The sequence below is a fragment of the Panthera tigris genome, chromosome C1 (genome assembly GCF_018350195.1).
Source record: "Panthera tigris isolate Pti1 chromosome C1, P.tigris_Pti1_mat1.1, whole genome shotgun sequence".
Classification (NCBI taxonomy): domain Eukaryota; kingdom Metazoa; phylum Chordata; class Mammalia; order Carnivora; family Felidae; genus Panthera; species Panthera tigris.
This window is the reverse complement of record NC_056667.1, coordinates 112,240,270-112,384,448: the sequence shown is the minus strand read 5'-3', so window position 1 is coordinate 112,384,448 and position 144,179 is coordinate 112,240,270.

The following is a 144,179-nucleotide window of genomic DNA, read 5'->3' as shown; positions in this document are numbered from 1 at the left end:
AGCTGTCTTGAAAGCAAATCCCTGAATTAGTATGGGAAGCTTATTCTTTGGTAACTGTGGCTTCGTTACAAAACCTGTGCACTTAAACTGAGGAGTTAGTAAGGGGTTTAAGGATAGATGTCTGGTTAATCACAGCCTTGTGAGCAATCTGATGTTAGCACCTGGGAGCATGTCTTTGGTGGAAATATAGTTTGATCTTTGGAGGCCTAGAAAACCTTAGACAGGGTCTTGGCCCTGAAAGTTACGAGCTGTGAACTCCTGAGAAGGTTGGTTAACATTTTTAAAACTCTTACATTCCTCACTTATATATTTTTATGATTTATTAAGGTTTTTTGTAGTGACTTAAGGATAATTCTTGTATGCCATGTATCATATTGTATAGTATATAGCAAGTGTTTTATTTTAAAACATTATTATTGTTACTAATGTTGATTCTCATCTCGTCTTTATATTTTTGTTACTTTCCTCATGCTATCCCCCCAGAATTTGTTACTTATATTTTCATTTCTTTTCCAATAAACACTTATTAGGAACTTGCTAATTGACAGGGACTCAGCTAGCCATCACTGATATTCAATAATGCAGTCACCCTACCATCAGAAGCTTTCAGGTGAGTAGGAAGAACAGTTTTGAAAATCATCATTTATGACAGCATTTATACAGAAAAAGCAGCAGGGTACCATTCTCATCAATAGAAAATGACATACTGCATTTTAACCCTTGAAAATAATTATCAACCATTTCAGAAGGAACAAATGCAACAAATAGGAAACAGTTTCAGAGACAGTAGATATTATCTAACTAGATAAATAATCACGTTAAATGCCAGATGTCGCAACCTATCAATTAAAAGACAAATTGTCACAGTGACTTAAAAAAGATCAACAACATGTTGTCTGCAAGAAATAAACTGCCTTAAACATACAGACTCAGATAAGGTGAAAGTAGAAGGAAGGATAAAATATACCACAGTAATGCTAATCAAAAGTAAGCTGAAGCAGTTATATTAATTTCATCTAAAGCATGCTTCAGAACGAGGAAGACTGTAAGAGATACAGAAAATGATTACATAATCATACATAAGTAAATCAAGTCTCCAAGAACACATAAAAACCCTAAACATGTATGCACTCCACAATAAAGTATCAAAATACACAAGGCAAAACCAGATAGAACTGAAAGGAGGAATAATTGAAGACCTCAATATATCTCTGTCACTAAGTGATCAATCAAGCAGAAATTCAATAAAAAGCAAATAGATGATTTGAATAACACTATTAATAGACTACATTAAATTGACATCTTTGGAATTGACCATCCCAAACCAGCAGAATACGCCTTCTTCTAAGCTCACATGGAACATATTCTGGGCCACAAAACACATTTTAACAAGGGCAAAAGAGAAGAAATGAAGCAAAGTCTGTTCTCAGACCACAGCGGAATTAAATCAGAAATCCTAACAGAAAGGTAACTAGAAAATACCCAACAATTTGATAATTAGACATGCCTCCACTAAATCCATTGGTAGAGGAAGATTTTTAGAAGAGATTTAAATAATATTTTGAGTTAGATTAAAATAAAATACAATTGAATAAAATTTGTGGTATACATCTAAAGTAGTACTTAGAGGGAGACTGATAGTATTAAATGTACATAATAGAAATAAGGAAAACCTAAAATCAAAATCCTAAGCTTTCACTTCAGAATACTAGAACACGAAGAGCAAATTTAATCTGTAGCAAGAAGAGCAAGGGGAATGAAAAGGATCAGAATTCAATAGAATTAAAAACAAGACAACAACAGAGAAAATTAATGAACTATCTGGTTCTTTGAAAAGATCAGTAAAGTTGATCAACTTCTAGCAAGTCTATCCAAGAAAAAAAAGAGGAAAGACAAAAGGACATGGCCAGTTGACATCACCAGATTTTTTTGGGTAAGAAGAGGAGTCACCATTATGACAAGGTAATTGACCCTGATTACCTGGGCGGAGGTAGGGCTGCTGATACCCTAGGAAGGCAGGAAGCAGTACCTATGCACTGGAGTGCCCCTTGTGGTTCTGTTGCTGAAATAAACTAGAATGGTTACCAGAGACTCAGGCTGCCCCCCGATGAGGGTATGGCTCACACCAGTAGGCAAGCCTCCAAGACCAACAGAGACAATATGTCCAGAGTGTAGTGTAGGGAGGGAGTGAAAGAGTACAAGTTCAGGCCATGTGACCAAGTGCAGTGTTGAGAATGTCATTCATCCCACCAACTTTTCTTTTCAAAGTCCTCCTGAGGGGGGAAAAAGAAAAAAAAGTCTTACTGATAAGCTGGGGAAACTTGCTCCCCAAATATGTTTGGAGATGTGGACCACTTAGTGTTGGGTGGATAACAGAAGTCAAGTGATCCTTCATTTGGAGCTCCCTCAAGGAAAGAACAGTTGTTATGTTGCAAGAATCCCCCCAGCATTATATCTCAAGCAAGACTCTCCTTGGGCAGCCCTTGAGTAGAGAGTATGGAGATATGAGAGTCTGGCCATTTCTGTCCTAAGTAGGACTCTTCTGCTGCACAGTGGGGTCCCCCCTCTGATTTCCTACCATCCTTTTCTTCCACAGATAGTAGTTTTGCACATCATTTCGCAAGCTTCACTTGCCCAATTATGCTTCTCCTCACTGTGTTTTGTACCAGAAAGTCTCTTGCACTCTTAATTCTGTCACACCATCTGCTTCCCAGGGGAATATGAACTAGCACAACTTTTTTTTAATGTTTGTTTTTGACAGAGAGAGAACAATTGGGAGATGGACAAGGAGAGAGGCAGACACAGAATCTGAAGCAGGCTCCAGGCACTGTGCTGTCAGCACAGAGCCCGATATGGGAGCTCAAACTCATGAACTCTGAGACCATGACCAGAGCTGAAGTTGGATGCTCAACTGACTGAGCTACCCAGGCACCCCTGAACTAGCACAACTTTTAAATAAATATCAATAAAATGCGTGAAACTATTACTGAAGTGATCAATGATGAGCAAGGATACTTCCTATCTTATAAATGACTTTCCTCTTTTTCAGAGCCTTCTGGAATGTTTTTAAAAGAGAAAGGAGAAATATTCAAATAACTAAAACAAAAACTAGCAAATCTTCTGAAACTATGATTACCTTATATTATCAAGGAAGTGAAAACCTTTAGACTAATGCCCCATTGCTTAAAACTTCTTAATAATGCCTGATAGAATTGCCTTTTTGTTTGAGTGGCAATAAAGCAAAGCTGTGAGTGGCAGATATAGAGATTGAGATAGATAGATATAGATAGGTGATAGATAGATAGATAGATAGATAGATAGATAGATAGATAGAGATAGATAATAGATAGATAGATAGATAGATAGATAGATAGATAGATAGATAATAGATAATATGAAGAGAGAGATATACAGAGAGAGAGTTTAAAGTCATAGATACACATACATATATTGATTTTTTGGCTACAGAAGATGAAACACAGCACCTTTATAATTATGCTCTGTAGATGGAGCAAGGAAATAATGCTATTGTTCCATTAAAAAGCAAGGAAATAATGCTATTGTTCCATTAAATTCCTGCCATATGAAACCATCAAGTTAGCTAGGCCATAAACTCTCACCTTCCCACAACAATAAAGGCATCCTATCAATTTATCATCAAGATATTTCTTGGACCTGCTCTTCCTCTCACTGCCTTCTACTTCTGTCTTACTCAGGTCCTCATTGCTTCTTACCTGGATCTCTAAAATAGACGTCTCTCTGCTGCCCTGTTTGAAGTATTGTTCCTTTCAAAACAAATTTCAAAAACAACAAGTGAGCTTTTTTGGAAACACTAAGGTGACTGTGTCCTTCCTTGGCCATATAACCCACCAAGCCTTAATTCCTCCAGCCTTATTTACACCATAGAGCTTCTGTTTTGCTGTACCTCCGGCACATTATGTTTCTCTTGTCTGGAGTGTTTCCTTTACAACCACCACACTCTGCCATCTTCTTCCCCTTCCCACCAAGCACCCCATTCTCTTTCCCTGGCTATATCCTATTACAGAGTCAGTACTCCGCTCAGATATCATCCTCTCAGAAGCTCCTCTACCCCCCATTCTGCATGATCTCTCAGGTCAACTTGTTTATAGACTAAAGTTACTGAGCAACTGAGCACATTGTGTTACTCCTTATCAGAGCATTGCCATAATATTTTGAAAACTTGCTCCTATACGTTTGTATCTCCTCCCGTTCCATAATCTTCATGGAGGCGTGCACTACACGCGGCATTTATAGTGTCTGGCGTAAGGCGGGATTTAATACTTGTTTATTGAGTTGCGTTGTAACTTTTACTAAACTTCAGTGAGTTATCAGATAGAAAATTTATCAGTATCCACGGCTTATAAAGATTTCAAAGCATTAAATGGCATTCTAAAGCACTGTTATCCCCAGAAAATGTTGTTTGAGTCTTCCTCCACTCTGACAGAGTGACCATCACTCCCTCCTGCATTACCTCTATAACTTATACCTCAGCCATCATAAAAATTAATATTGTATTTTAATCCATTTGTTTACATAGTTAACTCCCTATTGGCTATGATGAGATGAACTATTTCTTATGTATTCCTACATATTTATGGCTTGGCACAGTGACTTGCATACGCCAGATTGTTAATACATTATTTGTTTAAATTGATAAATCTGTCTTTCTAGCTCTGCTGATAGGAACCATTTTGATGAGACATAATGTAGCATAATCCATTGGATGCTTTGCTACTCTCAGATTTCAAAGACTTAATTTCTGGCCTTTAGTAAGTTGATTTTCCTAGAATAATTTGTTTGGAGATTACCTCCCAAATAGGACTATTGTAAAATGAAATAAAACAATAATTTAAAATCTGTCTTGAATGCCAAAAGTTTGATTAAAATGTAAAATTTTGAGTAGTATCATACTAATTTCTGTCATCATAATTGTCATCATGGTTAGTATCATATTCTTTTTAAATAGCTACACTGAGCTGGATTCCTAGTGTTTCTGTGAAAAGTCTTTGAAAATGTGAGTAGAATATTGTACAGCTGCACAAGCAGAAACTGATTGGAAATTCAATCATTTGGAAGGATATCTGTTATTTTCCTCCATTGGTTTTCTTTTATCCCCTGAGTGCTTGCCCAATTTCCTCTTCAGTCCAGGAGTGTAGCTTTTGTGACCTTAAAGATTCCTCTGAATGGGAAATTTGGCTCGGGAGAACATACACCTGCACCTACCTAGCAGGGTGGGGCCACACCACAAATTAATTGCACTCCAGTGAGTGCTGTGAATCTGGGGAGTCAATTTCCCAGCCATCTGAATTACGGATTAGGCACTAGGATGGCTAGGACTTTGTATCTAGTCTCTGTTATGGTGTTTCTCTTTCCTTTCGTACCATCAATTTGAAGCCAATCAAACCTTGAGGTTAAATTTATCATTTTTCATCTCAGAGTGCACACTCCTTGAATTTTTACTGTGAAGTTTATATGCCTGTATACAGTTCACAGGTCTGTGACTGTGGGCTTTTCTTGCCTCTGTGATTCACCCCATTACTGTTAATATTTCTATCCTCAAACAAAAATATAGAAGTGCCAAAAGAAAAAAAAACCCTCTCGGCATTTATAGCTTCCAAATAAACAAATCTATTAAGACTCTCATCATGTTTTTTATTTGTAAGCATAAATTATTCTATTCTAGATTTTCTCTTTTCTGGGGCTGTTTCTTCACTGTTTCCCTAGAATATATATTTTATTATAGCTATATTTCTTGACCACTTTAAGTTCCTCCCACTTTAGAAGTAAAATTTTTCATTGAGATGCCCATCAGATAAAATATTTCCCACCAGACATATATTTACTCAAGTTGCATTGGAAAAGTAAATTTGTGTCATATTGTAGACCATAAGAGATGCTAGCAGCAGTAAATCCATGCCAAGAATCTTGCAGCTTTTTGTGTTAAATGGTAAAATATGTGATAGAGTATGTCCCTCTTATTAGTTAGCCGATAGTTCTTTCAAGTAATCCAGAATTATTCTCTTAAGGGAAGATGTCATATGCAAAAGGAAATGTAGCCTTTGATTGGCACCTCCTTCCCTGGCCCTTTTAAAGGAAGATGCCTATGGGGAATGCACAAAAGCAAGTCATGGCAAGCCGGTTTCATTCACCCTGACACTCCCTTCTAGCCACTTTGCTCTTATGCTTCCTCTGACACTCTTTAGAATATGAACTATCAAACGTTTTTTAGTCTATGTGACTTTATAGTTCTATATTAAAATAGATAATAATTGCTTTCATTTAGCCTTTATGCAACATTATAACTCAACTGACTATGGTTTGCTTAGAGCCATATGAGATTTAATAGCAAATTATGACAGTAAGCTATTGATTGTTTGGAAAATGTTGTCAATTAAATATAATTTTCTTTGAAATCTCTAAGCATTGGATTTCTTTTTTCTTCAGGTGTTGTAATGCTCTGGTGGGAACCATTCTTGTAATAGTAGTTTTATATATAAAATCAACAGTCTCTGAGCTTTCTGGTTGCCAGGATAGATCCTGGGGCATTCTTCTCTTTTTCTTTATCTCTGTTTTTGACTTCCCAGTTTCTGTGCACTCTAGTTTCAGATTTCCAGATGTATGAGAAGATTTGGAACCCACTTTTCATGAAGACAAGATTAAACTGAGAACCCAGTAAGATTTATTAGAATGCAATCAGAATAATAACATCCCAAACGATTTACAAAATGTAAAAATCAGAGAAGTATACTTATTATGTGATCTAATCAAATCATTGGTCAACTCAAGTAATTCAGATTTTTTTTTTAGAATCAATATTTACAGATTATGTTTGTAAAGGGAAACACATGATAGCAATATGGTATCTCAGTTTCTTAGGGTTTAACAATCTGTTGATAAAGACATGATTTCCCGAGACAGCTGTTTCTTCTGCCTTTCAGAAAGAAATTCTCTATATGTGAAGATAAACCTCAAACTAATGGGGAGAACAAAGATATGTACCACACAGTCAACATTACCGTAGGTCAAGCATATGTTATGGTCTCCGTCAGCTGTGTAACCCTGAACAAAAGCAAATCCTACAAACACAATTTTTGACTCTGTTATGGGTATATTGTCTGAACCCACAGCTTCAGTCTGTGACAATTAGTTTCCTTGCCTCCATGGTAGCCATTAGGTTTTTCCATCCAAGAATGCCCCATAAAGTAGTAGCACTTCCTGTAAATAAATATGAAATAGCCAATAATATAATTTCATACTCAGAAGCTTTGCATCCCCAACACATTGATTCCCAAAACATTCATCTCTCAATCTTTTACCTGTGTTTACACATGGAATGCTATCTACAATGAAGACCTCCAATTGTTAATGACACTTACTCCTGAATGCTGGAATTTGGAGACAATGTAGTTTCCCCATGCTCTTATTTGAAGCTTCCTGTTTTAATTTATTATTTTTTGAGATTAATAATTTCCTCTTTGCACAGCCAAAAAGAAGGGAGAAACATCTTACAGACCCCTAAAGGATTATATTCTTTTTATTTATTGGTTTTAGAAAGATGTATTCTATCTGCTGATTTCATCTCTGAATTCCATTTCACACTCTCATTGATGTAACAGTTACAGAATTCTGTGCGTGCGTGTGTGTGTGTGTGTGTGTGTGTTTGGTTATTGTTTTTTTTCATGAAACAAACAAACAAAAAAACAAACAAAAAAACAAAATGGAACCCCCGGGTATTTGTATGGTCTTCAGTTAGTGAATTACTCCTATGTGTACTGGATTGATGCTAATTCATTGCAAAGATTTGATCATGTATGATACTACTCTGTTCTCCCATGGTGGACTTTACAAATTAAGTATAAACACATTCTGAATCCATCTTGGCCCAGAGCTTCAGGGAGCTGCTGCAATTTGTTGTAGATTGCAGACATGGTAAAGCCTGTTTACCAACACAGATCTGTAGAACCAAAACCAAACCCATGGAATGTCACAAAAATCCCTCCATGATCTGGCCCTTGCCTCTTGTTCTAACTTCATCTCTAATGATTGTCCTTCATTTTAACGAGGCCATGAAAATTTGCTAAAATATGTTGTTTTATCACCCTGTGCCACTGCACATGCTATTTCCTCTCTGTGGTTTGTCGTCAACCAACTTTTGCCCAACAGGTGAGTTCGTGTTCATTCCCTTTTTAGCTCAAATGTCAACTCTTGGATAAAGCCCCATTGACTTTCCATGCAGAGTTAGATCTGTTCTTGGTTCAACAAGGGTGCTGAGTACATGCCTCATTTTTAGCATCTATCTCTCCATTATACTTTTGTTTGTTTTCTGTACCAAACTGTGAAGTACTACAGGTCAATTTTGGGTTCTGTTCATCTCAAGGTTCCTGGTACTTAGCAAAATTCTTAGAATCAAATAGATTTCATAGATGAGTGTGACTAGATAAATGAATGACCAAACTTTACTCTCCTAAACGTGAATATTAAAAGCATCTTGGAAGAAGGTTGTTATCTGACTAAAGCTTATTAGTCAGGATAAGCTAAATAATGCCGAAGAGACAAAGAGCTTCCTAATCTCAAAGCTTCACTTCCCACTCATGCAAAATCTGCCACAGAAGGCAGCAGCCCTCTAGACCATCCACCTTCTCGGAGACACAGGGAGATAGCAACTCCATTACCCTGTGCCTTTACCATCTGGAACCTGTATGATCCCCTGGTTGACATGACAAAAGAAAACAGTGTGGAAGGGTAATACATATGCTGTGAAATGTTTGCATCCAGAAATGATATAACACATGCTCACTCAACTTCACGAGCTGGAATTAGTCACATGGCTACACCAAACGAAAATGGGAGGGGAAGTGTAGTATTTTCTTGGCCAAGAAGGAGAGGTTAGTCACCTGTGGGTGAGTATTCTTAGTCCTTATCATCAACTATGAATGTAAAACAGGTGTGAATCTCTTAATTTGGAAGCCGAAACACAGATGGATATGAATACAAAGAGAAAATATACTACTATTAATCCATTGTTGTAAATAGTCTCTGCCCTGCAGGATGCCAACTGCATTGAGCAAGGGGAGAACCTATTTTAGGATCCTGTAAAATAATAGGTCTGTTTTTCATGGAATGAAAAAGGGAAGAAATACAGCCACTGCCTGTGACAATGATTTATTGGGGTGACTTAGCTCAGAGAAGAGGTGAGTGAGTAAGAAACTATAACTATCTTCAAATTACTAATGCTGTTTCAGATGAGTGGGCTTGTTGCATCAGAAAGGACTAAGCATGGGCCATGTGGAAAAGTTCATCATTTCTGCAAGTGTTGCAGAATATCCTAACAAGGGAGAAATAAAATCTATTTAGTGGTTCATCAATTTTCTTATTCAGATGTAGTATAGTATTGTGGAAAGCATGCTTATTAAGTCTTCAAGGTTCTAGACATGGTTCTGTCAAAAAATGCGTGAATAATCTTTTATAAGTTATCTCAAGCACTCTATGCTTTGATTTATTAATCTATAAAATATAGGGAAATCAAAGACATGAGTTCTCAGATCTCTTCAGCTCCAAAAGCTTATAAGTCCTATAAGTCATGCATTCATTCATATAGTCTTCCATAAAGATCAGGTGCAATAATTTAGTTTCAGATACTTAAAAAAGTCATTTCCGGGTGTCAATCCAACGTCACTTTTCATCTCCTCTCTGTTTTCACACTGCCTTTTTCTTGGTGTACCTTCTTCCTGCAAAAGATTACCAGGTGTTGAACACTCTTGTTAAAATCTTTAGTGCTCAATTGAAACATTTGCCTTGATGCACTCTGAATTAATGAAAGGATATTTAAATAGGAAGAAATTGGAAGTATGCAGCTGTCCAAATAATGTATTGTTGGCATGAAATACTAACTTATTGATGGGATCTTCCAGAGCTACAGCCAAAGAATGAAAAAAGTCTCCCTTAGTCATGTCTTGGTAATAAAACTCAAAATAATTCAAGACAGAAATTATTTAGCTCTGATTTTACCTGTCTCCAATATACCAAATTGATTTATTTCATAGGAGACCATCTGAAAAACGAGTGATAGTAACAGAGCTTTTTCAAACCTTCCAGTAGCCTATGTAATTTAATTTATGAAGTCAAGATGTGACATCTTTATGTTGCCATAGAAACTTGTAGAGGGTTTTCTACTCTCTTCTTCCAATCTACAGGTTTTTCTTTACCATATATATTGGTACCTGGAAAGAAGACAAAAGTCCAAAATGCAAGAAAACGGTGTAAATTCTGTTGTCACCTAAGATCTAGAATTTGTCTTGGTGGCTTGGCCTCATGCTAACTTCATTGTTGGAACTGGAACGCATGGTTTTGGAAGGCTAATCAGGAAGTAAGTAAGGGACAGCAGGATACAATCCTCAGAGATACCACGGGACTTTTAAGAACTAAAACTTTAGTACGAACTAAAAGGAAAGGTTGGAGTTCAGGGGGAAGTGACATATGTGCTTCTGAGGACATGAAGGGACCATCTACCCTTCCTTCTGATGGTTCTGGTCATGTATCTTAGTTTGAGCTGCTGCGATAAAAATAACGTAGGCTGAGGGACTTAAACTACAATCACTTTTTTCCCAGTTTTGAAGTCCAAGATTAAGGTGCCAGCCAATCTGCTTCCTGGTGAGAATGAGTATCACGGTTTGCAGATGGTCACCTTTTTACTGGGTGCTTAGATGGCCTGTCTTTTCTTATAATGGCATGAATCCTATCACAAAGGCTTCACCCTCACGACCTAATCATCTGCCAATGACCCCACCTTCTAATACTATCACATTGGGGGTTAGATTTCAATGTGTGAATTCGGGGGGACAGGCATAGTGCCTATCCACAAAAAAAGCTCTTTCTCTCTCAAATAGTCCAGAAACTCAAGTTATCAGTCCAAGGGACTTTCTTGGAGGCTCGACTTTTTGAGGTGAATCATGATTGGCTCAGGCCAATCACACCAGTGCTAAAAGCAAGCTGCTTGACAGTAAGCAAGCAACCCCTTCTGGACAATAAAATGTGAGGTGAGTCTGCTGACAAGCTTGTGGGAAAAATTTTTGCTCATTATCAGGGAAACAATAGTTGAGAATAGCCTTCCCTCACATAAAGCTGTTTGAAAACACCTGAAGTAGATATTGCAGCCAGCCACTTTGAGGACACAAGTGCACCAGCCTAGAAACAAGAGCAGGCATACTTTGATGGCCACATGACAACAAGGGGGGTCCTGGGTTCCTAATGACATTGCTCAGTTACTGAGATGTTCCAGGGAAAGCCAACTTTGGAACCTCTATTGAGTACACAGACAGGACTTTAAGTGACAGTTAGTTAGCTAGTTTGCTGCTTCTTTTTGCACAAATTATGCATATTAATGATCCACCCATCCCTGTTTTTACCCCACTCCCTTACTCTATCAGTAACCTGTATAGTTATGCACAGATCTAGAGCCTGTGGCTCTTAAGATTGAAAAGGCAATTCAATTTTCTTCCAATAAATTTATTTTGAAAGTGAGGAGGGGGAGGTGGGGAGAAGGAGGGAAACTCCATGGCCAGGAGAGCCTCCTGAGATTCCTTCCTCTTTTCTGGGAGACACAGAACCATTTCTATCTTCCTTTTCTGATAAGTAATTACTCAAATTCAATAGAGAGTCTGTACTGTATTTAATTATGTCACAAATCAAAACTGATCCCCAACAAAGCCATCATATTCACAAGGTTATTTTTTAAAACCTCTTATATATCTTCATCTAATTATTAATCTGAGTAATATCAGTCAATTTCTAACACAGATGGTAGTAGAAGAGCAACATATTCCATCTGGACCAAGCAGATGGGCAAATGGGATTAAAGTTGTGCAGATAGAAATTATGAGCTTTAGGAAAAAAGTCCTGACTGTTTTTTCATTTTTTTTAATGACGGCATAGCTCCCTTCAATGATAATATCTGTCTTCTAATAAAAGAACACTATAGTAGGGAAACATAGTTCTTGCCACTGAATTTGTTCCCAATTTTAATTTGTATAAATAGTGTTCTATTAGAAAAATATTAATATAAGGTTAGTGGTACAGCTATTTACATAAGTGAGATATATAGATATTTATTTAAGTTTAGAGATATAAATGTCTATGTAATTAGAGAGTTATAAATTAAATTAGATGTTGACATCTATATGATTAAGAGCATTGATATCTATTTAAGTTTGGAGCATAGCTACCTATATAAATTTAGAGGTGTAGCTATCTATATAGGTTTAGGATTGTGGACAGCTTTATAGCGCTAAAGTTGTAGATAGCTATTTAAGTTAAGGGCATAAATATCTAAGTTACAGGTATAAATTCTATATGAGCATAGGAAGTAGATAAAAGTTAGAAAGATAGATATTGACATAAATGTTGGAATGTAGATATCTATGTAAGTTTAGAGGTGTAGATATCTATATAAAATTATGGATATAGATATCTATTTAAGTTAGATGTGTAAAAATCTATTTAAACTAGAGTGTAGATGTATATAGTATTCCTATTCTATCTTTATAATCCATGAATCACATCTTTGAGCACTGACTGAAACGATATAACGGTTATTTTTATTTTTATTATCTAACTGTACTAGGAGCTCTGATAAGCCAGACAGAATTTCTTATGGGGAATGTACTGATTATAATTTCTTAGAAATTAATAAAGTTTGTCTTTCCAGCACAGACTTAGTGATAGTTATGGTCTGCTATTATGAACTTTGTAATCTGAGAGATCTAGGGCCAACTCTTTTTTCTCCATCATATTAAGTGTGTAACTTGCTTTACCAATCAATAAAATACAAAAATAATTAGTTGATGTAAGGATGATATAGTATGGCATGGGAATTTCTAGTGCATTTTATCACTTAGATGCTTCTCCCATAGACTCTTAAATTGACTTGGGGTAAACATAGCCCTGATGGAGCCTACGATGCTCTGAGTTTTTCTTGTGAAATTCACATATATATTTTGAAGATAGACAAATGCCCAGGCACCACCAGAGACAGAACAAAATGTATCCCCAATAAGGAAGAACTAACAGAAATTCCTTCAGCTCTTAGAAGACAAGAGGCTAACATGGACAGAACAGTGGGTTAAAAAGATGAGAACTAAAAGTCACTCTTTTTGAAAATTCAAACTCTTTGATCTCACATAGTGTCACTGAGTTTTTAGGTCATTCATCTACAAGGTGATGGTAAGGATGATACTAATTTACTGAGTTCAGACTCTACTAGATGTCTAGAAGAAACTTAAATAAAACAATATCACAATGGGGTGAGGGGACAATGTTTAGCCAGATATTCAGTGGGTTTGTCTTGAGATGGGCAAAGGGGCAGAGGGCACAACTGCTAATGTATTCGTTGTGTCATCCCTGTAAAAACTGAATCTCTATATACAGTATATTATTTCATCTATACAATAATGAAACACAGTACATATTATTAATATTACACACCTTGTGAATTAATTTACACATTATTCATTTACACATCTTGTGAATAAGAAACTAAGACTCACAAGGATTAAGTAACCAACTCTAGATTACACAGGTAGTAAGTAGAAAAAAATAAACAAACAAAAGCAAAAGCAGATAAGTAAAGCCGATCAGTCTGCCTCCAATTCTCAAGTTTTGTGTATATTTCAAAATCTGTTCCGCAAAGTGTGTGTCTCCATGAAAAACTGTTTAAATAGTTCCTTGACTCCATCGATCATTGTTTTCTTTGGTGAATAGCCCTATTTGGAGCCAACTTCCCCCAGATGTCCTAATAGATGGGCTACATTTTCACAGGTCTGCCTTCTATGGTGTCTTCCTGTTTACTATATATACAGCTCTGTAGTCCACTGGAAGAAATGCAGTAACCTGTAAATCTCAGACTCATAATTCCAAACAGGACTCTATGGCCAAAAACAAGTCCTCCCTTTCTTATAGTTCCATGCACGCATCCACATTATGATTTCCTATGGTCTGCTATCTTGTCAAGGCTCCAACAACATGCCTTCATAAAACAATTCTTAAACCTGTGCCATTGGTTAGGGGACACTATGTAATCCATCAAGGATGTATGTGAATATAAGATTGTATATGGCTAGGTTATGTATTTTGTTTCATCAGTTAGGCATCATGTAAGTTTTTGACCAAAATAACAGATGTACGTATGTGGGAAATCATAACAGTTATACCATGAGCTAGGAGATTATAGGGAACACATTGCAAAGCAGAAAACTGCTTTCTGGCCTTGCTGAAAACAGTGGCCACACTTCGCTTATCTAGTTCATGTCTACGGAGGGGGCACTCACTTTACTTATCTAGTTCATGCATATCTAGGGGGTTAGGTCCTACCTATCCTCATAAATTCCTTAGACCAGGTTTTATCCCATGGAATATTTTACCCTGTCTTAACTTGTTATTCTGCATGTTTTCTACACATTCTTACTGGCACATAGCCCACTGACATACTGCTCATTGTTTCCCTAAATGTGTGCTCAATAAATATGGGAGCTTGTAAGCAGCTCAGGGAGACTTCCCTTAGCATCCTTCTCACCTCTCTTGACTTGCATGAAGTCTTGGGTAATCCTTTCTGCCATCCTTGGCTTTGCTGGACAAAGCAGAAAACGGAACCCACATACATAGTTGTCTTTTAAAATTGCTTAGATATTATTAAACTCTGTTCTCTCTTTTTCATTTCCAATCCTAATTTTGGCCCTCAGCCTTCCTTTCTTACTCTTAAATTAAAAATTTCCTTATTTTATGGAATAAATTTGACATGTAACATTACATAAGTTTAAATCCTATGGCATGTTACTTTGATTCATTTATTTATTATAATGTGACAATTATCACTTAGACTTTTATTTTGATAAAATGATGCTTTGCTTTCATTTTTGCCCCTTCTGAACTATAAATGGACTTAGCACTGAGATTTTTTAAGAGGCAAATGTTTTATATCAGTTCCTCGAGCAATTCTTTAAAAACAATTTTTTTAAAATCTTTATTTATGTTTGAGAGAGAGACAGAGTGTGAGCAGGGGAGGGGCAGAGAGAGAGGGAGACACAGAATCCGAAGCAGGCTTCAGGCCCTGAGCTGTCAGCACAGAGCCCAATGCGGGGCTCGAACCCACAAACTGTGAGATCATGACCTGAGCTGAAGTCAGACGCTCAACCGACTGAGCCACCCAGGCGCCCCCTTGAGCAATTCTTAAACACTTTTTGATTCACTGCAAGGTACAAGTGACATTATGTACAAAGCATTTATGAAGCATTCCTGATGGACTTCTTCTCATTGTCCCCAAACATTTTGTATTGTAGGCCAGCAGTAGTTAACTACTGTGTGATTCCTCGAGCTTCCCTTCATTTGTACACTATTAGCCTTACTGAATTTGGACACTCTTCCCTTTTTTTTCATATGAATAATTCTTACCCATGCCTTACCACAGCTGCAATACTCATGGTAAAACCTGTTAACCCATAAACTTTGGGTTGATTAACTCTATATTGTCTTAATTCTAGATCTTAGAGAACCTTTGTTTAGTTCTCTCTAGGCCTGACATCCAGTGGGTGAACCCTGGAAAAGGCACACACATCAATGGAAAATTATTGAGAGAATTCCATACCATGTGGTACACAGCTATTTCCACAAGCCATACTAGTGACCCACCATGACAACTTAGTCCGCCCTGACCAAGTGAGAGAGGCCATCTCCTTTCCTAAGATATGTCACACTGTCTACAAATCCAACTAACTGGCCTAACGTCCTTTCTTTATGACACAACTGGCAGTCATTCTCTATGGTCAGTACCTGTGCCCTGCTGCTAATTATTTTATCTTCCCTGTCTCTACCATAGCATTTAGGACACTTCATGAAAGCAATTTCTTAATCTTCTCAAAGTAGCTGTAAGTACTCTGAAGAAAGGAACATTATCAAATTCATCATTTTATGACCTGCATCTAGAAACAAGCATAGCAAAATTTGGTAATTAATGAATGTTTTATTAGTAATTAAATAAATGAAAGAATGAATTAATAAAATTGATGTATAGTACAGCTCTCAAAATGCTAGCTCCACTGAAAAGCCTTTTGCCAAAATACCATCATACAAAGTTGCACAGAACAAAGTTTATGCTTATCTTAAAGCAGACACCCTGGTTATTTATTTATTTATTTATTTACTGTGGCTACACACACACACACACGCACATACACACACACACATATAATAATTATATATATAATTCGAATTCCTAGTTAAGCAAAATGGAAAAAAGTGCCTTATATCAGTCCTTCAAATAGCCCCCAGCCAGGATGGAGCAAATGTTGAAATAATTTTTAAGTGAGGTGTGCTCTGCTTCCTCAGCAATCTGAGAAGGTCCCACGCTGGGAATACAGGCTGCCCAAGATTTAAGGAAGACTGTGTAAACTGGATGGAACAGAGCAAGCGAGTGGAATGGCACCAGGCTTTCCACCCATTTTCACGTTGCCCTTTTCTTGATATAGCATTCATTTGGATGCTGTAAACCTTTGTGTATTTTCCAAAGCTCTGACAAAATTGGTTCACAGTTTCTGCTTGTCTTTTAGTGTTTCTGCGGGGGTGTGGTGGGTGAGAGCTTTGAAGTGACTGTTCTGCCATTTTGTTGATGTCACGGCAGACACCATAGTTACTATTTATGAAATACACAACCACTGCTTTACACACCGGGCTCCATTCTTCATTACCGTCATTATTATGGTTTACCAGTTGTATTATACTTTATATTTATTAAGAAACTCAAAATCATTGGGAGACATTACTTCATATTATACACTGGTAGCTCTACACAGTCTATGAAGATAATGTTTCAGAGAATCTGTGAAGAAATCTTCAGGAAAGGACAGATGATGGTATCGACCATGGCCAGTCATCTCAATTACCATAGGCCATTGATTAGAGATGAATGAGCACATATGGTGCACACTAAGAACACCTCCATGGAATTAAAGTCTGCCAATTCTCAAAAGCACAGCACAAATATTTTATATTATGATGTAATATATAAATCCTTGAGAATAAGTAGATAATTTGAACTGAATATTTACCCACACATAAAAATATGATATTTGAATTATTTACAGCATGACTTCATAGTCAAAATGGTCTATGAATATTTATTTGTTGCCCATTTGTGGAAACAAGTTGTTGTAGACACCGCCATGGATAAGAGTTTTCAGGATATTCATTTCTATCTTGTTTCACTATTTCTTGAAAGGTATCAAGAAGAAAGTGCTAAATTGGAAGCTGTTATTCCCCAATCTTCTTTAAGCCTCAAGAGGCCAGGGTTATTTCTATCTTGCACATTGTTAAATCGCCAGCGTCATGCTGAGGCATATCAAAGACACTTAAGGAGTATTTGTTACATGGATTGATGGATGAATGAATAAAAGAATAAAGTACTAAATAACTAATTTTTTATCAAATTTTAACAATCACTTGTCTGCTGGAGTGACTGATTAGAATCCAGAAGAGTCCCACACTTGGAACAAGTTTGTACTTGCCAGCCGGTTTCAGGGACTGCAATGGCAGAAGGTAGTTCAAGTGCCTAAGTTATAAAGAAGAGTTTAGAGATATCTTCCCTCAGGCATGTGGCACCTCTCCCAAATATGAAGTCCCACATAAGAATGGAAGACAGCAGGAAAACAGAAAAAAAAAAAACCCATCAGAGGTATTTCTCTTTCAGCTTAAGAAAACTGAAGGCTAGGGCATCTGTGTGGCTCAGTTGGTTAAGGGTCTGACTCTTGATTTTGGCTCAGGTCTTGATCTCATGATTTATGAGAATGGGCTCCGCTTCAGGCGTTGCACTGAGATTGTGGAGTCGGCTTGGGATCCTTTCTCTCCTTTTCTCTCTTCCCCTCCCTCCACTCACGTGCATGCTCTCTCTCTCTCTCTCTCTCTCTCTTTCTCAAAACGAAAAGTAAACATTTTAAAAAAAGAAAAGAAAACTGAAGGCTGTACAGGAAGCCCATCATTCCAATATTTCAATCACTGAAGAATTAATGTAGGGAACGAGAGGAAAAGAAGAACCCCTCAAGGTCTTCAAGAAGCCTGTGGCATCTGCCATGTGCATTTCAAAGTCTTTGGAAGGAGAAATAAAGATGTAAGAGATCACCAGAGGCACAGAAAAAAGTGGACCAAGCTGGAAAACAAATAGATCAGTGATACAAAAGCCTGGCAGCCATATATAAATATATAGCAGTTCTCTGAAATGATTATAAGGAAAAAAAATAACTAATATAATAAAATATAAGGGTAACATTCATGAAAATATGGGACATTTCAGTAGAATCACAAAAATGAGAAGAGTCCCAATAGAAATGCTAGAAATGAAAACACAATATCATGAATAAATGATTTGTGCTTAATAGCAGATTGAAGGCAACAGAAGGAAGAATCAGTGACTATGAAGACAGATAAAAAGACAATACCCGAACTGAAACAAAGAACAAACCATGGAACAAAATGGAACATAAAATCTGAGATCTAAGGTTTAGTACCAAACAGTATAAGTGTATGTATACTTGGAATCTCCCCTCAAAAAAGAAGGGAGAGGGGCGCCTGGGTGGCTCAGTCCATTAAGTGTCCCACTTCGACTCATGATCTCATGGTTCGTGAGTTGGTGTCCCACATTAGGCTGTGTGTTGACAGCTCAGAGCCTGGAGCCTGTTTCAGATTCTGTGTCTCCCTCTCTCTCTGCCCCTTTGCTGTTCACGCTCTATCTCTGTCTCTCTGTCTCTCTCTCTCTCTCTGAAAAATAAACATTAAAAAAATTTAAAAAAAAGAGAGAGAAGGGAGATAATGGGCAGAAATAAAATTTGAAGAGATTTCCTTTCTAAAATCGATTAAAAAAAATCCACCCACAGATTCAAGGAGTTCTGTAAACCCCCAAAGTATAAATGCAATAGAAAACCACACATAGACACACCATTATAAAAATGTTGTAAAGTAAAGGTTCAGAACAGATATTAAATGCTTTCAAAAAAAATACCGGTTCTTACAAGAAAATGATGACTTCTCATAAGAAACAAAGGTGGTTAGAAGATAAACAAAATATTGAAGGTAATAAATAAGACATTGAAAAAACTGTCAAAGTAGAATTTTGTATCTGCTTAAAATAGTTTTCAAAACTGAAAATAAATAGTCATTTTTATGTAGTCACAATGTGAAAGAATTTTTTTCAAGCAGACTTGTACAACTCAAAATGCTAACAACAACAACAAAAATTTAGTGTGAAAGAAATAATACCAGGAAAATCCAGCTACTCAGGAAGAAATAAGGAACAACAGAAACAATGAATGTATTGTTAAATATGAAATATCCTTTTATAATTGTCTCCCTATATTTTAAAATACTATTGAGTAAATAAGGTAAGAATAATAAAAGATGCAGTAGAGTTTATGGCATAGTTATAGAAATAAACTTTAAGGCAATGAAAGTAAAAGTATGAAGGGGGTCTACAAGTTTACATTTCCTGTAAGTTTTTACATTGTCCATAAGGTAGTGAATTATTTAAAGACATACTTCCATAACTTGAAGATAAGAATTATAATTTCTAGAGCAACCAATGAAAAAATAGTGCAAAAAAAAAAATAAATTGAAAATGGATCTTTTACCCAACACATAGCAGGAAAGGGAGAGCAAATAAACAGAAAAAAGGGGTAAATATAAAATAAATGCAAACACAAAAACTATTAACACAATTGGACCAATACTTGTATTAAATGTGATTAGATTATGCACAAATTAAAAAGGCAGAGATTATCAACTGGATTAAAAATAACTAAAATAACGGAGAAAACAAATCAAAATAAAAAGGCAAAAGACCAAATTATGTATTGTTTGTAAGAAAATTTAAAAGTAAAGACCCAGTAGGTAGAAAGAATAAAGCTGATGAAAGTTCTATCGTATAAACATAAAAATAAATAAATAACACAGAAAGATTTCAAGAAAACATAATTATGAGTTAAAGAACATTTTATAATGGAAAATATTAATTACTCAAAAATATGTATAATACTATATGTGCTTGCAAATTATTAAATAAACATTGGTAGATTTTAAGATAGAAAGCAACAAATCCACCCACAATCATAGCTAAGGTTTTGATGCATATTTCTCAGTAAATAAAAATCAAAGAAGGGGCACACGGATGGCTCAGTCAGTTAAGCCTCTGACTCTTGATTTAAGCTCAAATCATGATATCACAGTCGTGAGATCAAATCCTGCATGGGTCTCTGCCCTGGGCATGGAGCCTGCTTGGGATTCTTTCTCTCCCTCTCTTTCTGCCATTTCCCCACTAGCATGTGCACACACACACACTCTCTCTCTCTCTCTCTCTCTCTCTCTCAAAACAAATAACTAAACATTTTTTTTAAATAATAAAAATAGGGGTGCCTGGGTGGCTCAGTCAGTTGAATCTGAATTCAGCTCTGATCATGATGTCATGTTTCACGAGTTTGAGCCCCACGTTGGACTCTGGGAGGACAGCTCGGAGCCTAGAGCCTCTTTCAGATTCTGACTCTCTCTCTCTGCCCTTCACCTCCACCTTTCTCTCTCTCTCTCTCTCTCTCTCTCTCAAAATAAGTAAACATTAAAAAATAATAAAATGAATTAAAAAATCAAAGGAACAAAACTCAGTAGAAATATAGAAGATGAAAACAATAGAATCAACAAACTTGACTTAGCCAATAATTATACAAGACTATAATGCACAATATTATCAAGTGCACATTCGGTGTTCATGAAGATTGACTATATTCTGGGTCAAAAGTAAGAATCAATAAATACTAAGAAATTGAAATCATGCAAAACATAGTTTCTGACTCACAGCAATATTACATTAGCAATAAATATCAATAAGATATGTTAAATTTCACAAATGTATGTGAACAAAATTTCTAAATAATTCCTATGTGGAAAAAGAAATGGTGAAGAAAACAGACAAGGTATTTTGAACTGATGGACAATACAAACCTAATTTATCACAGCTTATGGGATGTAGTTTAGTGCGTAGGGAGATGTTTACAGCTGTAAATATTATATTGAAAAGGAGAAATGCTTAAAATTTATTAACTAAATTTACAACTTAAAAAAAGGAGAGCAGTATAGTTCATATTACTCTAAAAGTTCACATTCCCTTTTCCTCTAAGGTAAGTAGAGGGGAGGAAATATTAAAAACAAAAGTAGAAGTCAATGTAATAAACAACAAACAGTAGACCAAAATGTTTTTGATTCTTTGAAAAGATTAATAAACTTGGTATAACCCAATGATACAGATGTAGGTAAAAATATATTACATGCAAATTATCAAGAACAAGAATAAAGGAGGAGCATTATTATAAGTACTATTTAATAAAATGATAATAAAAACATTAGAAGCAAGTTCATGCTAGTGAAAAAGGTAATTTATAGCAAAAAGGACAAATTCCTAACACAAACAAAGCACATTAACTACCAAAAACTGGCACAATACAACAAAAAAGAGAAACTAAGAAAGCTCATGTCTACTGAAGGCACTGGTTTTGCAATAAACATTTCCTAAAGAAAATTTCTGATACTAATAGTCTTTTCTGGTGAATTCTACCAAAACTTGAAGACTAAAGAATAAATTTATGCAATCCTTTTAAGATTATAAGAGAGAATTGCACACTTAATTTGTTTATAAGGCAAGCCATAGGATAATCAACTTTTTAAAGAGCCAAATTTGGACACTGTCATAACAACAACAACAACAACAACAACAACAAAATATATATATATATATATAATAAATGATCATACATACATATTTTATTAATTTGTATTAAAAATAATATTGTAATTTATTGGAAATTATGTGTTGTTCTATTTATTTTTTGTTATACAAATGCTGTTATTGAAACAAAACAACCGTCTTGACAGATACCAGTGGCAGCTACTAGAAAATAATGATAGGATTAACTAAACAAATAAAACATGTGGAAAAACATTGGATAAAATATTGTATGCTGGTTTTTAACCCTTATTTTAACATTTCAAATGATCTCTAACACTTATTTTAACATTTATTTTCTTTATGTTTTAATTTTTCATTGAGTATTTAAATTCTGTATGCTGTATCATTACATATTCTTAAGCTACAAAAAATGACTTTTAAAGGGATGATACAATTGTAATAGGACTATATAAACAGATATTACCTATTTAATAATATAACAATATTGACCTTTTTTTTTTTTTTGAGACGGACAGAGAAGGTGCAAGTGAATGAGGGGCAGAGAGAGGGAAAGAATCCCACAAGAGGCCGAGAGAGAGATTGAGAGAGAGAGAGAGAGAGAGAGAAGCAGTGCTCACCCAAAGCAGGGCTGGTGCTCACCTGATGCAGGGCTCAAACTTACCCAAAGTGGAGCAGGAGCTCACCCCATGCGGGACTAGAACTCATGAACCATGAGATCATGATCTGAGCTGGTCAGATGATTAACCTATCGAGACACCCAGGTGCTCCAATATTGAACTGTTTTATTTTTGTCCCACGATACTGTAGATTATTTGTTCTGTTTCCCTTTCTAATAATGCTATTTTGAATAGTCAGTAAAATTTAAGAAATTCTTTTCTTACATGGAATGGTATAATTGAATACAGTTAAACATGAACGTCTCTGGCTCGCAATTCTTCCTTTATCAAGCCTTCCTTATGATAATTCCTGTTGTCAGGTCACGTAATGTTCAATATGCTCTCAATAAGCGTTCAAGCATGGATCACTTCAGAAATTACCACCAACAGCAGTTTTTAGGCTTGTGGAATTAGTTGTGCAGATTTTCAAATATGTCCACTACACCATACTTGTTTTGGTATATCATCTGTTTGTTATCAGGTCCTTTGCAACTATACATTCATCATATATTTTATCCACATCTAAGATGTCCATCAATTAGAAACACACTAAAAAACATTAGATGGTAGAGGTTGCATTTGTTTCTCAGGTAAACACTTCTTAAAGTGAAAAGATCATTTGAAATTCTGAAGCTGACGTGGGAAACTGAGTTACAGTTTTAATAAAGAAACTTAAGAAAGTCCTGTTTAACGTGGCTGCCCTTTTCCTGAGATTTTTTTTTTCTGCATGTCTTGTTTTTTAATAGCTACAGAGTATTTTTAAATCTATCTTATTTACTTTGAGAAAGAGAAAGAGAGCACACAGCAGGGGTGAAAGAGCGAGCCAGAGAGAGAAACCCAAGCAGGATCCACAATGTCAGCGTGGAGCCTGATGTGGGGCTTGAATTCACAAGCTGTGAGATCATGACCTGAGTTGAAATCAAGAATTGGATGCTTAACCGACTAAGCCACCCAGGTGCACCTCCTGAGACATATTTTTTAGTTCAGAAACAGTTTTGTTTCCAAAAAAATGAAGTTTTTAAAAATTCTTTCTGTTTTTGTCACTATCTGCACAGAACCTTGAACTACTCAGGTGCAGTCAATTCATCCATTTTTATGGTCCAATAGCCTCTTCAATGATCATCACAGAGTTTTGGAAAAAAGAGCATACACATTTCTGCTTACTGTAATATTTTTTCTCCATTCATTTCCTCAATATATTCTCCTTGTCCCACATGTGTAAAATATGATTTCATGGCAAGCCAACATGTTAACATCTTTTCTATGGTTAGCAGGAGTGATATCCATCTCATAAGCTGAGAAAACTCTTTTCTGTTTCTGTAAAGTCCAAAATCTCAGTAAGAGCTTCTGCACATTTTGGGGCAATCAATAAGTAATTAATAGGTAACCAATATGATATTGATATCTGTGTATTGTGCAGTGTGCTCTGCTTTGGTAATTTACCACACTAATCCAGTTGATTTGTCCTCCCAACTATCATATCTGAGGTACTGTTACAATTTTTCCCATTTAATTATTTGAACTTGTAGAAGAATACATGGTCATAATATTCTAAAGGGTCAAAATTATACTAGTACTAAGCTCATGAAAAGCACAATGGTCATATTGCAAAATCAGGTAGACCATCCATACTCACAACTGCAATGCATTTAAGTTCCACACTTAAGTTGATTCATTCATACAGTCGACCATATTTGGGGGAAAAAACAAACAAACAGTTATAGGGATTACTAGGATATACCATACCATTTTAACTAGAAACAGTGTACTTTTAGTTCTTACTTTTTTTTTTTTTATATTGTGTTGCATTTTGTACTTTTTCTATGAACTTCTGCATCCATCACAAACATCTTTTTGCATCTCACTGCGGGGTTTCCATGGACATGGAACTTTCAGTGTTAAAACTGAGAGAGTCTCAAGAAAGCCATGATACCTGGTCATCTTAGAAGTCCAACAGTGTTACTCACACCTGAGAAATAAACTTTTAAAAAAGATGTACCGCTAAGACTCATGTCCATAGAACAAAAATTCTTGATTAAATAATAATCATATTCAGTCATTTTAAATGTAATAGTATATTATGACCCAGCAGGATGTATTCTAGAAATGTAATGTTTTCACATTCAAATGTAAATCAGAAGATTTCACCATATTAAAAAAATTAACGGGGTAAACAATTTCACTTTTGGCTTGCAAAGATTTTAGAAAGTATCACTCTGGTCCTTTTAACAAAAAAGACTGGGGGAAGTTAAACAATTAAATGACTTGTCCTGGACCTTTCAAGACAACTGATGTCACAGGGAAAAACATCATCCAGTAATTTGATTAGACAAGTGAAACTAATGAGATACACTATCTAATATTTGCTCACCAGAAGCAGAAGCAGCTGGAGGAAAAACTGGCAGGAAGAATTGAAGGGTTTTATGATGATTGAAGGAGGTTGAAAGTGGATTAGCTTGGGAGTATGAAACACCCATGGAGCCACAGCCTCAGGGAATTCTCACACCTTTATGAGTTGTCTGTCCAGTTCCAGGATCTCCACCATGCTCTTATGATAAGAAGGACAAGAATGTGGAGAACATCCCCTCCTGGCCTCAGCAGGAAAAGGGAAGAGCAGCTTTTTTAAACCACATCTAGACTTAACTCTCTAAAGAACTAGTCATTAGGAGGAAGGAATTCACAAGTCAACACACCTGAAAATTTATTCTAGCTGGGGAAGGAAATATAGTCTCAGCTTCCCTCCTCTCCTGCTTCATGAAAAGAAAATAAAGGAATGTCAGCAGGAACAGAACTTCAAGGAAAGAGATTTGGGATGGTAAGAATGTTGCATTCTGGGAATGAAGTAAAAGACAGAGGGAATAAGCTCTCTACCTGGGAAGGAAAAAACATGTAAAGGACAGTCCCAGGCACATGTTCCTTACATGTTGAAGGAAGTTGAAACAAAAGATCATAGAACATGCCCCATCTCCCATGCCTATATCAACAGAAACAAGTTCCTGTAAAATACCAGTAGATAAAATTTGAAAAGCTGCAAAACATAGAATATCTCTGAAGAGACACGCCAATGCCAAAGAGGGAGGGGGGCAGTAGACACAATAGTTAAAAGCACTGATGCCTAGAGATATAACAAGTTATATATGGCCCAATTCAATAGCTGGTTACCAAAATTTCTCACATTTAAGACTTATTTAACTCAATGACTATTATCCAGTAAAGTGCATCTGGCCTTTAACAAAAAATAACAAGCATGCTAAAATATCAGAAAAAAAGCACAGTTTAAAAACAAACCATTAGGACAAGATTCAGATCAACACACATTTAGAATAATCAGACAAAGAATTTAAAATAACTATGATTAGTATGTTAGGGGCTTTAAAGGAAAAAATAGACAGCATGTGAAACCAGATGTGTAATATCAGAGAGAAAGAGAAACTTTAGCAAGAATCAAAAGGAAATGTTTCCACTATAATCAGGAACAAGGCTGATGTCTCTTTTCAACATTACCTTCCAATGTGGCCAGAATAGCCAATGCAATATTGTCATAGAAGATTTTCTGATAGATATTAAAAAAAGTGTTCTAAAGTTTTATTGAACAAGCAAAGAACCTAGAATATTCAACACAATTCTAAAAGAGAACAAATTTAGGGAACACATTTTATTCAACTCAAAAATTTCCATAAAGCTTCTGTATCAATACAACATATTATAAAAGAAAAGATACATTGATTAATGAATACACTAGACAGAATTAAACCCACACAAATATAATCAAGAATTTTTAAAAGATTCAAAGGCATTTGAAGAATCATCTTTATTACAATGGTTCCAGAACAAGTAGATGTTAACTTAGGCACAGATTTTCTACTGTAAACAAAGAATAACTCAAAATGGATCATAGTTGCTAAAAAGTTCTCAACACAAGAACAAAGAATTGTAGTTAGGTGAGGTGATGGAGGTTAATTAAACTTGGATAACCATTTTACAGTATATACATATATCAAATCATTATGTTCACATGTAAAACTGATACAATGTTATTTGTCAATTACATATCAAGAAAAAGTAGATCCTAGTCCAAAATGTAAACCAGAACTTTTTAACAGAGGCATAGAGAGATTCCTTTATAATATTGAATTAGATTGAGATTGCTACCCAAAAGAACTAAAAATAAAGGAAATAATGAAAATATGACATTCAAAGTTATAGTTTCTACTTATCAAAAGCCATCATAAAAAATTAAGAGACAAACCACAGAATGGAAAATAATACATGCTTTAACTAACAAAGAATCTGTGTCAAGAATGGATAAACAAAACTCCTACAGGGACACCTGGGTGGCTCAGTCAGTTAAGCATCTGGCTTTTGATTTCAGGGCAGGTCATGATCTCATGGCTCCTGAGTTTGAGTCCCGCACTTAACAGAGCAGAACTTGCTTGGGATTCTCTCTCCTTCTTTGACCCTCCCACACGCATGCTCTCTCTCTCTCTCTAAAAGCAAATAAACATTTAATAAAGCTCCTACAACTCAATAGGAAAATTGAAAACACAATAACAAAAAAAAAAAAAAAAGTGAAATGTTTGTATATATATGTCTCCCACAGGGGAAAACCTATAAAAAGCCACTAAGTATATGAAAAAGTGTATACAATCATTACTTATTGAGAAAATGCAAATTAAAGCCACAATGATATAGCACTACACACCCACCAGAATGTCTAAAATTCAAAAGGCCGGCAATAAGAAACAGTGAAAAGCATGGTAGATAAATTAAAACTTTCATTTGTTGCATTGGGAAAGATAAAATGGCACCATCATTTTGAATAATAGTTTGGAAAATAGCTTCTTATAAAGTTAGGTATAGTATAACTATAACACTCCACAACTCCACAGTTAGATATTTACCCCAGAGAAATTGAAACAAATTTCCAGGAGAGACTTGCATTTTAATGACCCTTATATCAGCTTTACTTTAGGTACCGAAAACTCAACGCACCTTAAGTGTTCATGAATAGGTAAATTGGTAAACAAATTGATATAATTGAGATACAATTGTATACTATTCAGTAATAAACAACAACAACAACAAAAAAAAACCCCTACTGATTAATGTAACAATATGGTTGGATCTCAAAAACATTATACTGAGGGAAATAAGGCATTCATAAAATAATACATAATGCATAATTCTGTTTACATGAAACTCTAGGGAAAAAGTGCAATTCAATTACAGTAACAAAAAGCAGATGGTGATTACCTGATATAGGGGTTGAGAATGGTGATCTTTTGCCAAGAGACATATAAGTGCACTCTTGGGATGATATGGGAAATTTTTATTTTTGATGGTGTTCCCACAGATGTATATATTTGTCCAAAGTCATTGAACCCAACACTAATATCTATTTTTTTTTTCATTTTATGCTAAATATACTCAATTAAAAATGACTAAATGGATGGGGGAGTTTGGATTACAGAACAGAATGCAAATATTATGAGATTCTGTAAAATCCCAATTATATAATATAATCAAAATTCAAGAGGTTTAGTTAAAAATGTATGGTTTCTTATTTAATCTGTGATAACATGAAGTTAATGTACACTATCAATAATATATGAAATTTACCCCCCAAATCACTTTAGTCTCTTAAAGTTATTTATAACCATTTTCTCCCTCAATTCCACCTTTCAAATATGTTTTTAAAACCTTGCTCTTTTGTAGTAAAGAAACAATTATCTTAAACTTCTCACTATTTTTATTACATTACAATTTTTGTTCTCTAAGTTTCAAGTGAAATTAATTTTAATAAGTCTATTAGAAAATTAGGCCTAGCATACTTCTATTTTACTACTTGTCACTATCCATATACCTGTCCATTTATTCACCTAGCAAAATCTTATATCCATCCAAGTATCCATCCTTTCATCCATCCACCTATACGCCTATATGCTTATACTATGATGAGTGTATTAGCTGATTAACAACAGTTGCAGTTATCTGCTAGTCAGCAGAAATGAAAAAATAAAATTTTCTGTACTACCCTTTTGATTTCATAGAGAGTCTTAAATGTGATTTAGATTCCACCAATCGGTTGCAGTTACACTAAATTCTAGACCTTAACTTAGAATAAATCATGTGAAGGGAAAAGCATCTGGACAAGATTTTGATTTGGGACTAAGTTATGTGGGAGAGAGAGGTAGGGTTCAGAGTAATTTTTTTAATTGATACTCATCTGGTCATAAGAGTTTGGTTATGGTTATGTTGGAAGTATCTGTAGTAGTGGCTCCTGATTTACTTTCTTCTTGCTACTGACAAATGCAACAGATCCACTGGCCATTCAATTCTACTGCATGCCTCGATATTTCATTTAGAGTTGTTTCTTCAGGCTTTTAAAAGATTCCCTTTAAAAAATCAATTTAATGTGTACTTTTGAGACAGAGACAGAGAGTGAAAGCAAGTGAGCGGGGGAGGGACAGAGCAAGAGGGAGACACAGAATCCAAAGCAGGCTCCAGATGCTGAGCTGTTAGTACAGAGCCCAACATGGGTTCAGACTCCTGAGCCATGAGATCATGACCCAAGCCAAAGTCAAACGCTTAACCCATTAAGCCTCCCAGGAGTCCATTTTCAAAGATTCTTAACAAATTATCTTTTGCTTAAATGCTCTCAAGTGGATTCTGTTTCCATTATGATAAAGTTACCACATTTGTAATGGTGGGTATTTCTGGGTATTTCTAAATGGTGGCATTTGAAGTAATTTGTTGCTTTTCTCTTCATATTCTTTGTGTCATGTCTTTATTTTTTCTTTTAAGGAACAGATGTCAGTATCATATATTCAATTAAATAATCATTTAGAAATAATGAGTAGGACAGTACGTAAATGTTCCTTTTCCAATCATCCACTCTACTATTGTATATACTCTATTTGACATATTGCATATATGCTTATCTATGTATATACATATGTACACAAACATATGTTTGCATGTATTCATGTACAGACCCACATGCATATATGAATTTTTTCTTTATTATAATGAATTTCTGTAGGTCAAGGGAATTTAACATCATCATCTACTTGTTTCCCCTACCCTGAAACATGGCCTGGAACATAATGAGTATTTAATATATTACTAATCAAACAGAAATAATTATACAGTGATTTTAGGAGACTTAAAAATCCCTGTTATAAAATTTGCTTTTTTGCAAAATCATCCTAAACAACAGGAGAATTTAACTCTTTAAAAATTGGTAAAACAAAAACAAAAACAAAAACAAAAACACAGTGTAAATTATCATGATATATTCAAGTTTAAAAGCAAAGGGTAAAATAGTCTGGTTCCAGGGTCAAACATGCAAAGAATTGAGCTCAATGCACAAATGTATGAAGACAAAGCCTTCAACAATTCCAGTTTGTAATAATTTTCCTCATTTGCAATCCCCACTTTGTTAACTAAAAACTACTCACTAAACTCATCGTAAATATTAATTTGATTCCAAATTGAGTAAAAGTTCCAAATATAACAGAATCTAGGTGTTGCAATATTAATTTAAATGAGCTAACACTGTAAAATGTCATCAGAAAATAATTGCCTGGTGTTGAGAATTGGCCATTTCACAGTGATATGTAATGGAATCCTTGTCTGGGTAACCAATGTGAGTCATCACACGTTAGCATCGATTCCCTTCATGACACGAGAACAAACAAATCACTATTCTTGGTGCCTTTCCAGGTCAGCAACATCATTTCCTTATTTACTTTCTCAGACACATATGTCTTAACACCTTAATAAATTGATCAGTTACCAAACCCACTAATTTATAGAAGAGATTCTCTTTCTTTATTGTACATTCTTCTTGATTTTATTATAGGTCTTATTATACTTTGTGGCAATTGTCTGTTTAGAAATTTAGAATTTTGCTTCCTTTGGTAGAAACATAATTCTTGGTAAACTAAAAACAAGAACATATATTTTTAACCTATGTAGTTTCAGGGTCAAGCATAATTCTTAAAGCATATTTATGAACTAAGAACAGAACAAGAAAATCCCAAGAATGAAGCAGTTAGAAATGAACCAAAATAGTCAAAATGCACAGTAAAAGAGTTATTCAAATTAGCTTATTGGCATGACTCCTATATGTTAGAATGTGCATCGTTAGAATAGGTAATGCAGTTTACACCCTCTGCTAGATCCTCAAATTCTATCAGACTGCTGTGACACTGACGTGACTGGTGACATTCATTTCAGTGTTTATTTACTTAAGATAACTTCTATTATGGACATGCTATTATATTTATTGATAATCAACATTTTAAAATAAACTGTTTAATTAAAATATAACATGCAGAAAAATGCACATGTTATAAGTATAGAGATGTATAGATTATCACAAGGTAAACACACATAGGGAACTCCATGTAGAACATGACCTCCTTGCCAAAGCCCCCTTTATTTTTTCCACCATTCTCTGTGGCCCACTATTTTCTCAGTGTTACACACCATCCTCACTTTTAACACTCTAGACTAATTGTCTATTGTTTAACTCTGCAGAAATGAAATCCTATAACATGTAACTGGTTTCTGGCTTCCTTCACTCAAAATTATGTTGCAGTAGTTAGCATGTGAGTTAGCATAAAACGTTTATTTTCAGTATTATATAAAATTGAAGTTATCAATAGTCATAAATCCCTTATTCACTCTTCTATGGATGGATATTCCATTCGTTGCTAGTTTTATGGATGAAATAAATAGCACTACTATGAACATTCTTGTACGTTTTAATTTCCTTCCATTTTTTATTCTGTCTTTTTCTCATCCTTAATCCTTCAATGGGAAGATACACTAATCTAAATCCAGTCTAATTTGTTTAGATTTTTGGATTCCTATTTAAGAAACATTTCCTTATTTTATAGTCAGGAAGGTATTAAATTTTAAAAGTTTCATTGTTTTACCTTTCATATTTGGATTTAAATTCACCTGGAGTTGATTTTTTTCGTTTTGAGTTCATTTTTACACGTGCTATGAAATAGGATCAAGTTTCTTTTTCATTTTTTTCTTTCAATGCAGACCTCAGATTGACTCAAGCTTATTAATTAAATAGCTCATGCTTTCCCCAATGCTTTTTTTACTAAATATGTGAGTTCTGTTTCCAGACAGTTCTATGCCAGTGGTTTAATTATTTTTAACACTGTGTTAATGCCACACTTCTCACAATGTACCTTTGTAATAAACTGATAGTGTTTATTTTTCAACTTAGTTATGCTTTTTTCTAGATTAAGTTGATTATTCTTCAACTTGGCCAACCTGAATAATTTTTTAAAATGTGCTGATATAAAATTCATATAACATAAAGTAACTGTTTTAGTGTAAACAATTCAGTAACAGTGTCATGGCAAAGTTGTGCAACCACATTTTTATAACTTCAAAGGAAATACTATGTGCACTAAGCAGTTTCTCCCCATTCTTCCCTCACCTAGTCCTCTGTAATCACCAATCTGTGTTCAACCTTTATTGATATATCTATTCTGCATATTTTATAGAAATGTGAAGTTCCTATCAAAATTCTAATGGCCATTTGGCAAAAACAGAAAAGCTGATCCTCAAATTCATATGAAGCCTAAAGAAGTTCTGATTAGCCAAAACAATACTGACAAAGAAGAAAACAGGAATAAATATTCATCATTTTGGATTTGGTAATGGGCTTTTAAATAGGATGATGCCATAAACATGGGCAACAAAAGGAAAATGTAATAAAAAGCTTTCATTTATCAATGATGTTATCAAGAAAGTGAAAAGAACATACTGAATGGGAGAAAATACTTTTTAATGTATATATTTATGAGGTTTAATATCTAAAACATATAAAAATTCCTAAAATTCAGCAAAGTAAAGAAAACGAAGCCAATTAAAAATAGTCTAAGGCTTGAATAGACATTTCTACAAAGAATGTATACAAATGACCACACCACTGGGGCGCCTCGGTGGCTCAGTTGGTTGACCTCAGCTCAGGTCACGATCTCGCCAACGATGGGGAGTTGGAGCCACACGTGGGGCTCTGGGCGGACAGCTCAGAGCCTGGAGACTGCTTCGGATTATGTGTCTCCCTCTTGCTCTGCCCCTCCCCTGCTCATGTTATGTGTGTCTTCCTCAAAAATAAATAAACATTAAAAATATATATTTAAAAAATGGCCATACTACTTCACATCCACTAAGATGACTAATAATTGAGAGAGAGAAGGAGAGAAGAGAACCCTTGTATATTGCTGGAAGGAATCAGCTGCTGAGGAAAGCAGTTTGGTGATTCCTTGAAGAGTTAAATGTATAATTACCATACGACTGACCTATTCCATTTCTAAATGTATGTCCAAGTGAAGGAAAAGCCAATATTCAAAGAAACACAAGCACATGCATGTTCATACAGGCATTAATTGTGATAGGTAAAGGCAGAAACAGTCCAAATGCCTATTAACTGATGAATAGATAAACAAAATATATATATGTGAATGGAATACATGCATATTTATAAATAGATAGATAGATAGATAGATAGATACATGTATACATAATGGAATATTATTCAGCTATGAAAATACAAAGTATCAGAACAAAGTACTGATACATGCAGCTATTTAGATGAACCTCAAAAATATTACACTGTGAGAAAAGCCAGACACAAAAGATTGTACATTTCACATAAATTTTAACACTAGTTTCCCAAATACCATTTAAAAATATGTTAATGTGTGTCTATATACTGAGTTACTATCTTGATTTTTTTACTAGTATTTTTCTACTCCTGAGTTCCTCAATACATAAACATTGAACATATTAAGTCTTTAATATCATTCACTTATGTCATGTGGTTCTGTGTGTGGAAATTTAGAACATCTGTCTTTAGATTTATTTTCAGTACAAACTTTTTGATGCTATAGTAAAGGATAACTTCTTTTTCAGTTTTTGTTGCCTATATTTAAACAGTGAAAAAATTTATATTACCCTTTTATCAGTGATCTTGCTACATTAACTTATTAATTTCAAGATATTACCTGTATATTACTTTGCCTTTTATGTATGAACCCGTTATGCATTGGGTGAAGAGTTACAGTTATTTTTTAAAGAAAAACATTAGCTAAATGTTTCTAAATATCATTGACAAATTATTTCTAAATATACCAAGCGAGTATTGTGATTAATGATGATGAAAAAAAAGGTCAATACAAACACCAGCACATTTCAAAAGTAAAAGTATAAATAAATAGTGAACAAAATTCCATTTACATTGAATCACGTGCAAGTATTTCTACTGCGGGAATCTAAGAGACAGCACTATTGGAGGGGCAATTGTGTAAACTAGGAAAGAAATTCTAAAAATGAAGAAAGGAACTTTGAGTGTAATCAGATTACCACGAGAGTGAACTTGATTACAACCTGCTACCATGTACTATCTGGTGAGCTCAGAGACGCCTCTGTGTGTCACTTAAAACAACTTAGAACTTATCTATTTATCTATCTATCTATCATTTAACCCATCATCTATCTACCTATGTATCTATTATCTATCTTCTATCTATCTAATCTATCTATCTATATCTATCATCTATTTATCATCTATCATCTATTATCTGTCTGTCATCTATTTATCATCTATGATCTATCTTCTATCTACCTATCTATCTTTCTATCTATTGAAAATCTGAATACCAAAAATAAGCCTCCTGATCTAGTCAACTACACGTTTTGTTTTGTTGTCTCCAGAAGTTTATTTATTTTCTGAAAACTAAATGGCTCTATAGTATACATAAGGGTAAAAGTTTGTTCCATCCTTTTCTTGTAACCAATTTCATGATAGCACCACAACTTAGAATTTTAGAAGATTCGGAAGAATTTCTATGAATGTTTTAGGTCTTTGTCCCTCTCCTCATATCGACTGATATTCTTGATAAGTGAGAAAATAGAAGTTGAGCCCATATATACTGTATCTTAATGATTTTGAAAAAAGTGGTTTATTACAAGATAGAGATAAGCCTATTTTTCAGAAAGTCAGATACTGCTGATAAGCTGAGATTGAAATACCCAAAATGGAAATGTCCCATGGACTGTGAATTATCCTGAAGGGTGTGGAAACTTCCCTCGGAAACCCTCACCGACATGACTAATCCTCACCTGAACTGGTATATGTAGTTATGACCTCCTTGGTGCTGCCCCCACACTTTGCTCTTACTTGTATTTACATGCATATCACATCATCAATCTGTTTACCTGTTTGTCTTAGGCCGTGACCTTGAGCAGCAGCAGGGAGAGGATTGTCTTCTGCATTAGTACCCCAGCATCTTTCATAGAGCCTGTAGCAAAGCTCAACAACTCTTTGTGTAGTTAAATGGGACAGAACAGAGACAAAATTCTCTCAGTGAAGTGGACAGTCAAATTTTAAATTGTGAGAAGGAAAGGAATATTCTGCTGATGTGACCTCACAGGGCCGCAAAGCATTTGAGGATAACTGCAGGTCACGACACCTCTACTTGCTGAGATACATAATTTATGAAATCAAAAGGAGAAACTTAGTTATATCCTCAGAGGGATAAAGAGTTTACATATTTTATGAATATAATTTAGATGTGAATGCATTTTTGTAAAAGAGCTTCTCACTTCAAAGGTCTGAAATATAAACTCATCGGTAGTTCCTGTTTTTATGAGTAAGTGCATAGAAGTGGCAACTAAACATAGCCTTGTCTGTTACAATGCTTTTAGGTACAGATGATACAAAATTAGACTCACTCCCAATCACGTTAGCTGAAGTCCACAGGTAAATAGAGAGAAGACCTCACTGACTCAGATAGTGTCCTCTGGACAGTGACACTCACCCTTTCTCTCAGCGCTTTGTTTGTTTGTTTTTCCTGAATGGCTCAGGTCTGAAGCAGAAACTCTTCCCGTTAATCCCAATTTGGCACTGACAATTTCAGATGTGCACACTAGCCCTAATGGAAAAGAGAGATTTTCCCAGACAAATATCCTCCAATTGGATCTTACTGCTTCCAGTTGTACACAGATCCTGTGACCTATGAGCTGTGGCCAAAGGGATGGGGCACTTTGGCTAGCCCTGGTCACATGACAATCCCTGGGGCTGATCTGGAAGTCACAGATTAACAGGGGAGTTCTTGGAAAAATTGGAAATCTGTTACTAGAAATATGGATAATTGATGCTTGGAAAGTAAGATTAACCAATAATCTTACACTAGAATGTTGTCGTTGCTAAAATGTATCCATTTTTCTTCTTTTTAAATGTTTGTTTGTTTGTTTACGTATTTATTTAGAGAGTGAGCAGGGGAGGGGTAGCGAGAGTGGGAGAGAGACAGAGTGGGAAGGAGAGAGAGAATCCCATGCAGGCTCCATGCTGTTAGTGCACAGCCTGATTCAAGGCTCGAACCCATAAACCCTGAGATCACAATCTGAGCTGAAATCAAGAGACAGACGCTTAACCAACTGAGCCACCCAGATGCCCTAAAGGTCTCCATTCTTTAATCAAGATTTTACCTTGTTAAAATAATAGATTATAATCCACCCTCCTTCTTCAGTACCTTATGAAACCATATCTCCAGTTATATAAATTAACATGGAGAGGGAACTTTTATATTTGAATATACTTGCACAAATCCTTTCTTCTGTAGAGAAAACCTTCTGCATCCTTGCTTTTAGAAATCATGATTTCCAACCACCTCCTGAGAAGGCTCCTTTGACTTTCCAAGTTGTGTTAAGTATCTTAATGAAAAGATTGTATTATTATAATCCTTAACCATATATGCCTCAACTCTACCACCTAATATAGAACACCTAAAATAAACCTTTGTGTTTATTCTACTAGACTATACATTCTTTGGATGCCAAAACTGAGTCTTTTCCCCCCCCTAGACAGATTCCTAATCTTGAAACATATAGCAGGTGCAAAGCATACCCTTCTCATCTATAGACAAAAGATAATGATATTTCACTTAAAAAAAAAGAATCTTGAGAAAATTAAGACTATACAAGCTAATCTCACATTTTTGCCTTCCTCCCAATCTTTTAAAGTATAATCCCCAATCCTTGACGTTACACTGTATCATTTGAACTCATTCTGGGTCTGCAGAAATTGATAGGTGAGAAGATGCTAGGCATTATATACAATCACTTACTACTATGTTCCAGAGCTGTTCTCAAGTGTGTAGAACATGTAACTTCACTTAAAGCTCACAATGGAATTGTTAAAGAAGCATCATTACCCACATTTAAGACATGTACTTACACAGAGAGCTTTGAATTCCAGCTTCCTCCTTATCAGTTGTGGGAATACATGCAAGTAATTTAAAGTCTCTGTCTTCCATCCCCTGTCTGTGAGACAGATATTAGAATAGTACCTGTTCAATAGACTTACAGGGATTGCAAGAATTCCTACAAAACGCTTAACACAGTGGGTGTCACATAGCAAATCCTCAATTAATTTCCCAATTCTTATGAAGAGGTGAATGAAGTGATCTTCCCAGGACAGGATTTGTAAATGACAGAATTAATATGCAAAGCCTAGCCCTTCTGATTGTAAACCTGGGCTAATTTTATCAATTATAGTAAACTATAGCTACAGTTTTTTTCTTATTTAAAATGCAGAAACTACGAGCAAGAGTCATTCCTGAATTTAATGCAAAGACAAATGGAACATCGTGGTATATAACGTGTTGACTAACCTCTAGCTAACACCAAACACTGTAATTATCAGTAAATTCCTTTCCAAGTACTAGTTGACAATTAACTGGGAATAAAACAAACAAACAAACAAACAAGCAGTAAATACAATAGCTGCTTGGGTAACCAGTGTGTGTGTGGGGAATATATATATATATATATATATATATATATATATATAAAATTCTGAGGACTTAAGCATGAGGAAAAGTAAAGAGATAACAGGGAGAAACTTTGCCAAATAGAGATTATTTTCTTTATTGTAATTGTGTGAATGATGGGCTTTCGAATTCTGGGATTTGCATCCTCATTAGGAAATATCCTAACATGCTGCCTTGTATAAACATATCTGAACATCTAAATGTCACCTCATTTACTACCTGCATATGCACAAAACCTTTCACTAAGAATTCTGATGCCATTTGCCAAAGACCCTGCATTTCTCATACTCATTTTCTCCCTAATGTGGGCTAAAGTCTCCTACAGCCATGGGTACTATAAAGTCTGGAAACTCTGGCCCCTCTCTTGTTGTGTAGAAGCAGTGCTAAATGATGGCCCTTACTGCGTTGTTTTTCGTCTCCGTGACCAAGTGTAACGTAGGATGCATATAAGGCAGCTGAGGTTATTGAAAATATAATCGACGTTCTCTTGCCCCAGGCCTCCAGCAGGAGCACAGCACAGCAAACCTGCCCTGGGGAGACACAAATACAACCCTAGGAAAGGCTTAAACATAGTTTTATTTATGTAAAGTTATTACAGCTCATTTCATTTGCTACAGAAACATCATGCATTTCATATCTTCCTTACTTCTCATTGCTCAGAGTACAAATTAATTCCCTGTGGATAAGGGCTGATGTTATTTAATACTGAGCACCTATTAATAAATCACATTAGGATACATAATTAATTATCTAACCCATGGGGGGGTAATAAAATCATCTACTTTTAAATGTCCTTTGGGGAAATATGAATATAACCCAACCACATTTTTAATGGCCCTCAGCATTAGCTGCAATCATTTCAAAGTTCTGATCTTTTTTTACTATATCATACAAGTGAAAGGCTTTTTTAATCTTAATATTTTATGAACATAAGATTTAGGGCTTTAGCTGAGTTATCAAAAAAAAAAAAAGGAAAATTTGACTAAGTTGGGAAGTTGGAATGAGAATAGAGGCATACCTCAGAGATATGACAGGTTTGGTTCCAACCATTGTGATAAAGTGGATATTACAATGAAGTGGGTCGAATGAATTTTTTGGTGTCCTAGTGCATATAAAAGTTATGTTTACAGTATACTGTAGTCTATTGCATGTGCAGTAGCTTTATGTCTAAAAAAACAATTACATACCTTAATTAAAAAATACTTTATTGCTAAAAAATGCTAACCATCATCTGAGCTTTCAGTGAGCTGTAATCACTGATCACACATTACCACAGCAACTATAGTAATAATGCAAAGATTTGAAGTATTGCAAAAATTACCAAAGTGAGACTCAGAAATGAGAAATGAGAAAATGCTGTTGGAAAAAATGACACCAATGGACTTGTTCCATGAAAAGTTGCCACAAATCTTTAATTTGTAAAAAAAACCGCATCTGCATAACAGAATAAAGCAAAGCAGAATAAAAGAGGCATGCCTGTATCTTGGTTGTATTTTCATTGTTGTCACCTATGACTGTTAAGTAGTTTCTCCTCATTGGAGGCCAGGTGTACCTAATTAAGTAGGAGTGAAATTAATGAGCTATTTGACTTTCAATCATGTGCAAAAACCCCTATTTATTGTAATCAACACAGTAATCCCTTGCATTGTCCAGAAATGTCCATGGGTGGAACTCAATTTTGCAAATAAACTAAAAACACTCCTGGGGCGCCTGGGTGGCGCAGTCGGTTAAGCGTCCGACTTCAGCCAGGTCACGATCTCGCGGTCCGTGAGTTCGAGCCCCGCGTCAGGCTCTGGGTTGATGGCTCGGAGCCTGGAGCCTGTTTCCGATTCTGTGTCTCCCTCTCTCTCTGCCCCTCCCCCGTTCATGCTCTGTCTCTCTCTGTCCCAAAAATAAAATAAAAAATGTTGAAAAAAAAAATTAAAAAAAAAAACAAAACACTCCTTATGTGAGTTTCTTACTACCTCTTTTAATCCTTAAATTCGGCTCATCCTCAATTCTTTCACCCCCTCTTCTACCCAACCCTGTGAATTTCACTGTGAACCTCTACCACTGTCACATGCTGAAAGAGCCTCAAACAGGACAAGACTTCCTGTGGAAATTAAACACGCACATGTGCTGAGTCACTGGAAGCTGATGGATATTCTTCTAGGTTTAATCGGCAGAACTAAAAAGAACGAAAGGTTAAAAATAGGAGCAGGCAAAAATGAGTTTTGAGATACAATGGGCAGACAACACAAACAATAGAATTAACTTCTTACCACATATCACATATCATTAATCTTCCCTAACCATGGCAAAGTCAAGAGTATTACCTTCATTTTTCAGGGAGGAGAAGATGGAGGAGATGATGTACCTAGACTTGAGTTAACCCAAGTCACCTCTGGTGGTGTAAGAACTGAATACAGCTCTTTCTCTTCTTACAATGGGGTTACATCCCAATAAACTCATCATAAACTGAAAATATTTTCAATAGAAAAGGCATTTACTACACCTAACCTTCCAAACATCACAGTTTAGCCTAAGCTACCTTAAATATGCTCAGGACAATGATACTCGCTTGCATTTGGGCAAGATCACCAAACACAAAGTGTTGAGCATCTCATGTAATTTATTGAATACTATACTGAATGGGAGAAACAAAATGGTTGTATCCGTAGAGAATGGTTGTGTAAGTGTACTGGCTACTTATTCTCATAATCACGTGCATAGCTGACTAGGAGCTGTGTCTCAATGCAACTACCCAGCATCCTAAGAGAGTATAACACTGTATATCATTAGCCCAAGAAAAGATCACAGTTCAAAATTCGGCATATGGTTTCTACTGAATACACATTCCTTTCACACTATTGTAAAGTTGAAAACTCCTGAATTGAGCCATTTTGAGTCAGGGAATATCTGTATTAAATTCTTCTAACTACAAAACCCAGTCTCCTTCCAATATGTCAGGATGTTAATTGTTAAATTGTGTGATTCTAAGAGTTGAAGCAAGCAAAAATAAACATTCAGAGAAGCTTTATTGTAGATTGAAGCAAAGAAAAAAAGGGAATAATTGAGAAATGGATCTCAAAGCATGGGTCAGAGTCAGTTAGGTTAAACAGATATTTTCTAGGATATTATTTTGATGTTTTTCCCACTATTGTATTTTTCTTTTTCTTTTTTTTAAAGTAGGTTCCACACCCAACATGGGCTTTGAACTCATGACCTCGAGATGAAGAGTTGCATGCTGTACTTAATGAGCCAGCCAGGCACCCCAGTATTGTATTTTTCAATTCCAGAATTTCTATTTCATACTTTAAAAATAATCTTTATATTTAACTTATAGTCTATATTTGCTGAGTCATCATCTTTATATCTCCCTTTCATTTTTTAGACATAATTTCCTCTTGTTCCTTGGACATATATAATATAACTGATTTAAAAGTCCTCTAATAATTCCAAAGTCTGGTTTTCTTATGGGTCATTTCTACTGATAGATTTTGTTTTCTTTTTGTGATTTACACTTTATAGTTTTATGGGATATTTTTCTTTTTGCATATCTCATTTCTTTAAAGTTTTTTTTTTTTTTTTTCAGAGAGAGAGAGAGAGAGAGCACAAGTAGGGAAGGGGCAGAGAAAGGGAGAGAGAAAAGAATCCCAAGCAGGCTCTGCACTGTCAGTATGGAGCCCAATACAGAACTTGAACTCACAAACTGTACGATCATGACCTGAGCTGAAACCAAGAGTCCAGAGTCAGATGCTTAACCTGCTGAGCCAACCAGGCACCCCCATATCTCATTTTTTTAAACAAGTCATTTATTAAAATATTGTAAAGGAAATACATAAATAACTCATCCCTTGCCCCAGGAGGTGTTGTTGCTACTGTGTATTGCTGATGCTGTTATTTTTTTAAATGTTTATTTCTGGGAGAGAGAGAGAGAGAGAGAGAGAGAGAGATCGATCACGAGTGGAGGAGGGGCAGAGAGAGGGAGACACAGAATCTGAAACAGGCTCCAGGCTCTGAACTGTGACAGGCACAGAGCCTGACAAACTGTCAGATCATGACCTGAACCGAAGTGGGACACTTAACCAACTGAGTCACCCAGGTGCCCCGCTGATGATGTTGTTATTAATGTTACAGTTGGTTTGTTCTGTGGCTCTTCTGAACTAATTCTGTAATGTGTATATTCTCAGTGGTATGTGGCCATTGGGATTTCTGTTCAGTTATCTTACTGGTCAGCTGATTTCCCTAAACTCCTGGAAGCCATGAGTCACCCCAGGTCTGCTGAGGAGTTCTGTGTGCACATTGAAGTATACATACAATAACGATCCAGGAAGTTTACCACATTGCCTGGACCTCTGAAACGTTACATTTTTTTTTTTTTTTTTTGGCATTAAAAACTCAGCATCAGGTAAAGGTGAGAGCTAAGATCTCTCTTGGCTGTTTCATGAGCATGCATATTGACTTACACATGTGTATGGTCTTCTAGATTATAAGGGATATGTCAGAAATGTTTCAACCTCCTATGGCCAGCTCAGTGTTTAAGCATTTTGATTAGGCAATTGTTTTTCTCAACTGTGATCCACTGCCTCAGGGATCTGTGAAGTGAAGAACATTTAGAAAACATTGCTGACAAACATCTCTGGGAGGAAGGCTTTTGTCATTGGGCAAGTTCCAAGTGAGGTCAAATAAAGAAAACCTGGAAAGTGTGTTCTTCCAATGAACTGCCACATGACTAAATAATGACAGTTCTTTGAGAAAGAGGCTGTAAAGGAACTCTGATCTCATTTTGCCTGCTCTGGTTGGCTGCTGCTGGCTTTTACTATGACTGTATTTGTTGGTTTGCAAGGTTACCTTGGAGTTGAAAGAGGGGCGGCGGGGGGAGACAGCAATTTAATATGCCACAAAGCTAACATTCTTAGCAATATTCAGCCATTTTTCATGAACAAATGTAAGGTTTTGGTTGACTTCTTTAGTTGACATTGAGCAGGCTGCCATACTCACTCAAATGCTTCCATTCAGTGGTTTGTGGGCACACTTATGTGAAAGGCATTGTGCATCCATGGCCATCCCTCCACTTCTCATCCATTTATTGGTGCATCCATCTGCAACAAGACAGCAGTGCATTCTGACCAGATAGACCCCAGCGTTCACAGCACAGGGGGCTGGGCTTCCAGACAGCTCATGATTCAGATCTTAATACTCAAAGAGGGGCTTCTGCGGATAACATCCCTTTCTGAGGCAACAGTAGTGGGAGCCAGGGAAGTAATTAATGTTTGAGTCTCTAACCCCAATTGGATAGGGATGGCTTAAAACTCAGCTTCTGAATGTTCTCAGATAGACAAAAGAAAAGAGTAAATTTCAGAATTTTGTAATTCTGGAATGCTGACTTTGATCATTTTTACAAATTTTCTCATGACTTTCATGAAGAAGAGAATTTTTAGAGGTTTTATTCTGTCATTTTTACTTACATTCCCTTAGGATTTAATTATGAAGAAGGGAGAAGAGAAAGCAATAAAGGTGAAGATATGAGGTTAGGTGTAAGCATAAAAGCAAGAATTAGCATGCAATATGTTAATTAATGAAACAATTAGTTGGACAGAAGCAGTGGGGACCTGTGGGCTAATTAGGGAAAGTTGACTGCAGCCAGTGATTGAGCGCCTTGCAGATCAGATGGGGAGTCTGACCATGATATTGAGCCAATAGGAATCTCTCGTTGGTTTAAAAGAATTGCTGTCACGCAACCCCATCATGAAATCCCAAAATCTAATCTCTTACATTCAATGAATTAAATCACTTCTAGTAAACAGGTTTTCTTGCTAAATTAGAAGTGAAATTCTGTCTATTGTTCCATTATTCACTCATTCCTTATAAATGATGATCTAGATCTGTTTCACGTAGGACAAGCAATGTTGTGCAGGGGTAACAAGAATAGCAGTAGTAGCGATAGGAAAAATGAACAAATTTTTTAAAAAATGTGATTTTATTCCTGTCCTATGATCATTAGGTTTAGGAGATCTTCTTTTCCATATTCTTGAAATTCTCCACTTTCTGTCAGTGAGAAGAGCATTCACTGGAGAGTCTTGTTACCGGCAATTAAATTATGTGTGTCACATCAACTCAAAACTCCTTGGTCCACACGGGTCTCATAACTTCACTTTCACATGGGAATCCCAGCTGTGCATTACTGCCATCTGCCAGGGAGGCAGAGAGCCAGAGAGGTGCAGAAAATGTCCCACATAATTAGCACAAGCTCCTCAAGCCATGCACACTGCTAGGCACTGAATTTAGCTTGGCTATTGTTGTGTTAGCTTCACAATAATAGTTATAGGCCTAGAACAGCTCAGCCTGACCCTTTCTTCCTAATATACCTTTGGGGCACGTCCTACAGGGAGACTTACTGGCAACATAAACACTAACCTCCTATGATTAGTACTGCTGGGGAGTTAAACAAATATGTGTCTACATTTTCACTAATGTAGACCCCAATTTAAACCATAAACATACAAACTAACATTTTTATGCAAAAAAACTGTATAATATTTCCCTTCCAAAAAGATGTGGAAGTAAAAAAGAACAAACAAACAAACAACAAACAAAAATGATGACAGCAACAAAAGCGAAAGAATAGCATTTAGAATAAAGAATAGGAGATAATTTAGTTCAGTAAAGCAATAAACAAGTAGTATTTGACTTATGCGTGTGCAATGGTAATGGTTGGGAATGTATTTCAAAACCCAAGCAGTATAAAATAGTCTTATTCCTACCCCTGCATATCTGGATAGTTTTAACTATGCCCTTCCAAACACACACACACACACACACACACACACACACACACACACATCCAAATTAGCTTCTACCCTTGCAATAAGCAAGAAACATATATAAAATTCCCCAGTCTTCCCAATGTGATATTAGTTGATATATGTGGTGGAATTTACAAAAGGAGAAAGACCCAAAGATGTTAAAAGGAGAAGCTCATGTGGTCAAATGTCTCAAAACAATGTAATAAACTTTCACTGAGGTACCATTCCATGCATGGTATTTGGTAGTCTTCACGGTATTTAAAAAGCTTGATATGATGATCTTTCTCTCAAAGACAAATTCCTTTTATTTGATACTGAGATCATTAGTTGCCCCTATATTCTCCTCTTCTGCCTTAGAGTCAGTACCCTTTGTTGTGCCTATGCACATTGTTACCAAGGTCAAGGGTCTAAGCATGTAGTGTGCCTAAAGAAGCACTATGACTAGGGTCTGATGAATGAAATATATAACCAGAATAGTTTTATGGAATTTTTAGGAAAGCTCTTTAAAAAGGAGAAGAGTGGTGCATATTCATGTTTTCCCATTTCTTCTTATTCCTGCTATTAGCCTACAACATAGATAAGAAAAATTGAATTCTGGCACCAACTTTGAATTATAAGGTGACCTTATAGATACAAACAATACACAGAATGGTTAGCAGAAAGAAAAAAAGATGTACATCTCTGATGAATTATTAGATCTATCACACTAGTAATGGTCTCTATATGTTTTGAAACCTTTTATATGAGGAGGAAACAACCCTTATTTGCCAATGTCTTCAGGTCCTTGTTCATAAAAATGGATGCAATTCCTAACTAGTGAAATTCTAAACACACTAAAGATTTAGATGGCATTTTAAAGATGCCATCTTTGGGGTGCCTGGGTGGCTCAGTCGGTTGAGCGTCTGACTTTAGCTCAGGTCACTATCTTGAGGTTTGTGAGTTTGAGGCCTTCATCGGGCTCTGTGCTAATAGCTCAGAGCCTGGACCCAGGCTCAGATTCTGTCTCCTCCTCTCTCTCTGCCCCTTCCATGCTCATGCTGTGTCTTTCTCTATCTTTCAATTAAAAAAAAATTAAAGATGCCATCCTTCATGACATCTAAGCTGGAAATCTAGAGTCAACATTGATTCCTTTCTTTTCCTCATCCATAACACCTAACCTGACATCCAGTTACTCCCCCTTCTCTATGACCTGGATTGTTGACAAGCTATTTCTATATGGCTGCCCTAGCTACAGTCTTCATCATCTCCCACTTGACTATGCCAATACCTTGCTTTCTTGGCACTCCTATTGATTGCAAATATCATTCCTCAATTGAAATTTCTAAAATGAAATTTTCCATGTCTGTTCCTTTAAGTAATTAATTGACTTCTAATAATCTATGGTATAACATCAAGAATCCTGAGCATAGGACAGACTGCCCTTCTTGAACTGGCCCTTATCTACCTGTTCATCCTCTTCCTACAGAACTGTTGTCTTGTATTTCCCACCCCAGTGATATAGAAGCACTTGCAGTTTCCCAAAGGTATCATTCTCTTTCATATGCTGCTATCTTTGGACAAATTGTGCCCTTTGCATGGAAAATCCTCCTCAGTCTCATACAGTTGACAGAATACCCTCAAACTTATATTAAATACCCACTCACCCTGTAATATCCCATGATGCACTGCATCTTGTATGCTAATTGGCACTTTGCACATGCTTCCATTATCAGACTTACGGAAGGATAATTGCATGCTTCCATTCCTAACGCATCAAATGTCTAAGGTACATTCATCTCTGAATCTTTACTATTTAGCAGTCTGCCTCACAGATAATCGATGCTCAATAGGTATATAGCTTGGGTATTTAATTCCTTTGTCCATAGCTCAAGTGCACATTATGTTACAATTTGTCTTTAAACCTTTCTTTCACAGGTAAGTGGACCCAAAATGTCCAAACTAACTCCCTGTTAGATATCTAGGGAACCTTGAGGAGTTTGGGTGTTCAAGGGTATTGACCATCTCAAGGGTTGTAGCCTCTCAGTATTACACCTGATCCAGAAACTACTGACTCTCTGGAATCAGTCGCCCATTTTTCCCGTGACCTGTTCTTCTCTGAGTGCCTCTGTCTTTCTTTTTGGAACAAGGAATGACTACTATTCATGTCCATACCATCTCTACATGCTTTCTTGGACAATAAAGCATGGGCCTTGGGACAATAAGATGGGCCTGGACTTTGTCTCAACCCTCAACCAAAATAATAGATTGTGCCCCTGAATCTCAATGATGTGAGTTCAAGTCTTATCTCTGACATTTACGAGTTATCTCACTTTAGACAAATTATTTAATTTTATTATACTTTACTAGATCATCTGCAGTACCAAGAAGGAAAGTGTACCTCCCTCATGATGTATGTGTGAAGATTGAGTGAATATCTGTGGGTTGTTAGTATATGTCCATCTACAGCAAGTGCTCCATAAATCTTTTTATTGTTTTCATGATATAGTCTATTCTACAGCTTAAGAGCTCCCTCTTATACTATTTCTTATAATAGGAATATACATTATCATAGGCATATTCATTATAATAGGGACATTGATTTAGCTTGCTCTGTGTACTGTTCCAAACACTTACCATAACATCAGCTTTCTTTCACTGCATTTCTATTGTATGAATAAGAAAACCCAGGTACAGACAATTTAAGTTATTTTCTCAAGGTCACATACCATATAAGCAAGACACAGATTTCAACACTAGACCATCTGGCCCTGGTTCTTGATCAAATATAACCTTTCCTGATGTTCTGAGTTTAGCTTTCTGGAATACAGAGGAAGTATCATTTTATTCTCTCTCTTCATCTTTCTTCATTCAATGTTGTGAGAACATTCCAGAACTCACATACCTAGACTGCTCTCCAATGAATGTTCCATTTATTTTAATCAGAAGGAATGCAATTAAGATTCATCGCCCCTTAAAAAGTCCTGGAAAGTTAGTCCAAAACTTGGTCCTTCTTTTTAATGCTGTTCAGATTATTCTAATTTATCTAATCTTTATTTGTACCTATCATGAGCCAGACACAGTGCTAGGCTAAAACCTTGAAGTAGTTAGAGAGTTAAAGAGAAAGAAATGTAAAACTGCAACACAGTAAATGCAGTAAGACTATTTACAATGCATTAGGAATATGTATAAGCAGGAGCTTATATGAATAATCCAGGAAAGCTTTCTGGAAGAGGTGACAGTTAACCTATATATTAAAGGATGTTGTAGAACCAAGTGAAGAGGGGTAAGGATCAAAGTAAAACATGGTGTCCCAGACAGAGGTATAACATCTTCAAGGTGCATGTTTCCTCTGTGGAGTCTTACTCATTGGATAGTTGCTTTTTGGGAAAGAAGAAATCAGATTACTGATATTGGGAAGGCTCAAGTGCTGCATTACTTACCTATAACTGCATAACAAATGACTCAACATTAGCAGCTTAAAAATAGCACACACTTATTTCATTGTTTCTGTGGGTCATTAATATAGGCACACCTTAGGTGGCCTCTCTGATTCAGGGAGGCTGTAATGAAGGTGTTGGCCTGGAATGCAGTCATCTTAGGACTTGCATGGAAAAGTATCAACTTCCAATTTCACTCATATGGCTAATGCTAGTTCTCAATTTCTTGGTGTATGTTGGCTAGAGGCATCACTCAGTTACTACCAAAATGGCATCTTTACTGGGGAGCTCAAAAAATAAAAGCCTATTGACTTCCTTCAGAGCAAATGTCTTAGAGCACCCAGGATGGGAGTTACAATCTTGTAATATTATACTGGAAGTGACATTCTATCATTTTTCTTACATTTTAGTTGAGCTAGTCTAAGATTGTCAGATAAAATACAAGATACCCAGTTGAATTTGAATTTCAGATGAACTTTTTTGGTATAAATATATTCTAAATATATAGGGCATGCTTAAATGAAAAAAATACATGTTTTTTATCTAAAATTTAAATTTAAGTGGACATCCTGAATTTTTGCTTGCTAAATCTGACACACCTAAGTTAGTGATATCCTTTTACCGCTGCCACATTCTATTCATTAGAAGCAAATCACACGAACTCCAAGTCATACACAAAACGGTGTAGGATTAAAAAAAGAGGTGAAAGATTATACAAGATTGTGAACATTAGTCTATGGGGATTACTGAGGACCATCTCAGAGGCTGCTTATAGCAGTGACTAAAGAAAAGCATTTAATGACGCCCTATATGGTATATTCCGGGTCTCTGAGAAGCATTCCAACATATTGTCCCTAAATTGCTTTAGTGTCCTAGACTGCATTAGTCTTCTTAGAATTCCATAACAAAAGACCACAGTCTGGGTTGCTTAAACAACAAACAGTTATTTTTCTCACAGTACTAGAGGTCTAAAGTCTCGGATTAAGCTATCAGCAGGGTTGATTTATGATGAATCTTCTCTTCCTGGCTTGTACATGGTCACTTTCTTGCTATGTTCTCACATGGCCTTTTCTCTGTACTGCTGTAGACAGAGTAACAGATCTCTCATGTCTTTTTCCCTTCTTATAAGGATACTTATCCTTGGGGCACCTTGGTGGCTCATTTGGTTGAGCATCTGACTCTTGATTTTGGCTCAGGTCATGATCTCACAGTTCATGAGTTTGAGCCTGGCATGGGGCTCTGAACTGTCAGTGCAAAGCCTGCTTGGGATTCTCTCCTTTTTTCTCTCTCTCTCTGCCCCTCTCCTGCTCTCTCTCACTCTCTCTTAAAAATAAATAGTCAAAAACTAATGTGGGTACTCATCTTACAGGATTAAGATCTCACCCTTATGACCTTATTTAACCTTCATTACTCCCTGATGTTCCTACCTCTGAATGCAATCATTTTGAATGCAATCAATGCTTCAACAAGAAATGTGGGAGACACAGTTCAGGCTATGACTCAGTCTTTCACAATAAAAGTACAAGTTAGAGCAGTTCAGTCTGCTGCTACAGTCATAGCCATGCCCATGTACTGATTGACAATAGAAAGCACTTTCTATCCTCATTCTGGGTTTAGAGCCTGACATAATAGGAAAGGACTCTTGAGCTCTCCTTTTGCCTCAAATCAAGCCCAAGCAAGAAATCATATAAAATGTGTTTCAGAAACTTAGCAATATAAAGTATATTAGTGGAGAGTTCTCTCTACATGCTTCCCAAAGGGTTCAGACACGTTTAAAGTCTGATTGTTTATATTTTATGGTGCATAATTCAGGTGAGATGATCACCTGAAGCTATCTTTTGGTCCTTAAGTTAGCCAATTTGATAACCTAGAAATTAATGTTGAAAATCAGTCATGCAGGAATCTCCCAACAACTTCCACTCCTGTAAGAATTTTATAATGAAGCCAGCATGCAAAACAGAGGCAGCTCAGTGAAGCTGCTTGAAGTGAGAATCAGAGCATTTGGATTTCTGGCCAAGGGCTTTAATAACATGAACTTATTGGCTTTGCTGGAGTTCAAGAAGGTCACTCAGTTCTGTCCTCTCAGAGTCACTCATTGCTGAACCTGAAATGAAGTCTTCTTTTCTCCTTTCTGCCTATTTGAATATATCAGATTAGCATCTTCATAGGCAAGGCCTCCTATAGGAATGCTTTCTCTCTGCTGAATTCCAAATGGAACATTTGCTATGAACTTGAACTGCATGTCTGGCATTTTATCCTGAAAGAACCATACTGCCTCATTCCCTCTGGCAATCTACAAAGAATTGGGTAAAATTCAAAGGCTACATAAATACTTCTAGGAAAGAATGCTGACTAGTAAGGGTTGGAGGTCTGGCCTACAGGACTTGAAGAGTGGGGTCTCATGAGACTTTGCAAAATCATGCAATTAAACGGGTAAAAATTCTCCTTCAGGATATAGTTCAACATTTTTAGATGACACATAGCCCATCACGATCTCATTTCTGTCTTAACGTTGCAGCCCATCTCCCTCCTTCAACTTGTGCACCGAACTTGACTCTTAGCATTTTGCTAAAATTACATTGCATTCTTTCACATCTCTATGCCTTTGAAGTAACTTTCTACTGCTTGAAAAATACAAACTCCTGTTTAATTGGCAGACTCTGAGCAACCCTCCTGAATTCAGCTTACATGTCAACATCTCTAGGAGGCATTTCTTGGTTGACACTCCGTTACGACCTTGGGTTAAATGAACAATGCTTGTTCTCCCATGAAAATGTCTTTCTACCTCTATTTTAGCACATACTGTTGTTTTGTGATTATTTGTTTGCTTGTCAATACCTCATTCCCAAATAAAATGATATATAGCTCTTTGAAGACAGGAATAATTTTATTTATGTTTTCATTCATAATTTTTTTTAATTTCTTTTCTGGGACCATGGAGCTATTACTGTCACAGCTACAGTCCAAAAATTGGTAGTCAAGTTCTTAGTCAGCTCCTGAGCCAAATGAGAGCTATTCATGTCTGATTTCCTAAAGGAAGCCTGGTCATCCTTCCCTGAATGCTTGGTGCTTAGCCAGGGAGGGCCGTCTTGGGGATGGGAAGCCAATTTACCTCCCCACCCAATTCAGACACCTTCATTGGGAAGAGAAGACTGCACATGCACAATGTGCTACAGGACCTGGTCAGCACAGAAAGAACATTTTGAGGGAATACTACACCCCACCTGCTTCCAACCACTTGACCAACAGCTGGGACCACATACTTGGGACCACTGAATAACCGCTGCCCTTATCTACTGATGAGAAGGGCAGGAAACACATCCTCGTTCCTAACTTTTAACTCCTAATAGAGTCTGTGGTACCAATAGGTGTTCAACAGTGTCCTTAATGAAAACGTGCATTAAGGACAAATCTTTTTAAATTCTAATTTCCTGCAGTTACAATAAAATGACATCATATCAGTTTCATTAGCCATGATAGTAAGTTATACCATGTAATTGTATAGAAATATGTCAATCAGGACAATTTATTTGTCTCTTAAAAGAACAGGACCTTGCATGGGTTGCTAACAAAGCTTAACACATTATTCTGGCTTTTAAAGCGCTTACAATAAAGTTAAGGGTAGCCAATGCATGCTTAACTAGAATTATAACTTAAGTATAACAGTAGACATTTATTGATTTCTTAAATTGTACTAAGCCTTGTGCCATGCATGCAATAAATTAGATGTGACACTGTTATTGTCCTTAAGAATCTAACACTCCAGTCTGAGAGAAAAAGAAGACATAGGTAATTAAAATATTGTTGGAAACGTATGTTACAGAAGTATTATCCTTAAACTAAACAATCAACTGTAATAAGAAGGAAAATATGTATATTTATATAAATTTATATATATGATAAATTATAATATATATATATTATATACATATTATATATAATATATAATATTATATATATTATATATATACTATACTATATATACTATATATATATATATACTATATACTATATATATATATATACTATATATATATACTATATACTACACTATATATATTATATATAATATATAATGTATATATTATATACATATTATATATATATATATATAAAATATGTATCTTTAAACACCAATTAATCTAGCCTCAATCCAGATGGTTTGATCAATAATTAAATACTTTGTCTAGGCAACCAGCTGCAGATACAGTTCATCTTCTATGACATCTTCCATATTTAAAAGAACACCTTGAGGTTGCAGGGAAGAAAAAATAACTTTCCCTCTACTCTTCAGAGTTCATAGCAGAAACCCCTGTAATAATAGATAAATAAGAGAAAAACAAACAAGTCTATTAACACATATAGCTCCTATGTACAAGAGAGATACCCAGGGAAAAATGAGTAATTCTCAGACGTGGCTTAGAACTTCAGTTTAGATGCTATCTTAAGCTAAAGACAAAAGAAAAAGATGTGGGAAGCCAGTTACAGGAAGCCTACTAGAAAAAGAAAAGTACACAAGTTTCATTATGCCAATTTAAGTTCCCACTTCTCCTTTAATAAGAGTTTCTTGTGATTTAGCTATTTTGCTATTCCTTGAAAGAATAGGAGACACCCTTACAAATGGAGATTTCCCTTATAAATGTAAATTTCTGTTACAAAAGAGCAACTTCTACTCTGTTTTCAGAGATTCTCCTGTGTCTGCTGTTTTTCACAATAATCAGCTCAAAATAATCCTTATTGCCAAAGAGACATATTTTGCAGTGCTACCTTTCAAGATTCTCTTACAAATGGAACTTTCTAAAATTCAACAGAAAGCCACAGCAACAATGACAACAACAACGAAAACAAACGTACAGAGACTGAAAGTGGCCACCAGACAAAGATCACCAGGGGGTAACACACAGAACTTTAGACAGTTAGGTTTCTTCTTACAACCACAAAGAGCAGCACATGGTACAGGGAAGGGAATTATGATGCCTTTCAGTGAGGGGAGTAGGAGGGCTTGTCTTGGATTCGAGCTTATATTATACGAGTGAGAGAGTTCAAAGTTTATGTTACACAATTTGTGAGAGAAATCAAGGAAAAAGAGTTGCTTTAGACTGAGTGTTGCCAGGTGGTGGAAGGACAATTACATGATTGTATGTATCAATACTCGTAATTGAATAGACAAGATGAATGGAGTGGGACTAGATCTAAAACTGGTAGTCTAGCAGTCATTCATGTTGAGAAGAAAAAGGAAAGTTTCTGCATTTTGCACATTGTGCTTTTGTTTCTGTCTGTGCTCAGACATGATTACAAAGTGCTCTCTTTTGTTTTCTTCCATCAAGGCCACAGATAGATCTAATCTAGAGGTTTTCAACTATTGGCACTATTGACATTTTGGGCCAGTTAATTATTTGTCATGGGAGTACTCCTGTGCATTGTAAGGTATTTAGCAGCACTCTGGACTTGACCCATTCCAAGCCAGAACAACCTCTGCTCCCAGTCAATACAATCAAAAATATCTCCAGACCTTGCCAAATGTCCCCTGAGGACAATAGTCTCTGGCTGAGAACTTCTGAGCTAGTCTTGTGTATGTGTTGTGTGAATTTTTAAGTTAAACAGAGAACACCACAGCTATCAACTGATAAATGTCAGGGATTTTTTTTTCTCTTTCAAAAATAAACAACAACAACAACAGCAACAACAACAAAAGCATAATTACAGGTATATAGCAAGCAATCTGGCCTTGGGAAATCTTCTGGAACTCTGAGAGCACCCTTCTTATTCAAGATTATCTGGAGGGGTGCCTGGATGATTCAGTCAGTTCAGTGTCTGACTCCTGATTTTGGCTCGGGTCATCATCTCATGGTTCCTGAGTTTAAGCCCTATGTCAGGCTCTGTGCTGACAGCACAGAGCCCACTTGGGACTCTCTCTCTCCCTCTCTCTCTGAGCCTCCCCCCCACCTTATATGGGGTCTCTCTCTTTCTCTCTCTCTCTTAAAATAAAGAAACATTTTAAGGATGTTTCCTAAAAATTTAAAGTAGAAATGCCCTATGATCCAGTAATTCAACTACTGGGTATTTACACAAAGAAAATGAAAACAGTAATTTAAAAATATATGCATCCCATCTTAATTATAGTATTATTTACAATAGCCAAGATATAGAAGCAATCCAAGTGTCCATTGATAGATGAATATGGTATGTAAGTCTATGATATATACAATAGAATATAGATAGAAGATATGGTATATATATATATATATATATATATATATATATATATATGCAACGGAATATTAACCTTAAAAAAAAGAATGAAACCTTGGCATTTGACCCAACATGGATGGACCAAAATGGTGTTATGCTAAGTAAACTAAGTCAGAAAAAGACAAATACTATACCATTTCCCTTACATGTGGGATCTAAAATCCAAAATAAATGAACAAATAAGCAAACAAAAACAGAAATGGATCATAAATACAGAGAACAAACTGGTGGTTGCCTGAGGGGAAGTGGTTGGGAAAATGGGAAAATAGGTGATGGGTATAAAGAGGTACAAACTTCCAGTTATAAAATAAGTAAGTCACAGACATGAAAAGTACCACACAGGGACTATAGCCAATAGTATGATAAGATTATATAGTGACAAATAGTGACTACACTTATCCTGGTGAGCACTGAGTAATGTATGTAATTGTCAAGTTACTGTGTACACCTGAAACTAATATAATATTGTATGTCAACTATTATTTAATAATAATAATATTGGAATGATTATAGCTGTAAATCACAGAAGTATTTTAGTAAAGCACACCAAAATATGCTTAGTTTAGCAAAATAATTATAATCCATTTGAATAAATGTTAAGGTATTGCATTCTTTTTTTTCTCTTTAAATTTTTATTTAAATTCCAGTTAGTTAACATACAGTGCAATATTGGTTTCAGGAGCAGAATTCAGTGATTCATCCCTTACCTACAATGCTCAGTGCTCATCACAAGTACCCTCCTTAACACCCATCACCCATCTACTGATCCCCTGCCCACCTCCCTCCATGAACCCTCAGTTTGTTCTCTATCTTTAAGACACTCTTATAGTTTATTACCCTCTCTCTTTTTTCTTTTTCTCCCCCATTCTATTCATTGCTTTTTAAATTGCATATACGAGTGAAATCATATGATATTTGTCTTCCTTTCACTGACTTATTTTGCTTAGTATAATACACCGTAGCTCTATCCATGTTCCTGCAAATGGCAAGATTTCATTCTTTTTGATTATTGAGTAACATTCCATTGTGTGTATATATACCACATCTTCTTTATTCATTCATCAGTTGATGGATATTTGGGCTCTTTCCATAGTTTGGCTATTGTTGATAATGCTGCTATAAACATTGGAGTGCATGTATTCCTTCTAATCTGTATTCTTATATCTTTTGGGTAAATACCTAGTAGTGCAATTACTGGGTCATAGGGTAGTTCTATTTTTAACTTTTTGAGGAACCTTCATTCTGTTTTCCAGAGTGCCTGCACCAGTTTGCATTCCCACCAACAGTGCAAGAGGGTTCCTCTTTCTCCACATCCTCACCAAGACCTATTGTTTCTTGTGTTGTTAATTTTAGCTATTCTGACAGGTGTGAGGCAGTGTCTCATAGTGGTTTTTATTCGTATTTTACTGATGATGAGTGATATTGAGCGTCTTTTCATTGTCCGTTAGCCATCTGGATGTCTTCTTTGGAAATATGTCTATTCACGTCTTCTGTGCATTTCTTCACTGGATTATTTGTATTTGGGGCATTGAATTTGATAAGTTCTTTTTAGATTTTGCATACTAACACTATATTGTATATGTCATTTGCAAATATCTTGTCGCACTCCATAGGCTGCCTTTTAGTTTTGTTGATGGTTTCCTGTCTCACATTTAAGTCTTTCATCCATTTGAAATTATATGGTGTGAGAAAGTGGTGCGGTTTCATTCTTCTGCATGTTGCTGTCCAGTTTCCCAACACCATTTTCTGAAGAGACTGCCTTTTTTCCATTGGATATTCTTTCCTGCTTTGTGAAAGATTAGTTGGCCATAGCTTTGTGGGTCCATTTCTAGGTCCTGTTTTCTGTTCCATTGATCTATGTGTCTGTTTTTGTACCAGTACCACACTGTCTTGATGACTACAGCTTTAAAATATAGCTGAACTCCGGAATTGTGATGCCTCCAGTTCTGCTTTTCTTTTTCAGGATTGCTTTTACTATTCAGGGTCTTCTGTGGTTCCATACAAATTTTAAGATTGTTTGTTCTAGCTCTGTGAAAAATTCTGGTGGTATTTTGATAGGGATTGCATTAAATATGTGGATGGCTTTGGGTAGTATAGATAGCTTTATGATGTTTCTCCTTCTAATCCATTAGCATGGAATATATTCATATTTCTTTGTGTCTTCCTTAATTTCTTTTTTTTTTTTTTTAATTTTTTTTTCAACGTTTTTTATTTATTTTTGGGACAGAGAGAGACAGAGCATGAACGGGGGAGGGGCAGAGAGAGAGGGAGACACAGAATCGGAAACAGGCTCCAGGCTCCGAGCCATCAGCCCAGAGCCTGACGCGGGGCTCGAACTCACGGACCGCGAGATCGTGACCTGGCTGAAGTCGGACGCTTAACCGACTGCGCCACCCAGGCGCCCCAATTTCTTTAATCAGTGTTTTATAGTTTTTAGAGTAGTTATTTTACCCCTTTGTTTGGGTTTATTCCTTTGGTCTACTTATTAAAAGAAGCTAGATCCAAAAAAATAACAGTAAATATATATGGAGCTAATGCTTTGCAGAACTCTATGATCAGTAGACTTGGTGCATGTTAGTGGTTTGTGCCGGTGTTTTGGGAGAGGGGCATGGTGTGCTGATTCTCAGGTTCATTTGACCTTGTAGAGATGGGTCTTCAGACCACATCGGGGTGTGCTCGTGTAGCGGCTCCAATATCCATTTGATGGTGCTGTTTAGCTCATCAAGGTTGGTCTCTGCTGGTGGGCAAGGGGTGAAAATGGCTGCACCCCGATCTCATGTCTCTGGAGGAAGAAATTTGTGCCCACCACTCCTTAGGAAGCCCTCACAGGTGAGCAAACAAGCATCCCTCCTGTGTCCCTGGCTTCTGTCAGATCCCTGCCTGCACCCTGTCTGTGTCTGAGCTGTCAGCCTGCCAGCTGGCACAGCTCTCCCATGTTTTATCTCTGGTGCAGCAGTGTTTCAAAGGTCAAAACTTCAGAGACTCTTGCAGTGTGGCCCCATGCTGATCATCTAGGGGGAAGGTTTTGCTGTGCTGTGGTGGTGCTGGCTTATCCCTGAAAACACTCATGTGATCATGGAACAGTTCGAGTTTATGGTAAATCAATGCACAAAGCCAGCAACTAGGTTTGCCGCCCTCAACCTGTGTCTTTGTTCCTATGCTGGTGATGGGGGCAGCTCAATAGTGCCCACCAGGTTTCCTGCTCCTGGATAGGCCATATCACCTCTACCAAGTGCCCTCCAAGCAGTGGAATTGCTTCTTTTCCTATGACCTGGGGGATCCTCAGACCGGTTGCATGATCCCAGGGCACCACCTTCCTTCCTTGCCTGAGCACCACCACCACCAGGTGCTGACTTCTGAAACTTCAGACTCTCCATTCTGCTGTTTATAAAAAACTTACAGTATTTAAACCCTCGCCTTTCTCCCAGCTGGTTTTGAGGAAGATTTTTTTCCTGTGAATTCCCTTGTGTGAGTTTCCCTCTTTTTCACTATTTCTCTCTTTCTTTCCCCTCTCTCAGTGGTAAGGGCTCCCTCCCCTCTGCAATGCTCTTTTCTCCACTAAATCAACTCTCCTTTTTTGCTACCTTCCACAAGGTGGTCATTTTTTTCTGCTTGTAGATGTGCAACTTTGTTCTCTCAGTCCTCAGATTAATTTCTTGGGAGTTCGGAATGATTTGATATTTATCTAGCTGTGTTCAAGCTTAGGCTCATCCTATTCTCATGCCATCATAACCCCCCCCCCCCCCAGGGTATTGCATTCTTTCAAAAAGGTGAAAAGACATCTTTTTTTAAATTTATTTACTAGTGTAAAATAAAGATATTTGGTTTAGTTATGACTAAAAAAAATAAGGGGCTTTTCTTGATACATATATTGTCAATATAGATATATTTTATGGTTTACCTTTTCAATTTCCTCACAGTGTCTTTGATGAACAAAAGTTTCAATTTAGGGGTGCCTGGATGGCTCAGTTGGTTGAGTGTCCAACTTTTGATTTTGGCTCAGGTCATGATCTCCCTGTTCGTGGGATCGAGCCCCAAGTCAGGACCTGTGCTGACAATGCTGAGTCTGTTTGGGATTCTCTCCCTCTATCTCTGCCCCTCCCCTACCTTGCTCACTCTCTATCTCAAAATATATAGAGATTTTTTTAATTTAAAATAGTGCCATTCATAAATATTTTATTTATTTGTTTATTTATGTACTTATTTATTTTCGCTTAACTATGTATTGTGAACATATTCCCATGCCATGAGATATTGTTCTACACTATGATTTTTTAATGTTTCATTAGCATTCCATTGTATTTTTATCCATAAAACAAAACTCTGATGAACATTTATTTCCACATTTTCTTTTTGTTTTGTATTGTTTTGTTTTGTATTTTTAATATTATTTAAATCCAAGTTAGTTAACATATAGTTAACATATACTGTTTCAGGAGTAGAATTTAGTGATTCATCATTTACATATAACACTTGGTGCCCATCCCAACAAGTGCTCTCCTTAATGCCAATCACCCATTTATCCCACCCCCCACCCAGAACCCCTCCAGCAACCCTCAGTTTGTTCTCAGTATTTAAGAGTCTCTTATAGTTTGCCTCCCTTGGTGTTTTTATCTTATTTTTCCTTCCTTTCTCCTATGTTCATCTGTTTTGTTTCTTAAATTCCACATATGAGTGAAATCATAGGATATTTATCTTTCTGTGACTGATATTTGATGATTAGTGTTGCTTGTGTCTGGTTGAAGAAATTGCTTCACTAAGCACATGGTCATGAAGATGATTTCTTGCTTTTTTTTTAATTTATAGAAATTTTATTTTTTTAACCTGTCATATTTACTTGTATAATCAATGTGGGATTGATTATGTGTGGAGTATGAGGGAGGCTAGAATTAAGATTCTTTTTTCTTTCTTTCTCTCTCTTTGTTTTGTTTTTGTTTGTTTGTTTGTTTGTTTGTTTTGATAGCCAGTTGACCTTGCACAATTTTTTGGAAAGAATATTCTTTTCTTGTGACGTTGCGATGGTGACTTGGTTGTATAGCAAATGACTGCATGTGTACTAGTTCAATTTCTTGATTTCTAATGTCTATTTTCTTCCATTGTTTTATTTATCCAATATTTTATCAATACTATAATTTTTAGTGTAATTTTATAGTAAGTCTTGAAATCTAGTAGCCTAAGACTTACAGTTTTAATTTTCTACCAAACTTCATTGGCTAATACTTAGGGTATACATTTCCATATGAATTTTGGAATCAATTGTCAATTGTTGGGGAAAAAAATCTGGGATTTCTATAAAGAATTGTGATGAAGCTATAGATTAATTTTTTGGAGTTTGAAAACCTAATAACATTTAGAATTATAATCTAGAAACATGACTTTCTTTTCTATTAAGTTACTTGGAGACGATTCTCAGCAATGTTTTCTAGTTTCTATGTGAAATTCTTTCATACGTACTGTTTTCTTGATGCCTTTGTGTAAGATATTTTTAAATTTCACTTTTAATTGTACTGCTGATACAGAGAGATGCAATTGAGCTTTGTATATTGAACTTATTTGTATATTAGCTCTTTGTTAAACTCATTTATTATATCAAATAATTTATGTGAATATTTTCAGGGGGACAGATGTTTTATATATGTAATTATATCATCTACAATAATGACAATTTCCTTTTTTATCATACCACACTTTATAATTTTTCTTTTGCTTATTGTAATTATATTGCACTCACCAGTGTCTCATAAAGCATTGAATACAAGTATTTATAGGAATAGTCTTGCCTTGCTTCTATGAAATGGGAGTTAATATTTTTCTATACCTATAATATTTTTCTCTACATTATTTTCTTTATACCTTATCAAATTTAAGATCTCCTCATCTATTCCTAGGTTGATAAAAATTATTATAAATGCAGTAACGGATTTTATCAAAGTGTTCTATGCATCTGTTGAAATACTCATATCATTTATCTATTTTCTCTTCCACATTTTTACATTTAATTGCTTAATATTCCAATGTTAAACCACCTTGCATTCTTGATAATAGTTTCCTCTAGGTAATAGGATCTCTTTTTTAATATATTGTTACATCAAAATAGCTCACATTTGAAATTGCCTTTGCATTTATTTTCCTCTAGGTAATAGGATCTCTTTTTTAATATATCGTTGCATCAAAATAGCTCACATTTGAAATTGTCTTTGCATTTATTTTCGTAGGGGATAAAGGTTTATCTTTTTTCCTTTCTGTAATGTCTTTGTAAGGTTTTGGTATCAAGGTTATGCTAGTCTCATAAGTAAATTTAAACAGTATGTCTTTCTATAGAGTTTTTGATAGATTTAAAAATTGTTTCCTACCTGAATTTTGAAAAAAAAAATACCAGTGTAATTATTTATTTCAGAATGGGGAATATCTTAGTTCTGGGATCAACTTATTTTAAAATTTTTAAAAGATATAGATTTTTATATTTCTTTTTGTGTGTGTTTTCTTTTAATTTGTGATTAGGGAATTTCATAAAAATAATCTTCAAATATATTAACATAATGTTGGAGGATCTGTAGTGATGTTATTTCATTCTACTATAGGTAATTTCATGTTTCTCTATTTTTTTCTTTGATGAGGTTTGCTTAGGATTCATGGGTTTCAATTTCCCCCCCCCCCAAAGGACCAATTTTAGCTTTATCCATTTTCTTTATTTACCTGTTATATATTTTATTGATTTCTTGCCTTACCTTTATTATTTTCTTTCTGTGGATTTAATTTGTTGTTCTTTTTTGGCTCTTGATATAGAAATTTAGGCTGTTGGTTATTTTTAACTTTTCTTATTTTCTAATACAAGCATTTGGAGGTATATATTTTGCTTTCAATATTGCTTTAACTCCATATTAAATACCTTGTGTTAGTTATAATTTTATTATTATACAGTTGAAAATATTTTCTAATAATCCTTGTGATTTTGTCATGTTTTTAATTATCATTTTAGAGAGAGAGAGCATGCTAAAGGGGGAGTGGGGCAAAGGGAGAGAGAAAGAATCTTAAGCAGGCTGCACACTTAGCATGGAGCCCGACATGGGGCTCAATCCTACCACTCTGACCCTAGGATCATGACCTGAGCTGAAATCAAGAGTAGGATGCTTAACCAAATGAGCCACAGAGGCACCCCATGACTTTGTCTTTAACCAAGAGATTTAGATGTGTACTGATAATTTCAACCACGCTGAGGATTTACTAGTTTTAGTTGTTTTTTTTTTTACATTTTTTTCATTGTGATAAATTACATATTTAACCAATTTAACAAAACTAAGTACATTTCAATGGCATTCAGTATTTCCAAAATATTGTGCAACATTTAGCAGTATGTAGTTCCAGAAAATTGTTTTCCAAAGGAATCCATTAAACATTCATTCCATGTTCACACCACCCCCAGCCAGTGGAAAACACTAATCTCTCTAGCTCCATCAATTTTCCTATTTAGTATATTTCATATAATGGAATCATAAATTTGTGGTCTTTTGTGTCTGGCTTCTTTTACTAAGCATAATATTTTCAAGCATAATCCATGCTGGAACATGTATCAGAACTTCATTTCTATGACTGAATAATATTGTTTGGTATGAACAGACCACATTTTTTTCTGTAAACATAGCAGCTGATGGATATTTGGATTGTGTTTGGTTTTGTAAATTTTGGCTTTGTGAGTAGTGTTTATATGAACATTCATGTATGTACAAGTTTTTGAGTACAGGTTTCCAATTCGTTCCAGTACATACATAAGAGTGCACTTCCACTTAAAAAGTATTTATTTAAATTACTGAGGAGATAGCAGACACTTTCAACAGGCTATACCATTTTATATTTGCATTAGCAATGTGCAAAATTTCTTATTTCTCCACATCCTCGCCAGCATGTGTTACCCCCCATTTTCTGTTTTGTTTTGTTTTGTTTTGTTTTTAATCTCGCCATCCTAGTGAGTCTGAAATGGTACTTGCTATAGTTTTGATTTGTATTTCCCTAGTGACTAATGACATTGACCATCTGTTCATGTGGATATTGACAAGCATTTGTAGATCTTCTTTGGAGAAATGTCTATTCAAGAACTTTGGATATTTCTGAATTGGATTGTTTGACTTGTTTTTGTTGAATTGTAGGAGTTACTCACATATTTTGGATACCTTATGCTTATCAGATACATGATTTGCAAATGTTTCCTCCCACTCTGTAGACTTTTTTCTCTTTCTATTGATAGTGTTTTGTTGAGCAAAAATTTAATTTTGATTAAGTACTTTTCTTATGTATTTTGTTTCTATTATTGTTCATGCTCTTGGTGTCACATGTAATTAACTAGATCCAAGGTCATGAAGATTTAATCTTGTGTTTTGTCATTGAGGGTTTTATATATTTTGTGTATTAAATTTAGGTCTTTGATACATTTTGAGTTAGTTTTGGGTATGGAGTAACGTATCAGTCCAAATTAATTATTTTGTATATGGCTTTATTTCTAGTCTGTCAGATGTATTCCCTTGATCTATATTTATAGCCTATGACATTACAACACTATTCTAAATACTGTAGATTTTTTACTAAGGTTGGACATCGAGAAGTGTGGGTTTTCCAATTTTATAAATATTCTCCAAGGTTTTTTGGGCAATTCTTGTCCCTTTAAAATCCATATGAGGGGTGCTTGATCTGTTAAGTGCCAGATTCTTGATTTTGGCTCAGGTCATAATCTCACAGTCATAAGATCAAGCCCCAGATTGAGCTCCACACTGGGAGTGAAGCTTTCTTAAGATTCTCTCTCTCCCTCTCCCTGTGCTCCTCCCTCCCTAAAATAAAATAATAATAATAAATAAAATAAAATCCATATAAACTTTAGAAGCAGCTTTTCCATTCCTGCCTCCTTTTCAGGAAATTCTGTTAGATTTGAATAGATATATTGAAACTGGAGATCACTTTGGGAGTATTGTCATTTGACAAGATAAATTCTCCCAATCCATGAACATGTGGTATATTCTATTTATTTGAGTCTAATTTCTTTTTTTAATTTTTTTATGTTTATTTATTTGAGAAAGAGACAGAGAGAGAGAGAGAGAGAGAGAGAGAGAACAAAGACAGAGACAGAGCATAAGCGGGAGAGGGACAGAGAAAGAGGGAGGCACAGAATCCAAAGCAGGCTCCAGGCTCTGAGTTGTCAGCACAGAGCCCAGTGCAGAGCTCAAACTCAGGAACTGTGAGATCATGACCTGAGCCAAATCGGACGCTTAACCAACTGAGCCACCCAGGTGCCGCGTGTCTAATTTCTTTCAGCAATGTTTTGTGTAATTTTTGGTGTACAACCCTTATACTTTGGTAAAATTGATTTCCAGTATTTATTTTATTTGTTTAATGTTTATTTATTTATTTTTGAGACAGAGGGACAGTGAGGGGGAGGGGCAGAGAGAAAGAGGGAGACAGAAAATCCCAAACAGGATTTTGGGAGCCTGATTTGGGGCTTGAACTCAGGAGTCATGAGATTATGACCCGAGCAGAAACCAAGAGTCAGACGCTCAACTGACTGAACCACCCAGGTGCCCAAATTTACAAGTATTTTATTATCTTGATGTTGCCATAGATAAAATTGTTTTCTTAATTGCATTTTCAGATGGTCCACTACTAGTGTTTAGAAGTACAATGATTTTGTGCAGGGATCTTGTACTGTGCAAATCTGCTGATTTATTTCTTTAGCTCTACTAGGATTAGAAGTAGGCTGGAAGGACAATGTGGAGCCAAAGAGGATTACTCACAAGCCTTAAAATGTAATTAAATTTGCCTTACTGGGTTTGAGACTTGTTTGGGACTCTATGACACCTTTCTTCCAATTTCTTCCTTTTGGAATGAGAATGTCTATCAGATGTGTCTCAGAATTGTATCTTGGAAGCAGATACCTTGTTGTCTAGTTTTACAGATTCATAGATGGAAAGGAATGTTCGTGCCAAATAAATTATACCTGAAATCTTATGCATACCTGATTTAGAAGATATTAAGAAAATCTTCGGCAATTTAGAGTTGATGGTGGATTGTGTTAACATACGTGAAAGCTGTGACCTTCAACCCAAAGTTGGAAAATACACTGTGATCTGCCTGAACATGCTTGTTTCTCAAAGCTACTAGACCTTCTTCTTCCTGTGTATACATTTCCAAAGTGTGATAAAATAGACTTGTTAGCTCATCAAAAAATAGGTTTGCAGAAATGATGAAATTGAGGGTCTGCAGTCCATTTACACTACATCTAAAACACTGAAAAAAAGAGGGGGTATCTTTAGATAATGCCTGAAATAAGAACTAAAACACAGAGAGCAAAAAGCTATTCAAAACACAAAACCAAGGCAAACTTGCATTCAGAAAAAGTGAAATCTTACGTTGCTCACAGTTTGCCACAACAAATGGGTCAATCTGATAACAACTGAGGCTCAAACACGGACTTTGACAGTAATTGGCCACTGAAAACATGGTAAGTAATTACACTCTATGTTATATATCCATTGGCCACTCACAGCATATTTTTGTTCTCTTTAAAATACATTTTCACTTCTCCGGGGTACATCATGTTTTCAGTATAATGGACATTCAAACTGAGATGGAATGGTTTTGGGGGTTTCATGATATTTGAGGGGGAGAAAATGTACCCCTAGGAAATCATGACAGGATAATGTGTGGGAGTTCAGTGGTTTTGAAAGGTGAGATTATAGAGAGGACTTCCATCGTCTGTGTTCGTGTTTGGGTAAGAACTATCTATATGAATTAGGAGTGTCAACCCTGTATATTTTCATGTGCATTTGTTTTTGACAAAACTTGAATTTACTACCATGCTTAACAATTGCTTAGCTCGCTATTTTCTTTTTGCATCCAAACCCCATAGAAGAAAATCCTTTAAACGATGTTGTCTATAATTTTCAAAGCTTAGACAAAATAAACATTTTTAGAAATGGTCATAAATGGCTTAAAATACATGTGAAATCTAAAATAAAATAAAAAGTAAAAGATATTTAAAATCTAATGAGGATAATAACCATTAGAGAAATTGACTCTATAATAAAAAAAATTCTACAGCAAAAGTTACCAGATTGAAATGATTATACATGAATTTTACAATAAGAATGTATAACTCCTTTTGGGGCACCTGGGTGGCTCAGTTGGTTAAGCGTCTGACTTTGGCTCAGGTCATGATCTCATGGTTCATGAGTTCGAGCCCTGCGTCGGGTTCTGTGCCAACAGCTCAGAGCCTAGAGCTGGTTCAGATTTGGTGTCTCCCTCTCTCTCTGTCCCTCCTCTGCTTGTGCTCTGTCTGTCTGTCTCTCTCTCTCAAAAATAAATAAAAATTAAAAAATTAAAAAGAATGTATAATCCCTTTTAAAAAACACAGAAGACAAATATAGAAAAACTATCTACCTTATCATATGAAATTAGTATAACCTTGATGTTGAAACTAGGTAAAATTCAACTGAGCTTCTAGTCATGATGAAATAAACACTACCAGATTTATTCTACTGTACAAAAAGCAATTAAAAAACGGACAAAAATTGGGGCACCCATTTTCAGACAGTAGATAATAAGCAGTGCAGGACTAATCCTTGAGAGAAGAAAACACTGAGGTTGGCAACGTATTGACTCAAGCTGTCCACCTAGGGGCAATTTCTGCACAATGGTGAAGGGAAATTGAGCCTAAGAAGAACAAGGTAGTCTTAGGGAGATTAGTGGGCAGACATAGCATTTGGAGCTATTGACATGGATGAAATTTGAGGGGCAGAGTGCTGAGTAGGAGGGAGATGGACATAGGAAGAGCCCTGGGAGTCTGTGTGTATGTCCCTCATGGTTCCTTGATCAAGGGCTCAGGCAAATGTGCTCTACAAGGTTCCACTTACCTAGGCAAAGTGTAGCTTCTAAGGAGTTGAGAGCGGAATAGAGATTGCAAACGTCTGCACACTCAGAGATATTGGGATTTAAGCCAAGCCAAGGTGGAGACAGGTTCAAATGCATTTCCAGCGTCAGTTGAACATCAAGAAAGGTAAAGGAGCATGGTCTTCAGGAAGTGTTATGCCCTAGGAATAAGGGAACACTGAAAGCGTCCAGACCTACCAAGGAAAATAACAAAGCCTACGTGGTCAAGATAATCTACAAATTACTTCTTTCCTATCAGAACAAAACACAACAAAATGTGTATGTACACAAAATACTCGATTTTTGTATCCCGCTAAGAAATTTATGTGACTTTGGTTAAAATACATCACTAAAGCAGCACAAGGTTTGGAAAAATAATAAAGGAATTTGTCCTATTGTCACATTCTCATATTTAAAGACAGAGGCAGTTGTTGGTAGCATTGCATAATGGCTCCAAATGATTCTCATCTCCTAGTGCTCATCTGCTTGTGTGATCTTACTCCCTGAGTGTGAACTGGACCCAGTGACTTGTTTCTAATGAATATGATCATTTCCAAGATTAGGTTATAAATGATGGTAACTTCATCTCTTTTTCTCTGTCTCTCTCTTTCTCTGTCTGACTGTCCCTCTCTTTTCTGTGCTGTGTCTCCTTGGCTTACCCCCTTAAGAGAACAAACTGTCACATTTGAGAGGTTGACATGGCAAATGCTGAGGGAATTCGAATGAGATCTTTGGCCAATGATGCATGAAGAAGGAGGCTTGTGGTCCAACACCTTGCAAGGATCTGAAACCAGCCTATAACCATGTGAGTAAGCTTGCAAGTGGATCCTTCCACCATCTGGCCTTGATGTTACAAGCAGGCTGGGTCCAAAGACCCAGAGGAGATTCCCACAAGACAAGCCAAGAGGGTACTTGGCTTCACACAGGAGGGAAATCAAACCCAAGCTGAAGAATGTGAAGGCAGAGTTCATTAAATAGCATTAGTGACAGGTAGAGAATAGCAGACCGAGTGTCTGGGAGACGCAGAAGGGAAGAGAATGAGTCTGGCCATTGCTTAAGACTAGGAGCTTATGTTGGAGAGGGCTCTAGAGTCCACCTTCCTTTAGGATCCAGGATAGAATCCAATCAAAAGCAGGTGACAGTATGATTCCATAAATCACTGAAGGTTGGGGGTACTGATGCCAGTGTCAGCCGAGGTTTGTTCAAAGCCAATGTCCTGGAAAGTGTTTGGGATCCATCTCTTCTCAGATGTCATCAGGTGTTTGGCTCCTGGGACCAAACTCAGAGAATGATTCACTTTCTTGCTTCCCCCTTGAAACAGGAACATCACTCTTATGGCTTATTCAGAGGCAGAAGGTGGAACATGAATAAGTAGGGCCCAGTAGAAAAAGAGCAGAGAGAGAGAGAGAGCTTTTTTAAAAATGGAGTCCCTTCAGCTTCCCTACCTCATTGAGATGACTCCAGCCCTCAGTGACAAATTCACAAAGCTTCCTGGGCAACTGTGAAGCAACGGGACTATCCAAGATATGCCCGGGTGTGTTATCCACAGGAGCTGTGAGGTAATAAAGATGTATTATTTTAAAATGCTAAGTTTTGGAGCCATTTGTTAGGGCAAAATAAATAATTAATACAGGTATACGGTATTAATTTTAAATATAGTATAATTAATTAAGGCTGTTGCTTGTAATTAGGAGTGTTTTTTGCAATTGTTTGAGCACTTTAACATAATAGCTATACAAAGAGTTATAGACAATAAAATGTAATATTAAATGGAAAGGAATAAAAATATTCAAGTAACCAAAAGATTGAAACATTAACAAGAAAACGAGAATGAATTGGTCGCAGCCTTGGCAGGAGGCAGGATGCTTTGGCTTTGTCTGGTCTGCTGCAGCCCAGCCAGGCCCTGAGACTCGGAGCATCCAGGAGGCTGGACTCTGCCTTGGGGACCCCTTCCCGGGCTGGAGACTTGGAGACTCTGGTCTGCACTGATGCCTGGCCTTGGAATCATTCCTGCCCTCACACCCAGACTGAGGACTTTCTGTCTTTTGGAGTGAATTGTAATCAATTAGGGATCCTTTATCAGTCTAGAGTTAGAAGTGAGAGGGGCACCTGGGTGACTCAGTCGGTTAAGTGTCTGACTTTGGCTCAGGTCATGATCTCACAGTTTGTGAGTTCTGAGCCCCGCGTCAGGCTCTGTGCTGACAGCTCAGAGCATGGAGCCTGGTTTGGATTCTGTGTCCCCCTCTCTCTCCGTGCCTCCCCCACTTGTACTCTCTCTCCCTCAAAAATAAATAAATAAACATTTTTAAAAAAAGTGAGAATTCAGATATGTGAGGCCACCATTACTACTTTGAGCACCCCAGAATAGGAGAAGGGATTTATTAGGAGTGAAAAAGAAGAGCTTGGTAAAAGCCAAAGAAAATAATGACCAGGATCCCTTCTACCAAATGCAAAGTCTACTCTGTTGAGAAGTCCAAGGATAGCTCTAAAAATAAACAGAACACCAAGCAGTCCCGCCAGAAGGATTGGAACAAGAATAAAAGAGGCGCAGCGTTTGCAGTGGTGGCCACGGCATCAGGTCTCATCCAGCTCTGCCTGCAGCTGGGACATCAGCTCCGGCCCTGGCTCCCTCTCCAGCTCTTCCTCTCTGGGCGCTGGGCAAGTCCATCACATCCCGCAGCGACCCCGGTTCTCCCAGGACTTCTTGGTGTAGGCGGGACAACAGGCGAGGTTCACGCTCCAAGTCGAAATCACCCAAAAGGATAGGAAAAGGTGGAGCCTTACCTCCAACCTCACCAAAGCGCACATTGGGAGGCTCACCAGGAATGCGACCGAAGATCATGTCAGGGGGATATTCTCCACCTACAGGAAAATTGGTTGTACAAAGGATGCACCCCGTATGTGTAACGGCTATGTAGACAGGGAGTTTGAGAATCCGCATGAAGCCAAGAAGGCACGGAAGCACCTGGATGCAAGACGAATCCATGGCTAGGAGATAAACTACCCCCCTCCCCCTGTGCTGCCCCCCTGGCTTAGTCCACCCCCAAGGCAATTCGGCCTTCCAGGGAGAGTGCTGCCACCACCTCCCCTGTGGCCCCAGTCTTCTTCCCCCCATGGAACAGGATCAGGTGGCGCCCCCTGGTGCAGGCCTCTGAGCACCTGCGACCTTGCCCTCACCTCGCAGGCCACTGCCACGTGAACAGCTCGACTGTTCCCGGTAAGCATGGCCGTCGAGCCCCCCCCCCCCCGCCCCCCGCCTCCTAGTTTACATACATCCCATCCATCTCAGTTTTGTTACCTTCCTAATGGAAGAAGGATCCACTCAGGGCAAAGCTCCAGCTGCAGAAGCAGTGGCGCTTGGTGTAGTGCCTGGAAAGATGGTCTCCAGTTTTCTGGCTAGAAAGGTTCCCTGCTTCCAGATCCCGCGAGTGAGTTTTGTGGCAAAGCCAGCAGGGATGAGCAGGACTCCAGGTGGCAGTGCAGCCCCAGCCTACAAGCACGTTTTTCCATTGCACAGATGACCTGGGCCAGTGGGAGGCCTGTGGAACCTTCAGGAAAGGGTGCACTTTTCACAGCTGCTGTTCCTGTTAGCTCCAGCCTGCTGCCCTACTTGAGTCCCCTTCTGACCTCCAGGGTCAAACGCCCGGTGTTAATTGCTATGAGTGGTTCTGTATTTACACTTGCCCATGCGCAGCCCCCCACCCCACCCCACCCCACCCCACCCCACTCTCTCTTTCTCTCTCTAAACGGTGAGCAAGCTGAGAGCTCTGTCTGTAGGGTCATCTCAACGTTCCTGTCACTGTTGTTACTCGTGGTCTTAAGGCTTTTATTGTGCAGTAGACATTTTCTGTCTTGAGTTTTTGGATCTTGGCAACATGTTAGATGATGTTGTGTTTGTACTTTGTTGGGTAGAGTGAAAGATTGTGTTGAATAAACCTAGGATTAGAATGGAAACAAAACAAAACAAAACAAAAACAAAAACACACAAAACTCCACAGGAATAACAACTAAAAGAAGAGCAGCAAAACAGATGGAAACAGGAGAAAATGGAAGGATGGTAGACTGAAACATCTCACAATTGCATGAAAATCTTAAAAATAAGCACTTTAATTAAAAGATAAATATTGTAAGATCAAAACCAAAGACCAAATATATCTCTGTCTTTAAATGGGTTGCAAATGAAATGCTGGAAAATGATATAAAATGCAGACACCCAGCTTAAAGCAGTGAATTCAGACAAAACACATTCTGAGACAAGGAATGTTGCCAAAGATAAATTGGAACACTGCATTATGAAAGTGGGTCAATTTCGCAACAAAGTATGACAATCCTAAATATGTCTGTACTTAATAGCAGAGCTTCAAGCTACCTGAAGCACAGAAAAAAAAAGGAAAAAAAAAACAGCAACAAAAACTTATACAGCAATCGAAGATTTAAACAAATCCATAATTATGATTGGAAATTCTAGTATTTCACACCTCCCAACACTTGATAGGCAGAGCACAAGAATAAAGAGAGATGTGAATAATACTATAGGCCAACTTAATTAATTGATATTTACAGACATTACACTCAGTAACTGACAAATTATGTTGTATTCAAGGGCACTGGGAGTCCTCCCGAATGCAGATAACATATATTTAGTACATTTGAAACTTAAGAAATAATACAGGTATGTTCTTGACCAGGGTGGAATAAAATTGGCAATTTATAGGAATAACATATCCAGAAATCTCTGAACTATCCAGAAATTGTTTACAACTGTATTTGTAAATTAAACATGCACAGATATTCGATTTCCGAAGGAAGAAATCACAAGGGAAATTAGGAAATATTTTGCACTGGATGATAACGAAACTAGAACATTACTGAATTTGTAGAAAGAAGCAATGACAGAACTCAGAATTCAACTGGCCTGATAGAAATTTTAATCTTCAGTGTGAGGTGAATTTATTCCTCTCCTCTTGCCATCTGTTCTCCTAGTTTCCTTCTCCTTCGCTTCCTGAACTTGTTGCCTCTGAAAACCATCAGATGGGGCCAAGTGAGGTAACCTCACTTGAGGGAAGAGACGGGGAGTGGAGATTATGGCCAAAGGCAAGCTTGAGAATGTAAGGAGTAGGCCAGTAGTGAGGGTGTGCAGTCTGGCTGGTAATACATGGCACAGTGATGTATGTGCTGATTTCCGAGTTGGTTAGATCTCTCTCCTCATTGGGGAAGAAGCATCTCTTATATGGGTCAGAACCCAAGTGGAATAATAAGGGTGTCTCTTATAATAAGGGTGTCCTGGAGCCCAGGAAGCCAATGGCAGTAGGTAGAGACTGGTTTCTATACAAAGAAACTTCAAACAAGTGAGTATGTTAAGGATAATGGGATCCAGTCTTCTCAATATTGAGCAATCAAGTTAAAGATATGGAAAGTAAAAGAGAGAGAGATACGGAGAGACAGAGAGAACTTGAATGATTTCTATGCTGTTGGATTAGAATTAGAGATAACCTTTATGAGTTCATGGTTGTCAACGTAGACAGATAAAGAAACAATCAGATGTAAATGTGTTCACAATGTATAAATGTGTAGATGTATGTGTACGTGTGTCTAGTAAAAAATATCTAACTCCCTAACTGCCCACTGAGGTGCCTGGGAAGCAGTAAGCCATCAGCAGTAGCATATATACTACTTAGGTCTGAGCTTCTAAATACCCTTTGCCAATAAAAGGAACAAAGAACCCAATTAAAAAATCTGCAAAAGAAAATAAAAGACAAAATATTTGAACAGATGTCTCATGAAAGAAGACATTCAGATGGTTAAAAGGCACCTGAAAAGTGAAAAATATCATTACTATCATGGAAATATGAATTAGAGCTGCAATGGACATAAAAGAGAAGGGCACTTGGGTGGTTTGCTAGGCTGAGCATGGGACTCTTGATCTTGACCCAGGTCATGATCTCATGTGGGATTAACCTCTCATTTGGATCTGAGCTGAGTGTGGGATTCTCTCTCTCCTTCTGCCTCTTTCTTTCCCATGCAAGCACTCTCCAAACAAAGAGACAAACAACCACAAATGAGTACACTACACATCTGTGAGGATGTCTGCCCCTCGTGCTGGAGAGGATTTGAAAGAGCTGGACCTCTAGCAAACTGCTCATAGGAGAGTCAAACATTATAAATACTTTTAAAAAGAACTTGGGATGCCTGGGTGGCTCAGTTGGTTAAGTGTCCAACTTGGGCTCAGGTCATGATCTCATGGTTTGTGGGTTCAAGCTCCGCATCTGGCTCTGTGCTGACAGCTCAGAGCCTGGAGCCTGGTTCAGATTCTGTGCCTCCTTCTTTCTCTGTCCCTCCCCCACTCACACTCTGTCTCTCTCTTTCTCTCAAAAATAAATAAATAAAAATAAAATAAAAAAGAACTTAACTGTTTCTTTTTTTAATTTTTTTATTATTTTTTAAATTTTTAATTTTTTTTTTTAATTCTTGAGAGGGAGAAAGAGACAGAGCATGTGCAGGGGAGGGGCAGAGAAGAGGGAGACACAGAATCTGAAGTAGGATCCAGACTCCGAGCTGTCAGCACAGAGCAGGATGTGGGGCTTGAACTCACAAACGTGAGACCATGACCTGAGCGGTAATTGGATGCTTAACAGACTGAGCCACCTAGGTACCCCATCTTTTTTTAATGCTTATTTATTTTTGAGAGACAGAGAGAGAGGGAGGGAGAGGGAGAGGGCAGAGAGAGAGGGAGACAGAATCTGAAGCAGGCAAATTATACATTTTAGATATGTGCAGTTTATTATATGCCAATTATTTCTTAATAAAGCTGTTACAGGTGTGCCTCCTTTTGCTCTGCTTCATTTTACTGTGTTGTTGTTGTTGTTGTTGTTGTTTTCCCAAACTGATAGTTTGTGCAATGCTGTATGGAGCCAGTTCATCTGTGCCTTTTTACCAACATTTGCTTACTTTACGTTTCTGTGTCACATTTTCGGGAATCCTAACATTTCCAACTTTTTAATTATTATTACATTTGTTGTGGTGACCTGTGATTGGTGATCTGTGATGTTCCTACTGCAACTGTCTTGAGGCGTCACAAACCACACCCATACAGGACGGTAATCAATGTTGTATGTGATGTGACGGCTCCACTGACAAGCGTCTTCCCTCTTTCTCCTTCTCTCCAGGCCTCCTCATTCCCTGAGACATAACAATATTGAAGTGAGGCTGATTACCAGCCCAATCATGGGCTCTAAGGGTTCAAGTGGAAGGAAGAGTCACATGTCTCTCACTTGAAATCAAAAGTTAGCAATGATTAAGTTTAGTGAGGAAGGCATGTGGAAAGCTAAGACAGGTCAAAAGCTAGGCCTCTTGGCCAAGCCATCAGCCAAGTTGTGAGTGCAAAGGAAAAGGTCTTGCAGGAAATTAAAGTGCTTCTCCAGTGAACACACAAATGGTAAGAAAGTGCAACAGCCTCATTGTTGATGCTGGAGAAATTTGAGTGGTCTCGATAGATCGAACTAGCTACGACGTTCCCATAACCAAAGCTTAATCCAAAGCAAGGCCCTGACTCTCCTTGATTCTAGTAAGGCTGAGAGAGGGGAGTAAGCTGCAGAAGGAGAGTTTGAAGCTAGGAAAGACTGATTCATGAGGTTCAAGGAAAGAAGTCCTCTCCATAGGATGAAAGTGCAAGATGAAGCAGCAGGTGCTGATGTAGAAGCTGCAGCAAGTTCTCTGGAAGATCCAGCTAAGGTCGTTAATGAAGGTGGATCCACTAAGCAGCATATTCTCAGTGTAGACAAAACAACCTTCTGTTGGAAGAAGATGCCATCTAGGACTCACATAGCTAGAGAGGAGAAGTCAATGCCTGGTTTCAAAGCTTCAAGGAACAGGTGGACTCTTTTGTTAGGGACTAACACAGCTGGTGGCTTTCACATTGAAGCCAATTCTCAGGGACTATGAAAATCTTGGGACTTTTAAGAATTCTGCTAAATCTACTCTGCCTATGCTCTATATATGGGATAAAAAAGCCTGGATGATTAAAACATGGTTTACTGAGAAAGAGAATGAGTGGGGTAGGGACAGAGAGAGAGAGAGGGAGACAGAGGATCCAAAGTGGGCTCTGCAGTGAGAGCACAGTGAAAGCACAGAGCCCGATGTGGGCTCAAACTTACTAACCATGAGATCATGACCTGAGCCAAAGTCAGATGCTTAACCGATTGAGCCACCCAGGCACCCCTAATTATTTTTTAATTAAATATAACATACAATAAGTCATCCCTCAACCCAGATATTCTCCTTCCTAAATTTACTCACGGTAATAAAAGCAATTTCCAAAAATCACACACACACACACACACACACACACACACACACACACACATACATGCACAATTTTGATAATGGCTTGTTTCTTAGTTGTCAAAAGATGTAAACAACCTAAATGTCCTTCAAGAATAGAATGGATAACCAAATTGAGGTATAGTCATGCAATGGAATGCTACTCAGAAATGAAAAAAAAAAAAAAAAAAGAGCAGCTACATAGGTAGCAACATGGATGAACTTCAAGAACATGATGATTCAAGAAGTCAGACACAACAGTATCTACTCTGATTTTACTTATATGGGGTTCAAATAAAGATGAAAATGACCTGTGTTGATAGGTATCAGAACAGTGGCTGCCCGTAGGGAATGGGCATTGATTGAAAGAGTGCACAAGGCATTTTCAGGAGTGATAAAAATGTTCTATATAAGGTTTAGGGTATTGGACAAATGAGATATTCATTTGTCAAAACTGTTTGAGGAGCCCCTGGGTGGCTCAGTCAATTAAGCCTTCAGCTTCAGCTCAGGTCATAATCTCATAGTTTGTGAGTTTCAGCCCACATTGGGCTCTCTGTGCTTCCTATCCTCTGTCTCCCTCTCTTTCTGCCCCTCGCTTGCTCTCATGCACTCTCTCTGTCTCTCTCAAAAATAAATAAACATTAAAAAAAAATCCAAAAAAACCCTGTTTGAATTATATGCTTAAGATCTATGCATGTAACTGTATAAAATTTTAATTGTAATTCACAACTAGACAAGAATACAGCATCCATATTCATGTTGTCAGTGATAACCACATACAGTTCAAATGTTTGTTATAATAAAATAAATAAATAAATTGAAATATACTCACTCAATGTGTATTTATCCAACAAATGAGAGTGAACTAGTTACACCTCCAAAATAAGGGAATGAGTGAACTATAGAGATATAAGAGTGAATCATAGAAGCCAGACATGAAATAAAACATACACCATGGCTCTATTTTTCTTAAGTTAATAAAGAAAACAAAACATACATGGTGTAAAAAATAATCAGAGTCATCGGGGCACCTGGGTGGCTCAGTTGGTTAAATGTCTGACTCTTGATTTTGGCCCAGATCATGACCTCAAGGTCCATGAAATTGAGTCTTGCATCAGGCTCTGTGCTGACAGTGTGGAACCTGCTTAGGATTTTCTTTACCTCTCTCTTCGCCTCTCCTCTCTCTCTCAAAATAAATAAACATGAAAAAAATAGTTATAGTCATGACATTTGAGGGGCAAGTGAATGGAGTGGAAAACAACAGGAGCTTGTGGGGTTCAAGTAAAGTTCTGTTTCTCGAACTGGGTGGTACCCACATGAGTGTGTTCTCTATAAAATTCCAAAAAGATGTGTACACTAATAATTTGTATAACTTTCTGTATGTATGTTATCATTTCAAAGTCAGTGTTTTAAAAAAGAGCAACAATTGTTTATTTGCTAATTTAAATCCTGGTAGCACATTAGTAAATAAATTATCATGCTAAATTAATTAATTTAAAAAATGTCGAGCAGGATCCTTTGAAGAAGCAGAAAAGTGGTTTAACATTTAAAAACCTATTAATGTAAATCCACATTAACATATTTATGAGGAATAATTATACAAGTATCTCAATAGATATATAAAAATAATCAATAAAAGTCAACATCCATTCACAGCAACAAAATTATCTTTAGCAAAGTGAAAATGGAAGTAAATAATCTAAATCTTTGTAAATTTCAAACATTTGAGTGTTGATCAAGAAAATAAGATGACAAAAAAATAAGAGAAACAAAGATGGGAATGAATAAGCTATATCACTTTATGTATAGATAATATACCTACCTTAAAAAATCTAATAGGATTTATAATCCATTGGAATTCATCAAGAAGTTCATCAGGATTACCATATAAAATCAATCTTTAAAATTCATAACATCTCTAAAAAGAGCACAAAGGAAGAAAAATCTAATCACAAAAAATATTCAAAATATCAATCAAGTGTATTTAGAAACCAACCTATAAGATATAAACAAGATGTTTTTAGACAAGATGTTACAGCTCGTGAAAGAAAATGAAAGACCTGAATAAATGAGGTGAGATGAAATGTGTATTCATAAGAAGACTTGCTGATAAAACTATCTCAATTAATCTATAAATCCAGTATCTTTCCTATTAAAAGCCTAATAGCTTGTGACCATTGAAATGGAGAAGTTCATCTACGTGTTCATATTAAAAAGAAAGGTACAGATCTTCTGCCCATTATTTAATGAGATCGGTTTTTTTGGTGTTAAATTGTATGTTTTTTTAAAATATATTTCGGATATTAACTCGTATCAGATTTATCACTTACAAATATATCCCCCCATTTAATGTGTTGTCTTTCTGATTTGTTGATTGTTTTATTCACTGTGCAGAAGCTTTTTGTTCTGATGTCTTCCCAATAGTTTATTTCTGCTTTTGTTTCCCTTCCCTGAGGACACAGATCCATAAATATGCCAATGTCTAAGAGACTACTGTCTGTGTGTTCTTTTATGAGTTTTATGGTTTCAAATCTCATCTTTAGGTCTTTAATTCATTTTGAGCTTATTTTTGCATGTACGGTGTAAGAAAGTGGTCTAATCTCATTTTTTTCAGGTAACTGTCCAGTTTTCCCAAAAGCCTTTATTGAAAACAAACAAACAAACAAACCATCTTTTCTCCATTTCATACTCTTGCCTCCATTGTTGTCAATTAATCGACCATATAGGCATTGGTTTATATATGGGATCTCTGTCTATTCTGTTGATCTATGTGTCTATTTTGTGCCAGTCCCCATACTGTTTTGATTACTGTAATTTTGCAGTTTATCTTAAAATCTGGGCTTGTGATACCTCCAGCTTTTTTCTTCTTTCTAGAGATTACTTTGACTACTCAAAGTTCTTTTTGATTCCACACAAATTTTAGGATCATTTGTTCCAGTACTATAAAAAATGCTATTGATATTTTGATAGGGATTACATTAAATCCGTGAATTGTTTTGGGTAGTATGGACATTTGAACGACATAAATTCTTCCAATGTCTCTCTGCTACTTCATTCTTAGTGTATAGATGCACAAGGTCAAGAATCTACTGTTTTCAAAGTGAAGGCTATGTACTAATGATATATGCTATCAGACATTTTAAACACACAATAATTAAAATAGCATGGCATTTTGATACAGGGGGAAACATGTAGATAAATGGATCCACATGTATATGGGAGTTTGGTGTATCATAGAGGTATTTTATCAGTGGGTCAAAAATTTATTTTTCAGTAGGGTAAATCCCCAAAACCATGTTACATTCAGGAAAAATAGTAAAATAAGATTTGTATTTGGTGCAAACACCACCACTATTCTGTCCAGATCCCCTAGGATCCCTTTTTATCACTGCTGTACTTTCTTCTTCAGTGCCTGTGTACTTTTACTTCCAATGCCAAGAGTCTGTGCTTTTCTTGGGTGGCCTGTCCTTGATCTCCTAAAGCTACCTTGCCTTTTTTGCTTCCTCCCCCTGCCACTACCAAATTCATACTTCTGCCTTTTATCTTTTGAAGAAAAAAAAAAGAACAATGAAAAAGTGTTCTACCTAAAATTTTCCCTAATGGGAGGATTTTTCTTCACAACTGTCTTTCAGGATGTCTAAGAAAATGGTACCACTTTCAGGAGTTGCCTAAATGTCACACAGAATCATCTGTAAACCAAACCCAATTGGTCTCTTTTACTGTCAACTGTAGGAATTCATATTAAAGTCATAGGGACAGTTTGTTGATGAATGACTCTTAGGAAATTATTAGTGTAAATAATTATGAATTTAATTTCCAAGACTCTTATTTTCTGTTGATTTTTCATAGGAGATTCTTTTTGTACTTTTTTTATTTTTATTTTTTTTATTTTTTAATGTTTAATCCTGAGAGAGAGGCAGAGTGTAAGTGGGGGAGGAGCAGAGAGAGAGAGGGAGACACAGAATCTGAAGCAGACTCCAGGCTCTGAGCTGTCAGCACAGAGCCCAACGTGGGGCTTGAGCTCACGAACTGTGAGATTATGACCTGAGCCTAAGTCGGATGCTTACCGACTGAGCCACCCAGGTGTCCCAATTTTTTTGTACTGTTGTTAAATTTTAGTTTACTATTCATAGTATCCTCTTGAACCTTCTGAAGATACTAATTAGATATTTTTAAGTGTTATGTTCCCTGCACTTTCTTTTTTATTCTTGATGTTTTTATATCTTCTATTGCTTTATTAATATTTTTCTATATCTACATGTTTCTATAGTTCTGTTTTTGAAATAAATATAGTCTTAAGTAGTTTGGAACGTAACAAAATTATCTTGGTTCTCAATAATATTACAAATCAGCTGGAAAAAAAAAGAATGCCTTTAAAGATGTTAGTGACCCAAATAGCATTCTTAATTTTTTTTTCTTTGCTACTCCCCCAACCATGTTTTACTAAGCCACTATTTTCTCAATGTGTGTATTGCAGGGACTTCCTCCTATCTCTCTGTCTCAGTCATTTGCTCTTTGCGTCCCTTTTACTGATCAAGTTTATTTCAGAGTTGGATTCTCAAGCCTATGGCTTCTCTGTTTCTACTTAATAGACCCCATCCTTCAGTAGGCATTCAAAATTCTAGATTGCATCAGCTAGTATTTCTAGCATTACAATAAACTTTTAAGCATGACGGGAGTTGGATGGGTTTTATTTCTCCCTAAATCTCCAAAGTGATCTTTATACATATATAGTCAGATTAAGTAATTGTTGATCCCATCCGCCTCTAAAATGTTTCCTCGGATTGTATCCCATAGCAAACCACCTACACTGGATATTAATGATCACTTGAAAGAAAAAAGAAGTAGGGACATATTCTATAATTAAATAAATATAATAATTTTTATAGCTCTAAAAATACTACGGTACACTATAAAGGAAGGGTGCATTGTGCATATAGGATTTGCAAAATTTATAAAACAAATGAACTATTTCATGTCTTTTCATCCCTTTGTGAAAGGGGATAAGTGGGGCTTTCAAACCTTTTTGTTCTACTACTCCCTAATTTTTTGATAAGTACTGTACTTCCTGACACATACAAAGTTTATGTTTAAAATGTGTCAAGTATAGTTCGAATAGTAGCAAGAACATAACATCCACACTGTTAAAACTTAACATTAAAAATCAACCTGTTGTATTACTTTTCAAAATACATTTAATAGATTCTAAATACCACCATGATTTTCTATTCATGACCTTTCATTTAAAATGTACATGAAGAGGCATCTGGGTGGCTCAGTCCGTTAAGTGTCCGACTTTGGCTCAGGTCATGATCCTCTGGCTAGTGAGTTCTAACTCCCATAGAACTCTGTGCAGACAGCTCAGAGCCTGGAGCCTGCTTCAGATTCTGTGTCTCCCTCTCTCTCTTTGCCCCTTCCCTGCTCATGTTCTGTCTCTCTTTCTCTCTCAAGAATAAATAAACATGAAAAAAATAAAAAATAAAACAAAATACACATGAATATGCTTTTCTTCGACAGTTAGAAATTTTGTATCTTTATCTCTTTGAACTTGTATTTCTCTTCTCCTTTCCAGCCAGAATTTTAGTCTCATGTAATATATCATGCCTAACACTCTTTTATCCTGAAACGTAAAGAATGAGTTCACTTACCATCTCAGAAATCTAAAATGGCTCCTGATTGCCTAATGAAAGAAATCAAAATTTCTTGATGTGAAATTAACAGTTCTGGGATTGTCAATCAATATTTCTATCTTTATTCCACTACCTTCTATCTATTCTATACACTAAGAAGAAATCTCACTAACTACCTTGAGGATTTTTTTTAAAGGTATCTGTCTGTAGAAAACCTTGCATTTTCCCAGAGTGCCTGTTACCACTTTCTTACTAAATTCACTTTTTTACCTGATTGCTGAAATATTGTGTGATGTTAAAGTCCCACTGAGACACTTTCATATCGTTGTAAAAAATTCCTTAATTCCACTGTTAAACACTCCTGAGTCCATCTCATGATAGACACATCACATCCTTCTTCATAGTTTAGCTACACACGTGTATGTCTTAACTGCCCTACCCTACTATAAAGATTATCAAAGGCATAACACATATGCCAGCCACCTTTATAATCTACGCCAAGGCAAGCATATTTATTTTCCTTCATATAATCAACATTTATCAAGATATAGGTAATTTAGGTATCGACCTTGAGTTGTCAATGGAGAAAGGGCATTTTATCACTGAGGTGTGACCATAATAATACTGCTTGAAATATCCAAGAATTACCCCAACATGTATTTATTTTTCTTCCTGCTCAGTGTGTGGGTTAGTTGGAGTTTTGTGGATCTACGTGGGGTTCACCAGAGCCAAGATCCAGATGACATATCAGGTTTTGGTCTGCCTTCCATGTCCCAGTCTGTGACCTGGGCGGAAGGGCCAGTAATCATTCAAGGATGTCACCTCACGGCGATGACAGACCACGAGGGGACGAACCAACCACACCAGCACATTTCAGGCCTCGGCTTTGCAAGTCTTACTAATATTCTATGGGACCAAGCAAGTCAGGTGGCCTTGTAAAGGGGCGGGGAATGATACTGCCACACTGGGCAAGGCCTCGAATGCATGGCATCACAATAAAGTAAGGAATTCAGACTATGATGGCCATATAATTCATCGCATGAGAAGGCATAGAACGAAGGTGTGTAAACAGGGGCTCCTGGGGGGCTCAGTCAGTTAAGTCCAACGTGGGCTCAGCTGATGATCTCACTGTTGTGACTTCGAGTCCCGAATCAGTCTCTCCGTTGTCAGGGTGGAGCCCACTTCCGATCCTCTGTCTCCCTCTCTGCCCCTCCCCTACTCATGCTTTTTCTCTCTCTCTCTCAAAATAAATAAATAAACTTTAAAAAAGGAAGATATGTAAACAAAAATAACTTTTACTGGTAAAAACATTTCGCAGAAAAGATAACTTGAGACCTGACTTTTTAGCTTGAGCTATTTGCCGGGTGTTGTGGGCAGAGGACGACGTTATATAACAGGGTTACTATTCGTAGGCACAAGGAAGAGGTTTGGATGGTCTCCACAGAGACACGTCTAGTGCTGCAGGCTGGCCGGTGCAGCACTGGGGGGAAAGGCTGTTGGTCAGAGGTACATGTACCCTGAATCTGATGAACATCTCATTCTTTGACAAGACAGTTGACCTTTATTTTGTAGACAGCAGACTACCAACAGGATTTATTTAACTTTAATCAATGTTTTGTGCAAATTGCCCTGTTGAGCTGTATAAGGTACTTAATAAACGTTTTGAATAAAGGCATGAATAAACGGCTGTTCCATTCTTCCCTCCCTGCCCGCCTCCTTCCCTCCCTTCCTTCTTCCTTTCCTTTTGGATCAGGAAGTTTCCCTAAAAAAAAGGCTATGAGGTTTCCTGAAGTCAATGTGGTAGGGTCATAAATTATTCATATAGAAATTGAGGCAAATAATATAGAAAAATGCAAACAACTAACTTGCTGAAGCAACAGAAGCAGAATTGGCTCAGCCTGCCACAGTGCCCCTGACCTCGCCCCTGACAACCCACCTGATTTTAGGACAGTTCCAGGCTGGGTTGGCCTGAGCCAGAGCCCCATGACAGCCAGCTTGAGTTAGCAAGGCTTTCGGACACCCACTCAGTGCAGTGGGCATCTTGGGGCTCTGAGACCTGCAGCGGGCTTGTGGAACTGGAACAGCAAAGGCGGCTGGCTTCAGCTTAGTCCTCTACTGCCACCTGTGTGCTGGCCGCGGCCAACACACCGTGTAGGAAAGAGCAACCGGGACCCTGGGGCAGCACTGGAATGAACAGGGATAGGGAGAGCCTAGGTGACCAGAGCCCTAGAGAGTAAGGTTCATTACCTCCTAGCCCTGCGGACTTCCTTCTGGGAGCTAATTCAGAAACCTTTGATAGGGTGTAAGGCAAGGGGAAACATTACAGAGCGTCTCTAAAGAAGGAGAGCATCCCCAGGTCTTGGGAGTAATTCACACTGTGAAGAGGCTTTGAGATGATTCAACTAGTTTCCTCGGAAGGAAAAGGACATTTTTAGAAGTGAAAGTGCCAGCTTTTCTTGGCTTTTCTCTGCCCTAGTGATTCTAAATGCATTCCTGTGGCATATGCAGAATGGACAAGGAATTTTGTTTAACAGAAAAAGAAGCTGAGTCACGGAGAGGGTAAGTAATCTGGAAATACTAAATAGTCTGGGTCTGATAACTATAGGATGAAATCAAAGTCCTTTAAGAACGTTTTAGTTTCTAAATTGTGTCTATAACTGTTTTGAAAATATTGCCTTAATTCAACTTTGTAAAATAAACATTTCAAATTATAGCAGCTGCTGATGGAATTGCTTTTACAGGAAAGTTCTAATTTCAAATTCTCTGTCTTGTCCTCATCCATGTCAGACAATATACCTTGATTTTGAGGTGCAAGGAACACGTCGATTTTGTTAAATTAATAAGTCCACGATCGGGCTAGAATATGCAATGTTTACCGAATGTAGATCCCAGAGATATAGGTGGGTCAGAGCTTCCTAATCTGGGGACAGAATAAGTGGTCATGCACTTCCAGAGTTTCAAGGAACTCAGAAAGGACATGTGAATTTCAAACACCTCACCAACACAGGACTGCTGGTAATAAAAAGTTTAATGTAGAGGTATATACCCAGTCAGTTTAAAAGGATTCACATCTTACCCTAAACCATATTTTTATTTGTTTGTGTTTAGCTTTTATTTAAATTCTAGTTAGTCAACATACAGTGCAATGTTGGTTTCAGGAGTAGAACTTAGTGATTCATATAACACCCAGTGCTCATTACAACAGGTGCCCTCCTTAATGCCCATCCTCCATTTAGCCCATCCCCCCTCCAGGAACCCTCAGTGTGTTCTCTACAGTTAAGAATCTCATAAGGTTTGCCTCCTCTCTTTCTCAATACATGTTTTTTTTTTTTTATGTTTGTTTTTATTTTTGAGAGAGAAAAAGAGAGACAGAGTGTGAGCGGGTAGGGACAGAAAGAGGGGGAGACAGAGTCCAAAGCAGGCTCCAGGCTCCGAGGTGTCAGCAGAGAGCCCGACGCGGGGCTCAAACTCATGAACTATGAGACCATGAGCTGAATCAAAGTCGGAGGCTCAACAGACTGAGCCACCCAGGCGCCCCCCAATACATGTTTTTAAGAAAGCATTTTTTGTTTGTTTGCTTGTTTCATTTTTCTAGGAGTTGAGTAGCAGTACGTTACTGAATTAAAGGAGGGGGGGAAACTGCTATAAAGGAACCACAGATTGATATCGCTGGGGGCTCAAAAGCTCCCGTTGGAACATGCCAGGTTGACATGAGATGAGTCTGCCCCACCCTGGAGGGCTGCACTAATTTGTACACAGGCCACTGGGTGTACTTTGGCCGTATGCAATCATGTCCAAATTAATACGATGGAATTAAATTAAAGCAACACGCGCATTTTTGTTTGTTTTCTTAATGGTAGTAGTTCAGAACATGTGCTATAGATTCAGTCAGACTTGGCTACAGTCCAAATGTTGTCAAATATCTGCCACATATCTTTAGGCAATTCACTTAACTTCTGAGACTCAGTTTCCTCATTTCTAAAGTAAGGCTAATACTGGTTTTAAAGTCATAGGGTTTTGCTGTGAGAATTAATTTGACTATTATAAGTGTCTTCCTGACTGACTTGAAATAATCAATTAATGAAAACTATTTAATATTACATGAAAACGTTCGAACACACACACACACACGATACTAAGGGAATTCAACCACCATCCCATCTCTAATGGAAGTAGGATAAGCATCTATAAAAAAAAATGAATGAAAATAAGACTAAGGTAAAGTATATACCAGAAGACATCCCAGGGAGTTAGCAAGGCATCTTAATATTGTGGAGAATGCTTTGGTGCCAGGTTACAAAGAATGGTTTGTCACTTACAGTTTGTGCAATACTGGTAAAGTCTCTTAACTTCTCTGGAAATTGGTTTCTTAATTTTTAAAAGGAGGTTTGTATCCCTTAACTTCAAATCTCACTGAAATATTGTGTCCTTAGTGGAACAAGTTATGTCACCTTGTGAACTAGAAAAAAAAAATACAAATTGAATTTTTTTTTCATAAGAAAGTAAGGAAACAGGAGATATGTTAATACCTATCTGGTGAAGGTGGAATTTCAGATACATTTTGAAAGGCAAGACAGCTTTCAAATGGCAATGGACAGAAAGGAGATGAACTGTTGGATTCATAACCTACACACCAGTGCTTCTCAGTGTGTGTATGTGGAGGGATTTCCAACTCATGGCTTTTGGCAACTTTGGACATACATTTGGTTGTCACAGCTGGTGGAAATGTTAATTGGCACCTCCTGGGTCAAGGCCAGGCATGATAATAAATATCCTACGATGCAGAGAAGAGCACCCTCTCCCCCAAAAAAGAATTATCTGGCTCCAAATATTAACAGTGCTGAGGTTGAGAAACGGTGATACAGACACTTAAGTCACTAGCCTACTTACTAGACATGGAGATTGAGTCAGAAAATGTTGCTGGATTATGAATGCTGGGAGGGGGAATTAGGACTTTTGTATGCAGTGTGAAACAAAAGAAGTTTACTTGTCGAGGCGTGATGAATTTACTTGGTAATGAAAGACAATCATTATGGATCTATTATTTAGCAAATCACTATTATGCAACTGTTTATTGCAGACTAAATATAGATTGGAAACAAAGTAAATTTGAATTGATTCACTCTGTCTCTATCATGTTTTGTTAATCGTAATGGGTTTCAGTGTTTTCCAGTGAGATTTCCCAATCCATTGAGAGTGGGACCTGTGGGGAGTTCAAGTTATCTATCCCCTTTGGGTTAGGCAAAGTGGCACTGTGACATGCTTTATCTAATGAAAGGGGAGCAGAGTGAGGCATGCCTGTTGTGATGGGAAGCTTTTAGGGACTGTTATACAGTTCTCCATGTTCATTCTTCTCTTGACACGTGATGGAGATAGGTTAAGTTTTCTGGATGTCACAGATATAACATAGCAGAGCTCCCTGGCTGATACAGAGTGTGCCTCCTTCTACCTTACCTGAACATTAAATATGTGTGGATACCGGGATCAGAGAGCCGCAATTTTCTTTGGATTCTAGTCTCCAGACTAGAATGAAGAGTCTAAACAAATGATTTTTGAAATCCCCTAAAGTTCCACCATCCTAAAATGAATATTTACAATGAAAAGACATTACTTTTTTCAACTTTTTCCCTAAACTCTTGGTGTTATGTAGACATTATGTAGACTGGAGACTAAACATCCAAATACTTAAATGATTTAAGGTGCTAGTCTCAGATTAGCACAAGGTTCCCAAGGAACCTTGGGATATTATTACTCCATTATGTGAAGACACATCTTTAATCATTACAAAGGTGAGAAGACGCGAAAGATTTAATTGGTAAGGAAAACGCAGGCATTTAGGACTCATTTATACTATAGCTGGTGTTACCCAGATATTTAAAGAGCAGGTGTATACTAATTTCTCATGTAAAGAAACTAAATTCCAAAGAGGTTGGAGGACTCAACAGGGTCACTCAGTCTATAAAGAATGAGTCATAAAGTGTACTCGGCTCCTATGCACTGACCATGATGCTGAGAAGTCCTTATACATTCACAGAATGCTCTGTTACTCTAGTAAATCTCTCGCTTCAGAGTTACTTTTGTTCAGTATCTTCCCTGTGTGTTTATCCTTCTGCCATTTCACTGCAGACTCAAAGAATGGGGAAAAAAAGGGCCTGAATGCCCTCTCCATCTTGTGTGTATTATTCTTAATATTAATATTATTATTAAAATTTTTTGAGATTGTTGTAGACTCCCATGCAATTATCAGAAATAAGATGGAAAGACTATAGGCTCCTCTTAAGTTTTCCCACTGGCAGTATTTTATAAAACTCTAGTATAATATGATAATTTGATTATTTACATTGGTATAGTCATAACACAGAACTATTCCACAACCAAAGGCATTCCTTGTGCGACCCTTTTATAGCCACACTCACTTTCTTGTGCCCACTTTTTTCTTAACTCCTGACAACCTCTAATCTGGTCTCCATTTCTACTATTTTATAACTTCAAAAATATTATGTAAATGGAATCATACTGGATGTACATTTGAGGATTGTTTTTTTGTTTTTGTTTTTGGTTTTTGTTTTGTTTTGTTTTGTTTTCACTCAGCATAATTCCTTAGAGATTTACCCAAAGTGTTGAGTCTCTCGATAGCTCTTTCAGGGACACCTAAGTGGCTCAATTGGTTAAGTTTCAGACTTCAGCTCAGGTCATGATCTCATGGTTTGTGAGTTCGAGCCCCACGTTGGGCTCTGTGCTGACAGCTCAGAGTCTGGAGCCTGCTTCAGATTCTATGTCTCCCTCTCTCTCTCTGCCCCTCCTCCACTCACAGTCTGTCTCTCCCAAGGAAAAAAAAACACATTAAAAAATGTTAAAAAATTATTTTCCTTATTTCTGATTATTATTTATATTATGGGTGTGTTACAGGTTTTTGAACTGTTTACCCACTGAAGAACAAACATCTGGGTTGTTTCAAGTTTGGGGCTATTATCAATAAAGCTGCTATGAGCCATTACATACAGGTTTTTACATGAACATAAAGTTCAAGTGTTTCCTTCTTGAGGATAGGTGCTGATGAGTATTATGGCTATTTCACATGTTAATTATGTATTAGTTTACAAGAAACTGCCAAACTGTTTTCCCAAGAGTCTGTACCTTTTTACATTCCCATCAACAGTATATGAATGATTCAGTATATGAATGATTCAGCCATCAGCAATTGGCTTTGTCACGATTTTTTGTTTTAGTCAATGTGACAAGTACATAGTAATATTTCTTGGTTATTAAATTTGCATTTCCCTAATAACTAATGATATTGGATGTCTTTTCACACATTTATTTGCCATTGTTCTGACCCCTTCACTGAAATTTCTGTTCATGTCTTTCAACCATCTTTCAAATAAAATCCTTTTTTAATGCCAAATTTTGCATTTTTTACTAATTATTCTAGAAATTAGTCCTTTGCTAGAAATGGGGTTCACAAATATTTTCCTCTTATCTGTAACTTTTCTTTTTACCCTAATAAAGTCTTTCTCAGAGTATGTTTTTTAGTTTTGATGAAGTCCAATTTAATGGCTCACGCTTTTCCTGTCATATTAAGAAATATTTTTCTAGCCTTAGATTATTAAGATGTTCCCCCATGTATTTTTCTTTTCCTGAGACCTTTATAGTTTCCCATTTTTTATACTTAAGTCAATGATCCAGTTTGAGTTAATTTTTTCCCAAGCTCAGATGTTTAGGTTGGGGTTCATTTGTTGGAAAGGTTATACTTCCCTCACGGAATTGCTTTTGTATTTTTGTCAAAACTGAGCTCTTGTAAAATTAGTGGTGATGATGGCAGAACTGAGGAATATCCTGAAAATGACTGAATTATCCTCTTTAGGGGGTCAATTTTATTTTATAGGAATTAAATTTCAATAAACCTTTTATGAAAAGTTCATATAAAAACTGCAGTGGGAAAATTTGTGTGAGTCTATTTCTGGGTTCTCCACTCCATTCCTTGGATCTATTGTGTCCTCACTTCTGCCGGGACCACACTGCCTTGATTACTTCGGTGTGTGGAGTGATTCTTCCCATTTTATTCCTCCATTTCAAGATTGCTTAGTCTTATGCATATTATATATGAATTTTAGAATAAGCTGTCAATGTCCTCAAAGCACTCTGATAGAATTTTATTTAATTTTGTTTTATTGACAAGAACACTTCACAGGACATCTACCCTTTTAACAAAATTTTAAGTGTACGATCCATTACTCGAGAATATAGGTACAATGCTAGACAGCAGACCTTTACAGCTTAATCATTTTGATTAACTGAAACTTTATTCCTGTTGCTTAGTAATTCACCATTTTTACCTCCTTCCAGACCCTCACAACTACCATTCCATTCTTTGCTACTATGAATTTGACTATGTTAGGTACTTCACATAAGTGGAATCGCACAATATTTGTCTTTTTGTGACTGGCTTATTTCACGTAGCATAATGTGCTCAAGGTTCATCCATGGTGTAGCATATTACCAAAGTAGCTTCTTTTTACAGGTTGAATGGTATCCCATTGTATATATCTGCCACATTGTCTTTATCATTCATCAGTTCATGGCATTTAAGTAAATTCCAAATTTTAACTACTGTGAATAGAGCTGCAATGAACAAAGTACCAATATCCCTTCAAGATAAACCCACTGGCATATGTTCAATTAATCTACAACAAAGGAGACAAGAATATACAATGGAGAAAAGACAGCCTCTTCAATAAATGATGTTGGGAAAACAGTTTCAGTTATTTGAGACTGAATTTTTGAGGGGGCACCTCTATGAACTCCCTGTACGTATGTCTTGCTAGAAATTGTTTTTCCATCTAACAGATATCTTATGAACATCACGTAGTCTAAAATTAGAGTCTGTACAGAAATCAAGTGGAGGGAGGCAAACCACAAGAGACTCTTAAATACTGAGAACAAACTGAGGGTTGATGGGGGTTGGGAGAGAGGGGAAAGTGAGTGATGGGCATTGAAGAAGGCACCTGTTGGGATGAGCACTGGGTGTTGTATGGAAAGCAATTTGACAATAAATTATATTTAACATAAAAAAATAAAAAAATAAATTAAAAAAATAAATCAAGTGCTAGCCAAATTTAGAACAAAAATAATAATAATTATTTGCATACTTATGACCCATAATTCATCTGCTAATATATGAAGTATATAAGGGGCTACAGAATAGCCTCTGAAATAAGAGTCCTTTACAGATACTGTTGAGACATCAGTCACATCACTTATGGACAGCAAATATTATGTAATATGGGAATTTAACGTCACCAAGGTTAGGGAAAAACACATTTCACTTACTGAACTTCTTCAGTAAACTCGAATTTCTTTTCCTCCATAACTATTGTTGATCCTTACTTCAGTGATTTTATTGTATTCACTTCATATGTGTGTGTGTGTGTGTGTGTGTGTGTGTGTGTGTATACACACACACACACACACACACATACATATAGGTGAATATATTGGTTGGTCGAAGATATAGAAGTTTGGGGAATAGTGTAGTGTTTCTACATTTTTAAATTATATTCTATTTTATAAAATTATATTCGTAAGAATTAACCATGTTTCAGGGCACCTGGGTGGCTCAGTCAGTTAAGCATCCAACTTTGGCTCAGGTCATGATCTCACAGTTCATGAGTTTGAGACCCGTGTCAGGCTCTGTGCTGACAGCTCAGAGCCTGGATCCTGCTTCGGATTCTGTGTCTCCCTCTCTCTCTGCCCCTCTCCCACTCATGCTCTGTCTCTGTCTCTCAAAAATGAATAAATGTTAAAAAATTTAAAAAAGAAATAACTATGCTTCTTACATAATTTTACAAAAAAATAAAAAGCGCTTTTTTAAAAAATACAAATTGTAGTTGGCTACAAAATGTCAACTTAAAGTGAAATTCTAATTTGTCATTTTTCTTTAAGGTTAGTGCATGGTGTGTGGTGTATTCTTAAAGCCAACACCTCAGTGAAACTTAACAAATATGTGTTAGCAGAAAGAAGAAAGAAAGAAAAGATTCTCAACCCCAGACACTATAAATATCTCAATAATATATTTAGAATATAATTAGTAAAAGTGAAACATTTATTTAAAAAATTTAAAAATGTTTCCAAGGTTAATTGGAGGGAACCTGGGTCAGGTTAATCACAGGGAAGGAAGGATATAATTAATGATATGGCTATTTTACATATTGAGCCCCTCATTTTCTGTGTATGTGAAAATGTAGTAGGCTGTGTAGAGTTTGGAATGTATGCTTTTCCTTTCCAAGAAAATTCTTCTGGCAAAACCATTTCTTGCATTGCTAACATTATGGCTTTCACAAAATCTTTTTTTTTTTAATTAATTTATTTTTAGAGAGACAGAGACAGTGCAAGTGGGAGAGGGGCGTAGAGAGAAGGAGAGACAGAGAGAATCCCAAGCGGGCTTGCACTAACAGTGCAGAGCCCGATGTGGGGTTCAAACCCACAAACTGTGAAATCATGGCCTGAGCTGAAACCAAGAGTCAGACCCTTAAATGACTCAGCCACTCAGGCATCCCTACAGAATCTTTTTTGGCCATGTGACAATATGGGAGATGTGCCAGGTTGACTTGGAGTGAAAGAGAAGAGAATGTTACCATGCCTTCACAGGGTGACAGAATCTTTTCTCCCCCAGTCTGATTTTTGAGTTATTTCTATGATTGATTTTTATACAACTGATTTCATTGGCAGTTTGGTAAAAATAAATGTTTTGTTTAACACAACCTAAGTTTATATGTGAAGGTATCTACATGGCATATTTACCCTCTCACCGACCCATTCGTTCAGCCATTTACTTGCTCACTCACTCACTCACCCACTCAGAGAAAATGTTTTGAAATCAAATATTGGGGTAAAGCAGTAAAGATGAGTCCTAATGGTCTCTGAGCTCAATTGATTCACAGTTCAGAAATGAGATATGCACATTTACTAATGAGTACAATGAAGTGTCAAGGATTCCATGATAGAAAGTCATACAACGTAACCTGGTGCCTCACAGAAGGGAAAGAGGTTGTTCTGGAGGTCATGATACTAAAAGAGATTACTTGTGAGAAATGTTATAGCCAATGTGAGTCTCACAATATGAGTTGGTCTTTACAAGTGGAGCAAGAGAGTGGAAGGTGTTCCATGCAGGAGCAGAATAAATGATGGGATCCTGGAATACCACTCCTTGGGATGCCAAAAGTTTTAAACTGTTCTAATGCTTGGTTTGCTATGTCAAAACAGCACTTCTAAAATGTACGGACGGTGACTTGGTCACTGGGGGACATGTGCAATCTCTTGAGACATTTTTGGTTGTCGCAACTAGGGTTGAGTGCAGGACTGCTACTGGCATCTATTGAGTAGAAGTCAACAATGCTGCTAAGCATGGTACAACGTACAGGATAGGAAAAGGAACACAATGGGTACAAAATATGATGATGCCAAGGATGTTCCACAGACGGAAGATCATGGATAGCTTTGTATACTATGTAAAGAGTTTGAACTTTACAAGGAAAGATGGTCACCAAGAGGTTTTTACACTTTTCATTTATTATATCTATATCTATATCTATATCTATATCTATATCTATATCTATATCTGTATCTGTATATCTATATCTATATCTATATCTATATCTATATCTATATCTATATATCTGTATGTATAGATATGTAGATATATAGATATGAGTTATCATTAGGATCTATAACAACAGCTTTAAGGATAAAAGACCAAATGCCAGTCAGGGGAACCAATCAACATTAAGTGAATTCTTAAGGTAATTCAGGGGTGAAGAGACTGTGTGACTTTAGTAATATCATTCCTTCAATCTGGGTCTCAGTTTTCTCATTTATAAAATAGAGGTTTGAATTAGATGATCTAATGGCCATGCAAGTGTTAAAATTCTAGAATAACTTGCTTGTAGAAAAATACAGCATTGTGAAGAATTGCTCTATATTTGCGTGCTTTTATGAATCTAAGCCACATGTGCGCACACAAACATATTCCACATGTACCTGCATCTCAACCTCCCGTTTTCAAAGCCATGAATGACACAATCAATTTGCTGTGGGTTCACTGATGAAGCCTGATATTCGTTCCTCATGAGTACTTCTCCAAAGCAAGGATTAATAACATCTCAAGTGTCCTGTATGAAGTCAAGATAATAAACCAAATAACCAACTACCTTTCTGTAATATTAGAACAATCGTCTGGTGCCTAGAGGATCTGGGAGAATTTTAGGGACCCTTCTAAGCCCTCATTACCTATGACATGGGACAATCATTCCATAAATTTAAAGCAAGTTTCATCACAATGTCGATGAAGGTCAAATGTTGCTTGTCACTAAAAGAAGTCATCCCATTATCTATTGGAAAGAACTTTAGTTTTAAGACATCCTAAAATACTTTTATAGAATTAACAAAAGCACATTACCAAAAGGAACACATAATAAAGAAAATGAGTTTGTGTGGAGAAGATAAATATGGGGTCAAAACCCAGAAAGAGCACCAGTGACTTCAACATCCTGTACTCATTATCTAACAAAAGCAGCATGAGAATAATTTCCTAGGGTCTCTCTGTGTGAGGGTCATCAGATTTGCTAGGGGAGGTAAACTGAGTATAAGAAGAGACATAAAATTCTACAGACACCATCAGGTACAAGGAGCAAAATGTATCTGAATAAACATTTATATCACAAAGGAGGAAACAGGAGAACCCAACTATATTGTGCTTTCTCAAGAAGCCAGTATTACTGAATATGACTTTAGCAAAATACAAAATGAAGAATGTTAGAGGAAATAATTTTGCCTTAAAAGTGTTTTAGAGAGAATTAGATGGAAACTATACGAGTTCCCAAAATGTAGCCAGACATCTCGCATTTTCCAACTGCAGGTGCCTATGATTGTATCATGAAATTTATGTAGCTTTTTTTGTCATCTTCTGTAACTGGGGGAGTGTTGATATTTATGTATGGCTCTGAAGGTGGAAATGAAATACTAAGTTTTGAGGAAATAACAGAGGAGTTTCAGTGACGTTCAGAATGAGAAAACATGACTTTGAGGCAGTTTTTGAAAACTCCATGTAATACAGCCTTTGGTTAAACCCTAACCACATCCACTCAGAGGCAGGTTAGGGCCACGAGGTAGCAAAGGAGGGAGTCTATGAAGGATAATGGAGCCTCATGACAAGAAAAACTAGTGGATATGAGTGAAAGACTCATTACCACCTGATGAAGATCAAGAAGGCAGAGGCAAGGAAGAGAGACAGATGAGATGCAGGGCCCAGCAGCAAGAAAAGATTCTTGATACTGAGCACATCTAGTCTTCTCATCTCACGTGGCTTTATGTCCCAACTTCCTAGGGAAAAATAACTGCTGAGTTAGGCTTGAAGGTACAGTGAATGGAAGTGGACCTAGCTGGCTACACAATAGGGATGAGGGGTCACGATCATTCTGCTAGCGTTATTTTTTCTTAAAATCACATTAGAGCATCAAAGAAAAACAGACTTGTATTGATAGTAATTCACTGCTCAGTGAAGCAGCGTTTCTTTCCATCCATAGATTAACTTCTGTATAAGCATAGAAAACTAAATTAATCTAGGACAGAAACACAAGGCCCTATATAATATGTAGAGGGGAATATAAAAACGTACCTTAAATATGTCAACATTTGATATGAAAGAAATAGGAAGGCAAAATCTGATATGAATTAAGGAAGAATTTGAGTTCCATTATTCTTACATATAAACAAGTTCCTTACTTGTTTCTTGTTTCTTGAAAAAGAATTTAGAGTTTATTAAAATATTTTCCTGGTTAACTATCCAATTACATATTCTTATTCTTCTCCCATCACATGACCATTTAGCAAATTATAATTAATATAACAACCGATAGTTACATTGAAATTTCCATCCTCTTCCTGAACTTTTTAAATTTTTATTGAAGTATAGTTGACATACAATATTATATTAGTTTCAGGTGTATAACATGGTGGTCTAACATTTATATACATTACAAAATGATAACAGCCATGAGTCTAGTTACCATCTGTCACCATACAAAGTAACTACAATATTATTGACCATATTCCCTATGCTTTATTTTATATCTGCATGGCTTATTTGTTTTACAACTGGAAATCTGTACTTCTTAATTCTTTTCCCTACTTCTCCCATTCCCCTAACTCCCTCCCTTCTAGAAAATGCATTCTTTATCTGTATTTATGAATCTGTTTCTGTTTTGTTTTTTTTTTTTGCTTATTTGTTTGTTTTGTTTTGTTAGATTCCACGTATAAATACAATCATGGTATTCAGAGGCCATTCTGCAGCCTTTTGTCTGTATCCTTCATATAGTAACAGATGCATTATGGGTTTTAACTATGCAAATCATTATTATTATTTTTGTTCTGAATTTAATCAGCACTTTATGTCTGTACATACTCTACTTATAGACTCTGTGATGCTCTGTGACCCGAAAAATGAGATGGGAACATTTTTCTATCAAGGTATACACACAGGGAGTTCACAGAAGTACCCTCTAAAAATTCTGTCTTAGATAACTGAGAACAGTAATACATTTTATTCTTATAATGCTCAGGATTGTGTGATCCACAGAGTGTAGTACAAGCCTGTGAGCTTAATTGTCTTATAGTAGTTCATGAAAATTCATCACATAGGTGTTAATCACTGTTTTAATAAATTTGTAGGAGGATATAAGCATAGAAGGCAGGCTATGTCCGTAATTAACTAACAACATTTGTAAAATAAAGGAGAATACTAACAATCAGAACCTAATATATTCTAATTTTGTCAAATTTGTTTTTTAAGTAGCTCTACAATCAACATGGGGTTTGAACTCATAACCTCAACATCAAGAGTCCCATGCTCTACCAACTGAGTCAATCAGGTGCCCCAGAACTTAATATATTCCAAAATTATGATGTCTGTGGGGTGGTAGTGAGCTTTGAGCAAGTCAATCTTGGCAGTAGATTTCAGAGTTCCCAACTTTGCTGAAGCAGATGCTGTATTTTTTTTTAAAGTTTATTTATTCACTTTGAGAGGGAGGTGAGGGACAGAGAGAGGGAGAGAGAGAGACTCCCAACCAGGCTCCACTCCCAGCATGGAACCTGATGTAGGGCCTCAAACTCATGAAGCTTGAGATCTTGACCGGAGCTGAAATCAAGAGTCAGACCCTTAACCTACTAAGGCACCCAGATACCCCTAAGAAGATGCTTTAATAAAAACCTCCTAGTTGCTCTTTCAGAAACACAGAGACATATAGCTTACCAGGACAACTTTTAGTGCTGAGAAAAGCTGAAAATCAATCAATACTCCAATTGGGACAAAACTGTCAACCGTATTTTAGGCAGCCGGTCCAAGTCATGAGTTTAGAATTAGCACTGTCTACCTGGAATGGTGAGAAAAAACCAAAATCATACATTTTCTTTTCTAGGTCTGAAACCCAAAGAAAAAACTGTAGTTGCCAATTAAATAATTTTAATACAATCTATGGGATTGCAGAGGTGTCAAGATCTTACGGATCCATTCAGGGTGGACATTCCCTTTGCTGATGGAGAAACTCCTGCCAAGAGAGTTGAAGGGTTGTCCCAGGTGGCACCATTAGATGTAGGAATCTCAGGGGTGCAGTCAGTGCTGGAATCTCAGCTTAACAGCCACATGGTGTAAGTTTGTTGAGAAAAGTAAAACAAAATCATGAGTTTTAAATACACTTAGTATAAAAAATAAAAAAAAAAATCAGATAGTATAATTCCATTAAGAGCCAGGGAAGGGGGAAAGTGAGTGGACACTTGACGTAGAGTGAAAAATCAGTTGGAGAATGGGTATCTGAGATCAAAACAGAAAGAATGGGGAGGAGATCAGGGAAGCAATGAGATAAAATGAAAAAAAGAGAAATATACAGAGAGTTGTAGTTCATGAGAAACAGACACTTGATTATGGAAGGAGAGGAAATGGGGGTAAAAGTTGAGGGAATAAACTATTTTTCTACTTTTATCCCACCCTGCCACCAAACCATGTTCTGAGTGTTACTGGTCACTCTCATTGTTGCTCTTACAGGCATTGTTTGATACCAAGAGATTTCTAAATACTCTGTCCTTCATTCTTCAGGTATTGCTCTGCACTGGCCAGCAACAGCAGGTCCCCAGATAGGGGAAGATGTCTCTCCAGGCTTTAAAGACAGGTACTGAGTCCATCATTCTGAGCGCCAAGTAGATGGAAGTGTTTCCTTCTTCCTAGAGATTTTCCTCTTCTAATATATGTGACCCAGTGAATCTTGTAATTGATTGAGATTGATTTACTGCCCTGGATTTATCCTTATCCTTACACTTTTTTTTAAGTTTACTTATTTTGAGAGAGAGAAAGCAAGCTTGAGTGGGTAAGGGGGAGGAAGAGGGAGAGAGAAAGAATTTCTCTCAACAGGGTCCATGTTGTCAGTGCAGAGCTCAATGTGGGGCTTGAACTCATGAACAGTGAGATCATGACCTGAGACAAAACCAAGAGTTGGATGCTTAACCGACTGAGCCACCCAGGCAGTCTTATCCTTACACTATTTTGTCAGGGATGTAAAAATGACTAACAAACTGTATGTGCATACAGACTGCTACATTACTCATCACTAAAGGGTTATAGGAGAAATTGAACAAAAGGACAGGTGAATTATTGTTACTTTATGTTTTTTAAAGATAAATATTCAGTCTTTTTTTCCAAAGTTCTGAGCATATAATAGGTACTCATCAAATGTTTGTTGAAGTTAATGAAAAAAGAAAGTTGATTTTTCAAAGCAATATTTTGGGTATTTTCAAGTATGCACATATGGATATTAAGGTTTTTTTTTTCTTTTCTGAGACCAAAATCATCGTCATAGATAGAGATTATCACAACATGATAAAATATCTGAATTACCAGAAAGATAAAAATTGTAAAACTGTATAAACCAATCAAAAATGGCTTCAAAATATGAAACAAATTGAAATGTGAAACAAAATATGAAATATCTAATTGACAAATCCACAATTATTGTGGGAGTAATATAACCATCTCGATTAATAGGCCAATCACAAAAAAAGTTAATTAAAATATTTATTAGAACATACAGATACTCAACTTAGACTTACAAAATCTTATTCTACTAGTGTTTTTGCTACCTACAGGGAACAGAGTTGAATAAAGAGGTTTCAGGGCACCGGGGTGGCTTAGTCGGTTAAGCATCCAACTTCAGCTCAGGTCATGATCTCACAATCTGTGGGTTCAAGCCCCATGTTGGGCTCTGTGCTGACAGCTCAGACCCTGGAGCCTGCTTCAGATTTTGTGTCTCCCTCTTTCTGCCCTTCCCTTGCTTGTGCTCTGTCTCTGTCTCTGTCTTTTTCTTTCTCTCTCTCAAAAATAAGTAAGCATTAAATTTTTTTTTAAATAAAAATAAAATAAAAAGAGGTTTATAATTAGTTTATCTTAGACAAAATGTTGATGTTTCACGTAATATTCACTCAATCTATTTTGGCATCCTTAGGGAAACAGTGAAGAGATTTCTATTTAGTCGATGTTACTGAAAATTTTGGTGTCTGAGGTGTTTATCAGTGTATTCAATATATATAATGAGAGCTCCAGGAACTTAAAAGTCTCTGGGTAACATGAATCATGGGGGAAAAATGTGCAATGTTCCAGTAACAGTTTCATTTTCAATGAAACAATCCTTTTGTTAAACTCGCCTTTTGGGGGTTATTAATGTGTTACCCTTTGTTTCCCTCTAATTGCCCAAGTCATGTGGAAGAAGCAGTGAGTGGAGTTTGGGATTATACTTTTCCCCATTTGGCCTTTGCTTGAATGGGGTTTGAGCCCGGGTCCAACAGCCCTATTCAAAAAGCAGTTTTAGGAAGCCATCCCCTGAGTCTGTCGTAAGGACATTTTCATTGAACTGGAAGATTCTTAAGCTAGTAACTTCAGACAACATAGCCTGCTTCACCACCAAGAACAGTCACATCCACTGAACAGGGGGTTTCTGTTTAATTGTGTCACCCCAGCGAGATGTGTAACTGACCTGATTCTTAATTTGGGTTCTGGAAAGATTAAAATCAAAATTGTGACCTATATATAGAAACAGTGTGAAAATACATTTTGAAAATAATTCTTAATATCATTCATATTCTTCTTCTTGCCTTTGCGTTTTCTTTAGCTGTTACTTTTGGTATCTTATATTTTACATGGCCTTGTACTAATTATAAAAACACCTGTAAACACTTACATGACACTATATGCCGGATGCTTTTGTAAGGATTTCCCTTCCATTATCTCATCTAATCCTCACAATCCTTTTAGGGACGCGGAATATTAGGTTTGTTTCCATGGTTGTAAGGACCAGAGAACTAAGTAGTTTGCAAAAATTACACAGCTACAAAAAAGCAAACATGGTATAATTTCATTCACTCTATCTCCAACGTGAGTGTTCTGAGAGACTCTTCGGTGCTGGGATGGCACCTTGATGAATGCCATTTACTACAATCAAATCTGCTTCTTTCTTTCTTTTTTCTTTCTTTCTTTCTTTCTTTCTTTCTTTCTTTCTTTCTTTCTCTTTCTTTCTTCTTTTTAAATATATATATTTTTATATTTATATTTATTTTTGAAACAGTGAGAGACAGAGCATGAGCAGGGGAGGGTCAGAAAGAGAGAGAGAGGGACACCCAGAATCCAAAGCGGGCTCAGCTCTCCAAGCTATCAGCACAGAGCTGGACCCTGGGCTCAAACTGGTCAACCACGAGATCGTGAACTGAGCTCAAGTCCGACGCTCAACCGACTGAGCCATCCAGGCACCCCAAGTCTGCTTCTTTAAACTATTCTTAGATAGAAATCTGGTGAATACATGAGTAAAGCAAGGATGATAAAGTCTGAACAACTTGGTTGGTGCATATGAGGACCTGGCGCTGTGCATCCCACTGTTTCTCTAGATGCTTCTAATGTTCATCAGTCAAGTCATGATTTTGGCATTCCTCCTCATATTTCAGGTGAGAAGTGGCTGCATGGAAAATGCAAATTTAATTTTATTTTTATGTATTTATTTTTTTAATATTTATTTATTTTGAGAGACAGAGAAAAAGAGAGAACACACGTGTGAGCAGGGGAGGGGCAGAGAGAGAGAGGGAGAGAGAGAATCCTAAACAGGCTCAGGAGCCAGAAGTGGGGCTCAATCCCATGAACTATGAGATCGTGACCTGAGCTGAAATCAAGTCATACAGTTAACCAACTGAGCCACCTGGGTGCCCCTGAAAACACAGATTTTAATTACAGCTCCAAAACTTACTTTTTAATAGCTTTAATCCTTAATTTGTGTTGGCTCTTATTTAGAGGAAGGTCTTGAGCTTAATTTCTGAGTCTTGGTATGGCTGTCTTTCCTTAATATTTTTTTATCTGCGTGCATGACTTTCAATGTAGTGCACACATATTTTCTTTGCGTGTCCACATATATATTGAATGATTGACTTGTCACACTGACCTCAATGCTTTACACCTCAAATTAACTAGGTTAGTCTACACCAGTATTTGCAAAATAATTTAAATATTTACATCCCAATATCCTCACTGAACATGAGCATCTGGCAATTTAATGGATTTCTCTATTTCCTAAAAAATGCAAACCATCAGGGGGGAATATACCAGCTTTTCTAAGTTTCTTCTTAACCAACATCTTTACCAACCAAATTTGACTATAATTTAGATAGATTTTTAAATAAACTTCCATTTCCATGCATCACAAAGACTGAACTGCCGTCACCAAGTTCCAGGCATTTTGCTAGTCACAGGTGATACAAAGGTAAAAAGAATTTATCTCTACCCACAGAAAGATATAATTTGTGAGGAACAAAGCAAGTGTTTCTGGTAAAATACGTAATGTTTGTAGGCACCTAGAAATTATTTAGTGTTTATATAATAGGCATTTGAAAGTGTTGGGGTTTTTTACATAAATAAATGAATAATCAGATGTGTATAGATGGGATAAAATGCATTTTATCTGGATTTAAATGTTACTGGTCCAGCAGGCTCAATTCCATTTCTCAAATCTGTTCAGAAATCAGTACTTTTGGGATTTCTTTTCTATGGATAGATCATCTATGTTTTCCTTTTTTTTTTTTTTTTTTCAGAAAAAAAATATTGCATAACCCACAGGTTGGGTAGTTGATTCTCTTTCTTTGTGGTCTATACCACATTGTTTTAGTGAATGGGCTTCCTTCCTAAACTCCAGACGAGTAAATGATTCTCATTGAGATATTGATTTTTGGCTTTGACTCAAGTACAGTGCATTTACTTACAAGATGTGTGATTACAATGTTAAAACAAAGCATTGAATAGTAGAAAAAAATCAGTCAATCGACTCTTTGCATCAACGTTATGGTGAGCAACAATTGGATTAATTTTCTGTTTGATATTTTTCCTCATTTACATAACTGTTTTCTATTCATTCAACTATTTGAATGAGCGAGATGTTTCGGTGTATTGCAGACATAGTCTTGATTACTTGTATAAATAAAGAAAAAGTAAACTTCAAGTGGATAAAAAAATGGCCAGTGGAAGTGGCCAGACTTAAGAGGATGAACATTATTCAATATGAAATATTCAAAACACAATCTAAGAAATAATATATGAACAATATGTTCAACTGAAATTGATTTATTGGTTTCTTCAATAAAGATTTATTTTTCATCATGTTTTAAGATCTGTACTGGTCACTGAGTATACAAAAACAAATGTAATGGGATCGTGTCCTTAATTACATTGAATCTAAAGGAGAAACTGTTTCCAAGCATGTGAACACATGTGTTCTTTATACAATAAATGTTTATTGTGCCATGCATTGTACTTAATACATAGGATAAAAATAAAATAAGAAAGCAATAGATTCTGGTATCATGGAGTTTATAGACTAGATATAAAAGAGAAACAAGATAAGTAATTATAATAAGTTCTAATGATTGTCATAAAAGATCTGTAATACTATGAGAACTTTATCTGACATAAGAATAAGGGAGTCAGGAAATAAGGAAAGATGTTCCTGGGAAAGAGTTGGTCATTGAAGCTCAGTCCTAAAAAAGATTGTGATTCATTAAGAAGCAGAAGGAAGAGACAATAGAGGGATGTTACTGGCAGAAAGGTTAGTAATTAAATACAGAAACATCCAGCATTTTTAATTTATTGACATAAGACCTTCAAGTATCAATCTTCTTAATATCTCCAAATTAATATTAATATAAAATTAATGAGATCTTAATTGCTGAGCTAAATTTAAGTTATCCTGATAAATCTTCAGGAAAAACAATGGGGGGTGGTTCAAAAGAAGAGATCAAATAACTCTTTTAAATAATACTTTAGGAAGCAAGGTATGCACGCATTTAATTAATTAAAGCTGTTGAGTCCATGAATATTACATCTCTTAAATCCTGCAAAGTATGTCTCCCATTTGATTTTTAGAAGAAACTAATACCACACCAAGACATTAGGGAAAACAATTTTTAAACGCTATGTGATACTCAAAACAAAGCTAATATGAAGGGGATGAGCTGCCAAATTGGACAAGGCCAGTCAGTTATCAATTTTATTTTTGTCACATTAACTTTCAATTCCCCTTTTAAAGTCTGGCTAGGATAAGAACTAACTATAAATACTTGGTGAATGTGCAAGCACATATGTGCTCAGTATATATCAGCTGCAATTTTATAATATTACCAATGCTATTACCATTATTATAAATGTTCTCATTGGATTTTTATTAATAAAAGAAAATTTATTTTCAGGACAAAATCTCATTGCTAACAAATATTTGATTCTCATAGCATCTACGCTGGGAAGTAGAAAATTAAAGGAGTGTTACTTCTACCATTATAGAGAAAAAAGCCAAGAAACATCAAAGTCTTTTCTGATTTTCAATTCACTAGAGAGCTAAGGTCACAGAGCAATAAACTTGACCAAAATTTAAGGATAGGTGGGCCCTACAGGAAAAAAAAAGAGGTGAAAGAAAGCATGCACTTGATGTCCAGAGACATCAGTGAGGAGAGATCCACAAAACAGCGGACAATTGATGAAGACCACACACAAACTTTAAGGATAACATAAACCTCCATATGCATCTACTGGAAAGCTCTTTCTTAGTGAACTCTACTAGTACTTCACAACAAAAACAAGAAAAAACTTGGGCCATATGTGTGCCTCAATCAGTTGTGCTTCTGACTTCAGCTCAGGTTATGATATCACTGTTCATGAGTTTGAGCCCCACGTGGGGCTTGCTACTGTCAGTACAGAGCCCTCTTTGGAACTTCTGTCTCCCTCTTTCTCTGCCCCTCCCCCATTCATGCACACACTACCTCTTTTTCCCTCTCTCTCAAAAGAAAATATAAATAATAGAAGAAGATGGCGGCTTAAGAGGACGCTGGGCTCACCGCGCGTCCTGCTGATCACTTAGATTCCACCTACACCTGCCTAACTAACCCAGAAAACCACCAGAAGACTAGCAGAACGGAGTCTCCAGAGCAAAGCGCAGACGAGAGGCCCAAGGAAGAGGGTAGGAACGGCAGAGAGGCAGTGAGCGCTCCACAGACTGGCGGGAGGCAGCCGGGGTGCAGGGGCAGCCCGCTGGCCAAGCAGAGCCCCCGAGTCTGGCTTGCAAAAGCAGAGGGGCCAGACGGAGTGTGTTCTGACAGCCAGTGGGACTTAGCATCTGGGAGGTTATAAGCTAACAGCTCTGCTCAGAGAATGGGAGGGCTGCAGGACAATGGGAGGGCTGCAGGACAACGGGAGGGAGAGTTGCTGAGCCCCAGGACGACAGAGCTCAGTTTGGCAGGGAACAAAGGTGCTCGCCACCGCCATCTCCCTCGCCCATCCCCAGCCAAAATCCCAGAAGGAACCAGTTCCTGCCAGGGAACTTGCTTGCTCCATGCAAATACCCAACACTGTGCTTCTGCGGAGCCACCCCTCCGGCAGCGGGTCTGACTCCCTCCCGCTGCCACAGGGCCCCTCCTGAAGTGGATCACCTAAGGAGAAGTGAGCTAAGCCTGCCCCTCCTGCCCACCCACCCCAGCTAATACGCCAGATCCCCAGCACCACAAGCCTGGCAGTGTGCAAGTAGCCCAGATGGGCCAAGCCACCCCACAGTGAATCCTGCCCCTAGGAGAGGGGAAGAGAAGGCACACACCAGTCTGACTGTGGCCCCAGCCATAGGCTGGAGGCAGATATCAGGGCTGACTGTGGCTCCACCCACCAACTCCAACTATACACCACAGCACAGGGGAACTTCCCTGCAGGCCCGCACCACTCCAGGGACTATCCAAAATGACCAAACGGAAGAAATCCCCTCAGAAGAATCTCCAGGAAATAACAACAGCTAATGAACTGATCAAAAAGGATTTAAATAATATAACAGAAAGTGAATTTAGAATAATAGTCATAAAATTAATCGCTGGGCTTGAAAACAGTATACAGGACAGCAGAGAATCTCTTGCTACAGAGACCAAGGGACTAAGGAGCAGTCAGGAGGAGCTGAAAAACGCTTTAAACGAAATGCAAAACAAAATGGAAATGACGGCTCGGCTTGAAGAGGCAGAGGAGAGAATAGGTGAACTAGAAGATAAAGTTATGGAAAAAGAGGAAGCTGAGAAAAAGAGAGATAAAAAAATCCAGCAGTATGAGGGGAAAATTAGAGAACTAAGTGATACACTAAAAAGAAATAATATACACATAATTGGTATCCCAGAGGAGGAAGAGAGAGGGAAAGGTGCTGAAGGGGTACTTGAAGAAATAATAGCTGAGAACTTCCCTGAACTGGGGAAGGAAAAAGGCATTGAAATCCAAGAGGCACAGAGAACTCCCTTCAGACGTAACTTGAATCGATCTTCTGCAGGATATATCATAGTGAAACTGGCAAAATACAAGGATAAAGAGAAAATTCTGAAAGCAGCAAGGGGTAAACGTGCCCTAACATATAAAGGGAGACCTATAAGCCTCGCGACTGATCTCTCTTTTGAAACTTGGCAGGCCAGAAAGGATTGGCATGAGATCTTTAATGTGCTGAACAGGAAAAATATGCAGCCGAGAATCCTTTATCCAGCAAGTCTGTCATTTAGAATAGAAGGAGAGATAAAGGTCTTCCCAAACAAACAAAAACTGAAGGAATTTGTCACCACTAAACCAGCCCTACAAGAGATGCTAAGGGGGATCCTGTGAGACAAAGTACCAGAGACATCGCTACAAGCATAAATCATACAGACATCACAATGACTCTAAACCTGTATCTTTCTATAATAACACTGAATGTAAGTGGATTAAATGCGCCAACCAAAAGACATAGGGTATCAGAATGGATAAAAAAACAAGACCCATCTATTTGCTGTCTACAAGAGACTCATTATAGATCTGAGGACACCTTTAGATTGAGAGTGGTGGGATAGAGAACTATTTATCATGCTACTGGAAGCCAAAAGAAAGCTGGAGTAGCCATACTTATATCAGACAAACTAGACTTTAAATTAAAGGCTGTAACAAGAGATGAATAAGGGCATTATATAATAATTACAGGGTCTATCCACCAGGAAGAGCTAACAATTATAAATGTCTATGCGCCGAATACTGGAGCCCCCATATATATAAAACAATTACTCATAAACATAAGCAACCTTATTGCTAACAATGTGATAATTTCAGGGGACTTTAACACTCCACTTACAGAAATGGATAGATCATCTAGACACATGGTCAATAAAGAAACAAGGGCCCTGAATGACACATTGGATCAGATGGACTTGACAGATATATTTAGAACTCTGCCTCCCAAAGCAACAGAATATACTTTCTTCTCGAGTGCACATGGAACAGTCTCCAAGATAGATCACATACTGGGTCACAAAACAGCCCTTCATAAGTTTACAAGAATTGAAATTATACCATGCATACTTTCAGATCACAATGCTATGAAGCTTAAAATCAACCACAGGAAAAAGTCTGGAAAACCTCCAAAAGCATGGAGGTTAAAGAACACCCGACTAAAGAATGAGTAGGTCAACCAGGCAATTAGAGAAGAAATTAAAAATATATATGGAAACAAACGAAAATGAAAATACAACAATCCAAATGCTTTGGGATGCAGCGAAGGCAGTCCTGAGAGGAAAATACATCTCAATCCAGGCCTATCTCAAGAAACAAGAAAAATCCCAAATACAAAATCTAACAGCACACCTAAAGGAAATAGAAGCAGAACAGAAAAGGCAGCCTAAACCCAGCAGAAGAAGAGAAATAATAAAGATCAGAGCAGAAATAAACAGTATAGAATCTAAAAAAACTATAGAGCAGATCAATGAAACCAAGAGTTGTTTTTTTGAAAAAATTAACAAAATTGACAAACCTCTAGCCAGGCTTCTCAAAAAGAAAAGGGAGATGACCCAAATAGATAACATCATGAATGAAAATGGAATTATTACAACCAATCCCTCAGAGATACAAGCAATTATCAAGGAATACTATGAAAAATTATATGCCAACAAATTGGACAACCTGGAAGAAATGGACAAATTCCTAAACACCCACACGCTTCCAAAACTCAATCAGGAGGAAATAGAAAGCTTGAACAGACCCATAACCAGCGAAGAAATTGAATCGGTTATCAAAAATCTCCCAAAAAATAAGAGTCCAGGACCAGATGGCTTCCCAGGGGAGTTCTACCAGACGTTTAAAGCAGAGATAATACCTATCCTTCTCAAGCTATTCCAAGAAATAGAAAGGGAAAGAAAACTTCCAGACTCATTCTATGAAGCCAGGATTACTTTGATTCCTAAACCAGACAGAGACCCAGTAAAAAAAGAGAACTATAGGCCAATATCCCTGATGAATATGAATGCAAAAATTCTCAATAAGATACTAGCAAATCGAATTCAACGGCATATAAAAAAGAATTATACACCATGATCAAGTGGGATTCATTGCTGGGATGCAGGGCTGGTTCAACATTCGCAAATCAATCAACGTGATACATCACATTAACAAAAAAAAAAAAAAAAAAAAAGAGAGAAGAACCATATGATCCTGTCAATCGATGCAGAAAAGGCCTTTGACAAAATCCAGCACCCTTCCTTAATAAAAACCCTTGAGAAAGTCGGGATAGAAGGAACATACTTAAAGATCATAAAAGCCATTTATGAAAAGCCCACAGCTAACATCATCCTCAACGGGGAAAAACTGAGGGCTTTTTCCCTGAGATCAGGAACACGACAGGGATGCCCACTCTCACCGCTGTTGTTTAACATAGTGTTGGAAGTTCTAGCATCAGCAGTCAGACAACAAAAGGAAATCAAAAGCATCCAAATTGGCAAAGATGAAGTCAAGCTTTCGCTTTTTGCAGATGACATGATATTATACATGGAAAATCCGATAGACTCCACCAAAAGTCTGCTAGAACTGATACATGAATTCAGCAAAGTTGCAGGATACAAAATCAATGTACAGAAATCAGTTGCATTCTTATACACTAACAATGAAGCAACAGAAAGACAAATAAAGAAACTGATCCCATTCACAATTGCCCCAAGAAGCAAAAAAAACCTAGGAATAAATCTAACCAAAGATGTACAAGATCTGTATGCTGAAAACTATTGAAAGGTTATGAAGGTAATTGAAGAAGATATAAAGAAATGGAAAGACATTCCCTGCTCATGGATTGGAAGAATAAATATTGTCAAAATGTCAATACTACCCAAAGCTATCTACACATTCAATGCAATCCCAATCAAAATTGCACCAGCATTCTTCTCGAAACTAGAACAAGCAATTCTAAAATTCATATGGAACCACAAAAGGCCCCGAATAGCCAAAGTAATTTTGAAGAAGAAGACCAAAGCAGGAAGCATCACAATCCCAGACTTTAGCCTCTACTACAAAGCTGTCATCATCAAGACAGCATGGTATTGGCACAAAAACAGACACATAGACCAATGGAATAGAATAGAAACCCCAGAACTAGACCCACAAACGTATGGCCAACTCATCTTTGACAAAGCAAGAAAGAACATCCAATGGAAAAAGGACAGTCTCTTTAACAAATGGTGATGGGAGAACTGGACAGCAACATGCAGAAGGTTGAAACTAGACCACTTTCTCACACCATTCACAAAAATAAACTCAAAATGGATAAAGGACCTGAATGTGAGATAGGAAACTATCAAAACCCTAGAGGAGAAAGTAGGAAAAGACCTCTCTGACCTCAGCCGTAGCAATCTCTTACTCGACACATCCCCAAAGGCAAGGGAATTAAAAGCAAAAATGAATTACTGGGACCTTATGAAGATAAAAAGCTTCGGCACAGCAAAGGAAACAACCAACAAAACTAAAAGGCAACCAACAGAATGGGAACAGATATTTGCAAATGACATATCAGACAAAGGGCTAGTATCCAAAATCTATAAAGAGCTCACCAACTCCACACCCGAAAAACAAATAACCCAGTGAAGAAATGGGCAGAAAACATGAATAGACACTTCTCTAAAGAAGACATCCGGAGGGTCAACAGGCACATGAAAAGATGCTCAACGTTGCTCCTCATCAGGGAAATACAAATCAAAACCACACTCAGATATCACCTCACACCAGTCAGAGTGGCCAAAATGAACAAATCAGGAGACTATAGATGCTGGAGAGGATGTGGAGAAACAGGAACCCTCTTGCACTGTTGGTGGGAATGCAAATTGGTGCAGCCACTCTGGAAAACAGTGTGGAGGTTCCTCAGAAAATTAAAAATAGACCTACCCTATGACCCAGCGATAGCACTTCTAGGAATTTACCCAAGGGATAGGAGTACTGATGCATAGGGGCACTTGTACCCCAATGTTTATAGCAGCACTCTCAACAATAGCCAAATTATGGAAAGAGCCTAAATGTCCATCAACTGATGAATGGATAAAGAAATTGTGGTTTATATACACAATGGAGTACTACATGGCAATGAGAAAGAATGAAATATGGCCTTTTGTAGCAACGTGGATGGAACTGGAGAGTGTGATGCTAAGTGAAATAAGCCATACAGAGAAAGACAGATACCATATGTTTTCACTCTTATGTGAATCCTGATAAACTTAACAGAAACCCATGGAGGAGGTGAAGGAAAAAAAAAAGAGGTTAGAGTGGGAGAGAGCCAAAGCATAAGAGACTCTTAAAAACTGAGAACAAACTCTGGGTTGATGGGGTGTGGGAGGGAGGGGAAGGTGGGTGATGGGTATTGAAGAGGGCACCTTTTGGGATGAGCACTGGGTGTTGTATGGAAACCAATTTGACAATAAATTTCATATATTGAAAAAAAAATAAAAATAAAAAAATATAAATAATAAATAAATAGATAGATAGATAAATAAATAAATAAATAAAAGAAAATGCTTGAAGATCTCTGGTGAAGATCTGGGTAGGGGATCAGAACTATGGAAGGAATTAGAAATTCTGCCTTTATTCTACTTTCTAATCTCTACTATAGTATAAAAGCCTTAATGTATAAGATGGGGAAAGGAAATGCTGTTGCCTTTAAGCCTTTGGTAATAATACCATTGGTAAGTGAATAAAACATGGAAGAGAAAGGAACAAAACTACAAAACTACAAAGCAAAACTAATTCTGGCCAAAGAGTTTAATAGCATGCTGATACCGCACTTAAAACTAAAGAAAGAACATGAGATAAGTTCAGGACTCCAAGATCAAGGGACACAGTGTCTGCCTAACATTAAGGTTTATTCAGAACAATAGAGACTGTACTCACCCAACCATAATTAACCTAACAAACCTAAAATTACATGTAGCAGCAAAATAAAGTTGGGGAAAAGATAAGAATTACTCTTTCTGGTACTCAATATAAAGAGAAGACCTAAAACTAAGAAACACTCAGACATTGCTCTGCAAAGTCAACCTTTATACTAAATATAAAAATTCCTCTAAAGGAAATTGAAGTCTCTGGGGATAGTTCACTGAGGATAACCATAGCAACAACAACAAAAAATCCCAAAATTGGCCAAACTTCTAGCACTCAAATTAAACTCAAATACCCTCCCTGGAAGAAAAAGAAGCATGCCCATTTTCAGGCAAAAAAATATTTTAACCTAGTCACTAGCATGTTTAAAGATGTTTAACACATAATAAAACATTACAAGACATATAAAAACCAAGCAAAATATCCAAAACAAACAAACAAACAAAACAAAAACAAACCCCCAAAGATATCAGAATTATATTTCATTATGACACAGATGTTAGACCTATCTGACAAAATTTTAAAATAGCTATGATTAATATATGCAAGTGTTTGAATCACTAAATTCTACACCTAAAACTAATATTACACTATATGTTAAGTAACTGGAATTCAAATAAAAAGTTGAAAGTAAAAATAAAACAAAACAAAACTTGAAATTGCAAAAAAAGATTCTAGGGACAAAGGCATGTCAGATAAAATGGATGATTGTAGCAGGGAGATGGAAAAATATTAAAGAATCAAGTGAAAATCCTATAAAAAAAAAAAAGAATCGATTACTCTAACATGCAAAACAGAAGTCACTAAAGAGGAAAAAAAACAAATATACATTTTTCAAAATTGATGAGAGATACTAATATGAAATACAAAAAGTTCAGAAAATACCAAGCAGGACAAATATTAAATAAACAATAAAATAATGGCAAATAATGAAATAACTTTTTTTAATTTTTTTTTTAATGTTTATTTATTTTTGAGACAGAGAGAGACAGAGCATGAACGGGGGAGGGGCAGAGAGAGAGGAAGACACAGAATCTGAAGCAGGCTCCAGGCTCTGAGCTGTCAGCACAGAGCCTGACACGGGGCTCAAACTCACAGACCGTGAGATCATGACCTGAGCCGAAGTCGGACACTTAACCGACTGAGCCACCCAGGCGCCCCGTAACTTTTTAACACACACACACACACACACACACAACTAAGGAGAACATATTCAAACCACTAAAAACAAAACACAAAGGGAAAATCTTAGTCATCCAGAAGAAGAGGAAGTATTTCATACAGAGAAACAAAGATAAACATTCAAAGTGAATTCTTGTCAGAAACCATAAAAGACAGATTTAAAAAAATGACATCTTTAAACTACTGAAATAAACCATTTCTCAAAAAGTTGTCAATTAAGATCTCAAAACTTGGGAAGGAGGGAATCCTTCAAAAATGAAAGAGAAATAAAACATTTCTCAGAAAACAAAAAAATTTAGTGATATCTTTGCTGGCACACTAAAAAAGTGAAAGAAAATTTTTCAGGAAGAGTGTGACATCAGGTTGAAACTTAGTTCTAGATTGGGAAATGAACAGTGCTCTAAATGAAACACTGGAAGATCAAGTTAAATTTACTTTTTTGTCCTACAGTGAATTGTTCTAAATGCACTATCTAAAGCAAAAAACAAAAACAAACAAACAAAAAAACAAAAAAAACACTTAAATATTCTATGTTTTTGGCACGTGTAATGTTAAAAGGTGTGGCAGAAACAGCACAAATGTGTTTATACTGTTCTAAAGTCCTTCCACTACAGTGAAGTGGCATACTATTTGAAAGTAGACATATTATCTTACAGTGAATATCCTAAAACAATACATAAATTTTTAAAAGAGACATAGACAGCAAAGAGAAAAATGTAGAAAATATGACAATAGAAAAGGAAAAACGGTATTCTGAAAAAATGCCCAATTAAGAGAACATAGAAAAGGGAAAAGGACATAGAACAGGTGTAAAAAATAAAAAACAGCTACCAACATGGTAGAATGTAATTCAATGATATCAATAATCACATAAAATATGAATAGTGTAAATTCACCAGTGTACAGACAGGGATTGATAGATTGAGGAAACAAACAAACAAAACAAAACAAAACAAAACAAGAAAACAAACAAGAATCAATTATGATCATGCAAACACTAACCAGGAGAAAGCTTAAATAGCTATATTACCATCTGACAAAGTAACATTCAGAATAAGAGATTTGGGGTTAAAAAAGAAAGGCAGTATATGATGATATAGTGCTCACTTTTAAAAAACTGTGATTGCACATGCACCCATATAGAGATTAAAAATACACAAGGAAAGAACTAATGGTAGAGAATGTACTAATAGATAATAGATAATAGATAAACTCAATTATATTTGCAGATTATATTTGTCCTCTCTCAGTAACTGATAGAATAAGCTGACAATCATTAGATATGGAAGAGTTGTACAAACTAACAACCAACTAAACCTAGTTAGAATTGAAAGAGCACCGAACCATAGTAGAATACACATTTTTCTTAAGGGCACATAGAGCCATCACCAAGACAGACCAAACTTTTGTTTATAAAATAAATCTCAAACAAGTACAAAGACTAAAATCATGCAAAGCATGTTCTTGAACAAAAATGAAAATAAACTAAAAATTCATAACAGAAAGAGATATGAAAAATATCCTATTTAGAAATTACATAATATACTTCTAAATAACTCATGAGATAAAGAAGTATTATCAAAGGTAATTAAAAAGCACTTTAAACTGAATGAAAATGAAAACACAATGTGTCACATTTCCCAAGATGCTATTAAAGCAGTGATTGCAGAGAAAAATATAGTGCTAAATATTTACCTTAGAAAAGAAGAAAGATCTTAACTCAATATTCAGTTTCCATTTTAATGAACTAGAAAAGGAAGAGAAAAATGAACCTAAATTAAGCAGAAGTTGAAAATGATGAAAATAACAGCAGAAATCTGTTACCATACAATAAAAAGCAGGAAGAATAAATTGAGAAATCTCTAGCTAAATTTCCCAAGAAAAGAGAAAGAATAATAATATCTGGAATAAAGAAATGATACATTTGCATATTTTAAAAATATTAAAATGATAAAAAGGATATAGTGCATGCAAGTCTAAGCCCTCTGAGTTGACACAATTTATAAAATTGACAGTTTTGAAATAATCCAACTTATATAATTTACTAATGAAATAATAGATAAGGAGAATAACTATAAATATTTTTAAATTACATTCAGAGTTTAAAACATTCTAAAATGAAAAGTCCAGGACCTGATCATTTCATTGGTGACCTTTAATCAACATTTATAAAAGAAATATTTCAACACTTTGTTCCAGAAAATGGAAGATAATGAACCACTTCCTGATTCATTTTATGAGACCAGAATTACCCAAAGCTAGATAAAAATGTTATGAAAAAGAATTCTACAGACTAATATCCAACATGAATCTGAACACAAAAATCCTCAACAAAAAGTTTACAAGCCAAATTTAACTATACATAAAGTAAATAATACACCATGATAAAAGGAGTTTATACCAGAATATAAACCCATTTTAACATTCAAAAACCAATCAGTATAGTGCACCAGAGTAATAGACTAAAGAAAAATAAGATGGTCATCTGAATGGAAACAAGAAACAAACAGACAGAATGAAACATCAACTTCTGATTAAAAACTCACATCAAATTAGACACAATAAAAACAACTTTATAAACTTGATAAGGGCTCCTACTAAAAATTATATAGTGTTTATGAATTCCAAGACTCAGTGCTGTTAATATCAATTCTCTCTAACTTGATACATAGATTGAATACAAATCCTGATAAAAATTCAAAGGCCTTTTTGTATATATCAACAATTTCACTATAAAATTGATATGTGAAGTCTCAGGAAATAGAATATACAAAACAATTTTGAGATAGATTATCAAATATGGAGAGCTCAACAGATCCCAAGACCTATTATAAGGTTAAGTAAATAAAAGTGTCATGTTGGCAAATGGATCCACAAACAGCAGAGCACAATAAAGAATCTATTACACACACACACACACAAATGTAATCAACTTATTTTGAGCAAAAATCAAAAGACAATTCAATGCAAGAACAGCATTTATATAAAAAGTGATATAATATTCAACATTCCTACACAAAATTTTAAAGTATACATAATATATGTATGCAAAAATCCTCAACAAGGCAGGACTGAATGGAATTTATCTCAGAGATACAAGGTTGGTTTAACACCCGGCAGTCACTTAATGTAGAACAACTATCAACAGGAAAAAAAGCCCCATATGATCCTCATAATAGATGGAAAAAAAAAAAAAGAAGCATTAGACAAAATTCAACAACCTCATCAAGATAAAAACAATCAACAAACCAGGGGAAAAAATTACCCCTGATAAAGAGTCTCTATAAAGAAACAAACAGCTAACCAGATAATGGTGAGATATCAACACTTCCCCCTAAAGGTCAGGGACAAGACAAGGATTTCTGGTCTTCTTAATTCCAGTTATCATTATATTGGATATTCTAGTCAGGACAATTGGATAAGAAAATGAAATAAAGTCAACCAGATTGGAAAGGGAAAAGTAAATCCACCTCTTTTTGCACACGTATGTAGAAACTTTTAGGAAAGTGATTACAATGTTTTAGATCTAATAAATAAGCTCAGCAAGCTTTCAAAATACAAAACAGGTACAAAAATGTCATGGTACTCCTGTATGTAACAATGAACAAACCCAAAATGCACGTAATTAAATAATTCCATTTACAATTTTACTAATATAAAATACTTAATATTAGACTTTGAAGAAAAGACCATGACTATACTTTGAAAACTACAACAAATTATTTAAAAAAATTTGAAGATGTGAAATCATCTCAAGTTCATGTGTTAGAATACTTCACATTGTCAAGAAGTATAATCAGTATACCACAGATTCATCTACAAATGCAGTGCAATTACTATAAAAAATGAAGTAACCAAAAAAAAAAAAAATGAAGTAACTCCTCTGTAAAAATTGTTAAGGTGATTTTAAAGTTCATACAGAAATTCAAAGGACTCATAATAAAATAATACTGAAGAAGAATAACTAAATTGATGGATTCATGTTTCCCAATCTGAAAAATTGCTACAAAGCTACAACAATCAAGATAGTGTAGTACAGGCATAAGAACAGACATGTAGGGGCGCCCGGGTGGCTCAGGCCATTAAGCGTTTGGCTTTGGCTCAGGTCATGATCTCATGGTTTGTGGGTTCAAGCTCCACATCGGGCTATGTGCTGACAGCTCAGGGTCTGTTTCCACTTCTCTGCCCCCCTCTTTCTCTTCCCCTTCCCCACTGGAACTCTCTCTCAAAGATAAATAAACATTAAAAAAATTTAAAAAAAGAATAGACATGTAAACCAATGGAATAAAATTGAAAATCCAGAAAAATGTGCTCATATTTATGGTTAATTGATTTTATTTTCTTTTTTTAATTTATTTTATTTTATTTTTATTAAATGCAATTTACTGTCAAGTTGGCTAACATACAGTGCATACAGTGTGCTCTTGGTTTTGGGGGTAGATTCCCATGATTCATTGCTTACATGCAACACACAGTGCTCATCCCAACAAGTGCCCTCCTCAATGCCCATCACCCACTTTCCCCTCTCCCCTGCCCCCCACCATGAACCCTCGGTTTGTTCTCTGTATTTAAGAGTCTCTTTTGGTTGGCCTCCCTCCCTCTCTGTTTGTAACTATTTTATGGTTAAGATTTTCAGTGAGGCTGCCAGACAATCTAATAGTGGATAGAAGATTAGCTTTTAATGGATGGTACTGAGAAAATTGGATATCCACAGGAAAAGAAAGAAATTGGACTTCTCCCTCATATCATATGTCAAAATTAACTCAAACTACATCAAAGACCTACATGTAAAAGCTAAAACTCTATAATGCTAAGACACCAATGTAAGCATAATTTTCATGGTCCTGGATTGATTCTTAAAGATAACTCAAAAAACACAAGTAACAACAACAACAGAAATAGGTAACTTGGACATCATTAATGTTAAAATCTATTGTGCTTCAAGAGACACCATCAAAGTCAACATACAACTCATATAATGGTAGAAATATTTACAGTAGTATACCTGAAAAGGGACTTGGATCTGAAATATTTACAGAGCTATTACCACTCAATAATAAAAAGACAAACTGATTTATAATTAGCAAAAGATTGGAATAGACATTTTTCAGAAGATTACAAATGGCCAATGAGCCCAAGAAAAAACGTTCAATATCACTAGCTATTGGAAATTTTGTAGGCCTCAGGGATTTTATGGCTCTCTCGTGGTGCCTGGATGGGCCCTCACAGAAAGTTTGGTTCAGATGTCAACACTAATGATACCATACAGAACAGGAAAGGTAAGAAAAGGTTTGTTATGTACATAATGATGCCATCTAGAAATCAGGGCCATCCTCTCAGACTGGTTCCAAAATAAGTTGAGAGATCAAGGAAAACAATTTGATTTGTGGTTTTCATGGTGGTTAAGAAATGGTGCTGTGTAAGAGGTCCCACACATATGTAAAGCCGGCAGGCTATAGAACTCTCCTTGGACCAAAGGAAGGAGCACGCAGACTTTCTCATCAGCTTGGTCAGATGTAAGAGAGAGGGGCAGAGGAAGGGGCTTAACCAAATTCAAAAAAAAAAAAAAAAAAAAAAAAGGACTTATATTGTTAATTACAGGCAAATGCAAATCCAAACACTTTTCACATCCACTAAGGTTTCTTTTTATTTATTTTTAAAAAAAAATTTTTTTAACGTTTATTTATTTTTGAGACAGAGAGAGACAGAGCATGAACAGGGGAGGGGCAGAGAGAGAGAGGGAGATACAGAATCAGAAGCAGGCTCCAGGCTCTGAGCCATCAGCCCAGAGCCTGACGCGGGGCTCGAACTCACGGACCGTGAGATCGTGACCTGAGCTGAAGTCGGATGCTTAAACGACTGAGCCACCCAGGCGCCCCTCCACTAAGGTTTCTAAAACCTTAGTTTTAGTGGTTTCACATCCACTAAGGTTTCTAGTCAAAAATAAAAGTAATAACAAGTGTTGGCAAAGAAATGGAGAAATTGAAGTGCTCTGAAAATGCTGCCGGGCTGTAAAATGGCCCTATGACTTGGAAAAGTCCTTCAGTTCCTCGATTAGACATAAAGTTACTTTCTGGTCCACTGATTTCACTTGTAGATATAGAGCTAAGTAAAATGAAAACACACGTGTACATGAAAACTCAGACACAAATGTACTTTGCAGCATTCTTCCTGATAACTGAAAAATAAAAACAACTCAGACGCCCACCACCTGATGAACAGATAAATAAAATATAGTACATCCACACAGTGGAATACTAGTAGGCGATAAACAAGGGGGGAAATCTATTGATCCATGCTACGATGTGGATGAACTTCAAAGCCATTGTGCCAAGTGAAAGAAGCCAGTAACAATGAACCACCTATTGTGGGATCCCATATATAGATAATGTCCCAAATAGGCAAATTTATAGAGACAGAAGGTAGAGCCATGTTTCTAGGACTATGGGGGTGGGCGGTTGAGGAGTGACGGTTACAGAATGCAAGATTTCTTTCTGTGGTTACAAAAACACTCAAAAATTGATGCAGGTGATGGTGCACGATGCTATCAAAAAGCCATTTAATTATACACTTAAAGTGGATAAATTGTATGGTTTTTGAGTTATATCTCCATTGAGCTGTTAAATTTTTAGAATAGCAATCCTCAGCTTTTAACTTATATCCAATACAAAAATTAATTCAAAGTGGTTCATGACCTAAATGTAAAATCTAAAATGATAAAACTTCTCTAGAAAAGTAGCAGGAGAAAAATCTGTGACCTTGGATTAACTAAACTGTTGTTAGATACAATGCCAAAAGTGTGATCTGTAAGAGAATAAATTGATAAACTTTCTTTCAGTTAAAACCTTTGCTTAGGGAATATTCATTCATTGCTAGTGAAAAATGCAAGATAGTATAGCCATATATGAAAAAGTTGGTCTGTCTTTTTTATAAACATGTTCTTACCATATGACCCAGAAATCTCTCTTCTAGATTTCTACCCAACAGTAATGAAATACTGTTTACATGAAAATCTGTATGTGAATGTTTATGGCAGCTTTATCTATAATACCAAATGCTGCAAACAACCCAGATGTCTTTCAGCCCATGAATGCATAAACAATCTGTGGTACATCCATACATTAACATATCACTCTTATTAAAAGGAACAAACCATTGATTCGCACAATAAATTGGATGGCGCTTAAATGTTTTTTGTAAAGTGAAAGAAGCCAGACCCCAAAAGTTATATAGCGTATAATTCTATTCTTGTTACATTATGGAAAAAGTAAGACGAGAAGGAAGAAAACAAGTCAATGATTACAGGGTTTGGTAAACCCATAAACCAGGAGATCATGACCTGAGCCAAAGTCAGATGCTTAACCAACTGAGCCACCCAGGCAGCCAGTAGACACATGGTTCTATTCATTTGCCTAAACCCCATAAATGTGTACAACGCAAATATTTAGCTTTCTGCAATTTTTTCAATCAGCTAAGATGTGGACGTCATTGACTCCTCAAAACAGTCAAGATCATGAAAGACCAAAAAAAAAAAAAAAAAAAAAAAGACTCAACTGTCAACTGCCAGATTGGAGGCTATTAAGGAGATATGACAAATTATTTGATGTGGAATCCTGGATTGGATTCTAGAATGGAAAAGGAAAATTAGTAGAAAAATTGGTGAAATCCAAATATAGTCTATAGTTTAGTTCATAACATTGCACCACAGTAAATTTCTTAGTTTGGATAAAGTTCCCTAGATTATGTAAGATATTAACATAAGGGGAAACTACATAATGGCCTTATAGAAATTGCAAATCTTCTCTGAATCTAACATTATCTCAAAAATAAAAAAAAATAGAAACAATTTTAAAAATTACACCAGGTTTAAAGAATTCTACCTTCTCCAAATATACCCCTATATATTATATATGATATTAGTAATATATATTAATAACATGTATATTAAAGTTACTTATTTTGAGAGAGAGCACATGTGAGCAGAGGAGGGGAAAAGAGAGAGGGAGAGAGAGAGGATCCCAAGCAGTCTCCAGTGCCAGTGAGGCTTGAACCCACGAACCATGAGATAATGACCTGAGCCAAAACCAAGAGTCAGGCACTTAACCTACTGAGCCAGCCAGGCACCCCACCCATTTATATTAACTCACTATATTTTTAATCATATTGTGTGCTGTGGTAGGCTAATAATACCTCCTTCAGTCACATTTGCATGCACATTCGCATGCACTCACAAAGCTGTCCATATTCTAATCCCTGGAAATTGTGAATCTGTTACTTTATGCAGGAAAAATGGTTTTACAGATGCGGGATCTTGAGCTGAGGAATTATCCTGGGTTATTCCAGTACACCCAAATTTGTAATCACGAGGGCTCTTATACTTTGGAGGCAGGTGGATTAAAGTCAGGGACAGAGAAAGGAGATCATGTGATAATAAAAGCAAAGATTTGAACATGCTACAATGCCGACTTTGAAGATGAAGAAGGGACCACAAGCCAGGAAATAGAAGGAGGGCAGTTCTAGAAGCTACAAATTTTCCCCTAGAGCTTCTAGAAGGGGTGTGGCCATGCAGACACGTTGATTTTTTCCAGTGAAAGTGATTTTGAACTTCTGACTTCCAAAACTTTAAGAAATAAATGTATGTTTTTTTAAGCCACTAAATTGGTAGCACTTTGTTACAGCACCAAGAGAAGAGTAAAATGTATGAATACTTTTTAGTCACCGTGTATCTGTTTAGGGATAAAGTGGGATAAAAATCAATACATTTCATTCTATTTTAAACCAATAACAGAAATATATTTGTTCCAATTATAATCTGCATAGATATAACAAGACTTTTTTAGCCCGTGAATGAAAACTGTTAAATGAAGTAGTATTAGATCTATTGGTCCCAGTGGACCTAGATTTCAAATTCAGTTTGGTATTCACAAATAATCCCTGCTGACTTCTATATTCTAAGTACAGTCATGATGATGTCACATTCTATAGTAACAGCACCATGGCCTTTTCTTAGGTTATAGTCCCAACATGAAATGTTTATAAGCTCACTCCTTCAGAGGAGGGGGAAAACCACCTGCTGAGAGCAAGGCCCTACCAAACCTTGGCATGGATTTTGTTTGGGGGCATTGCCCTAGGAACACCATACTGGGGCCTTGGATGGCTATGAGGTGGGAGAAGAACGATGATGCTAGATGGGCAGTGCTCAGGTCATTTTTCTTAGACCTAATAAAGTACATATGTTCAGACAGGGGCTTGAAGTTGTCAGATTACAGCAAGTTTCAACGTCTGTCATTTTGTTTTGGACAGTTTCTTCCCCAAGTCACACGCTTGCCTGGGAGCTATTCTCACCAACCCCAGTGCACTGTGCTAGCACAGAAACTCCTGCCTGGCCAACAAGGGCTCTCATCTTAGGGTACTAAAATATTACCAGCCTATAATTCTTAAACGGACCCAGATGCCATATCCTCATTTGGGGTATCTCATTTACTCTATAGAGAAAAAGTAAAACCATTTAAACTTGAAAGTGTATAATCTATGGAACAAGGAAAACTAAGGGCAATAGGTAAAATTTAAATCCAGAACAGTTTTATTCGATTAATTTGAGACAAAATTAGCCTATAGATGAGGGGGGATAAATGGAATCAGAAGAGGGGGGAAATTGTGAAATATATCAATGCTACACGTTGGGATGTGTACATATTTTGGCCTCATATCCTAGTTCTTCTGGTTAACAGTTTGATATTTTGGGCAATGTATTTAACTTAACATCTCTCTCTGTTTCTCCATCCGGAAGCTAGGTAAAATCTGCATCATTGAGTTGTAAGAAGACATTTAAAGGAGGCAAAATGTAACAACTTAAAAATAATGACACTAATAATGAAAACTAATGACTAGTATCTAAGAGATAAAAATAATACTTTTGCTATTGCCATTATTGAGAACTTTATTTAAAAGACTTGATCTTTTCCTGCTATGAAATTAGCAGGAGGACATATGACAGAAGTTTCCTAGTGATGGTAAAAACGAACACAGCATTTTTCTGAGTCAAGTAATGAATCATTATTTCGTTGCTGAGTTAAACAGTTCTTGAATATCAGACACTCCTGAGACTAACCTAACCCACTTTCAGTAGTTAGAAAGTTCAACAAGAATCCAAATTGAATAACAAGAATTTACTACTTTCGTGAGTGCAATTTTCTGATTTAAAAGTGATAACAGTGATTTTCACCACGCTAACGAGGAGCTACAAAGTTGGGTCTCACAGGGATGTTCCTTCCGTCCTGAGACATGACTGATGTGTATTTAGCAGAAAACCATTCATACAAACTGGAGCTTTTAGTAGTTGAAAAGGCTAAACTAAATAATTTATGTTATTTTTTATAGTCTTTTAAGATAATGACTTTTCTTTGTCAACACTTAGTTTTTAAAGCCCTTTGGAAATAAAAACTCTATGTCCCAACTTCCCTATTTCTCACTTAGTGGAGTCTGAATAAAATAAGTTTTGTTGTGCACATCATATTTTTTCCAACGCAACCTTAATAAGCATTTACAGTAAGCCACAGTGTGGTGATATAACTTATAGCAACTATTTCTGCGACAGATACTAGTATGTCTAGAAGTTTCAAGTTCATGTCAATCTGGAAGCGTCTCCCTTCCATTCTGAGTATGTATACTTCAATTTTGCAGATGAAGAAGGTACAGTTTGTTTTTTTCTAAAATTATATAGTCAATAATTGGTAGAGCCATCTTGTATACAAGCCTGATGCCTTTCCCACTATATTTTATATTTTTGGTTAAAGTCATTTAAATGATATAATTCGCTCATCCCTAGGGTTTTAGTTTTCAAGTCTCTACAAAGTCCCGTGCTGGAATTCAGTCCCTCTGCCTCCATGCCTACCTCATAGGTCTCGCATCTTTTCATTGATGCTGCTGGTGACTTTTCATTTTGTACCGAATATCTTTAACATAGTTGTCCAGGGATAAGAAACAAAATGACCGCTAACTCAGACCTATGTCTTTAGGGAAGAGATATTTCCAGATATATCATGAGCAGGAAAGAGTGCAACTTTCAGTTGGTAATTTCTCATTAATAAAACAAAAGTCAGTACATCTGATTTATTGGGGAATCTTTTCTTGGCGGAACAGAAATGTGTTCGTGTCTGGGGTTTTATATTCCACCGAATTACCTGATGGATATATTTTTCTGGATCACCTGAACTGAAGAGTTCTTTTTAAAGTAAATGATTAAAAGAAAAGAGTAACAGTGCTAATGCCACAATAAAACTGACAAGTTGAAACTAAACTATCAGAAATATAAAAAACAAAAATTCTCACAGCAATATTAACCTACCATGTAGCACACAATGTCTAAATTATAGAGGATTTACTGACCTAAGTAGCAAGCTAAACACTTCCTCTGTAAGGCTGAGAACACAAAATCCCAATCCAGTTTTTATGCCGTCGCAAGCATGTCTGATAAAGTGTTTGTATTATTGATGTGTTATTATTGGTGCTTCCGTTAGCCGTATGATAAAAAGGAAATCTGTTTTAGTGTTGAAAAAACATGAATGTGAATCTAGGTTTTTCTCCCTTTGTAACTCGTGGCTTTGATTGTGTTCATCCACATGGTTGTCCCTCAGTTTTCTTATCTCTAAAGTGATGTTTATTTATCCTAAAGTGATCAATATTTCTGTGTTGTCAAGTAAGGAAAAGACTTAGGATCTAGTGTGAGCTCTGGGTTAATGTCAATTCCATTCTCATAGGAAAGAATTCTCAAATTCAGACACAATTATATGACATAACACAAAGCAAGACAATCAGACGTAGATGGCCACTACTCTCATTCAGCAGACTTCTAATTGTTCATTATATAATTGAACGGATGTTCCAATTTCTCAATGTGTTTTAAGTAATTTCTGAAAATGTTCGTCTAGCAGAATTTGACATACACAATAATTTGGGAAAGATGGTAAAGGGATGTAATACAAATTCTAAAATGACATAATCAAAAGTCGTATAATGACTGATAATAATTAAAATAGACCTGCCAGCTGAACCTGTATTTGGCAGCAAAGAGGGAGAGAGGCAGGAGGGCAGTGAGATTAGGTTGTTGAGCAAGATAGCTTGAGGAAATTAGTTAGGAAGAGCAGCAATTCAAGTTTTCCTCCCTGGGCCTTGCCATCTGCACAGTGAGAAGTGTTCCGTTGCAATCCACACAAAAGGTATTCAATGTTGGCATCCGCCTCTTATTTTATTGTGAAAAAAGATACGTTGATTTTGGTGTATGAGTAACTCAGCTCTAGGTGTTTTTATTCTCATTCATGTTTCTCCTCCCCTTTAGCTATTCTGTCCCCTCCTCCCCCCTTCCTTTTTTCCCTGTTTTCTCTTCCTCCTCTTCCTCTTCTTCAGGATTGATAGAAAATCTTCCATCATTTTCTATTAATCATCTGACACAAGATTGATAAGCCAGTACTATGAATGCTGTTTTATTTCATCTTTTACACTATTTTAATTTTTTTTCTCTAGTTAATATCATTCCACTCCTACTGAAACAAAGATATTCCTATCTAGGAATGTGTGCCTCAGTCAACTCTGAACTACCTCCTGTCTACAGCTATAATGATTTTGCTACAGGTGCATGCTGACAGGCTGTTTTCTCACTGCCATATTTAGATTGCCCCCTGAATCTCACCTTTCCAACTACGAAATCCTTTTAGGATCTGTGAACTTTTCCTTGTCACATTTATATTTGTAGCACGCCTTATTACGTTATTTATTCATGTGTCACCTCTTTGCTAAGAGGGTTTGAAGCAGAATGAAATACAAGTCATAAATAATAAAGCTATAAAATAGGAATAGAATTTTCTAAAAATCAGAAATTGGAGAGAAGAAAGAAAATACGTTTGCTACAACATGTTTAGTTAACTGTGTGCTCCCTGGCAGTCAAGTCATTAAGGGCTATGTGTTGTTAAATTTAATTCCTCATCAAGAGGAAGAAGTCCACTGATTTAAAAAGGACTCCATTTTATTTTAGGAATATACTGAATAGAAATCTCTCATATGGTGGCTGGTACAGGGAATATTGTAGATCATAGTAATGTAATTGTCTTGGAGCAGGTACAGATTTTTTCTTTTTTTTAATAAAAATTTTAAATGTTTTTATTTATTTTTGAGAGGTAGACAGAACACGAGCTGGGGAAGGGCAGAGAGAGAGGGAGACACAGAATCTGAAGCAGGCTCCAGGCTCTGAGTTGTCAGCACAGAGTCCGATCCGGGCTCTAACTTGGGAACCGCAAGATCATGACCTGGGCCAAAGTTGGACACTCAACCGACTGAGCCACCCAGGTGCCCCTGAATTTTTTCTTTAATAATTTATTTTTTTAAGAAAGCATGCTGTCATATCATAATAGACTCATTGAAGCCAGCCAGCCCTACAAGTAGCAAAATGTTTTATCCATATTTTACAGCCTTTGGTGTCTAAAAATGTTCACCAAAAAGGTACATCCACATTTTTAAATGAAATAATGAAGAAGATCTATCTGCCCGAACCCACCCTTTGGTTTCATTCCCCAGACGCAGTTGTTTAAGTGAACTGCTTTGTCTGTTACTCCCAAATCTCCAAATAACGTGTTTCTACTACAATTTCATAATTTATTCCTAATACAATCATCGCTGGCCACACGCTACAAGGGAGGAGGAGTCAGCTTTATAATGTACAAACACACACACGTGCCCTTCCACACTTTCCCTCCTCCTCCCCTAGAATAATAGTTTATCTCTAATCTGAATGAAACGATTGAGTTTTATAGCAATATAACTGAAAACGAATTGTTGCTGCAGATCAAAAAGTGTATTAAAATGGCATTTCCTAGTGGATAACCTCCATGGCAGCAGTGCTTTTTGTTATTCTTTTTGTAGTTGTTCATCATACATGTCCAGAGTCTAAATAGTGTCTGATCCATAGACAGTGTTCAAGAAAGAACTGCTGAATATATAAATTTAGAGTGCCTCTGTTACTTTCTTTTTTTAATTTTTTTTCAAATTTTTATTTAAATTTTTTTTTCAACGTTTTTTATTTATTTTGGGACAGAGAGAGACAGAGCATGAACGGGGGAGGGTCAGAGAGAGAGGGAGACACAGAATCGGAAACAGGCTCCAGGCTCCGAGCCATCAGCCCAGAGCCTGACGCAGGGCTCGAACTCACGGACCGCGAGATCGTGACCTGGCTGAAGTCGGACGCTTAACCGACTGCGCCACCCAGGCGCCCCTCAAATTTTTATTTAAATTGCAGTCAGTTAACATACTGTGTTCTCGGTTTCAGTAGTAGAATTTAGTGATTCATCACTTACGTATAACACCCAGTGCTCAAAGTTTCTTTCTTAAATTAATAATGGCATCCTGGTTTTTTTGAGATTTGTCATTCATATATCTTTATGTATTTCTATTTCCAAAAGCACCTTTAGATTATTTTTCTGTTGAAGTCCTGTTTGCCTAGAAATATCACACTCGTAGATCTTTATCTCGTCTTGATCTGCCCACTGAACTACCCATTTCCAAGCTTATTATAGTAACAAGTTATACAATAAGTAAAGGCAATAAGCATCTATTTGTTTTAAATTTTTTATAACAAAACATTTAAAAACTTATGAAAATGACAGCCACTCATAGGAAGCAAGTAGAAGTGCTATTTTTTTTTTAATTTTCATTCAATTTAGCACAAATTATATTAATTTAGTCATACAATCCCTCATTCATTAAACAGACATTTGGAAGAGTAACCACGTGCTTACATTGAGTGTCAAAGACACACTCCTCAACATGTTTGCAGCTAGGTAAGTGAGATGTGTAAAAAATCAAGCAATCGCACTCCGAATGTGACCAGATGGTAGGGTATGTACACAGAGGAGAGAAAACTGAAGGACTACATGATAGAAGATAATCTTGGGGAGTGTTCACAGGACTTGTGGCATTTGATCAAGTTCATAAAAGATAAGCGAGCAACTAGGAAAACGGAGGAACAGAATCAAAGCATGTACTCATGCAATTTGAAAGTTATGGCACAGAACAAAAATGCAGAGTATAAAATGCTTGTAGCATAGGCTTATCAGGCAGAGAGACTGGATAATAAAGGACCTCTCAGGCCAGTTAACAGTGTGTCACTTTTGATGATAGTTAAGGAGAAGATTTGAATTTAGGGACGATCATTTTGACAGCTGGCATGTAGCATGCATTAGAGGTGGAAATTGAATATAGAGAGACCACCGAGGAAGCAGTTCCATTAGGATAAAAGAGGATGTTGAAGCCCTGAACTTAGAAATTGCCGGTAGGGTCTAGACAAGTGGTAGAACTGAGATTTAAACCGGAGGCTGCAAGCAAAGGATTTATATCTGAGAAGAGATCAGTTCAAAAATCACACATTTATTGATGCTTGTCTTGATACTGGAACTGACAAGTTCTTAGCCAAGGCCATAGTGCTTTGGGGGAACTTAGACATGGTTTATCACAAGAAATTGTCATATCTAATTTTTAATGTTGGTGAACATATTCAGTATTCACGACCTAGTTCATGTACGGCAATCCCTGCCTTCACAACGATTATTAATTCTGGTCAAAAAGGAAAAGCATGCTACAATTGAAACAGCTCAGAACATTGTAATTAGAGGCAGATAAAAAATATAATACTAATTCAGAGGAGAGAGGTCAGTGAAGGTCAGGCATAATAGTGTTTCAGACATATCACTTACTTTGACTTTTCAAACATGTCAAACTAAATAGGTTTCCAAAACCAAGGTTAAAATGGAAAGTGATCATTAACGTTTTTTTTTAACAATAATAATTGGTACCTAGTAAGCTCATACTCTAGTAGAAAACAGTAAATTCATCTTTCTGATATATTATTTAAAAGAAAGCAAATGGACTATGACTAAAGAAGTTAAAAGAATCAAAAGTGAAAAAGAAAAGTTAGTTTACACGTGTAATTTATATTTATTTTTTAAAGGGTTTGTTGCTTTTCACAGTTTTTTTAAGTTTATTTTGAGAGAGAGAGAGAGAGAGAGAGAGAGAGTGAGCGAGCAGGGGAGGAGCAGAGAGAGAGGGAGACACAGAATCCGAAGCAGCTTCAGGCTCTGAGCTGTCAGCACAGAGCCCTATGCGGGGCTTGAACTCACAAACCTTGAGATTATGACCTGAGCCCAAGTAGGCTGCTTAACCGACTGAGCCACACAGGCACCCATAACTTACATTTCTATTTTGCAATTTCTTTCTTTGTTTTGAACGTGAGACCACATGAAAACTTACATCATTTCCATGAATATTTACTGTGTACTCATGGAGAAGAGCTGACACAGAGGTCACTGTGGCTAACCAAGTCTCTCTCCTGGAGAACATGACTTCAGTTCTAGAAAATCTCTTTACTTCCATGCCATCCATGTGCTCCTTTGAGCTTTTTCTCTAAACAAAATAAAAATGAGAAAAAAAGAAGGTAATAGAGTACACTATATATGTGTGTGTGCCTGTGTGTGCTTACTCTGATCAGGATGAAACTTAAAGTTCTTTATAGCCACAAAATTAACACCACAGTAAGTCTCAATTAGCTTCATCATGGAAAATAGTTATTAACCGATAAACTCCCTGCATATATATTTCAACTAAAAGTGGTTAAATGATGGAAGGGAAACTATCAGAAAGGAGCTGTAGGCAGTAGTCACTAAACCAAACAGGAGCCTGCAAAAGTAGGTTACATGCTCCACTCAGGGCAGCTTTTCATTCCTATTATTCAGACTATTAATATTAATGGATTCTGGGAGAGAAAGTTAGGGACCTATTTTTCCATCTTGCTGTGCAGAAGCTGAATATTGCATGATACAGAATAAATGGAGTGTTACTGGTGCCATTTTGTCTCAAATGAAGCTATGCCAGAGAGCAATCCCTTATCCTCACTCTCCCTTTTTGGTTGGAGTTCAGGCAAAAAGTAGCTTAAAACAATAAATAAACACAGTCTTAGTTTGCAAAAGCTGATAGGCCTGAATTAAACTCGGGTGATTGGGGAATGAGCCTGCCCTGGTCCCTATCCAAAGCAAGGCTGCACTCCTCCAGCTCGACAAAGTGCAGACTTGTCCACTGGCAGCGAAATTTGAACATGATTTAAGAGTAAGAAGACTTATTACAGATTTTTTTTTTCCCCACCACAGAGGTGTTTGCACTCCATGTCCAAGGAAAATTAATCACGGAATTAAAATGGACTGGCTGCCTTCATTAGCTGTAAAGTTCCCATTTTTCATTAAGTGCTGGGAGGCTGAGTGATTTCATAAAAAGGTTTTTAGAGCATGAGGCACAGGATATTAAAGATAATAAAGATAGCCCACTCCACCACCCAGGAGGGGACATTACGCTAAGAGATGCAAATTCATTGCCATTTATGGCTGTGTAGTTTAGAATTCAGGGAGGCTCACACATTCCCTAGCTCTGGGTATTTTCTATTGATGACACTTCTCATTTAGAATTTTGAAGGGGGGTTGAAATTGGTATATTTTGGTTAAGAGGATGATATCTGCTGCATTTCCATGTGTGTGTTCATGAAGAAAAAAACTTTTAATGTGGTGGCTTAAACCTACTTGGAAAAACAGAAAGAAAACAAACAAACAAAAAGCTATTTTCCTTTCCAGTACTGCCAAAATGAAGCTGATCAGAAGGGTTTGAATCAAAAAAGGTATACAGATTACTACTGATATTTATATAGACCCAGATGACTCAGGTGTAGCTTGGAATGAGTGAAAAACTTACAAACATTATATTTCCTTGGTAGATAGTTTCTCTGAGATTGAGATGTGTTAAACCTATTGAGAACACTTGTTGCCTGTCTTTTGCGTTAAAAACGCCACTTTAAGATCATTTGCACAGTCTGAAGTGATTTCAGAATTACTTCCAGGAAATGTCAGTGTCATATGTTTGGTCTTCTAAAAACTACAGTGGATATCATTTCAAATATAAATGCATTAATTGGGATGGCAGGTGGAGGGATTTAACAAAGAAGACTTATATGTCATATTTATTCTGAATTTCTTAGCAGAATTTTCAAGTGACATTTAATAATCTTACTCTGCTTTAGTGGTCAAGAGAAAAATAAAATAATGGAAGAAAAATACGTTGCTCTATAAAGCGTTTCTAAGTGACATGAATTAGAACAGCCCCTTCAGAGCCAAGCACATAGTATGGTTTCAGTAGATCTATGATTTGCTTCTATAAAGTTTCTAGATGGAATAATTCTCCAGATGTGTTGGTCTTCTCTTTAGTTATTTTTAAACTAATCATAGAAAATGATGAAAAATGAAATATTAAAACTTAACACGTTAGTGCATTACAGGTCAATACCATAGCCTTAGTAAATAATTGAAAAGCTCTTAAGAAGCCGATCCAGAGTCTAGAAGGAGGATATAGCTAGTTATCTTATATACTGGACACCAGTGCAGGTTGAAAATATTGCAAGGCAATGTCAAGTCACTGCAGGTAGTATGTTTAGTTCCCATAGAATCTCCCTGGTATCCTAAAGTGAGTTTAATTCTCAGTTTTCAAATGACAAAGCTAAGCTCCCCAGTAAAGAGTTACAGGTTTAAAGAGCCCAAGCTAGCAATCAGCAGAGGCAGGATTGAAACCCTAGTCTGCCTAACCTGGACCTGAGGTCTCCTCACACCACCAGAGCACCACCGTGGTATCTCAATCTTAGGCTACCGGTCTGTTCCCACAAAAGAAGACGCTTTTAATGAGGGGCTATGGGAGTACAGGGCATCTGTATGCTGTCAACTGTTATCCTTCTTGAAATAGGTCAAAATCATCTTCTTTTCTGAAGAAAGAAAGGTACTGACAAGAAAATAAGAAGTCTTATTCTCAGCCAAACATTGATTTCTTATTTTTTCTTTTTCTTTTTCTTTTTCTTTTTGTTTCTTTTCCTTTTTCTTTTTCTTTTTCTTTTTCTTTTTCTTTGTCTTTTTCTTTTCCTTTTTCTTTTCTGAAAATAAAATGCCTACTTCTGGAAATGTTTAAGCATGAAAGAGACTTGAATGACTGATAGCAATCAAAAGCTGAATTTGATGAGTAAATCAGTGGTTAAGGTTATTATGATCGTGAATATCAAACAGAAAAAGCATATTGCGTCCTCAAATAAATAGAGTTGCCCCAGGGACAAACGCATAGAACATTGGACATTGGTAACATCCCAGACAATTTGGGACCGCCATATTGCTTGTAATTCAGAACAATGCTTCCCATTAACTTTTGGAAGTTGTACCCCTTTTATCTCTTCCTGTTTGCAAAATTGACAATATAAGAAGTAACTATACTTATTTCTGACACCTTTATGAAGATAGAATTCATATACAATAAAATTTACCCATTTAAAACACACATAGTAGTTTGTAGTCTTTCGTACATGCACAGAGTTCCTCAAATACTATCATGATCCGAGTTTAGAACATCTCAAAAGAAGCTTGTAGTCATTATCCGTTTCCCCCCTCACCCCCATGGCCACATTCACAGTCCTCTGTATATTCCTACTCTGGGTTTTTCGTTTAAATGGAATCACAAAATATGTGGCCTTTTGTAACTGATTCTTTTTTCACTTAGCATAATGTTTCTAAGGTATATCCACATTGTAGCATGCATCAATACTTCATTTATTTTTATTGGCGAATAATAGTCCATCATATGGCCATAACCATATTTTGTTTATTCATTCTGTGGTTGATGAACAGTTGGGTTGTTTCTACCTTTTGGCTATTCATGTTTAAGTTTTTGTGTAGACATATGTTTTCACTTTTCTTGTATATATATCTAGGAGTAGAATTGTAAGATCATATGGCAACTTTATGTCTTATCATTTTAGGGAAGTAGAAAAGTATTTTTCAAGTGACTGCCCCATTTTACACTGCCACTAGCAGTGTGTAAGAACTCCAATTTATCCACATCCTTTTCAACAGTTTTTTTATTTTTTTTTATTTTAGCCATCCTTGTGCATGTGAAGTGGTATGTATCTCTCTGAAGTTTTGATTAGCATTTCCCTAATGACATGTTGAGCATCATTTTTTGCTATTCATGTATCTTCTTTGTAGACATACCTATTCAAATAATTAGCACATTCTTTTTTTTTTTTTGAGTTCATTTATTTATTTTGAGAGAGAGAGAGAGAGAGAGAGAGAGAGAGAGAGAGATGAAGGTGGTGGGGGCAGAGAAAGAAGGAAAGAGAGAGAATCCCAAGCAGACTCTGCATTGTTAGCAGCACAGAGCCCAATGCAGGGCTTAAACCCATGAACTGCAAAGTCATGACCTGAGCTGAAATCAGGAGTCGGACACTTAACGGACTGAGCCACCCTGGTGCCCCTACTTAGCACATTCTTAATGGAGTTGTCTTTTTTCATATTCAGTTGTAAGAATATTTATGTACTTTAAATATAAGTTCCTATCAAATATAATGTTTGTATTTCATTCATTCTGTGTGTTGTACTTTCACTTTATTTCTGGGCTCATTTGCAGCATCAACCTTTTTAATCTAATTTATCCATTTTTTAATTTTGTCCCTTGTGTTTTTGGATCACATCTAAGAAACCATTGCCCAGCCCAAGATCATGAATACTTCATCTACATTTTATTCTATGAGTTTTATATTTTTAGCTTTTACATTTAGGTGTATGATCCATCTTGAGTTAATTTTTGTTTATGATGTGACATAAGGGTCCAAATTTATTGTTTTGCATCTGGATTTCCAATTGTCCCAGGACCATATGTGAAAACAAATGTTCATTCCTTGTTGAACTGACTTGGCATCTCTACTGAAAATTTATTGAACATAAATTGATTAAAACATATGATTTGTCAAACAGTTGGGGGAAGTGAAAGCTGTCTGAGCTAAACATAAGTCCACACAGTTAACATGGGAAGGCTCTCTTTCCTGAAATGAGGATGAAGAAGTATCATGTGACCTTGTCAACTGAACATTCTAGTTTAACATGACAAGCCGTTCATGTCAAAGTTTTGAAATACATATTCTATTACATTTTTGTTTTGTTTTAATTAAATGGATATTTATATGAATTGTTTATTCTAAACAATGCTTTGTCTATTACTTCAAAACACATTTACTTAGTACAAAAAATTGAGGAGGTATAACATTTAAGGGAAATATCAGTTAGAATTATTGAACTGAAAATTTTCACCATGAGTATCCCATTGATTGGGTCAGGAACAAAACTAAATTACCTTAGTGTCTAACATTCTCTTACATTTCATTATATAAGGGAGCCTCATATTGAGTGGTTATAACTTGTTATAATAATTTATTATATGAAATTTGCTAATCTTCATGCTTATAAAAGACCATATAAACACATGTTTATGTTAGGCCAAACTTTTCTCTCACAAATTAGTCTATAGAAATGAACTCAACTTTTGTGTGTTTATTTTGTATCCTGTAACCTTGTTTAACTCACTTCTTAATTTTAGGAATTTTTTTCGTATTTCTTTGGGTTTTCCCCATTGATACTTATGCCTTCTGCAAATAAGGACAGTTTTATTTTTTGTATCACCAATCTATATGACTTCTTTTCCTCTTCTTGCTTTACTGCGCAAACTACACTGTATAACAATTCCAACATACTATTAAACAAGAATAGTGAGAACAGAGTCTTGTCTTGTTTAGGTTTTGATGTGAAACACATTGTCTTTTACCCCTAAGTGTAAGTGTCAACTATCAGTGTATGTACCAGCGATGGTTTTTGTTGCTTTTTACCAAGTTGAGATCATTCCCTTCTATTCCTTTTTCCTGGAAGCTTTTAATTATGGATGGATTTGAGTTTTGTCAAATGCTTTGGCTACATCAAGTGACATAATCATGTCATTTTCTGTTTTAGCCTGCAAACTTGGTGGAGTATATTGATTAACTTTCAAATATTGAATCATCCTTGTGTCCCTGGAATAAAGCTCACGTTTCAGGATATATAATTATGTTTTGAGGAGTTGTATTTGCTAATATTTTAAAGATTTTTGTGTCTCTATCCATGAGTGATATTAGTGTCTTAATTTTATTTTCTTTTTTTTTCCCTTCCTTTCCTCCCCCTCCCTTTCCTTTCTCGCCCTTCCCTTCCCTTTTCTCATACTGTCTGTCTGGTTTTGGCTTCATAAAAAAAATTGGGAAATATTCTTTCTTCTGCTGGGAGGAGTTTATAGACACTTTGTTTTAATTTTTGTTAAAGTTTAGATAGAATTCTATAATAAAGTTATCTTGGCCTGAAGATTTTGAGGGGGGGTTATTAATTACAAATTCAATTTACTTAATAGTTATAGGACTATTCACATTATTTCATATATGGTAAATTGTGGTAATTTGTGCTTTTAGAAAAATTCTTACATTTCAGCTAAATATCAAATTTATATGCGTAGAGGTATTCATAGTATTCTGTGTTGTCCTTTTCATCTTTGCACTCTGTGTTCCATTTTATTTTTGGTCTTGGTATTTAATGTTCTCTCTCTTTTTACTTTGTCAGTATCGCTAGAGACATGTCAATTTTATTGATCTTTTCAAAGAAATTTTTTGTTTTATTTATTTGTTCCATTACTTTTGTTTTCAATTTTACTAATTTATCCTATATTATTTCTTTCATTCTGCAAACTTTAGATTTGTGGTGCTTGACTTTTTCCTAGGTTCTTAAGGTGGGTGTTAAAATTTTGATCTGAGACTTTTTTTCTCCTCCAATGTAAGCATGTAGCACTATAAAGTCTCCCCTTAACACTGCTTTAGCTGTCTCACAGGCTTTGGTATTTGTATTTTCATTGTCATGCAGTTCAGTGTATTATTTTCAATTTCCTTCTGACTCATAAATTATCCAGAAGTGTGTTTTTTAATTCCAACATATTTCATAAATTTTCTCTTAACTTTCTGCTTTAATTTCTAGCTTGATTCCACTGTTATCAGAGCACACACACTGTATGGTATCAATTCTTATGACCCTAGAAAAATTATCTATTTTCTATACATTCCATGGATACATGAAAATTATGGCCATTACACTGTTGTTGGGTAAAGTCTTCTACAAAGGCTTGATTCTATCCTGTTGGTTGATGGGATTTTGAGTTCTGTTTCCTTGTTGATTTACTCTCCAATTGTTTTACAGTTGTTGAGAGAGGGATATTGTTCTCCAACTATAATTGTGATTTGTCTATTTCTCTTTCAGTTCTATCAGTTTTTCTTTTGCATATTTTGCAGCTCTTTTTGTTGGTGCACACCCATTTAAAATTGCTCTGGGGCACCTGGGTGGCTCAGTCAGTTAAGCGTCCTACTTTAGCTCAGGTCAGGATCTCGCCCTCCCGCGTCGGGCTCTGGGCTGGTGGCTCAGAGCCTGGAGCCTGCTTCCGATTCTGTGTCTCCCTCTCTCTCTGCCGCTCCCCCATTCATGCTCTGTCTCTCTCTGTCTCAAAAATAAATAAACTTAAAAAAAAAAGCTGCTGAGCTTTTTTAAACTCAGTTTTGGGGCGCCTGGGTGGCTCAGTCGGTTAAGCGTCCCACTTCAGTTCAGGTCACGATCTCACGGTCTGTGAGTTCGAGCCTTGCGTTGGGCTCTGGGCTGACAGCTCAGAGCCTGGAGCCTGCTTCCGATTCTGTGTCTCCCTCTCTCTCTGCCCCTCCCCCATTCATGCTCTATCTCTCTCTGTCTCAAAAATAAATAAACGTTAAAAAAATTAAAAATTAAAAAAAATAATAAAATTGCTCTATCTTTTTGGAGGTTTTAACATTTTATCATTGTGTCATGTGTTTCTCTGTCTCTGGCATTTATCTTAGCTGACATCTTTTGGATCTGGTATTAATATTGCTGCCTCTTCTTTTTTTTATTAATATTTTCACTATATACTGTTTTCCACATCTTTTCTTTCAACCTTCCTAATTGTCATAGTGGAATTGAATATTTAATAGAGTGCATATAGTAGGGTCAGGTTTTTAATCAACTCTGTCTATATCTTTCAGATGTTCTTTCAGTCCATTTAAATTTAATATCTATTGATATGTTAAGGCTTTACTTTGTCATTATATATATATATATATATATATATATATATATATTCATTTTATTCTTGCTCTCTCTGTTTACTGTTCCTCTTTTCCTTTTTATTTCTACCTGTGGATTACTTGAACAGGTTTTGAATTCTGTTTGGATTTAACTATACTGTTTTGAGTGGATCTCATTGCACACTTTTTTAGTGGTTTCTCTAGATATTACTATCACAGTGCACTATTTTACAGGTTCATGTGAAGCTAGAAAACTTAACTTTCTTTCTGTCCTTTAACCCTTCTCCATTTAGGATATAATTGTCTCACATACCTCTTGTATATGTTGAGTTTTTGCACTAGCTATCAAACATAATTTAGAAACTGAGGAGAAGAAAAATATATTTCATTCATGGTTTTACACTTTCCATTGCCTTTCTTCCTTTCTGATATTCCAAATTCTTTCTGTCATTATTTTTCTTCTTTTTGATAAATTCCTATGGCTATTTTTTTTTTTTTTTAAGATGGATCTTCTGGCCACGTATTCTCTTAGTTGCCCTTTATTTGAGAAGGAATTGATTTCTTACTGCCTTTTTTTTCTGGATTCAAAATTCTGTACTGGGAGTTCTTTTCTTTCAGCAACTGAAAGCATTTATGTCATTTCTTAGTGCGTGGCCTCTATAGTTTGGGGTAAGAAATCCACTGTTACTCATTTTTTTTTCTCTGTAGGGAAAGTTCTGCTTCTCTTCACTGCTCTCAAGATTTTTTTCTTTGTCTTTAGTTTTCAAGAGTTTAACTAGGATAGGCTTCAGTGTGGGTTGATTTACATTTAACCTTTTTTGGAATTTTCTCAGCTTACTGAATGTTTAGCTCTATGTTTTCTTCTCATATTTGTAAAGTTTTCAGTGACTACTTACCTGAGCATTTTTTCTTTAGCCCTGCCATCTTCCTCTTTTAATGAGCTTTAGTAACAGAAATTTTAAGCTTTTTTTATAGTCCCATAGGTCCCTGATATTCTGCTTTATTTTTTTAAAGTCTATATTCTCTCTCTTGTTCAGATCAGATAATTTCCATTTTTCTATCTTCCAGTTCACTAAATCTTTCTCTCTTCCTTCCATTTTGCTGTTGAAACTATTGAATGAGTTTTATATTGTAGTTATTGTATTTTATAATTCCAAAGTCGCCGTTCTATTTTTTCTATCTTCCATTTATTCATTGAGATTTCAGTTATTGTTTATAGAATATTAATAATTGCTTGATGAAGCATTTTTTATTATGACCAATTCAAAGTTTTTATTGTATATTTCTAACATGTTTGTTATTTCATTGTTGGCATCAATTGATTGTTCATTCAAGATGAAGGTGATACTTTCCAGGTTTTTATATGATGAATGAAACCTGGACATCTTGGGCATTATGCTCTGAGACTCTGGATCTTCTTTAACCTTCTGTTTCAAACAGCTCCCTCTGACACTGGTCTAGCAGGGGAAGAAAGGGTGCCACCTCATTACTGCCAGGTGTAGATGTAAATCTAGCTTCCTTCCCCTACATTAATACCTGAAAGAGGTTCCTGTTACTGCTGGTCACAATTAAGATTCCAGCCCCCACCCCCCCCACTTTGTGCATCTGCTGAGACTTCTCAATGCAAGAAGAGTAGGAGTGTGGTTATTGCCCTCCACATAATCCCCACTGAGGGGTCTGGTGCCTCATTCCCATCGGCACTGATAGAAGTCCTCACTCTCCAGTAGGACTTCTCTGACACCATCCCAGTGGGATAGCTTCCCAGGCTTCCCAAGTAGGCTCCACTGACAGAGAGTAGGGACAGGTTCTCATTACTACCCAGTGGAGATGAATGCCTCAGCTTCCCACGTGGCTTCTCTGGCATCACCCCAACAGTTATATTGGGGTTCCTCATTATAGCCCTGTGAGGGTGGAAGTCAAGAATTCCCAGCAGACAAGCTTTTGCTGGTGGGTGTAGAGAGCGAGCATCCAATTTTTCTATGGTGTTTGGCTGGAGTAGAGCCACTATTTTCAAAACATTTTCTGTCTTGCTAGGCTGCCCTTTGCAGAGAGAGCTGGCTTTTGTTGTGACTTTTCTTGTCTGTACTCATTGGCATCCTTGGTTGCTGACTTTTTCAGTTCCAAGTCTGGGATACTTAGTTAAAAAGAAATGAACTCACCATTATGTTTCATCTTTTGGTCGCAAAGGTCCCTAGGTAGTCTTACTACTTTTTTCCACCATTCAGAATCTTTTTATGTTGTTTTCAGTAGAATGTTCAAGATTTTTAGTTGTTCTTGGGAGGAGGAATAGAGAAAAGCATGTCTACTCCATCTTTCCAGAAACAGACAGGATCCCTTAATCCATTTTTCCTGGGATAAACCTTTAGCTTCCAAGGACTTAAAAGCTTATTATTGCATTAATCCATTTTTATTCATTTTCTTTTTTTTTTTTTTGGTTGATTATTTGCTTGAAGCTTTGAAAGGAGAGGACAACAATTTGATTAAAGTTTAATTATACCTTTACATGATTGAGTGTGGAAAAATTTTAGAACACTAGACTGAATTTTAGAGATAGAGCATAACCCTAAAGTTAATTGCTTGGGAAGGGTTAAAAAAAAAGAGTTGGGTATTTTTAGTATTCTCTATGAATGTGTAAGGGTATATAGAGAGAGATCCCTAGTTCCCCTGTGTATGTGTGCCATCAGAATAAAATCACTAAAAATGCTTTATTTTATTTGATTACTTGTTCATTGCCTGACAATTCTGAGACATTAAAAAAAATGTTGGCCCAGATTGCCCAACTCAAACCATGAGGGGAGGGAATTCTTTCCTGTTCACCATTGCAATCCTAGGATCTGGCAGCATGCCTGATATTTAGTAAACATCAGTAAAAACATGGTGAATGAATACATAAAATGGTTGTCACCATTATTCTGGGAACACAGCAATATAATTTTCTGACTCTACACTACAAAATGTTGCTTTTCTGTCACCTTTAAAGTTGAATTGAAGCTACCAAAGTTTATGTTGGCTGTGGTTAGTATTCAATGGCATACTGTACCTTTTTTTTTTTTTTTTTTTTTTTTGGTCAATCATTCAAGCAAAGAACAAAAACTAAGACTTGTAGGATCAGCAAAAGACCTCATTTGTAGGATGCCTGGATAAAGAAGAGAGCAGAGTTAAGCAGGTAAGGCTGTTGAAGGATGATGGAACAAGTGTCATATGGCAATTATTGAATAATGGGTCCTACGTACTCACATTCGTTCTGTCCCAGTTTGCTAATATCAGGTTAATTATCCATTCTCTTTAATGGATTGTGAATTTTTCGAGGGCATGTTGACATGCTCTAAATCAGAGGGTCACAAATGGAAGTGAAGAGTTACCTAAAGCTTTCAAGCAATTTTCCATTTTACAGAGTGAGCTTCTGGAGCATGCCTTGCTTATTCATGCTAAAATCCTCAGTTTCTGATTACATAGTAGGGGCTGAATAAATAGTTATTGACTCAATAATAAGATATGCTATTTAGATATCATGTTTAAGTCTCCCTTTCAATAATTGAAGAATTTGAGACCCTTGTTTTAACCCACCCCAGATTGCACAGCAAAAATCTAGTCTTGTAATTTTTAGGCAGGATTGCTTATCCCTCTCCAGACTGTGGAATGGTATGTGTTTCAGTAAAGTTTATTGCAAGATGCTTTGATGCAATAAAAATACCAGGCTCAGTCCTGAAGTTCATCATGTAGAAAAGGAGCAAGTAACACTCAGTCAAATAAAACAATATAACCTAAAAATGAAAAAATAATAAACAGGATAAAAAGGACTCTGATTCTAAGGAATACACATTTCATTTCTCCTTTCAGATTTCCTCAACATTAATTTGCAGCATTAAACCAAGGAAGTAAGTAAATAGAATATCCTCCTAGGCTTTCATGTAGAATGCTCAGAAGAAATAAAAATGTCTATCTTAGATTGGTCAATATAGTGATTACATTTCAGTATTTAATGCCTCTTTGGAAAGCATCAGGCTTTTCAAAACTAGCATGAGAAGTAGCAGTTAAATTCTGAGGCAAGATTTAATAACAAATAAAGTAGCAAAGAATTTGACCCCTAATCAATCATCATGCAATTCTGAAGATTTATAATGGCTTAACAGAGAATTACAGCTTCCAATTTTAATTAAACAAACAAACAAAATTATAATAGATCAATATAAACACCAACTAAAAAATAATGATTATCCCACTACACTTAAATTTTCTAGTCATTTAATTCCAAAACATAAAAAACCTCAGAATAATCCAAAAACCTGAAACCAAAGAAACAATTTAACTTTCACCGTTAAAATTCATATTTTTATATAAAAAATAAGATTAATATGACAATGAAAAAAGGATGATGTTATAGAAAAAGCACTACACAGATTTATGCTGTATGTTCTTGGACACATTTTTCAAGTTCTACACTCCTCTGTATCCTTATTTCTAAAAGGAATGACATAGAATTTTTGTGAGGATTAAATTAGAGTCAGAGGAACTGTAAGTTACCTATTTTAGAGCTCTCTCCCACTTTTTTTCTTTCCATCCTTTTCACATTGTGTTCCCTGGCATGCCAAGGAAATATGAATGAATGAATGAATGAATGAATGAATGAATATTTCCATGAAATAGAAATTACCATGAATGACATTTATTTAAGAATGCTGAGTCATCACTTGGAGGTGCAGGATGGGCAGAAGAAGCTGGGCTACAGTATAGTCTCAACAAATGTTTCAGTTGATCATACTATAACTTCTGAAGCTTAAATGACTATTCAGAATTGGCCCTTATTGGGACTGGGCTGGGCATGTATACCCCACATAAGCCAATTTTTGTTATGCGCTGCCTGGAAATGGGGCACGTCTTTGAGTGAGCTGCAGGTGTAAGTATTTTAGTCATGAAGGTCACCTCGCTACATTACATAATTGACATTCTTCCTGAAGGCAAAAGATGTGAACATTCTTAGAATCCTTTACAGTTAAGACAACTGTCATTTGACACACCATTGAACAGTGAGGTCTATGGGGTTCCAAAAAGATTTTCCTACACATTAAAGAAGAGAAAGAAAAGGAAAAGAGAATAATGTGCAGTGAGTGAGACCTATCACACCCCTCTTTCCTACTTTAGAGGTTGTTTTATACTGGTACAACCCCTGATGCTGTATCAGCTATCTTCTGGAAATTGAAGAAAATAGAGGGGGAAAGTCAAGCCAGAACCCACCCTACATAATTAGTAACTTAATTAAACAACTTTTGAAAGTCTTATCTGGTCATCTTCATTTTAGAGGATTCAGTACTCTGATGTTTTATACGTGTTTTTCTTGGTGCTCTAGTTGGGGGTAAAAGCCTTCTGATTGATCTAGAGATTAAAAAGATGAAAGGTCTGGGATATAATGCTTAATATTGTTGTTTTCTCTCCTCTATAAAACACAAATCATTTTACAAGAGTCAGCTGCGCAGGACTCTTTAAAAATGAATCATTTTATACAGCTGGATTTCCCAATAAACAAAACTTGTAATGGGCATAATTCTCACATATGATGTATAGTGTTTTACAACCTGGAAAAAAAGTTTTCTAACAGAATTTACACATGAATCGATATCTGTTCAATCAATATTACCAATGCTACTGAATAATATTTTAACACAAAAATATACCTGACTCCATCTGAATGACCTCAGACTTTTGTGCTTTCAGAATCCTTGTCATGTTGTATGGCTCTGCTCATACCATCAGCCTGCCCATTGTCAAAGCCCGCTGTTATCCAGGTGTTCCCTAGCCTAACCCCACATGCCTTTATGTTTATGGTAATCTCTAAAGTCTCAGTAACCAGTTACCTAGTCCTGCTGGAACTGTGCATGGATTATTAACACAGATACTTTCAGTGAATCTTTTGTTCATGCATTTCACAAGTGGTCCAGTGGTATTGTTGGGTCATTTTCTGGATTTTAGCTTTTCAGGTACACGAGTCCAAAATGACTAGATTGTAAGTGGACGATGTCTTTAATCTTTCCTTTCTTCATGTAATTCCTGTTTTCTTGAGTAATAGTATTTATTGTAATTGTTGTCATACATTAAGTTATTTGTGTATTGGAAACAGTGCTAAACACTTTATAGTATTTGATTTAGCAAAGCCCAGTACAATGGGCAAGATTATTTCTATTTTAAAAATGGAGATAAATGAAAAAAATCAAGATCACATAGATAAATGCTATCAGCCCTAAGCTTTCAATTCATATTTTATTAAAATAATTCAATACATAACACAAATTTAATACTGTCTATACATACACATTTGTATATATAGCTTTTCCTGCTTTGGCTATTTCATATGCTTGCCAATATCTGTCTGGAAATCACAATATTTGTCAACATTTTGATAATAGCATAACCAAGGAACTGAAAACCACATAGAAGAAGACAGGCCTCTGATGCCTTTTTTTTCCCCCTAGAATATGTATCCCTATCATTGCAAAGCAGTTCTCAATACATAGTATGGTATTCCATTGATTTGGGAATGCCATACAGTCTTTGGTAATTTTGGAAAACTAAGTGTATATTTACATATATATATGTACATATATACACATATATATGTACATATGTACATATGTACATATATACGTATATATGTACATATGTACATATGTACATATATACATATATATGTACATATATACATATGTACATATATACGTATATATGTACATATATACATATGTACATATATACATATATATACACATATATATATACATATATATATGTGTATATATATATATATAATTTATTATCAAGTTAGCTAATATACAGTGTATACAATGTGTCCTTGGTTTGGGGTAGATTCCCGTGATTCATCACTTACATACAACACCCAGTGCTCATCCCAACAAGTGCCCTCCTCAATGCCCATCAGTATATCTTTAGAAGAAAGAATACTACTTTATTTATTTTACTTAAAATATAGGTTCAGTGGCATGGCTTCATAAATACCCATCTTCACATCTCGTTTTCATGAAGATCTCACAAGTATAACAGTCACCAAGCATTACTGAAACACTTCTGTACCTGAAAAAAACAATATAACTCAGAAGACTCGGGATAAAATTATTATTTTAAGTGTTATTACTTTTATAGCTACATGAACGCCTATGGTGCTTTGCAGTGAATAAAATATATGATATCAAATAAGTATACACAAAATATGAAAAGTAAAAGACGAGACTGGCAATGGGCTACAGGTGCTTAAAAATGAAGATGATACTGATTCTAGAGGATTGGGAGGAAAGAGAGGAAACAGGTAATCTGGTTCTGAAGTCTGGATGATGCCAAGACAGCAGATTTACTTAATCATTTTACGGCCATTTAGAACATAGGAAATAGTCAAGCCACACAAATCAAAATTCAGTCTATTAAAGGGAAAAATGAAATATATATTTAAACAAATCACCAACACAAGATCAGTGCTAGGATATAGTGGAGAATGAATATAAATGTATTCTGGTCCCATGTTACTCCACTCTATTCTGCCTCCTCTTTCCCTTCCAAGTCACTCTTCAGAGACTCTTTCCCTTTTCCTCCTTGTCCTTGTCCACACTACCTGTTACAGGACCCTTCTTGATTTAGAATTTTGTCAAATTTTCAGTGTCATCACTTGATGTCTCCTCCACTAATATCTTACTGTCAACTTATAGCAAATCCTTTATAGCTGCCTAAAGAATTATTGAATGGTGATGGGCATTAAGGAGGGCCCTTGTTGGGATGAGCACTGGGTGTTATATGTAAGTGATGAATCACTGGGATCTACTCCTGAAACCAATACTACACTGTATGTTAACTAACTGAATTTAAATAAATATTAAAAAATGAATCTTTGAAATTGTAATTATTTTAGATAAAAAACAGAAAACACTTTCTACACCGTTGCTATTCCCAGCTCTCTCCAAATGGATTCACCTGCTTAATTTTTGCTACTTATCTCAGCCATATGTCGTTTCTGATTTTAGCCCTCCCAGGTTGGTTTGGCATGCCACGTCCATGCTAATAGCAAAACTGTTCTCACTCACCCTCCTCTGTCCTCTGTTGGGTCATGGTTGTTCTAATTATCCCAACCCCACTAAAGCCTGAGTCTGGCTCATTCAAGGCAGGACTTGTGTTCTATCTCTCAGTGCACCCCAAGGACTTCCACAAGCTCCTCTTTCTCTACTTGAGTAAACACTCTCCCAAACACAAACCCAGCTCCTTGCTCCTCAACAAACCTCACTTAATGATACTGTTACTTTTCCTGGTCTTCTTCACCATAATGACATTAGACTAAACCATTTCCCATCATATAGGCAGATATTCTCTAGGTCTGTTTTTAGCCAAGCATTCCTGTCTTGCTAAATTCCTTACCTGGCCCCGTATTTCTCTTTGCTACACCCAGAAATAAGGACTCAGTGCCCATAGTTTATTCAGAAGGCATAGAGAAGCCAGCAGAGGATAGAAAGTGATGCCAGGAAGAAGAAAGAAGCAATAGTGGGTGACCTCAGGGCATGACTGCACATTATCCCCCCGAGAAACTCCAAATTATGTTAGTACCTGTCTTGCTAGGGGCAAAGGGACAGAAGTATTTATATCCCCACATCTGTCAGTCATTGTTCAAAGCTTCCCTCAGAAGGACATTTATGTAGGTAGGACAGGTTGCAGCAACCAGAGGGTAATCCTCCAACAAAGGAGGGTTATGATGCAGATGCTGATCATAAGAATCAGGCTAGGATTCTTGGGCATAAAGAGGTGGGCTGAGCATACGTGGGTGGAACATGAAGTATCTGCCACAGTCCATCCATAACTGCATTCTTGGCTCATTTCACATTATGGCTGTAAGAATATGGCCTCTTCCTAGCCTCTCCCTTGTCTTCACATAATCTCCCTGACCATATGTTCTATTACCAACTTGCTTCATTAGGTTTCCATTAGTGCAAAATATAAAACATTGCTAAGCATGATAAATACAAGAACCAACATTTTAAAGTCTCCACTATATGTGTTTATAGAGATATTACTTAATCCAACATTATGCTACTCTATTGGATTAAGGTCTTTTGTTATCAGTGTCACTACCTATTACATACACACTGAACTATAAACGGGTGAAAAACAACTAAGTGTGACATCACTTCTAACTTCCGGTTTCCTTTCTTCCCTCTTATCTTTGCTTCCTAAAGCAAACCTCATTTTAATAGTAATAATAAAAATATGTCAAAGTTATTTGAAAAAAAAAAGGATGCAAATCCAGAGTACTGGGGAAATCAGGTATAAAACATAATAAAGTCAACCAATGTAAGTAGCTAGAATATAACTAGAATGTAAGGTGCATGTTGGGGATGAAGGGAGAGAGTGAGATGGGAATGTGGCATGTATTAGACAATATTAGGGAACCTATAATCACATTTAATGGCCACTATGGAAAGAATTAAAAGTATACAATGGAGAATAAATGTCATCCTCTTCCGACTTTGTAGAGACTGATTTGAGCATGAAGCTGTTAGATGTTGGCCATTTCTGGACAAATAAATGCATGGGCTGGATTTTTCTTCCTCCCATGTTAGCAGAAGGTACATTTCAGAGTCCACCTGAAAAACTCCCCTGCATAATTTCTGAGATGATGCCCTTCAGAGATATCAGAGGTCTTCTCTGCAGAACTGTGCAAGGATCTGAGGGGCTTCCACACCTGAGAATGTTAGGAGATAAGGAGTCTTGCTACTGCCCCCATAACCGTTTAATCTTTCCATTTGTTTAACAAAACTTGTGCTATCTATACTGTTAATGGCAGGATGAGGTTTGTTCTGAGTCAGAATAAAGGTTTTGGTGGCAAAAGGCCCTTGTTTGACCCATCTGGTAATTGAAAATCCTTACAAGTGGAGAATAATGTGTGAGTCCCGTCTATACATGCAGGTGTTGCGCCAGCTGCTGACATCTACCCAATTCTCTTCAAAGCAAAGTCTGAACTGATTCACTGACAGGTGGACTTTGAAGAGCAAAATGACAATGAAATTTTTAAAAAGTTTTCCTTTCTGGAAAACTAGGGAGAGAGAGCGTGTGTGTGTTGGAAGAAAAAAATCACAACCCCACACAAAAAAGATTTTGCAATTAATGAAGCTTCTCTGTGAACCCTTGCCTCAAATTCTGTAGTCTAAACAAACACTCAATGATTATAATTAAAAACTCTTCCATGGAAAGATGGAGACTGCCGAGTCTTTTAGAAAGAGTCTTCCCTCAGATTAAAATATCCATTTTCCTTTTGTTAATATTTGTCTATGTGGAAAAACTAATTAGAACTAATTAAAGTGAGTACAAGGATACCGAACACTAATGAGAGGCCTATTTTGGATAATTTTAAAATGATGTGCGAAATGAGATGCTTTCAAGCTTCTCCTTTTCAGGAAAAGATCAGTGAACAGGAGAGGACTCAGTTTCCAAGGTCAAAGCCAAAATGGGTCAAATGAAAGTTTGGAAGAGAAAGACTCTGCATGATAATATATCATGAGTG